Raw genomic sequence first — 144,179 nt, 5'->3', positions numbered from 1 at the left:
CATCTTTTGAGCACCACTTGTACACACCCAGCCCCAGGATTTGACTTATGCCCTGCCTTCTCCATTCTGCCACTTAGAGTGTTAGGACGCTTATAGAACAGTAATTTGAAGGCTCTCCATATTCTTGACTGCAGAGAGGAATGAAACTAACATTTTCTGAGTACCTATCAAGGTTTAGGTGTGATGCTAGTAAATTCACATATCCCAGGAGCGTTCTGAAATGGGGATTATGATTCCCATCCACATCCTGTTTCTCATTTAAGGATCAGTTCAGGGATCCCTGGGTGGCGCAGCGGTTTGGCGCCTGCCTTTGGCCCAGGGCGCGATCCTGGAGACCCGGGATCGAATCCCACATCGGGCTCCCGGTGCATGGAGCCTGCTTCTCCCTCTGCCTGTGTCTCTGCCTCTCTCTCTCTCTCTGTGACTATCATAAATAAAAAAAAAAAAAATTAAAAAAAAAAAAAAAGGATCAGTTCAAACTCTACATTCTCTGCAACTGAGGTCATCTCTCTGAGTATCTGTCATATAGCCTCTATGGTAGATATGGTCAGCACCTTTATCCTATAGCCCCTCAGCATACACTGCTGATTTCTGTAAACACAGATACTGCTTCTCACTAAGAACACTTGCTATTTCCTGCCTATGGGTTTTGTTTCTAGTGGGATTATGCTCAGTGCATGTACAGGGCAAGTTAATGCCTTAGAAGCAGCCCTCAACAAATGACAGATGAGAAGTTGGTGGAAAAATTACACAGCATCTTCACTCTTGGCAAGGATAACTCTAAAACATGTTCTCCAGTGTGTCTCAGAGGTTCCCAGCAGGATTGAACCTCAGTTGCCCACAGCAGTAACCTATTCAGTAATGCACCCTATATCAGCTTCTTTTCCTTCCCTGGCTTACTTCCTATCACCCTTACTGGAGCTTCCTGGGATTGTCTCCAAAGTAAACTACTTGTATGTGAATCTTTAGAAGAGACCAATCCAGAAAGACCCTTTAGATTGTCTTTTAATGTGATTGTTTTCCACAACTTTGTTGCAATTTTTGTATACTGAGGTGGGTAACTGCATTTTTTCTCTTGATTCAACAATATTTATAGAGTACTTAATATGTATAAGACACTGGCTGGATTATACAAAGGATTAAAAACTGAATGACATAGTTAGTAACCTCTAGGAATTATAATACAAAAATAGATTTCAAAATAGCAATCCCAATTTTTTTTTAGTTTTTTCCTCTCAGTTTTTTATTAGTATTTTTTTAAATCAAAGTTCGATTTGCTAACATATAGTATAACACCCAGTGTTCAACCCATCAAGTGCCCTCCTAAGTGCCTGTCACCCAGTTACTCCATCCCCCCACTGACCTCCCCTTCTACCACCCTTTGTTCGTTTTATTGGTGTTCTAACTGAAACAAAAGAAGTGATGTTACAGTAACACAGATTCAGTGGTGATGCATTGTTGATGCTTCAGTCTTTTTTTAAAAAGATTTTATTTCTTTATTCATGAGAGACACAGAGAGAAAGGCAGAGACATAGGCAGAAGGAGAAGCAAGCTCTGTCTGGGGAGCCTGATGTGGGACTCGATCCCAGGGCCCCAAGACTATAACCTGAGCCAAAGGCAGATGCTCAGCCACTGAGCCACCCAGGTACTCTGATGCTTCAGTCTTAACAGTATTAGATGATCTTCTGAATTAAAAAAATACTTATAATATACATTGCTAAAGTATCAAATGTAATTTTATCTCATATTTTTTCTGATTTTTATATTCATAATATTAAAACAGATGGCAAACAGCATAGATACAGTTTTAGGGCAGCCTGGGTGGCTCAGCGGTTTAGCACCACCTTCAGCCCAGGGTGTGATCCTGGAGGCCTGGGATAAAGTCCCATGTCAGGCTCCCTGCATGGAGCCTGCTTCTCCCTCTGCCTGTGTCTCTGCCTCCCTCTCTCTCTCTCAAAAATAAATAAAATCTTTTAAAAAAATAAAAAAATTGAAAAAGATACAGTTTTGAATTCTGCTTTTGAATTATTACTCTATTATGTAAATTTCAGTTTTTTACAATCTTCATAATTATTGTAACTTAGAGTAATGTACTGACCTGATGTATCATAAATTACTGAATAGTGTTCATATTGTATAACATTTAGATTATTTACAATTGTTTACCTATTATGTATAATACTTCAATGAAGATCTGCTAACAGTTTTTTCCTGTTGAAATACTTCCTTTTTATAAATTTCCAGAAGCCAGATTACTATCCTCAAAGAGGCTTAATATTTTTGTAGCTCCTCTTGTCTCTGACACTTTTGTTCTTGGCATTTACCTAGAGTGGAGAGAGCTGTTTAAATCTATATGATGGGGAAAGTGGAAAGATGAAAATAAAGATACTAGGTGTCCTTAAAGCTTTTTTTCCTGTTATCCCAATATCATGGATTAATGTAAGAGGCCAGTAAATGATCACATTGGCAATCACCAAGTGTTTTCCCTAAGGAGCCAAGATAGAGGGCATCTAAGCAGGACTATATTTTGGGCCTGTGAGTGATGGTCTCAAAGCATTTCCTGGTGATATATATTTAGTACCTCAAGTATCATGAGGCAGACATATGGGAACACTGGCATATTTTAACAAGGAGTTTCCCTGGCTTCTTGGGCCTGGAAGACTTGCTCAGGCCAGGCAGGAACTGTTAGCAACCACTGCTTCCCTAGAATGGGCTGTGATTTGAACTGAATTAAGTAGAGAGCTTAAACAACAGACCAGATCATGCAGAAGAAAGAGTCAGTGAACTTGAAGACATATCATTTGAAATATTCCACTCAGAGGACCAAAAAGAAGAAAGAATGAAAAGGAATGAAGGAAGCTTATGAGAGTTAGGCACACCATTGAGAAAAATAAGCTAAACCATTGTTGGAGTCCAAGAAGGAGAAGAAAGGGAAAAGGCAGCAGAAAGCTTATTTAAAGAAATAATGACTGAGATCTTTCCAAACCTATGGAGAAATTTGGACACCCAAGTTCATAAAAGTTAGTAGGTCACCCCAAAATTTCAGTGCAAAAAAATCTCCTGCAAGATGCATTATAATGCAACTAAGTAAAATCAAAGAAAAAAGAGAATTTTAAATGCAATAAGAAAACAATTCTCATAGGAGGAAACTTTTATAAGGCAATCACTGGATTTCTCAGTAGAAACCTTGCAGGCCAGGAAAGAGTGAAATGACATATTCAAAGTGCTGAAAGATACCAACCAAGGGTTTCTCACCTTCATTTCTTTTTTTAAAAAAAACTATTTATTTGAGAGAGAGAGGGAGAGAGAGAGAGAGAGAGAGAGAGAGAGAGAGAGAGAGAGAACACACACATAAGCATAAGGGGTAGAGGGAGAAGGAGAGAGAGAATCTCAAGCAGACTCTGGGCTGAGTGTAGAGCCTGACATAGGGCTTGATCCTATGACTCTGAGATCATGACCTGAGCTGAAACCAAGAATTAGATGCTCAACTGATTGCAGCATCCAGGTGCCCTTCACCTTCATTTCTGAAAGACAACTTTACCAAGTAAAATAAAGACTTTTCCAAACAAATAATAGTTGAGGAAGTTCATCACTACTAGACTTTACTTATAAGAAATGCTAAAAGGTGTTCTTCAAGCTGAAATGGAAGGATGCTAATTAGTATCACAAAAACATAAAAAAATTCAACACAAGTATAAAGGATAGTATGCAATCAAAATTAGAACACTCAAATATCATAATATGGTGACATGTTAACCACTTAACTGTATTATAAAGATTAAAAAGCAAGAGTATTGAAAATAGATATAGCTGCTCTAATTTCATAATGGATACACAATATAAAAAGGTGTAAATTGTGACATCAAAAACATAATGGGAAGAGGAGTAGAGCGATAGAGTTTTCATATGTAATTAGAATTAAGTTGAAATCAGATTGAAAAAGACTGCTTTATCTATAAGATGTTTCAAGTAAGCCTCAGGGAAACTACAAAATGAACACCTATGTACACAAGATAAAAAGAAGGGAATCAAAAAAAAAATGAGAAGGGAATCAACATATACCAACCCAGAAAATCATTATTTTACAAAGGAATATAGCAAGAGAGGAAGAGTGGAAGAAAGGGACTACAAAACAGCCAGGACACAATTAACAATATGTTAATAGTAAGTTCTCACCTATCAATAGTTACTTTAAATGTAAATGGGTTAAATTCTCCAATCCAATGACATAGAGTGGCTGAATGGATTATAACACAAGACTCAACTATTTGCTGCCTACAAGAGACTAATTTTGGCTTCAAGGACACATATAGATTCAAAGTGAATTGATGGAAATAGATATTCCATAGAAATGGAAACCAGGGATCCCTGGGTGGCGCAGCGGTTTGGCGCCTGCCTTTGGCCCAGGGCGTGATTCTGGAGACCCGGGATCGAATCCCACGTCGGGCTCCCGGTGCATGGAGCCTGCTTCTCCCTCTGCCTGTGTCTCTGCCTCTCTCTCTATCTCTCTGTGACTATCATAAATAAATAAAAAAATTAAAAAAAAAAAGAAATGGAAACCAAAAGACAGCAAGGGTAGTTATATCACACAAAATAGACTTTAAGTCAAAAACTGTAACAAGATGGGATGCTTGGGCATCTCAGCAGTTGAGCATCTGCCTTCAGCTCAGGGCATGATCCTGGGATCTGGGATCGAGTCCCACATTGGGCTTCTTGCAGGGAGCCTGATTCTCCCTCTGCCTGTCTCTGCCTCTCTCTCACTGTGTCTCCCATGAATAAATAAATAAATAAAATCTTTTAAAAAAAACTGTAACAAGAGACAAAGGTCATTATATAATTATAAAGGTTTTAATTTATCTATAGGATATAACAATTGTAAATATAAATTCATCCAACGTTGGGGCACATAAATATATTAAACAAATACTAACAGATCTAAAGGAAGTAATAGTATTGTATTGTCAATACAATAAGAGCAGGAGATATAAATACTCTACTTTCAATAATATATAGATCACCAGACAGAAAAATCAATAAGGTACTATTGGACTTGAACTATACTTTAGATCAAGTGGGCCTAACAAATATATACCAATATGAATATACAGACATGCAGTTAGGCATATACATTCTATTCAACAGCAGCAGACTACATATTCTCAATTGCACATAGAACATTCTTTAGGATAGATCATATGTTAGTTAACAGAATAAGTCTTAAGAAATTTTAAAAGATTTAAGTCATATCAAGTGTCTTTTCTGACCACAGTGGTATGAAACTAGAAATAACATGAGGAAAAGTAGAAAATTCATAAATATGTAGAAATTAACACACTCCTGAACAACTAGTGGGTCAAAGAAGAAATCAAAAGGGAAATAAAAATCTTGAAACAAAAGAAAATGGATACATACCAAACACATGGGATGCAGCAAAAGCAGCGCTAAGAGGAAAGATAATAGCAATATATGCCTATGTTAAAAAAGAAAGATCTCTAATAAACAACCTAACTTTACATCTCAAGGAATTATAAAAAGAACAAACTAAGACCAAAGTTAGCAGAATGAAGGAAATATCAAAGATCAGAGCAGAAATAAATGAAATAGATAATGGAAAAATAATGGAAAAGAAATGAAACTAAGAATTTTTTTAAAAGAGACAAATCTTTAGCTAGACTTACAAAGGAAAAAAGGGAGAAAAGATGCAAATTAAATTATAAATAAAAGAGGAAACATTACAATAGATACCACAGACATACAAAAGATCATCAGAGACTAATATGAACAGTTATATGCCAAAAATTTGACAACCTAGAAAATATGGATAAATTCCTATAAACATACAACCTACCAAGACTTAATCATGAAGAAATAGAAAATCTGAACAGACCAATAAAAAGTAAGGAGATTGAATTAGTAATTAAAAACCTTATAAAAAAAGCCCTGGACCTGATGGCTTTATGGGTGGATTCAACCATATGTTGAAAGAAGAATTAATGCCATATTTCTCAGACTTCCAAAAAATTGGAGAGAGCACTTTCAAACTCATTTTACTAGGTCAGCATTAGCCTGATACCAAAGTCAGATAAAGATACTGCAAGAGAAGAAAACTACAGGTCAGTATTCCTGATGATTTATAGATGTAAAAGTTCTTAACACAGTGCCAGCAAACTGGATTCAGCAGCATAATAAAACAATCTTATGCCATGATTAAGTAAGATTTATTCCTGGGTTACAGGGTGGTTCAAAATATGCAAATCAATAAATGTGATTCCCCACATTAATATAATGAAAGGTAAAAATCATATGATCATCTCAATAGATGCAGAAAATGCATTTGACAAAATACAACATCCTTTCATGATAAAAACATTCAACAAATTGGATATAAAAGGAACATATTGGGGCACCTGGGTGGCTCAGTGGTTGAGTGTCTGCCTTTGGCTCAGGTCGTGATCCTGTGGTCCTGGGATCGAGTCCTGCATCAGGATCCCCGTAGGATGCCTGCTTCTCCTTCTGCCTACGTCTCTGCCTTTCTCTGTGTCTCTCAGTAATAAATAAATAAAATCTTTTTTTTTTTTAAAGAACATACCTCACACCAGTGAGAATGGTGAAAATTAACAAGACAGGAAACAACAAATATTGGAGAGGATATGGAGAAAGGGGAACCCTCTTGCATTGTTGGTGGGAATGTGAACTGGTACAGCCACTCTGGAAAACTGTGTGGAGGTTCCTCAAAGAGTTAAAAATAGAACTACCCTACGACCAGCAATTACAGTACTGGGGATTTACCCCAAAGATACGGATGCAGTGAAAAACTGAGACACCTGCATCCCAATGTTTATAGCAGCAATGTCCACAATAGCCAAACTGTGGAAGGAGTCTCAGTTTCCATCAAAAGATGAGTGGATAAAGAAGATGTGGTCTATGTATACAATGTAATATTACTCAGCCATTAGAAACGACAAATACCCACCATTTGCTTCAACGTGGATAGAACTAGAGGGGTATTATGCTGAGTGAATTAAGTCAATCAGAGAAGGACAAACATTATATGGTTTCATTCATTTGGGGAATATAAAAAATAGTGAAAGGGATTAAAGGGGAAAGAAGAGAAAATGAGTGGGAAATATCAGTGAGGGTGACAGAACATGAGAGACTCCTAACTCCGGGAAACGAACAAGGGGTAATGGAAGGGGAGGTGGGTGGGGAGATGGGGTGACTGGGTGACAGGCATTGAGGGGGGCACTTGACAGGATGAGCACTGGGTGTTATGCTATATGTTGGCAAATCAAACTCCAATAGAAAATATACAAAAAAAATAAAAAAGGAACGTACCTCAACATAATAAAAGCCATATATGACAGACCCACACGTAATATCATACTCAGTGGTGAAAGGTTAAAATCTTTCCCTCTAAGATCAGGAAAAACACAAGGGCATCCGTTCTTACCAATTCTATTCAACATGGTACTGGAAGTCCTAGCCAGAACAATAAGGAAACAAAAAAATAGTAAACATACCAAAATAAAAAAGGAAGCAGTTAAATTGTCTGTTTACTAATGACATAATCTTGTATGTAGAAAATTCTGGATTCCACCAAAAAACTGTTAGAATTGATAAACAAATTCAGCAAAATTTCAGGATACAAAAACAGCATATAAAAATTAGTTGCTTTTATAAACAATAAAAATGAACTGTCTGAAAAAGAAATAAAATAATTCCATTTACAAAGCATCAAAACCAATAAAATACTTAGGAATAAGTTTAGCCAAGTTAGTGAGACATCTGTACATGACAACTATAAGACATTGATGACAGAACTTGGAGAAGACACAAATAAATGGAACAATACCCTGTGTCCGTGGATCAGAATAGTTAAGATGTTAAAAATGCCCATACTGCACAATGCCATCTATAGATTCGATACAATATCGATCAAAATTCCAATGATATTTTTCAACGAAATAGAAAAAATAATTCTAAACTTTGTATAGAACCACAATCCCCACATAACCAAAGTATTCATGAGAAAGAACAAAATTGTAGACATCACACTACTGATGTCAAAGTATATTATGAGGCTATTATAATCAAAACAGTATGGTCATGGCATTCAAAACAGACATAAAGACTAATGGAACAGACTTGAGAGTCCAGAAATAAACCCTTATGTATAAAGTCAACTAATATTTGACAAGAGAGCTAAGAATGCACATTGGGGAAAGTTTTGTCTCTTCAATAAATGATGTTGGGGGGATCCCTGGGTGGCGCAGCGGTTTAGCGCCTGCCTTTGGCCCAGGGCGCGATCCTGGAGACCCAGGATCGAATCCCACGTCGGGCTCCCGGTGCATGGAGTCTGCTTCTCCCTCTGCCTATGTCTCTGCCTCTCTCTCTCTCTCTCTCTCTGTGACTATCATAAATAAATTAAAAAAATAAATAAATAAATAAATAAATAAATAAATAAATAAATGATGTTGGGAAAACTGGATATTCACGTGCTAGAGAATGAAATTGGACCTTTGTTTGACACCACTCACAGAAATTAACCTAGAGTTAAAGATTAGGTATGGTTTGAGTATGACCTCAAACCATAAAACTCCTAGAAGAGAACAGAGGGAAGAGGCTCCTTGACATTAGTTTTGGCAGTAATTTTTTGAATATGACACCAAAAGCATGAGTAATGAGCAAAAATCAGCAAGTGTGACTACATCAAGGTAAAAAGCTTTTGCACAGCAAACTGAGTCCAGATGAAAAGGCAGCCTATGGAATGGGAGGGAATATTTGTAAACCATATACTTCACAATAGCTAAGACAAGGAAGCAACCTAAATGTCCTTTGAGGGATGAATGGATTAAGAAAATATGGTTTATATGTATTCAATGAAATATTATTCAGCTGAACAAAAGAAGGAAACTGCCATTTGTGACAATGCGAATGAACCTGATGAGCTTTTTGCTGAGTGTGAACCAAGCAGAAAGGGAAAAACAAATACTGTGTGATCTCACTCTAAGACAACAAACTCGTAGAAACAGTAGATTAATGGTTATGAGAGGGTGGCAGTGGGGGATATGGAGAGATACTAGTCACAGGGTTCAAACTTTTAGAAGATGAATGAGTTCTGGAAATCCAATGTACAACATGGTGACTATACTTAACAATTATGTATTGTATACTTGAAAGTTCCTATGAGGGTAAATATTAAATGTTCTCACAACATTTACTGTTTTAACAACAAAATGGTAATTACACAAGGGGAAGGATATGTTACCTAACCTTATTGTGGTCAACATTTTGCAATATATACATGTATCAAGTCGTCATAGGGTATATCTTAAACTTACACAATGTTATATGTTAATTTTATCTCAATAAATCTGGGGAAATTTTTTAAAAATAAGATAGTACTTTTATATTTAATTTTTAAAATAAATTTAATTTTTAAATTTAATTTTAGATTTGATATAGTTTAGGCAATTATCTGTATTTCAAGGATGAAACCATTGCTTATTTATGTGCCTGATTTTACATTCTTTAAAGAGACTTTTTTTACAAAAGGGTTTGTTTTGTATGGTCAGTATCCAATTTGGGAAAATCTTATATATTATTTTTTACTGATCATAGAAAAGAGAGATTAGGAGATTTGCTGATGTTTTCTTACTTAAGGGAACATCTTTTCATAGCAGTAGGCAGGAAATGAACACTATTAGGCTCGTTAAACTTGGCTAGAATGTTATGGAGAATTTTAGGCAGGATGAGTTAATTGAGGGCTAGGAAGGAGAGAGGAATTGGAGACCATTTTCTTTCCTGAACTTTGAGATTCAGTGCATTGACTTATTTTTTCCTTCCTTATCCTCCCACCCATCTGCTGGTCCTCTTGGGGGTATTTTTGCCTTAACTTCAGTGTGTCTGTATCCAATGTACAAGAGTAAAAATATTTTCATCTGCCTTCTTAGTAAAGGTAATTGAGGTCTGCAAACTAAACTCACAAAAGATAGATTAACAATACCAAAAAAAGAAAACCAATCCACAGAATTTATTTATGCATGCCACATGCATATATCGTAGGGGAACTCTGTTGAGTAACTCAAAGGGGTGGTTATAATTTGGGGCTTATATATCATGTTAACAAAGGACACCAAATTGTGGATAAGTGACTAGACAAAGGAAAGGGGGATTTGGGCCCGTAGGTGTGGTAAATGGTGGTGAGACCACTGGGAAATGTTTGGTCAATAAGGTTGTTTAGTAAGATTTGCATTGCAGATAAGAGTTGTGCTCTTCTTTCTAGTACAAGAAGAGGGGGAACACCTCTACAAATAGAGATTTATTTCAGCTTTACAAAGAGACATTTATGCTCTGCTTTTAGGCAGAAAGGGGGAAGGCAGAGAGTTCTTCCAGTTTCTGCTGTGTCTTAATTATTGTCAGCTCAAAATAATTCTTAGGCCAAAGTAGCATATTCTCAGGTGGCGTATTCTAATCCCCTTTACCAGTATTTCTCTAATGTTTTCTTTCTTCATCTAAAGTTATAATGTGCACGTGGAAGGAAATAGATAACATTGAAATTGTAGGGGAAACAAATGTTGGAAAGATTGTAGAGAATCCTCTGTTATAGACCAATTCTCAAGTAATGGTTCCCTCAAGTCTCCTCTGATATGAGTAGTCAATAAAAACATGTCTAGTTAGTTTTATGCACCTTCCAGATAACTTTCAATTTTAAATAAAAAATGTAGCTCTGGTCTCGTTTTTCAGCATCTCAGGAGCATGGTGGTTCTGAAGCTAATTACAACATCTGGTGTAGTTATCTCCTTGTCTCTAGTGTTTACTCAGCTTTTCAGAGGGAAAGAGAAACTGAGTCATGAGAGTGCTCAATAGTTGTTTGGATTTGGGAGATAAATTGGTGGCAAAAAGATTAAGTCTTTTAGATAGATGTGGCTTGTAAATAATTGACTTTAGCCACTTAAATATGGCCTTACCTTACTTTTGTAACTAAAGGACTATCCAAATAGCAACATGGATTTTAAAAAAATATTTATTTATTTATTTTAGAGAGTGCTCAATTGAGCGAGTGAGTTGGAGAAGGTACAGAGAGAGAGGGAGAGAGAATCTCAAGCAGACTCCCCACTGAGCATGGAGCCCAATGTGGGGCTCTATCCCATGACCCTGAAATCATGACCTGAGAAGAAACCACAAGTTGGGCGTTCAACTGACTGAGCCACCCAGGCACCCACAACATGGATTTTTAAATAGTATTTAAAAGTATGTAAAATCAGGAGAAGAGCTGAAATTTTTGCATCATCAGTGATAATTCTCAAAGGGTTACCCCCCGACACACACAAGACAATGTAGTAAATAGTATGCCCTGCTAATTATTCTGGGATGATAATGAGTTTGTAGTTAAGAGTTATAGACTCTCAGGGGCACCTAGGTGGCTCAGTTAGTTGTCTGCCATTGGCTCAGGTCATGATCCCTGGATCCTGGAATAAAACCCTGTGTGGAGCTCCCTGCTCAGCAGGGAGCTTTTCCCTCTCCCTCTGCCTCTCCCCTCCCGCCTACTCTGCTGTCTCTCTCTCTTTCTAATAAATAAATAAATAAATAAATAAATAAATAATAAATAAAATCGTAGAGAAAAAGAGTTGTAGACTCTAAATTCAGATTTTCTGCATTTAAAAACCCACTCTAGAGACAGAACATGAGAGACTCCTAACTCTGGGAAACAAACAAGGGGTAGTGGAAAGGGAGGTGGGTGGGGGGTGGGGGTGACTGGGTGACAGGCACTGAGGGGGGCACTTGGTGGGATGAGCACTGGGTGTTATGCTATATGTTGGCAAATTGAACTCCAGTAAAAAAAAATAAAATAAAATAAAAAACCCCACTCTATAAATGATCTTTAAGTTTATGGGTTTAGTGGAGCAGGTCATTGTCATAAATAGAGCTTTATGGAACCTTAGGGATTTGATTACTGAATATATCTCTTGCTGAATTCAAGCAAAATTAAATAAACAACTGTGATCTCGGGATGTTTTTTTCTTGAGATTTATTTTCAAGTAATCTGTATGCCCAATCTGGGACTTGAACTCACAACCCTGAGATCAAGAGTTGTATGCTCCACTGACTGAGCCAGCCAGGCTCCCCAATTTTAGGATGTTTTATTTGGGTCTTTCAGCCTGTGGGTCCTTTAAGAGTTGGTATTAATTGAGTGAATCTATATAACCATTGCTTGATTGTTTTAAATGACATATATTGTTTTTAATACAACAGCAAAGAGAAAATGTTCAGTATTAGATGAGCAAAGCATTAGCCCCACAGAACCACTTGGAATATGTTCTCCAACAGAAGGTGGTATTACTGAAAGAAGGTGTGGGGTGAGCATGCTAGAAAGTAAAATTATGATTATCATAATTTCCTATAGATATAGCCCAGTAGTAATAAGCTGGAGGAGACCTTAGAGATTTAAACCAATGTGTATCAACCCTTGCTACACATTAGAATCACCTAAGGAGTGTTAAGAATAGTCCTTGCCTAAGATCTATCCCAGAGATATTTGACTGTGGTGGGGCCTGTGCACTAGAATTCCTAAAAAGCTCTCCAGGAATTCTAATGTGCAGCTAGGGGTGAAGAGCACTAATAGAAACCAACTGTAACTTTTCTGAAATGTAGAGATGTTAAAATGGATTTCCTAAGGGTATGCAGCTAATAAGTGGAGAGGCTGGCACTAGGCCTGGTGCTTTTTCTATTATACTATCTTTCCTGCTTCATTACCTTGGCAAGTTCTGTCTCCTTTTCCCCTCCACCCTCATTCACAATCCTACCTTTTGACTTGACAAGGTCAATAGTCTTCTTCTGGCAGTGAAATGGTGTGTTTGGCTCCAAGAGGTAAATTACTTCTTATGGGGAAGTACTTTTCCTCCAAGGGGAGCATATTTTCCTTGCCCTACTTCACAGCGTCATGGGGGTTCCACAGAGATGTTTAGCAGCAGGAATTCTTTGGAGGATAAAGAAGGTATTGTATTAAGATGCATGACAGCTCTTGGAAATACAAAGAGAAAACAAGTTTAGGAGCCTCCTAAATCTTGTACATTTTAGTTCAGAAATGAATTCTGAGTTCTTGGGTTTTTTCTGGACAATATGACTTATTTCTAAGATTAAAGTCAAAATACTCTACTTTGCAGGATTTCTAGGCCTCTGATGAGCCTTTTTAAAAGATTTTATTTATTCATGAGAGACACAGAGGGAGAGGCAGAGATATAGGCAGAGGGAGAAGCAGGCTCCCTGTGGGGAGCCTGATGCAGGACTTGATCCCAGGACCCCGGGATCACAACCTGAGCCAAAGGCAGACACTCAACCACTGAGCCACCCAGGTGCCCTCTCTGATGAGCTTTCAAAGAGTGGCATTTCAGAGATATTTGTGAGACTGTTGAAGATTACATGGGGAAGATGTTGAATTTTATTTCTAATGAATATTTTTTCTTTTTAAAATTAAACAGTATTTCACACATATAGAAGAGAATAGAAGAAAACATAATAACAGTGTACCTGCTTCTAGCTTTTTCAAATCCATGTACTATAACTGTAATAGAACACAATATAACATAATATAATTTAGTAAACAAACCCTTTTACTATGAAAAATTTCAAAAATATAGTAATATAAAATATATAGTATTATGAATCATTTAGTCTTCATTCAGCTTTAACAATTGCCAGCCTTTTACTAATCTATTTTCATCTATTCCTCTCCTTTTCTTTTATTACTAGAATATTTTTTAAAAATCTTAGACATCAATTAATTTCAGTTGAATGTATTTTGATATGCATCACTGAGAAGGTAATTTTTTTTACATGACCACCATGCAATTATTATACCTAACAAACTTAGTGAAAATTTCTTAATATTGTCTAATGCCTAGTCCATAATCAAATTTACCCAGTTGTCTTAAGGGCTTTTTTAGAAAATATTTATTTATTTGAGAGAGAGAGGAGGGGCAGAGGAAGAGAGAGAGAGAATCTTAAGCAGACTCCCCACTGAGTGCAGAGCCCAATGCAGGACTTGATCTCATGACCCTGAGATAATGACCTGAGCTGAAAGCAAGAGTCAGATGCTTAACTAATTAAGCCACCTAAGCATTCTGAAAGTTTTTTTAAAACATTTGTTTAGTATAATAACTTTTTATCATCAACATTTTCAAATGTAATCCAAAATGAAGCGAATAGTACAATGTGCTCAGTATCCCATTGCCTACTTCAACAATCAGACAGATACAGTTTTTAAAGAGCTAAAATAACACACAACTCTTCTCCTGTATTAGATGTGTTTCATTTTTGAGAATGCTTTTAATAATTTTATTTCATGTAGGTAATATATAGTGTGAGCAATATATGGTGTTTGCATCCTTTAACCCTACTTGAATATTATACCTATTCTATGGTAATATGTCTTTTTCACTTGGTAGCATATGTTTTTAGATTTATTTTTTAATGCTCTTTCTGTGGGTCAGCAATTTTGGCTGAGCTCAAGTTTTTCTGCATCAACTGAGATGATCATATATATTTCCTTTCATTCAGTTAATGTGGTATAATACATTGATTGATATTTGTACATTGAATCATGTTTGCTTTCCAGGAATAAATCTTACTTAGTCATGATGCATAATCCTTTTAATATGCTACTAAGTTCAGTTTGCTAGTATTTTCTTGAGGATTTTTGCATCAGTATTCATAAGGAATATTGGTCTGTAGTTTTATTTTCTTGTAATGTCTTTGTCTTGCTTTAGTATCAGAGCAATTCTGGCCTCAAGGAATGAATTAGAAATGTTCCTTCGTCTTCAGTTTTGTAGAAGATTTTGAGAAATATTGGTGTTTGTCCTTTAGAATATTGGTGTTAATTCACCAGTGAAACTATCAGGGTCAGGTCTTTCTTGGGGTATTTGTTTTGTTTTGATTCCTGATTCAGTCTCCTTAGTAGTTATAGTTTTATTCAGATTTTCTGTTTCTTCATGATTCAGTTTTGATAGATTTTTGTACCTGTAGGAACTTGTCTGTTTTGTTTGGATTATGTAGTTTATTGGCATATAATTGTTCATAATATTTTCTTACAATCCTTTTAATTCTGTAAAGTTAATACTAGTGTCCTCACTTTCATTTTGTATTTTTCTTATTTGTAGCTCCTCTCCTTTTCGTTGTTACTCTAACTAATGGTTTGTCATTTCTGTTCATCTCTTAAAAGATCAAAAATGTTTTAAAAGTAGGCCCCACTCCCAGCATAGAGCCCAATTAGGACTTGAACTCACCACCCTGAAATCAAGGCATGAACTGAAATCGAGAGTTGGATGCTTAACCATCTGAGCCACCCAGGTGCTCCAGATATCACACTTTTGGTTTCACTGAATTGATGTTTTAAAAATTCTCTATAGTATTTGTCTTTCTAATACTTATTATTTTCTTCATTAGCTTTGGGCTTATCTTGCCCTTTTTTCTAGTTCTTAAAGTTTAATTTTACGTTTTGATTTGAGATCTTTCTTCTTTTTTAATATATACATTTATAGCTATAAATTACCTTCAGAGCCCTACCTTTACTGTATCCCATGAGTTTTAGTGTCTTGTGTTCATTTCATTCATCTCTAAGTATTTTGTAAGTTCCATTGTGATTTTTTCCTATAATTCATTCTTAGGATTCTATGTATCTGTGAATTTTCCATTTTTTCTTCTGTTACTGATTCCATTGTGGTCAGAGAAAATACTTTACATGATTTAAGTGTTTTAAAATTTATTGAGACTTTTTTTGCAACCTAACATATGATCCATGCTAGAGAATGTTCCACATACACTTGAAAAGAATGTGTTTTTTGTTAATGTTGAATAGAGTGTTCTTTATGTCTATTAGCTCTAGTTGGTTTATAATGTTGTTGCACTATTTCCTTATGGATCTTCTATCTAGTTATTTGACCCACTATTGAAATCTGGGTATTGAATTTTGCAACTGTTATTGTAGAACTACCTATTTCTCTCTTCAAATCGGTCAGTGTTTCTTTATATATTTTGGGGCTCTGTGATTTGGCACATATATGTTTACAATTTTTATATTTTCTTTCTGATTTGACCCTCTTATCAATGTATAATATCCTTTGTCTCTTGTAACAGCTTTTTACTTGGACACTTTTATTTCATATTAATATAACCACTTCAGCTCTCTTGGTTACTATTTGCATGGAATGTTTTTCCATCCTTTTACTTACAATCTGTTTGAGTCTTTGGATCTGAAGTGAATCTCTTGGATACAGCATATAGTTTGATCATATTTTAAGAATCCATTCTGCCAGTCTCTGCCTTTAAAACATAGAATTTAATTTATTTACAGTTGAAGTAATTAATGATAAATAAGGAATTATTTTTGGCATTTTGTTGTTTCTTGTATGTCTTATGCCCCTTTTAAATCCCTTATTTTCTCCATTACTGCCTTCTTTTGTGTTTAGTTGATTTTTTTGTAGTGAACCTTTTCCTTTTTGTTTTCCTTCTTATTTCCTTTTATATATAATTTTTAGGTATTTTCTTAGTGGTTACCATGAATATTACATTTAATATTGCAAATTTATAACAAACTAGTTTAATTGACACCAACTTAACTTCAAAGGTATACAAAAGCTATTCCTATGTACCTCTTTTGTCACCCCTTTATGTTGTCATTGCATACTATGTCTTTATACATTGTATGTCCAATAGCATATATAATAATTACTTTTATGTATGTCTTTTAAATTTTTTTGGAAAGAACATGTGGAGTTATAAACAAAAAATACAATAGTGGCTTGTGCATTTCTCTATATATTTATTTACTGGAGATCTTTATTTCTTTATATAGCTTTAAGGTACTGTCTAGTGTCCTTTTGTTTCCCATGGATTCTCTTTGACAGTTCTTTTTTTTTAAAGATTTATTTATCTATTTATTCATGAGAGAGAGAGAGAGAGAGAGAGAGAGAGAGAGAGAGAGGCAGAAGCAGGCTCCATGCCGGGGCCCGATGCGGGACTTGATCCCGGGACTCCAGGATCGCGCCCTGGGCCAAAGGCAGGCGCCAAACCGCTGAGCCACCCAGGGATCCCCTCTTTGACAGTTCTTATAGGCAGATCTAATTTTTTTTTCTTTTAATTAATTTTTATTGGTGTTCAATTTACCAACATACAGAAAAACACCCAGTGCTCATCCCGTCAAGTGTCCACCTCAGTGCCTGTCACCCATTCCTCTCCAGCACCCGCCCTCCTCCCCTTCCACCACCCCTAGTTCGTTTCCCCGAGTTAGGAGTCTTTATGTTCTGTCTCCTTTCCTGATATTTCCCAACATTTCTTCTCCCTTCCTTTATATTCCCTTTCACTATTATTCATATTGCCCAAATGAATGAGAACATACACTGTTTGTCCTTCTCCGATTGACTTATTTCACTCAGCATAATACCCTCCAGTTCCATCCACGTTGAAGCAAATGGTGGGTATTTGTCGTTTCTAATTGCTGAGTAGTATTCCATTGTATACATAAACCACAGCTTCTTTATCCATTCATCTTTCGATGGACACCGAGGCTCCTTCCACAGTTTGGCTATTGTGGCCATTGCTGATAGAAACATCGGGGTGCAGGTGTCCTGACGTTTTATTCCATCTGAATCTTTGGGGTAAATTCCCAACAGTGCAATTGCTGGGTCGTAGGGCAGGTCTACTTTTAACTCTTTGAGGAACCTCCACACAGTTTTCCAGAGTGGCTGCACCAGTTCACATTCCCACCAACAGTGTAAGAGGGTTCCCTTTTCTCCGCATCCTCTCCAACATTTGTTGTTTCCTGCCTTGTTAATTTTCCCCATTCTCACTGGTGTGAGGTGGTATCTCATTGTGGTTTTGATTTGTATTTCCCTGATGGCAAGTGATGCGGAGCATTTTCTCATGTGCATGTTGGCCATGTCCATGTCTTCCTCTGTGAGGTTTCTCTTCATGTCTTTTGCCCATTTCATGATTGGATTGTTTGTTTCTTTGGTGTTGAGTTTAATAAGTTCTTTATAGATCTTGGAAACTAGCCCTTTATCTGATATGTCATTTGCAAATATCTTCTCCCATTCTGTAGGTTGTCTTTGAGTTTTGTTGACTGTATCCTTTGCTGTGCAAAAGCTTCTTATCTTGATGAAGTCCCAATAGTTCATTTTTGCTTTTGTTTCTTTTGCCTTTGTGGATGTATCTTGCAAGAAGTTACTGTGGCCGAGTTCAAAACCATAGCTGGGGGCATCACAATGCCAGATTTCAGGTTGTACTACAAAGCTGTGGTCATCAAGACAGTGTGGTACTGGCACAAAAACAGACACATAGATCAATGGAACAGAATAGAGAACCCAGAAGTGGACCCTGAAATGTATGGTCATCTAATATTCGATAAAGGAGGAAAGACTATCCATTGGAAGTAGGCAGATCTAATTTTGATTAACTCTCTCAGCTTTTGTTTATCTGTAAATGTCTTGCTTTCTCTCTTATTTTCAAAGGAGAGTTTTGCCAGATGTAGAATTGGTGGTTGACAGTTTTTTCTTTCAGTATTTTAAATATATCATCTTACTGCCTTCTGGTCTCCATGGTTCTTTTTTTTTTAAGATTTTATTTATTTATTCATGAGAGACACACAGAGAGAGGCAGAGACACAGGCAGAGGGAGAAACAGGCTCCCTGCACAGAGTCTAATATGGGGTTCATGACCTGAGCCAAAGGCAGATGCTCAACCACTGAGCCACCCACGTGCCATGGTCTCCATGGTTCTGATGAGAAATTAGTTGTTAATCTTATTGAGGATCCCTTATATGTGATTAGTTGCTTCTCTCTTGCTTTCAACATTCTCTGTCTTTGGTTTTCCACAGTTTAATCATTATGTCTCTGTGTTTGGTGTCTTTGAGTTTATCCTACTTGAAGTTTGCTGAGTTTCTTATATGTATAGATTCAGGTTTTCATCAAATCTAGCAAGTATTTGGCCCTTATTTCTATTTTATTTTAGTTCCAGTATAGTTAACATACAGTGTTATATTAGTTTCAGGTGTACAATACAGTGATTCAACAGTTCTATACATCACCCAGTGCTCATAACAAGTGCATGCCTTAATCTCCATCATCTATTTCACCTACTCCCCCCACCCACCTCTTTCTGTCCTTTTATCTCTTTCCCTTCTATAATGCCTGTAATGCCCTGATTGGTCTGCTTGCTGGTATTCATAAGTCACTGTGCTTCATACATTTTCACTCTTTTTTCTTTATTTTCCTGACTCAATTTCAATTGCCCTGTCTTTAAATTTGCTGCCTTTCTTCTAAACCTTTAAATTTGCTATTTAACTCCGTTAGTGAATTTTTATTTTATTTATTGTACTTTTCAGCTTCAAAATTTCAGTTTGGTTCTTTTTTATAATCTCTTTATTGATATTCTCACTTTGTTCATACATAGTTTTCCTGATTTATTTAGTTATTTCCCATGATTTCCTTTAGCTCTTAAAGTATATCTAAGACAGTTGTTTTTAATTCTTCCTCTTGTAAGTATGATGCCTGTGTTCCTTCAGGGATGATTTCTAGAGATTTATTTTGTTCCATTGAATGGGCTATACTTTGCTGTTCCTTTCTATGCCTTGTGATTTTGTGCGTGTGTGTACAGAACTGGGCATTCGAATATTATAATGATGCAACTCTGGAAATCAGATGCTCTTCTTTCTCCAGCATTTGCTGGGTTTTTATTTAATTGTTGAAGGCTGTAGTAGTCCATTTTTTTAGTGACGTCCCCACATTACTCTTGTGAAGATTGTTTTCCTTGGTGTGTATGTTCTCTGAAATCTCTGTTACTTAGCTTGAGTTCAGCTAGAGTATTGACAGATATTTCTTGAATGCCAGGAACTAAAAACAAATAAACAAGCAAATAAGCAAAACCACAATAAAACCAAATCAAAACAACACAAATAAAAAACATTTCTCCCAGATTTTGTACGTTGGCTTTATTTTGGGGTTCTCTTTCCATACTTGGCCTGGCTTGCACTGAGCCTAAGGATCAGCCCAAGATGAAAGCTTCTCAGTTATTTTCTAAGCATGCATCTTGCTCTGGGTAAGTGCACAGCTTTCTAAATTCCCCCATATACACAGGTGTTATTGAATGTCTTAATTTCCCAAAGAAATTCTCTCCAACTTTTACTCCTTGGCCTTAGAGAGTCTACTGCAAGTTTCAACGTTAATCTTTTGTTTCAGGTGTCAATGGGTTGTTAGTTGGGCTTATAACATTTTAAGCAATGCCTCCTGCTTTTCTGGCTTGGGTTTGATAAATACCTTGATAAATACCTAAATACCTCATATAAATCCTTCCGATAATCCCTGAACAGGTAAGAACAGACATATATAATACTTTGCAAATAAGGTCTGCTTTGTTCTCTCTGAGATCAGGGACCAGAATCCCATAGTGAACATGGACTAAGATTCATGCCATGACAGAGAGGGGTTGGAAAAAGGATGATTAAAACCTGAAAGATTTCCTACTGTTTTGAAGTTGCTTTTTTCTTTATTCAGTGTCTACTTGATTGCTATAAACCTTTTACTGTTTTCCAAAGCTCTTAGATAGTTAATTTCCTTAATTTTTGCTAGTTTTTTAATATTTCTGTGAGCTTGGAGCTGCCCACTCTGCCATTTTTCTCTAAACTGTATCATGTGAAGCTGCTTTTAAGAGAAGCTTCCCGGGATCCCTGGGTGGCGCAGCGGTTTAGCGCCTGCCTTTGGCCCAGGTCGCCATCCTGGAGACCCAGGATCGAATCCCACGTCGGGCTCCCAGTGCATGGAGCCTGCTTCTCCCTCTGCCTATGTCTCTGCCTCTCTCTCTCTCTCTCTGTGATTATCATAAATAATAAAATAAAAAAATTAAAAAAAAAAGAACTGAGACTGAAAATATATATAGAGAGAGGCCTCACAATAGGCCATATTTTAAGTAAGCAGATATTCAAAGAGCTACATAAACAAGAGGTCATGTGGCCTGTGAGAAAGGAGATAATAGCCAATCTCCAGATTTCCCTTGGCATCCAATATCCTTCCAATCCCAGTGCCTATGTATCCTTACAACAAACTCCAGTTCTCAAGGTTCCCTGCACGACTTTCTTTTTCTCACAACCTTTAGAGCTCAGTTGAAAACTTAAACCATCCTCAGAGGCCTTCATAACTAAGACTTTAAGGAAATGTGTATATGAATCACCTCCCTAACATGGATTATATTTCTCTTACAAGGCCCCTGACATTAATAATAAGAAAAGAAAACATCAGAACAAATGTCTTCAATGAAATCAACTCATGTGAAAAATAGTCCAAAACACCAGATAGGACTGGAATCATTCATCCTCTAAAAAAAAAAGCAGTTGCCCTCTGTTGTTTTCATTTGGCCAAATTCAAAGACCAGCAGAAATTTGAACATATCTTTGGACCACATAAATCCCTTTTTTCCTTACATTGGAATACCAGTAGAAAGGCTGTATGTGACGTGATGGTAGATACATCTCAGGTGAGCTTGTTCCAAAAAGAGTTACAACTGTATTTATTCAAAGGAAACATGTAACGGCACATATGAAGGGGGACAACTGCCTCCCAATAAGGTAGCAGAGACAGAAGGCAAAATAGGCACTAAGTCAGACAATCGTTCTATTTGTTTTTCGAGTAGAAGAGGGAAATGTGCTTAGAGCAGCTGTATAATACTAGAGTGAGTAATTATACTGTCTACAAAGCCTCTGCTATTGCTGTTATAAGAAGCTTCTAAAATGGATGAGACACCAGAACTAGTCCTCCTGCTTCCATGCTGAGTCAAAAAAATGGAAAATCCCTTGGGGAGATCTGAGCACTTGGTTGGTTCTAGCAGAAGTGCTGCTGATTGAAAAGAGGCAGGTGGCAGGTGGCATGATCTTACTGGGAAAAATGCTTTTTGAGTCCATTGGCACGCACCTCAGGGGCCCATGTTTTAATCAAGCTGAAGGGATACAAGTGGCATTTTCCTCTTGTCTTATTACTAGAAATACAAATTTAGGTAAATAACATGGAGTAGTATTTCTCAATCATTTTTCTGACACATTTCCCTTTTTAACAAGTATAAAGATCTCATGCTCTCCATTAATGTTATTTGAAATTTCTAAAGAAATTAAAATGTTATTTAAACTATATCAGTGTATTGACATCAAGGACTAATTTACTTTCTAATTATGGACTGATCCTTTTAAAGTCACTAAATAGGATAACAAAGTTACTAAGTTTCAGGTTGAACATGAAAGTCAAGTTATCAGGTTACTTAAGGTTCTTGAATGCTTTAAACATATTCTGTAGCCTTCGTGTTTATCTCTCCTGCCCTTCTCTATATAGAGAGATAGACAAAGAGATAGAAATATATCACACATATCTATATATCTATAGAAAGATCTACAAAGATCTAGCTCTATATTTATCACATATATATTTCTCTGAATGTCTCTACTGAGAGAGAGAGAGAGAGAGAGAGAGCTATAAAGGAACACAAAATAATTGTTAATACATTTGTGAGACAAGACTTTCACATCTAGGTTAGCTATCATTATACAATTATGATTCTATGTTGAATCATAGGAAAGATGATGTAAGCACCAGAAAAAAGTGTATAAATAAGGCCTGTTGGGAGGGAACAATAATTGTAAGTTGTTTATGCCAGAAAAGCCTTTTCAGAGGTGGGTTGGAGTTGTCCCAGGCCTTGAAAAATGAATACTAATTAGGGAGAGAATGGAATAGAGTTTTTCAGTCTTGTAGGATCTTGTGTTTTTTCAGAGAATGCTGTGACTCTGAAAACCCTATGCTGAATAGCTACTCATCCCAGTGTTAAATCTCTAAAACTTTATTGTGATCCTTGTGAAACCCTCTCTTATATGTCAGTTGGCAGTGTTGGGGACTCACAGGAAGATATATAATTATTTTGCTTCAGCCAAGACACAACCAGTGACACATTTAAAAGAATGTGAAAAGACTGATGGCAAAGTTGATGCATGGTGAGCATTGTTCCAAAGAAAAAATAATTCTCTAGGAAAAACGGTAATTAGCCTGTGGCCAGACTTCATTATAGTCTGTGTTGACTCTGAGCAGCCATGTTGAAGTTCTCTCTTGCTCTTACAAAGGAAACTTAAGAAATATGCCTTCTAAGGTGGCTTGTAGAAGCTTTGTTTCACCAAGATATTGGGTTCTAAGTAGTATGGATAGGCATTTTAAGAAAATTTCAACTTTTCATATATAAATACTGTCTAATATGCCAAGAAAACCAACAAGCTGTTTCAATTCATTGAACAAAACTTGGTGAGAAGTAGACAGGTTTAAAGACTCAGATTGAGTTTTTATTAAGAAATAAAATAGAACAAGAAAAGAAAGAACTGTTACCAAGGCTAAGGCCTGGCATGCTGCACAAGCTTCTTTTTACTGTGCCTGTCAGCCACTTTGCTCTCTTCCCATCCTGCCCTGTTTTTATTTTCTTCCCCTGCTCTGTATTCAGAGCTAAATCTGGAGTGTTTTGAAAGCTCACTGTGTACCCTGGAGCTCTTTTCCCTGGAAATGATATAACACTGGCCACTTAATATTGTTATCTTCAACTATTGTTCTCTTTTGACCTGAGTCAAGTGTCCTACAAGTCTTTTTGGGCTCCGTTTCCGCCTCTATTATTCATGGGTATGTCATTTATCCTCTTTTCAGTTTAAGGGGTTCTAATTTTGAAGAAACAAAAAAAACCCCCTTCAGATGTTTCCTTTGTAACATTCAGTTGACTTCAGTCTGATTTTGGCCACAAATGAAATCAAGTAAATCAAAATTGGCCTACTCTCTTGCTCTCCCCCTTGTCCCACCTCTAGTCCCAGGACCCCACAGAGATATCTCTGTCCATGCTAGTCCTTGCCTACAGGATTACGGATAACAGCATCAAAAGATAGCCAAGACTTTATACTTAGAATCCTTAAAACATTTTCATGGTTCTTAAAAAGCAGCAGGGTAAAATTTATACTCCTTGGCATGGTCAATGGGTCTTCAATATGTGACTCTAGGATATCTTTTATAATCCAGTGTGGTGGGTAACTTGCTTACCTAGGATATCCTGTATCTTTCACACCACCAGGTCTTTCTCACAGTAATACCTCTGCCCTGAAAATCCTTTCCTCTACCTACTCCTATCACCTTCAAGGTTTAACTAAGTATGTCACTTCCCCTATACATTCGACTTATACCCACCCCCAAATTAATTTATTTTTAACAATTGTTTCAATCAAGATAGGCCAGGTTATGCTGCAGTAACAAATGGCTTCCAAACCTCAGTGACTTAAGTTTATTTCTCATTTACTTTACATATCCGTCCCAAGTCAGCTATATCTCTGCCTCCACTTCACTCTGGAGCCCACGTTGGCAGAGCAGTCTTTATCTGGAATACTGCTGGTCACCTGGCATGGGGTAAAGAATGTATAGTGAAACAAGCAATGGCTCTTAGTTCAGAAAAGGAACATGTCAGTTCTGTTTGTGTTTCATTGGCCACAAGAAATCCTGTCGTTAGTCAATGGGATGTGGAGGTATAATACATACCCACATAGGAGCAGCTGGTATTTTGTATATTAATACAATTAACTCAACAATTCCCCATGATACCTTGGCTCTGTCACTGTTGTATTTATTATATAGTATTACTGTTTATATACCTTGTCCATCTGAACTATTAATTCATTAACAGCAGGGAATGCATTTTATTCATCTATTTATTTTCTGCAGTTTGCACGGTGCCATCAAGGCACATAAGAACTGCTTAATAATTGCTTATTGACTGGTTGGATAGATAAATGAATAAATAACTTTTGGCTTAAATCCAGTTGGGACATTTGCAAAAAACAAAGCAAAAAAAAAAAAAACAAAAAACAAAAAACAAAAAACAAACCCACCCTACTCTATTTAAAATTGCTCAGTGTCTGGGGAAAATGTATTTTTGGTGAAATATCCTTATGGTGTCTTTTGGACCTTATGCCTCTGAATTATTTTCACAAAATATGAAATCTTTGGGAGCCAGTTGGCATCACCATTAGTCACTGGAAATCATCCATTTGACACCAGCAAAAACACAGGCATGCTGCATTTCTCACAAGGGCTCTAAGTTAGTGAAACACCCGCAGTGAGAATATATCATTATCCTTTCTTTTAGAGATGACACAGATGATGCTTGACCCTTCAGTTTGGATGCAGAGGAGCAGTCTCATACAAATGAACCTTGGAATACTAAATCAAATTTATCCATAGGACAAGGCTAGGTCCATACAAATGACTATGTAAATGATGTTGCTTCAAGTAATTCCAAGAAGTTTTTCCTATTCCCAAATGATCTTTCCTACAGTGTGTCAGGGCCCCAAATTTTCCCATAAGGACTACTACCCTGTTTGATTCAGTGTTCTGTAGGTCTACCTTGCTTCTACTCCTTTCTCTCTGCCCCTACTTAAAGGCAGCAGTTATAGGTTGACTCTTTTTTGCCATTATGCAATGCAGCCATCTTCCATTTTTATAATTTAATTTTGGCTGAGAAATGTAATCTCTGCGACAAAAATTTATCAAGTGTATACTGGGTTTTAGGCATTGTGCCTTCTTCTAATAAGTTCACAGTCTAGAGGGGATGACAGACAAGTAAACCAAAAATTAAGGCCTGGTGTGATAAATGCTATGATAGAGACATTCTGGGGTGCACAGACACAGGCCATCTATAAGGTAGAGTGGTCAGGAGAAGATAACATATGAGTCTTGGGATCCCTGGGTGGCGCAGCGGTTTAGCACCTGCCTTTGGCCCAGGGCGCGATCCTGGAGACCCGGGATCGAATCCCACGTCGGGCTCGGTGCATGGAGCCTGCTTCTCCCTCTGCCTATGTCTCTGCCTCTCTCTCTCTCTCTCTGTGACTATCATAAATAAATAAAAATTAAAAAAAACATATGAGTCTTAAAGGATAAATGGGTTTTGTGTGACTTGGAAATACATATTTGAGACTGAAAAAAACACCAGACATATCCATATAATATGTAGCATGGAGGTGAGGAAAATTACTTGAATCTTTTGTGAACTGGCTGGAGCCCAGGGCGATGATTCTAGAAAATGATACTGGAGAGGTAAGTGGGGCCAGGTCATGGAAGGCCTTGTTTAAGACATTAGTGGTGGCACTGGGGTTTTAGATTTGAGTTTTAGAATGTTTATTTCAGGTAGAAGAGTAAAGGAATGAATATAAGTGGACGGGGGTTATTTCTAATGGTGAGAAATGATGAAGACTACAGCCTTAGCAATTAACAGAAGTCAGTGTAATAGGAGGAAGTAGAAATAGTAGGATCTAACTACAAGCATGTGGAGGGCTGAATGGAAGGAAAGGAGTAGAAGAGTTTAGGAAAATTAGTACGTTTCTCATTTGGATAAATAACTGGACAGTAGTATCATCTACCCAGATGAATCAGAGTACCAGGTTAAAGGGCTGAAGAGGAAGGGAGATTAGGATGGGAGATGAAAAGACAGGTTTTAAAATATTGGATTTAAGGAGCTCGTATGAAACTTAAATGGTGATATGGTGATATCTAGTAGATAACGGAGCTAACAGGAAACTTACAGTACTATGAGAAAATGATTTGCTAGCTACTAATGCATAGATTTCAGTTATATTCAATGGAGGGAAGGAAGAGGGATATAAATAAAACTATGATTTGAGAAGAGAAAACAAGAGGGCTGTTTCAGTCAGGGCTTTATTTCCAAGTAATAGAAATTGAGATTGAACCCTGGTTGATTTCACTAGATCTCCTGGAAGGCAGAAGAATCAAGCATGGAGGTTATACAGCCAGGGTAAGTACTCCGAATCATGACAAATGCTGGTCTACTGCAGATCCCATTGCTGGCAGTGTTATAGACTTCACCAACCCTGAACTGCCTTATTATTATTATTTTTTAACCAGGATGGATTTAGCAAGGTTTCTGCTTCTGACTGTTAATAGTTTCTGTGTTAGGCAGGGTTCTGACAGGAAATAGATGGCACACTCAAATGGGTCACCAAAGTGAATTTAGGTAAGAAGCTGTTTTCAAAGGAACAAGAGAGGATGATGAAGCACACAGAAGCTAGCCACAGAGGGAAGACTTTACCACCCATCCCTAGGTCTGAAAGGGCAAGGGAAGGAGCCATTACAAGAACCCAGCAAGATCTAGTGCCATAGGAGAGAGGCTGTGGCCTTTCCTACAGGGATACAGCCATTGCCTAATTACATCCTAGCAAGGAAGAAGTGAGGGGAATAAATACATCAGCCTCACACTCTCCTGGTTCTCTGATCTGCTGCTAGTGTCACTCACTGGCCAAACATAATGGGAAGGCATTTGGTTAAGGAAGCCCAGGAGATGTGCTGTCTAGAGGTCTGCTTCTTGGTTGCAGAGAAGTGTGGAAAAGGGTAGAAAATGGATCCAGAGGGCTAAATGGGAATATCCAGCACAACTTTGAATTTAAATCATGATTAGAAGATCCTAGATTATGTGACCATGCTTGGTTTCCAGATAGCTTGGGGAAGCAAGCCACTGGCATTTTCAGAATACATACTGGGAAATAAGCTATGTTCAAATGATAGGGGAGAAAGTTCAGCCATAAAGAATAACAACTGTCTCCTCAATGGTCAAGGATAGGACTCAGAAAAATCAACATTAAAAAAAAAAAAAGAAAAATCAACATTTAGCATAGCAGCATATAGAGGGCCCACTTTTCCTTTTCTTTTTTAAGTTGAAGTATAATTAATATACAGTGTTATATTAGTTATATAGTTATATTAGTTTCAGATGTACAATTCTATACATTGCTTATTACTCATCAAGACAAGTGTACTTTTGATCCCCTTTAAATATTTCCCACCTCCCACCACCCACCTCCCCCTTGACAACCACCAGTTTGCTTTCTGTATCAAGAGTGTGTATTTTTGTCCCTATTTTCTTTGTTAGTTCATTTGTTTTGTTAAATTGCACATAATAAATGAAATCATATAGTATTTACCTTTCTCTGATTGACTTATTTCACTTAGCATAATACTCTCTAGGTCCATCCATGTTGCAAATGGCAAGATCTCATTCTTTTTAATGGGTGTATAGTATTCCATTGTGTATATTGATCACATCTTTTTAGCCATTTGTCTATCAATGGACATTTGAGTTGCTTCCATATCTTGGCTATTGGAAATAATGCTGTAATAAACCTAGGGGTACATGTATCTTTTTGAATTAGAGGTTTTATTTTCTTTGGGGAAATACCCAGTAGTGGAATTACTAGATTGTTTGGTATTTCTATTTTTTTTAAAGATTTTATTTATTTATTCATGAGAGACACAGAAAGAGAGGCAGAGGGAAAAGCAGGCTCCCTGCAGGGAGCCCAAAGTGGGACTCGATTCCAGGAAACAGGGATTATGACCTGAGCTGAAGGCAGACACTCAACCACTGAGCCACCCAGATGCTTCCAGTATTTCTATTTTTAATTTTTAAAAGAAACTTCATACTGTATTCTACAGTGCATCAATTTACATTCTCACCAACAGTGCACGAGAGTTCCTTTCTCTCCACATCCTTGCCAACATTTATTTCTTGTTATTTGATATTAGCCATTCTAACAAGCATAAGGTGATATTCTATTGTGTTTTTTTTTTAAAGATTTTATTTATTCATGAGAGACACACAGAGAGAGGCAGAGACACAGGCAGAGGGAGAGGGAGAAGCAGGCTCCATGCAGGGAGCCCGATGCAGGACTGGATCCCAGGACTCCAGGAACACGCTCTGGGCTAAAGGCAAGCGCTAAACCACTGAGCCACACAGATGTCCCTTTATTGTGGTTTTGATTTGCATCTCCCTGATGATTAGTGGGATAAAGCATCTCTTTATGTGTTTGTTGGCCATCTGTATGTCTTCTTTGACAAAATGTCTATTCAGTCTTATATCAAATTCTCAATCCATTTTGGATTAATTTTCATGAGTGGTGTAAGACAGGTGTTCCATTTCATTTTTCTTACATGTAAATATCCAGTTTTTCCAGTACCATTTATTGAAAACACGATCCTTTTCCTATTGTATATTCTTGGTGCACTTGTCAAAAGTCAGTTGACAGTATATGCGTGGGTTTATTTCTGGGCTCTCTCTTTTGTTCCACTGGTCTCCATGTCTGTTTTTATGTCTGTACTATACTGTTTTGACTATCATAGCTTTATAATATAGTTTTTAATTGGGAAGTTTGGTTCTCTCCAAATGAGTATAACCATCAATACTAGGTACTATGGCTTTTCTGATTGAAAACTAAATTTATTCTTTAAGTATAGCTGGCCTAACTTGGGGAGGAAGTAGATGAAGTAAGAATGGGATAGGTAAGGTATTATATAATGAGTTTAACATCTTATTTAATGAAGAGATATGACAGCTCTTATCTAGAAGTTAGTGTATGTGAGTAAATTAAAGTTGTCTGTAAATTCTTTGAACCTTTTCCAATCAAGAGTTGGGGTCTGTGAATCCTGAATCTGAGCAGTTTCTATGATGATAGACAAATAGAATATGGTGGCAATAACACTCCCAGTTTCAGTCCCAGGCTTTAGGAGTCTGGCAGTATCCAATTTCTGCCTTTTGGAACATTCTCCCTGGAAGCTCTGAGCCATCATGTATGAAGTCCACCTACCATGGGACCACCAGGCTAGAAAGGTTGCATGTAGGTGCTCCGGTTAATGGTTTCAACTGAACCTAGCCTTCAGGGCATCTTGCCAAAGTGCCATATATATGAGTGAAGGTACCTTGGACTCTCTAGACTAGCCCATTTGCCAGTTGAATATCACTATGTGACCTAAGTTGACACCAAAGAGGACAAAAGATTCACCCAGGTGAACCTGGTTTGAATTTCTGACATACAAAATTCAGAGACATGGAAAGAAAGTTACTGTTTTAGACAGCTAAATTTTTAGGTAATTTGTCATATAGCAATAGAACGCACAAACGGTGGACTGAAATAGTGTGTACTAGACTTTGACTTCACCAAACCGCTTTAAAAATTTTAATTCCAGTGTGGTTAACATATAGCACTATTTTAGTTTCAGGTATACAATATAGTGATTCTATATATCATTCAGTGCTCATCAAGGTAAGTGTACTCTTTTTTTAAAAAAATATTTTATTTATTTATTCATAAGAGATACAGAAAGAGAGAGGCAGAGACATAGGCAGAGGGAGAAGCAGGCTCCATGCAGGAAGCCTGACATGGGACTCGATCCAGGAACTCTGGAATCACTCCCTGAGCTAAAGGCAGATGCTCAACCACTGAGCCACCCAGGCATCCCAAGAGTACTTTTAATCCCCATCACCTATTTCACTCATCCTCCCCCCACGTACCTCCCCTCTGATAACAGTAAGTTTGTTCTCTATAGTCTCTTTTTTTTTATTTGCCTCTTTTTCCCCCTTTGTTAATTTGTTCTGCTTCTTAAATTCCACATATGAGTGAAGATATGTGTCCTGAGGCAAGGGAAACAAAATTAAAAATAAACTATTGGGTCTACATCAAAATAAAAAGCTTCTGCACAGCAAGGAAAACAACCAATAAAACTAAACTGCAACCTACTGAATGGGAGAAGATATTTGCAAATGACATATCTGATAAAGGATTAGTATCCAAAATACATAAGGAACTTACACAACTCAACACAAAATAACCCAAATAATCTAATTAAAAATTGGGCAGAAGACAGGAATAAACTTTTCTCCAAAGAAAACATCCAGATGGCCAACAGACATGTGAAAAGATGCTCATCATCACTTACCATCAGGGAAATGCAAATCAAAGCCATAGTGAGTGAAACTCCTTTTTAAGTAAAATTTAACATTTTCAACATTGAAAAGCTATCTTAATCTATTGATTAAAAATGCATAATCCCCCAGACTACTACAATTTCACAGTTGCTTTAAAATGAATGTGTATTTTATTAATGAAACAACATCTACATATATCTGAAAAATAGTAGTATCTATATGTTTAAGACATATGAAAGTATTTAGATTTGGAAGCCTCATACTTATTTCACAGAATCCCAAAGATCTGTGGCCCATTGTTCTTAGAGACCAAACTAATCTACTTGTATTAATAGATGTAAAAAAAATTTGATATGATTCTGGAGTTAGTGGAATCAAATCTCTGAAGTCCATTGATGATTTACCACTGAAAGATTTTCTGTGTAGCCCTGAGTTCATAAATTGACTGCAAAGAGATTGGTATCTAGGGCCACTTGAGTGGCTCAGTTGATTAAGTGTCCAACTCTTGATTTTGGCTCAGGTCATGATCTCAGGGTTGTGAGATTGAGCCTTGTGTCAGGCTCTGTGCTGAGCATGGAGTCTGCATAAGATTCTCTCTCTCTCCCTCTCCCTCTCTCCCTTTTCCCCTCTCTTACAAAAAAGATTGGTATCTAGGCAATGAAATAAATAAATAAATGCATACATACATACATACATAATTTCACATATACAAATATTTCATGGTGGTCAAATATTAGTACTGTGATTATTTGAATTTTCATTTTTGTATATTTTCAGAAATTATTTTCTAAATACCCTACTTGACCACATGATAGGTATTTATAAATTCTTGTAGTATCATTTGGTCTTTGACACTTGTTCTCATCAAATCTTTCTTTAAAATATCTTATACTAGAGAATGGAAAGCCTTCTATAGAAAAGTCAGTAAAGGAAAATATTAGTTTTTTCCCTTGAAAGATAGAATGTCTGATTTTAAGCTAGTTCAACGTTGCAGTTGCATCCAGTATCAATGTTATTTATTTTACATTTCTTGGTATTATGTGTCTGATATATTTTCAGAGTAGTTTGAAAAGCAATTGCGTAGACTATGTAAGTATTCTTTCTCCTGAGTATTACCTGATATAAATGGATTATTCAATAAGACCATTTACCTGTGGACTTTAGTGGAACTTTTTGGAATCCATTTAGATCTACTAAATTTATTTCTGGCCTCCCAGCACCCAAAGAATGTAAGCTTAAAACTAGCCAAAAAAAAAGCAATATCTGAAACTAAATCTGCTGATGTTGAATGGTGAATACTTATAGGATGAATGTAGCTAAACATATGAACCTATCTGAAACTAAAAGGACAATTCATAAAATGATGTTGGTACATTTGAATATTTATTTGGAAAGAAAAAGTTGGTTTCTTCCTCATACCATTAACAAAAATAAGTTCCAGAAGGATTAAATATTTAAATATGAAAAATGACATCATACAATTATTAAAGGAAAAATAGAAAAATAATTTTGAATTTTTGGAGAAGGTGAAGGATATTCTTAGCTTGGCCTTAAGGTTTTATACATTAAAGAGAAACTGAATCAGGCTGACCACATAGAAATCATCATCATCATCATCATTATTATCATTGGCATGACAATACTAAAACAAATTTTAAAAACATAATAAGTGAAGATGCCATGGAGTAGGAACATATCCTTATTATGTAAAGATATTTTTTTACAAATTAATAAAACAGATAAATACTTAAGTAGAGAAATGGACAAAAGTTTTCAATATGCAATTTTCAAAGGAGGAAATTCATGTGAAGTCCAATAAATAAGAGAAGATGGATAATTTTACAATAATTAGGGAAGTACAAATTAAAATGACAGTATGGTGGTATTTTTTCAGCTACCATACTGTCAAGGATGAAAAAGATGGCTAATAGCCAGAGTGGATGAAGATTCGAGGAAATAGTCTCCTATGCTGTTTAAATCTACTGACCTCCACCATCTAAATTGACTAAAGTTTCTGGAAAGCAAAGTTGGATTAAAATGTGTTTACTATTTTTTTTATCCAAGAGTTTGCTTCTAGGTAATTAGTCTAAAGAAATAATAATATAAGTATCTAAAGGGTGTTTTATTTCAGTGTTGTATGTAATGGCAAAACTAGCATGAACTCAAAAATCCATCCATACAGTAGAAAAAAATAGATATTTATTTTTAAAGGACAGACTAAATATGTAACAATGGATGATTGAATAAAGAAATTGTGATATATACATACAAAGGATTATTATTCAGCTTTTAAAAATGGAGATCCTTTTGGATGAGCTGGCAGGACATCATGCTAAGTGAAATGAACCAAATACAGATAGAAAAATATCGCACTATCTCACTGATACATGGAATCTAAAAAAAGTCAAATACCAGAGAGTAGAGTGGTGGTCACTATGGGTGGAGAGATGGAAGAAATGGAGAGATGTTGGTTAAAGGCTACAAAGTTGCAGTTATATAGGATGAGTTAGTTTAGAGACCTGATGTATGGCATGATGACTATAGCTGATGATACTATGTTAAAGGAGGCTAGAGATTGGCTAAGGTAGGTTTCAGGTGCTCTCATACGTACCCAAAAAGGGAAACATTGTGGGGAGATTACATGTTAATTAGCTTGACTGTAGTGATCATTTCACTACGTATATGTATATCAAACTATCACATTGTGCACCTTAAATATATATAATTTTTATTAAAAAATAAAAGATTACAAAAATAGTTGTATGGAAGTGGTAAATCACCATATTGTACACTTGAAACTAATACTACACTGAACTTTAAGTTGAATTCAAATAAAAACTTTGAAAAAAGGGACGCCTGGGTGGCTCAGTGGTTGAGTGTCTGCCTTCAGCTCAGGGAGTGATCCCTGGTCTGGGGATGAGTCCTGCATTGGACTCCCTGCAGAGTGCCTGCTTCTCCTTCTGCCTATGTTTCTCCCTCTCTCTCTCTCTCTCTCTCTGTCTCTCATGAATAAATAAATAAAATCTTTAAAAAAAACTTTTAAAAAAGGACAGGCTATATTTATAGACATTGACATGGGCATCCTACCACAATCTAAATACTTTTTTTAAAGGCTATAGAATGGTATGTAGTGATCGAGCACATTTAGTTAACATGCATATTAAAGTTAGTAAGACTAACACCAGATAGGTAGCAGAGAGGTTTCTCTTGGAGGTGGGTAGGACTTTGTTTTCATTTGTTAAAAAATATTTTGTGTTTATTTTTTCCACAGTGAATTTGTGTTACTTTGAACCATGAAAAGACACTGAAGGTGTGCATTTTGAATAAAATTGAAAATTAAGGGTAAGTTTTCCATAAAGTACCAGAATTTTATATAGTCATCTCTGATCTCTTGGCATTTATTTAAATTACTGCAAATAACTAAGGTAGACAAGAAATCCTTGGCCTGAAGAGTCTTCACAGAGAATAAAAATGGGGAAGATAAAAAAAAAACCTATCTTATCTTAGCCCTTTTGAAAGACACTCATAGCTTTCTCCAGATCAGATTGGAGTGTCATACATAATACCTCAATGGTGGTCTTTTTTGGGGAAAGGATGTAATTTAATTCTTCCTTCCTCCCTCCCTCCCTACTCTCCACTTTTCCACTTCTTTTTTTGTACCCTGTTAAACAGTAGCATTATAACAAGAACAGATACTTGATACCTTCTTCTCAAGGACCTCAGGACAATACCTTATTTTGCATATTCACAGGCCCCAAATTAACCACCCACACCAACTTTAGTTTAAGGCTGCTGTAATGATAGCAGGCCTCACCCAAAATATTAGTGGGCAGAGCACTTTGGCAGGTTAGCTGCAGGGAAGATCTGTGAATAGCTGCCAGTAGAGAAAGGAGGTCACCAAAAAGGTTGGCTTTGCCAAGTCCCTCTGTCTTTCTTCCCTTCGCTTCTCAATGAGTAATCACAGTGCTGCTTTTGCTTGCAGATATAAGGTCTGTGCAGCTCTAAATCAGGGCTGTATATCAGAACTTTGGAAAGATTTTTATACATAAAAATGCCTGGGAAGTACCTCTAACAGATCTGGTTGGGTGGCCAAAATCTATTTCCTTTTTATATGTTCCTTCAGTCATTCTCATGGTCAGCTGGCATTGGATGTCATTGGAAACTATAGCTCACTGCATAAATCTGCAAATCTTTGAAGACCTGGGGGTTCAGTAGACCTTTATAGAGATGGCTTTCCGGACTCATTTTTATAAATTATCTTATGAAAATATGTTTTTGGTCTTTTCTATAATTAGCAGTGTGCTCCCTTCTCTGAACACTTATAGTTCTTGTATGTACTACATTACTCAGATGGTAACCCTAATCAGGCATTATGTCACTAATTCATGTATTTAACAAATACTTATTTAGCACCTACCACATTCCAGGCTCTATTATAGGGTTTGGTTAGTATTTACTGTTTCTGATTATGTGTTGTATTCATCTCTGTAGGTACTGTGTTCATCTCGAACCATTATAATAAGGAATTTACATGTCTGTCTGCCCAGCCCACTATTGCTGAGTTCAGGAATTGTGTCTTATTTATATTTGTGTTCCTAGTGCCTAAGCACCTTCCCTGGCATTTAGTTAGCACTCAGTGAATATTTGTTTATGCTCTTGTCCTTGAGGGAGTAGGGGAGAACACATGGTGTGTTCTGGGACTTACAGGTCAGTGGTGATTATTCTGGATGGTTAGTACATAGCAGGCATGGGAGGAAGTGGTGGGATTTGAGGTTCAATGGGCAGGCAAGGCCTGACCATGTAGAGTCTTACATGCTATGCTGAGAAGTATTGATTTTATACATAATGGTGTGTTCTATGGCCTGAATGTTTATGTCCCTGCCAAAGTGCATATGTTTAAAACCTAATGCCCAAAGTGGTCGTATTAAGAGGTGGAATCTGTGGGAGGTGATTAGGTCATGAGGGCAGAATTGTCATGAATGGGGTTAAATCCTTTATAAGAGAGACCCGAGAATGATCCCTTGCCTCATTCCACAAGTTGAAGAGACAATGAGAAGTCAGCAAATTGGAACAGGGGCTAGAACCCAACCATGCTGGCACTCTGATCTCAGACTTCCAGCCTCCAGGGCTGTGAAAAATAAATTTCTGTTGTTTATAAGCCACCCTGTCTATGGCATTTTGTTATGACCAGCCAAACAGACTAAGACAGTGAGTCACTCAAAATTTTATGCACAGAACAGGCATGATGGGAGTGTAGCTGGCAGGATGTTAGGAGAAGAGCCAGGAATCAGTCATGGTTGGCCAATTAGGATTTATTGCTATAATCTAGGTAATATAGGCCTAAACACAACCTTTGTGGAGGAATAAGGAAGAGAGGATAAAACAATTCATGAGGCCTTTCCAGTGGTTTGATGGAGCTGGCTTGTATCAGTTTGTGAGAATTGATTCTGTACCTCTCTTTCCAATTCCATGATAGTGATGTCACATTAGTTCCTTAAAACTGGCCATGGTGGGGGTACTTACACTCTGAAAATTGGCAAACACTGCAAATCAGAGTTTTGTTTGTTTACTGGAAAGGTATTTTACCAACACATAACTGCATTTACCTTAGTTTGAATATCATTTCACCTAGAATGCCTTACCATGCCATGCCTGGTTAAGGTTCATCCTCTGTATGTTTTCATAGAATCCTACTCCATCCGCATTATAATACTCCACACTCTATATTTTAAAAATTGGTTTACTTGTTTGCATATCATGCTGGGTTGTAAGCAGCAGTGTGTCTGCAATGTTCACAACTGTACCCATTCTTATCACATAAATAAGTGTTCAAAGATATTTAATAATTGTGTGAATGAATAATGTTTTATTCCAGTAGTTTGTGTAGCAGATACATTTCTGCAGCAATTCCAGAAGTAATGAATGTACATGGATCATACTTTTTACTCTTTAGGATAAATTGAGTGAATCAAAATTACAATGCAATTTTCAGAAAGCCACATATCCTCAGCTCTTAAAAGAGAATAGATAAAATAGGTAATTTCTCTGATCATAACATAAAAGAAATATTTTAAGAAATTATTTCTTGTTTTCTTTTAATTTTTCCTCCTTGCAGATATGAAGCCTGAAATTTTCTTTGCATTTTAAGTGTAGAATGAGAGGAAAGAGACTAAGCTAGCATTTTATAATAGCTAGGAAAATACCTTTTCAGCATTTTGATTTAAAGAAGAAACAAAAGGTAATAGGGAAAAAATTTAGACTTTCTTTAGCCTTTTCATGTTGTTGACATTATACTTGTCAAAACAGATATCTTCCTGTCCAGATTGATATGTATACTTACCTGTAAAACATATATAAGGTGTGTTATTAAAATAGTGTTTGAGAAAAATTGATAACATAGCTGTGTTCATTTTCTACTGCTGAATAACAAAAAGCCCCAAACTTAGTGGCTTAACCCAGTACACATTTATTGTTGAATCCAGTTTCTGTGGGCCAGAAATTTGGCAGTAGTTTAGCTGGGTGCTTCTGTCTTAAGGTTGAAGTCAATATACTGACCTGGGCTACAATCATCTGAAGACCTGAAAAGTGCTGGAGGATACACTTCCAAGATAGTTCACTTGCATGCCTGGCACATTAGTACTGGTTATTTTTAAATTTATTTATTTAATTCAAGTATAATCAATACACAGGGTTATATTAGTTGCAGGTGTACAGTATAGTGATTCAACAATTCTGTACATTACCCCTTCACTTATTCCCCCCCAACAAGGGCAACCACCAGTTTGTTCTCTATACTTAAGAGTCTGGTTATTTGTCTCTTTTTTTCTTTATTCATTTGTTTTGTTTCTTAAATTCCACATATAGGTGAAATCATATAGTATTTATCTTTCTCTGACTTATTTTACTTAGCATTATACCCTCTAGACCCATGCATGTTGTAGCAAATGGCAAGATTTCATTCTTGAATTATGGCTGAGTAATATTCCATTGTGTGTGTGTGTGTGTGTGTGTGTGTGTGTGTGTGTATCTATCTGTCTACCCACCACCTCTTATTTACCCATTCATCTATTGATGGACACTTAGGTTGCTTCCATATCTTGGCTATTATAAATAATGCTACAAAAATATATGATGGTGCATATATCTTTTTGAATTAGCGTTCTTGTTTTCTTTGAGTAAATACCCAGTAATGGAATTCAGCATCATGGGGTAATTATATTTTTAACTTTTTGAGGAATGTCCATACTGTTTTCTATAATGGCTGCACCAATTTGCATTTCCACCAGTAGTGCACTGAGGGTTCATTTTTTTCCACATCCTTGCCTACACTTGTTATTTCTTGTGTTTTTAATTTTAGCTTTTCTGACAGGTGTGAGGTGACATCTCAGTGTGATTTTGATTTACATTTCCCTGACGATTAGTGATTTTAAGCATCTTTTCCCATGTCGGTTGGCCATCTGGATGTCTTCTTTGGAAAAATGTCTATTCATATCTTCTCCTCATTCTTTAATTGGATTATTTGGAGGGTTTTGATGTTGGGTTGTATAAAGTTTTTATATATTTTGGGTATTAACCCCTTATTGAGGGTTTGCTAATATCTTCTCCCATTCAGTAGGTTGTAAGTTAGTGCTGGTTATTGTCAGTAGACTTCTCCATTGTGCTACATCAGTGTCTTTAAGACATGGCAACTGACTCTCTCCAGAGCAAGTGTTGTAAAAGAGTGAGCAAAGAGGAAGCCACAGTGTCTTTTATGACTCAGGAGTCATATGCCTTTTCGGGGGGGGGGGCGTACTCTATTCCTTGGAAGCAAGTCAGTAAGTATAGCCTGTACTCTAGAGAGACAATAATTAGACTGTACCCTTTGAATGAAATAGTATGAAAGAATTCGTGGACATATTTTAAAACTACCATTATAGCAAAATGCTTACATTGTAAATTCTGAGTGAAAAAAGTTAAATTCCAAATTATTTATTTAATTTGATCAAAATTGGATTAGAAAAATAGCAGAAAAAGGTTAAAGAAAATATGGAAAATATGGATAGATCAATAACCACATAAGAGGTCTTTGCAAAGAGAATCAAACACTTGTGACTAAGAAGGCAAAATAATTGAAATATGCAACTTTATAAATAGTTCTTGCAAATAAAATATTAAGTCACTTAGAACAGCAGTCAGGGAATGGGGAGTGAACAGCCTCTGGAGAAGACACCAAGGTGTCAAGACAGCAGCTTCAGACTGTGGAAAGATTGTAAAATGAAGGCAAATGTTACGCTGGCCGGACATCTGTCTGTGCTTTCTTAAGGGAAAAAGCCAGTTTCAGGGCAAGCCAACTGAGATTCTTCAGGAGAAAACCAGGTGAGTTCATTAGCATGGGGGAAGGACCCTGAGACTGGACAAAGGCTGGAATTCTGGTGTTAATGGCTTGCCATTAAAAAAGGTATCTTCCCTCCATGTTTGACCTGCCTTACCCACCTTAGCTTCACTGAATGGGCATTTATTGCATAATGTTTCCATCCTTTTTACTGACAAATTGAGTGTTTTCTGCTTTAACCACTTATGACTATGGTAATCATGTCCCTAGCTTCTCGAAGCTGGATATACCAGGTAAAAAGATGCAAGTATTGCAGGTGAAGGGAAAAGATAATTGTCCCAGGAGGACTCAAATAAAATTAGATACCACCTTCCTGAGGTGTAAATTGGATACCGATGGCACACTGGAGTAAAATGACTTAGGGACATTGGAAATCAGTGCTCCTCAACAGTCTAAACACACGTCCCAAACACAGACAGTGACACCTGGTGCTCTTTCTGACAAAATGTTTTGCAGCTTTGAACATTCAGTGTGAGTCTACTGTCAAGTCAGACACAGAATGTGGCACATTCTTAACATATGCAGGATCATCTAAGCCCCCTTAGGAAAAAAAGAGAAAAAGAGTCTCCAGAAAGACAAGTTGAGTGGTATCTTTCCCAATATTGTTTGTATTGAAAAGTAACTTAGCAGTGTAGAAAGTGGCTATACCTCTTGGAATGTATGTAAAATGGAATGTATGTAAAATCCATCCCATTTTTTTTCCTCAAGTGAACTGGTATTCTTAAAATATTTCCTTCCTAGATGCTGCAATAACGTATTTTAGTTCACTTTGTACCCTTCTGATGAAGCCAAGATGCCTTTAAGAATTGTCTACCCTCTATAACCATGGTTCCTTACCTTGTCAGTATTCCTCCAAATATGGTGTACTCTATCCTCTGCCTTTGGGCTTTGCCCCATCCTGCCATGTCTTTTGGTTCTCTCACCTGGCCAAAAACTTACCTCTTTAGAAAGTCTCCCAGGATTAACTCCTTCTCTCTTCCATCAGTGCCAAACCTAAAATCCTAAGTCTTACATCTTTAGTTGATGGTGTACTATTGGTAAATGGTTAGTTTTAACAATTTCCAAGCCATGCCTTTTCTATTGTTCAAAGTGGCAATATAATCAATGGGCCTGGATTCTGACCTCCCAGGATCAAATCCCAGGTCTACCACTCATTAGCTACATGACTTTGAGCAAGTTACTTACCTTGTCTCAGGTTTTTCAGCTGTAAAATGAGAATAATATTAGTGCCTAGCTTATAGAATTTTTGTGAATATTGGAACACAATATATATCAAATACTCAGAAAACATTCAGTAAATGTTCATTACTGGTAGTAAGATAAGCTATGTCAGCAGGACTAATACATGTATAGGAAAAAACATAATTTTGTTGCAACCCAGATTTTAGTAGAAAAATGATGTTGGGCATGTGGCTTAAGCTTTCTTCTTATTTTTTTTTAAAAGATTTTATTTATTCATGAGAGACACAGAGAGAGAGGCAGAGACATAGGCAGAGAGAGAAGCAGGCTCCATGCAGGGGGCCCTATGTGGGGCTCAATTCCGGGACTCCAGGATCATGCCCTGAGACGAAGGCAGATGCTCAATGGCTGAGCCACCCAGGTATCCCATGAATCACTGATTCTTTACTTGAGACTTTATTATAATCCTGGAACCCTTTCAGTGACCTTGAAAATTTTCATGGGATTCTCAAGAAAATAAAACCCTCAAAATAAAATAAATTTTAATATAATTTAAAAAACCACTCTAGGGCAGAATACAGAGCCATTGGAAACAAAACAAAAGCATGCCATAACTTTGTAAGTCTGATACTCATTGTCCTTGGTATTGGCCAAATGTATTTTATGATTGTATCATTAATTGTACTCATAAACTTGACTTTGGTGTTGTTTTCTCTTTAAATCCATGCTTAGTTGTAATCTGGAAATTATAGTGCTTCATGTAAAAATGTTTCCTCATATACCAGAAATGAGAAGTCCAAGTGGTACCAAATAAATACACAGCATGCTGGACTTCCAAGGTGCAGATCCTTTTTGAATTAGCTTTCACTGCTTTGGTGGACTATGGAATGTCAGGGCAACCTGCCATAATGCAGCCAAAACAAAAACAACACATCAGCTGCCAAGCACACCCCGGTTGCAAAGGTGAACGATTCAGGCAGACGTCAGCATTTAATGAAGCCCGTTGTTCCCTATAAATTAACTGAATGCTATTAAATTTTGCTGATAGCAATGACTATTTTGACCATGAGCCCCTCCATTTATCAAGCTTGAAAGGAGAATTAGGATCTGGAGTGACACAGACAAGAAAACATAGGGGAAAAAAATCCCCTAAAGGAAGTAATCTTTTACGGCCTTGTAACATGTTGGCCTCAATATAGAGAGATACTGTTAGTGATCCACTCACTCAGTGCCCCAGGACAGGCTATATGAGTAGTTTTCGCAGTGTTAGGGCATAGAGTTAAAGGTGTAAATTATGGCTTAGACACTCACTACCAGCTGGCTTAACTCTTTTCAGAGGGAAGTGTTCCAGAAACAAGGCCTGGTATGCACTGTGAGCCCTGCAGATTTGACAAGGTAGAAACCACAAGAGGGGCTGGATTCACCCTTCTTGCCAATGAGATACTCCTATGATTGCTTTTATAGCTTCTCAATCCTTAGTCCCTTCATCTGTTGATAAAGTAGACACCCAGAAGTCCTTCACTTTTTGCTTGAAAAATAAGTACTAGGAGTAAAAATCTAAAGTAGAGCCATGCCTGATGAGAGAGCAGAGCAGCAGCAGGAAGAGGCCCACTGTGTTGATGTGGGTGTTCTTTTCCTCCTTGCTGCTGAGAAGTAAAGTCTAAGGACCAGGAAGAAGTGAGGATGGCAGGGAGGTGGAGAATAGATCGTGGTCACAGATGAAAGTGGTGGGCTCCCAGACAAGCAGTGAATTTTGCGAGTTACTTCTCAAGGGTGTCCTTTTCAGTCCTTGGCCATGGTATAGAACTAACTGTCCTATGTTTGAGCCCTTTGACAGCGCATTCTATTGGGCAGCTTCTTTCTGTGTGCTCATATTCTCCAAATCACTGGTGTGTTGGCTGTGTCAGTCACACTACCATTGTAGCTACAGCCCCTGCTGATACCATCTAGCCTGTGGCCCACAGTTGGCTAAAATCATCCAGCTTTCAAAAGTAGCTCATTTTGTTAAACAGGAAAAGAGTATTTCTGAACTCAGGCATATATGTGCCATGTCCTCACGTATTTCTTATCTTTTCAAATAGAGAACACCTAGTCTGAGCTTTGTTGATGCTTCAGGTATGAGGAGAGCAATGAGGAAAGACAGGGATGGATAGTGGCTTATCCTTGTAGGGAAAGATTGCTTCTCTTCAGCCTTCTCCAGCCTAATAACTTAGTAAATGCATTTCTGCACAGCTTTTCCTCGACCTTGAGAATTTTGGTTCTTTTCCTTCAGTTGCTTTTGGGGAAACTGATTCTACCCTTGGCACTAGAGGTGAGATCTCTCATGTAGGACTGGACTCTTCAGAGTAATTCCATTCCTTGGCCATAGATACTGGTTCAGGGGTGGATTTGTGACACGGTACTATATATTCTTGCTAAGAAGCTTTCAGGCTCTTTAGAAATAGATTGATTCTCTCCCTGTCTTAAAGAGGATGTAACTCCGGAAGTCACTGGAGCTATTTTGAGACCACATAGGGGACACAGCCTGAGGATAATGTTGATACATAAAGGAAAGAATCTAGGACTTCCATCTCACTGCTGAACTGCTGAATCAAACATGCCCTGAAACCTGCATACCCTAACACTGGACTTTCAAATTACATAAGCCTTTTGTTGTTTGAGCTATTTTAAATTGGCTTTGCTATTACTTGCAGCCTAATTCCTCTTAATAATACAGCGAGTGGAAATAGTATTTAGGGGTGTGGCTAAGTTAAGGTAAATTTCCACTGTGTGTTCAAATTAGTAGAGAAGAGTAGAGTGGGAGAATTCAGAGGTGTATGAAAGACACTGCAGAAAAAGAGTAAGTCTCTTGGACGTTAGAATTGATGTGCATATCTTCTTTTTTTCTGTCTGGGTATAGGTTTCCCTGAAGGCTAAGCTTCTTCCAAAGCTGCCTATAATTGAGCAGATGCTCAATGACTATCAGATACAATGAAAGGAAACCAGTGCTATGCTGCGGAGAAAGCAAGCACACCTCCTCCATTCGCTTCTTAGTTAATTTAGTAGTGTCACAAGGAGGTCATATTTCCACAGTCCATCAGATCCTGAGTCATTTGGGCTTTTTGGTGAAGAGTAAATCTTTGGGATTATGGGTGATGACCCCTTGCAGGACACAGAAAACAGATAGTGCAATAGAGCAAAGGAAGGGCAGGCAGCACAAATTAAGCCTTCATTCTTGCTGCAGTTGCCTCCAAAATGTTTTGTCACTCTCTTGCCCTCTTTAATTCTTTTCTAAGCTCTACTGACCCTTGGATCTTTCAGTGTCGCTTGTACTATATACTCATTATTCCTGAATGAGTGTGTATCAGGGGGCTTTCACTTTCTGTAAAACCGGTCAAGAACAAATGACACACTGTTCACTCCTATAGGATGCTGATAGTACATACTTGCTGTCGTTAAGGTGACTGAATGTGTTTATCGTGGTCAGCTTACCCTTTATACCCTCTTGTTCTCAGCATGGGCCCATGAGAATTTTGCACATCACAAGGTAAGGCTAACAGTTGAAGTAGACTTGACTATTAACATACTCTACTTAGTATCTGCTTCTGAAATATATACTACATTAGGCCTCCAATTTATGTTGTAATGAGTGTAATCTATTTTGTGGAATCACCAGGTTAGAAGTAAGCAATAATTTTAAGACTTTTACTACATAGGTATCCAAAAAAATCCCTTTGTGGTTTGAATTTTTACTACATTTATTTCTATGTAAGACAAATGATTTACAGAATGTAATAAATAAAATTGTTAATGATTCATTTATCCTAACATTTATTTTGATTTCTTATGTTATATCCATAGCTATATACAAATGTATTAAAAATGATGTCAGACATGAAAGCTAACATTATTTCAATTAAATGAACTAAATCTTGAGTTTTCCAGCAGTGGCAAAAATTTAAAAATATCCTTTTTAATGAGATATCAAAATTTCTTTGATTTCAGATAATTATTTCTCACTTTTCATCATCTGAAGTAACATTATCATAGTAGTGAATTAGAAACCAGTATGGGCAGGAGAAATATTTAAATCCCACCCAATTTCCCACTGCATTTCTCCATCTATGTCATAGATTCTGAGTATCCTCTATGTTTCCTTTGGTGGGTGATTTGAGGGAAATTTAGGTGACTATTTTGTCAGAGATTGGAATATTTGATGGGTAAGTTGATGCAAGGAGTTTAGGAGAAACTTTAAATTAATAGTAGTTGAAAATTATGATTTGTGTGCTAGATCTAATAATTTCATTCCTAATAAAGGATCATATTGCCACAGATGTCATTTTTCACATGCACCAATTGAGTATATAAAATTTGCAATCAGATCAGCAACGTGTCTTATTTACTTATTTATTTACTTAATCAAGCTCCTGGTCAGTTGGGGGAAATAACCTTACTCCATAGAACTTCTCTTTTAAGGGGTTCTGTGATATAGCAGTTTCCTTAGTTCATTAAGGAATTTGTTTGGCAATTATTACTGGAAAGCCTGGTAGGCAGAACAATTTATTTTTTTAAAAGATTTTATTTATTTATTCATGAGAGACACACACACACACAGAGGCAGAGACACAGGCAGAGGGAGAAGCAGGCTCCATGCAGGGAGCCCAATGCAGGACCCAATCCCGGGACCCCAGGATCACGCTCTGAGCTGAAGGCAGATGCTCAACCGCTGAGCCACCCAGGCGTCCCTAGATAGAACAATTTAAACCCAAGAGTAACTTAATTGAAAATTAACTTGAAATTAAGAAAAAATTTGTGGAATAATAATATAAATAAGTAGGGTTTCAAAAGAAAACATCCTTTTGGATATCTTTTTAAAATATTATTTTAAAAAAAAATAGTATACTTCCAGCATTGACCAGTTCTAGGATAGCGAGAAATGACACGTCCAAACAGCCAAGCACCTGATAAGAAGAAATACTGTAAAAAATATTATGTTAAAGAAGAGAATTTTATTTAAATCTAGATTAGGCTCTCCACTCTCCTTCCCACTCCCACCCCATATCTCACAACACCTTGCCCATCCAGGTCTTTAATCCAGTGGTGTTTCCTAAGTGACAGCCTGCCATCTTGTATCCTGTCATTGTCCCTGGAGCTCAGTTTAGTTTTGAGATGAAGCTGAGAGTTTAGAAATGTTGCCTTGGAGCTTAAGATGCTGGGAAATGTTATAGCTCACACATTCTTGCTACCATAATCCAAGAGTGAGTACTTGGAAAAATATGTGTCAGGCAGTATTCCTAATTGTTCGATAGCCAGTTGTTCTTGTCTGATTAATTCTTCCACTAATAAGAAATACCATCTGGCTCCTGTGGACAGAAGGATAGGGGAGATGTGGTAGAAAATGAAATATTTTGTAGATCACAATTTCTCCAAAGGAAAATCTGCCAGAGAATAGTAAAAAATTGCTTATTTGAATAGAAATATTGGAAATATTGGAACTATATTAAAAAGTTTTTGTTACTCACATTGCTGTTTTCTGTAGCTAGGCAGAAAAGTATACAAGGGACTTTTTAAAAAAAAAGATTTTAATTATTCATTCATGAAAGATACACACACACACACACACACACACAGAGAGAGAGAGAGAGAGAGAGAGAGAGAGGCAGAGACACAGGCAGAGGGACAAGCAAGCTCCATGCAGGGAGCCCAATGTGGGACTTGATCCCAGGACTCCAGGATCACACCCTGGGCCTAAGGCAGGCGCTCAACCACTGAACCATCCAGGTGTCCCTATACAAGGGACTTTAAAATCATAGCCTTGATCAGACCCTAGGGGCAGCTACCATGAAAAGAAGCCCTAGAAAGATAAAGAATTGTGAGCTTCGGTGTCTTAGTAACTTTGAACTTACATAAGACCAGAGAAAGACAGGGAAGAGAAATATTTACTTTGAAAATAGATCTATATTTCTTTTTGAACACAAGAAATATCCAAGAAATTGGGACACAATTCAGCATGAATCCAGAGTAGAACTTATGTAGCTATCAGGGAGTTATAAAAATGTAGAACTTAATAGTTAAAGGCACATAGGGCTTAGGTGATATAAATGACTTGGAAGGCAATAATTATTTTTAAAATAGGAAGGTTATGGTGAATGCCAGTTAGTGGTGTACAGATATTTGAACCATTTCTTGCAGAAAAGAGGTGGCTTCTGATAGCTGTGGTTGACAGTGACCTCTGTTAGTATATGATGGGAAGAGAAAGGGATCCCTGAACTCTGAGTGGGAAGGAAGCTAGATGTTGTATGAACTGAACATGCCTCTCTATTGAATTGCATGTGTAACTCTTTGTTCATGGTTGGGGCAGAGAAAACCTGCATTAAATGCAATATCCAGAAGAAGGTTGAGCCACAGGGCTTTGGTACAATAAATATTCATTAATTTAAGTACTCGTGACAGTTCCAGATTCTTCTGCTTTTGGGTACAAGTATAGTTTGATTTTACTTGTATGCATGTGATGCAAATATTAGTACATATGTTATTGGAGGAGACATGGAATGCAGTAGACACATTATACATGTCTGCCATCATGCAAGTGGAAGAAAAGGACTGACAAAGTCTGACCCAGAGACACTTCTGCCAGATTCTCAAGTCCAGACACAAAGGGCTTCAAAGGTTCTCAGGAAGATTACAGTGAGGAGACTCAGAGGGTATCAAGAGGCCACAGCCTCTATATCCCCAAGACCCAAATCAACAGTATCATCCACCCATACAGGTACTGAGGTCATTACAGGCATGACCTCTGACATTAGGAACTGGATATATTCGAGTAGTTAGCCACAAGCCCTTCAAACCTAAAAAAAAAAAATAGCTGAATGTTGAGTGGAGAGCTACTGGCAGTGGTGTACTGGAGCCAGGTCATGCTGGTTTGTGAGAGACAATTGTTAAAATTATTTAGCAATTTTATGAGCCAGTTATTAAACTGTAAATAGTTTAGAGTTGGCTATGCCCCCTCTTACCCAGAAAGCCAGTTGTTAAAGCTTATAAGCACACTGCTGGACACAAAGCTTCCTGAATATACAAAGACAAACCTAGGGGCACCTGGGTTGCTCAGTTGGTTAAGTGTCTGACTCTTGGTTTCAGCTCAGGTCATGATTTCAGGGTTGGGAGATGGAGCCCATGTCAGGCTCTGTGCCCAGTGCAGAGTCTGCTTGAGATTTTCTCTTTCTGTCTCCCTCTATCTCTCCCCTGCTCTCTCTCTCAAATAAAATAAATAAATAAATTCTTTAAAAAAACAACAAAATAAACCCCTAAGATGAACCTAGAATTGGAACTCTTCTTAGTTCTAACAATCGACCTGGTTTTCGGGAATCATTCGGTTTCTTAATCCTGTTCATACCTCAGAATGATCTAGCTTCCAGAGTACCTGATGGGCCATCATTTTTTTTAAAATCTATACTGAGCATACCCATAGCTTTAGTTCTTCTGTATCCTTAATCAGTTTTTAGTTTTCTCTTAGTGGCATTCTTCTACTAGAGACCTTCACCTTAATTGCCCTCAGTCCTGGCATGGCCCTGAAGCCACAACACCCATGATATCTCAGAGAATTAAATTAGATTCTGTTCATTATCTGTATATATCTTGAAGAATATTTCTAATTGCAGTAGATGCTGCTGGTGCTCTCTCCATATCCTTTGGCACTCACCATTTTAGCATATGCCAACAACACCTACATAATACCTGCAGTTCTCTCCCTGAAGGCTATTTGTTCCTCAGGTCACAGATGGAACAGGGTGGAGGGGCTAGCAAGTTAATGCCCACAGTCATCTCCCACAAGTCTCCAGTGGGACTGGGCCCTGGTTGTTCAGAGATAACGTTTTTATGTTTTTATTCACACTGCCCCTATTGTCTTCCTTCCTGTCCACGTTCATTTTTCCTGTCCCCTGTGGGTGCTCCTGGGATCACCTCCTAAATAAACTACTTGCACATGCAGTCCTTGTCTCTGGATCTGGTTCTGGGGGAGACCCGACCTAAGATATTCATCACTGTCATTTTCATGCCATAACAAACTGGAAGACACTTAATGAGCCACATTCTGAAAAACACTTCAGTTCTAAAACCTGAATAAGACGATTCTTAGTTGGCAGATCACATACTAATAAATGTTCAGCTTGGTATCTACTTTATTTTTAATGCTGTGTGATAGCCAAACATTTTATAGTTGTGCTTGTTGTGTTTTCCCTTCACTATCATAAAAGTAATGCAAAAAGGACACATATATATTTGTTTTTAGTCCTGTGCTTTATTTTTAATTCTGTATAAATAAATACAAAATGACAAAAGTGTATGTTTACTAAACATTGCATATGATTGTATGACATTACAGAATGTGTCACAGTATTTCAGCTTGTAATTGTGTCCTTCAGTTGTTGCTACATAATTCTATAACTTTTGAGATACAGTTCATTTGGAAGCTGTAGCAGCCACCCTTTTGTGGAACCCCTGCATGCTTACACTTGCAAAAGTTTGTTTGGAGAGCTTCTGAGCCACACTGGCTGAAGTCTAGGGATATTTTTGGAAACATCTAAAACAGTAAAAGTAAAAGGGATGAAGAGGATTTTCTTTTTTACATTTGTAAAAGGCATGCAGTGATCTCAGAACACCATAACTATAGTTATTTCAAGTTTAAGCATTGGACTCAGTATGTTTATTTGTAAAAATTATTCAGTAGCACTGATTCTAAAACTTACTTTTTAGCCATGGAAGGTCAGTTGCCATGGCCTGACAACATTCAGTACTACTTCCAGGGTTTTGGAGTGGGGTTTTTTTGATCATTTTCTACAATACGAGGTCAATTGAAGTAGAAAAAGTGTGCCCTTTTGCTAACAGCCTTACATTTTTTAATTCATATAAATGCAGACAGGATGGGATCTTTTGTTTGATGGGCTTCAGTTCATGAGACTTAACATTCTTACAGATTCAGTATCTGTATTCCTGTTCAAGCTGTTGTGATGGGTATTTATTACACATTTTAGGACTCCTCCTAAATGATGCTTTTAATTTGGTGACTTAAACCTTTAACTCAAGGGAATTTCTGCTTATTATGTTCTTGTGAACCAGTGATCCTCCCTGCAGAAATGAAGATTTTCATGTAGATGATGAAATGTCATCTCAATGTAATACCCTTGGGAAGATAAAATAACACTTGCACCTGAGAGGGAAAAGCCTGGCATCTTGAGCCATGCCTTTGTGATAAGAAATTTTAATTTTGAAAAGCCCATAGCGAGGATCATTCTCAAAGGGGAAAATAGAGCTTTTCCCCTAAGGTCAGGAACATCACAAGGATGCCCACTCTCACCACTGTAGTTCAACGTAGCAGTAGAAATCCTAGCCTCAGCAATCCAGACAACAAAAAGAAATAAAAGGCATTCAAATTGGAAAACATGAAGTGAAACTCTCACTCTTCGCAGATGACATGATACTTTATGTGGAAAACCAAAAGATTCCACCCACAATTGCTAGAACTCATACAGGCATTCAGCAGTGTGGCAGGATATAAAATCAATGCACAGAAATCAGCTGCATTTCTATGCTAACAATGAAACAGAAGAAAGAGAAATTAAGGAATCAATTCCATTTACAGTTGTACCAAAAACCATAAGATACCTAGGAATAAACCTAACCAAAGAGATAAAGGATCTGAAGGCTATGCTCCTTACATCACCCTACTCTAAAAACTACAGAATACTGATGGAAGAAATTGAGGAAGACACAAAGAAATGGAAAAATATTCCATACTCATGGATTGGAAGAATAAATGTTAAAATGTCTATGCTACCCAGAGCAATTTACACATTCAGTGCAATCCCTATCAAAATACCATCGACATTTTTCACAGAGCTGGAACAAATAATCCTAAAATTTGTATGGAATCAGAACAGACCCCAAATAGCCAGAGAAATGTTGATAAAGAAAACCAAAGCTGGTGGCATCACAATGCTGGACTTCAAGCTATATTACAAAGCTGTAATCATCAAGACAGCATGGTACTGGCACAAAAACAGACACACATAAATGGAACAGGATAGAAAACCCAGAAATGGACCCTCAACTCTATGGTCAACTAATCTTTGACAAAGGAAAGAATATCCAATGGAAAAAGAACAGTCTTTTCAACAAATGGTGTTGGAAAAATTGGAAAGCCACATGTAGAAGAATGAAACTGGGCCATTTTATTACACTATGCACAAAGACAAACTCAAATGGATGAAAGACCTAAATGTGAGACAGGAATCCATTAAAATCTCAGAGGAGAACACTGGCAGCAACCTCTGTGACCTCAGCTGCAGCAACTTCTTCCTAGACACATCTCCAAAGACAAGGGAAACAAAAGCAAAAACGAACTATTGAGACTTCATCAAGATAAAAGATAAAAAGCTTCTGCACAGCAAAGGAAACAGCCAACCTACAAAACAGGCAACCTACAAAATGGGAGAAGATATTTGCAAGTGACATATCAGATAAAGGGCTAGTATCCAAGATCTATAAAGAACTTCTCAAATTCAACACCCAAGAAAAATAATCCAGTCAAGTGTTGGGCAGAAGACATGAGCAGACATTTCTCCAAAGAAAACATACAAATGGCCAATAAACAGACACACGAAAAATACTCCACATCACTTGGCATCAGGGTAATACAAATCAAAACCACAATGACATATCACCTCACACCAATCAGAATGGCTAAAATTGACAAGTCAGGAACCAACAAATGTTGGTGAGGATGTGGAAAAAGGGGAACTCCTCTTGTGCTCTTGGTAAGAATGCAAGCTGGTGCAGCCACTCTGGAAAGCAGTATAAAGGTTCCTCAAGAAGTTAAAAATAGAGCTACCATATGACCTAGAAATTTCACTGCTATATTTACCCCAAAGATACAAATGTAGTGATCTGAAGAGGCACATGCACCCCAATGTTCACAGCAGCAATGTCCACAATAGCTGAACTATGGAAAGAGACCAGATGAATGGATAAAGAAGATGTGGGACATACACACACACACACACACACACACACACACACACACACACACTGGAATATTACTCAGCCATCAGAGAAGATGAATACTTACCATTTACATTGACATGGATGGAACTGGAGGAGGGTATTATACTAAGCAAAGTAAGTCAGTCAGAGAAAGACAATCATATAGTTTCACTCACATGTGGAATATAAGAAACAATGCAGAGGATCATGGGGGAAGGGAGGGAAAATGGAATGGGAAGAAATCAGAGAGGGAGATAAACCATGAGACTCTTAACTATAGGAAACAAACTGAGGGTCACTGGAGGGGAGGCGGGTGGGGGCATGGGGTAACTGAATGATGGACATTAAGGAGGGCATGTGATGTGATGAGCACTGGGAATTGTAAACAACTGATAGGTTATTAGACTCTACATCTGAAACTAATGATATGTTGGCTAATTGAATTTAAATTTAAAAAATTTAGGGATCCCTGGGTGGCGCAGCGGTTTGGCGCCTGTCTTTGGCCCAGGGCGCGATCCTGGAGACCCGGGATCGAATCCCACATCGGGCTCCCAGTGCATGGAGCCTGCTTCTCCCTCTGCCTGTGTCTCTGCGCCTCTCTCTCTCTCTCTCTCTCTCTCTGTGACTATCATAAAAAATAAAATAAAATAAACATTAAAAAAAAAATAAATAAATTTAAAAAATTTTAGTTTTTCCACCCCTTACTTTACATTCTTGAATATTTTTTTTTTTAGTGCTCAGAGATGACTTTACTATTTTATAAAGTAAAATCATTGCCACTATCCAGGGATTGAATACAGACTGTCTGTACCCTCAATCCTGTGTAAGCAGTAAGTATGAAGCACAAATGAGAATACGCTGCAGTGATGTTTAAAACAAAAATCTCATGTTTAAGATCAAACATGAGTTTTGTCCTGTTGCCCTGTTGATCTTTGCCAGCTGAAATGTATAGCTCTTCATTCTGTTTTGGATTTTAGCAAAAGCTAAATACATGAGTTGCAAAATTCACCAACATTGCTGAAGGGTATGGTAAGAAAATCCAATTTAAGATCCAAAATCATCATCTACAATTCGTTTTAAAATGAAATTCTTTTAAAAGAAATCCCATTTTATCTTTATCTTTTCTTATGGAAAAAAGGAACAGAAATAGAAAGTAAAATATTTCCCTCTGTGTATAGAAGGTATGCAGGTTGCCTGATGACATCATTCAAGAAATACAGAGTGGGGCAGTATTCATTCTTTTTCAAGCCTTACTATAGGTTTTAGCAGTGCCCTTTAATAGGCAGTAATTTGAATGTTGGTCTATCTTCAAGGGAATTGTGGACAATGAGGGAATAATTGGCTAAATATCTCCATAAATCTGGAATGTGCATGTTATTTTGTCATTAGGATGGAAACTTAACCAAGTATATGTTGAAATATTAAAATGAACTCATTCATTTTCTCTTTTCCCTTGGCCCTTATTTTTATAGGCTATTTAGGGAAATGTCAATGTTTGAGAGTAAAGCAAAGTGGGCAAAAATCCAAGGGATTAAATTTAGTTCCTGTGGATGACTTTCTACCATAAAATATTTCCAAGTTAGTTAACTAAATTAAATGAACATGCAGTTATGAAATGGAATTCTCCAAGGAATTGTAGAAAAGGCCTGGTGTGATACGCTTCTTTTTCTGACCTGGGATTTTTAACTACATTACAGATTGGCTTCTGAAAAAGGAAGTCAGTCTGGCCTTTCTTCCATTGCTGGCATTTCTTCCATTTGTGAGAGAGTTACCACTAATAAGAGGGTGTTCTCACTGAAATTATCCTGTGGAAGCTTACATTCATGGACACACTACACACACACACACGCACATGTGCACACATACCAAACTCTATACAGTTTTTTTCTGTGTATATGTGTATGTGTGTGTGTGTGTGTGTGTGTGTGTGTGTGTGTGTGTGAGAGAGAGAGAGAGAGAGAGAGAGATCTGATTTCAGTTTCCATGGAAATGGGCTAAATAAGGATTTTAACAGACAGGAGTATGAGTGCAACTTCTTTGCTATTCCCAGCTCAGAACTATTGAGACAAAATATGAAATCATTCCATTCCTTTACATTGGGAAATCAATAGCATAGTTTGGTACCTGGGACATGTAATTTTGGATTCAAATTTTCTTTGTCATAGTGATTATCATGCATCTATTTAGTTAACCCTGTGAAATAAACTAAACATGAAAACCCACCCACTACTCCTGCCAACAATTGATTTGACACCCCATTCATATATACTGCTTTGTTACCCTGTCTCAGGCTTTTCTCTTCCCTCTCCGTACAAGTGTTGACCTATAACTATTACATAGGGCATATCCTCTTTCTTCAACCCCGAATGCCTATAGAAGACCAGAATGCTGCAGAAGAGTAAAGCTAAACATATTTTCTTAGGCCTCTATTGACATCCTGTAAGCTCAGGCATGTAGGTATATAGGATGCTTCCTGCTATGAGTTTTGTGCGGTTATGATCATATATATATATTTTTTCGGTTATGATCATATATTAAACTAAGGCCAGGAAATGGACTTTTCTTTCTCTAGAGACAGAGGCATAACATTGTGACCATTAAGCAGATATGTAAAGTTGTATAAAAGATGCCTGCTTGTTAAACAAACAAAAAACCAAACCTTGAGGTGCCTGGGCTCAATGCATTGAGTGTCTGCCTGTCTGCCTTCCTCTCAGGTCTTGGTCTCAGGGCCCTGGGACCAACCCCTGAATCAGGTCCCCTGCTCAGCAGGGAGTCTGCTTCCCCCTCTCCCTCTGCTCCTCCTCCCTGTTTGTGCTCTCTCTCTCTCTTTCAAATAATAAATAAATAAAACCTTTTTTTAAAAAAACCCCACAAATCTTTATCTGTACTACATTAAGTCATATAACTTTTTGACTGTTCATTTGAATCGAACTCCAATAAAAAATACAAAAAAGAAAAAATACAACAAAAAACACATACTGCTTGCTATTAAAGAATATTAAAATAATCTGGATGTAAAAAAGAAAGAAAAGGAAAAAAGGGAAAGTGAAGATATTCTGCTGGCTCATTGCCATTTCACTCTTTGGTGTGTGTCTATCAGAGAATTAGAAACATGTATGAAAAAGTGAAAGTGGTAAATGTGAAATCTTCTTTTATACTTGGAATTAGATATCAAGATTTGAAACAGGATGCTTCATTGGAAGATGAAATTTTAATATTAAAGGATGGTCAGCTAAAAACTCAATGTATTTGTCATGAGCCATTTTCAAGGCTTAATATGCTAAGTGGCTTAGGGGCTTCTGCAGTCTCTAATTCCCATGTGCACGCCTGAAATATTGCCCTCTGGTGAAAGCTGGTCAGATGGAGAGGAGCTGTGGGATTGCCAATCACCAGTGGGGCGGTTTTTCCCTGCTGATTTTGTTTTTGTGTAGCTGTGGGATGATGTAAATACATATTTTAGGTGCCAGAGAAACTCAAGTGGTACAAAATATAGGACATCATTTTTTTCCTGAAAGAGTTGGTTACATTGACTTTCCTTAAACATCTTTAAAATGTCTTGACTTTAAGAAAAAAGTATTGTTTATTACTGCTACTTGTTAGACAAGTGTTTTAACTCTTTGTGGGAAATTTCTCTAGGCAAATTTTCAGTTGATTCCACCCAAGTAAGTCCTGCCTGTCATGAATCAAAGGTGGTGTGACCCACTCTTTGTCAGGGTTGGGATGTAACTGTGATATTTTTCCCAATAGGTTTTAATGCTTATCTGTCTCCAAACTGACCAACCTGAATTAATTATGTACTCTAGAATTTGGAAATTCTTTCTTAGTTTGAAAACAGGTTATTACTCCCAGAATCACATACTTGCCTATGGGAAGAAACACAATTAGAATCCTGCAAAACACAACATAATGCTGGGGTTGCTTTTGGAGAAAAAGAGACTATTGAATGCTGCATTAGTGATTAATCTGATTGACAAGATGTGATTTTATGACTAATTGCCATGGATACAACTTAAAAATTCATTGTGATTTAGCTTAAAACTGTACAAATTAATACCTAATTCCCGGGACTTCTTTCTTTAGTGATGACAATAAGAGAGGGACCACATTTTACTATTAAAACTATTTTAAGTCAAAGGTGAGGATCATTTCTAACATCACTAAATATTTGATATGGACTTTCTTCCCTTTTGTCACTCACTAAAATTGGACTAAAGGAACATATAAGTGTTATGACTATGTCATTGTTAACAATTATGGGCAGGGAATATCTTTAATGTTAAAAAAGTTAGATGCACCCGGCTATATCTAGACACAACTTTTTAGAGCTTTGAAACATTTGCACATTCAGAGGAATGAGAGAGATCTGACCAAAGAGTTATTAAACCTAAGCTGAAACTTTCCTTGTTTGGGCCTGGCATTCAATAATTCTGTTCACAGGCTCTAAGCTGAAGTGTGAATATACAAGCAAGAGTGGGCGGTTGAACATGGGATCATAGACAATAGAAATAGAACCTGAATGTGTTCTCACCAAGTTACTAAGCAGGAGTTATGGGCTGAGAATACAAAAGAAAATGTGGAGTCCTTTGACTTTATTCAAAAAGTATAGATTCAGGCTCCCTATTTTTATCTTCTAGAGATTCCTGAACAACTCCACTATTTGCAGCTAATAATTTCAGCCCTTCTGCACAAATTTGATTTGCTTCATCTTCCCAATCATTATTTTTTTCCTTCCACACTGTCTAAATTTTAGGAACTCTTCCAGGGTTCGTCTCCCTAATTCCTCTTAATGTCCACTTCCCAAGTGTGTGTGTGTGTGTGTGTGTGTGTGTGCACGCGCATGCGTGCACACGCGCATGGATGTGTGTGCTGTAAGTTTTTGGTCTTGAATAGTTCTTTCTGTTACCTGGGTGACCTTTTTCCCAAACTGATGTTTCCTATTACCAGGTTTCCCAGGATGGCACCTTCTTTCCTTGAGGTGGATGAAAGGTACTGGCTTACCTACCAAATTAATGCTAGGAATAAATGAATGATGCCCAGTCCTTCTTAAGACTGGGAATTGATAAGATGGACTGACCACCTGGCATGTCCTTCCTCTTTCCTCCCCACTCCTTTTTCCGTTGTCTCAATCACAAAGAAAAATTTTAGATAAATTTCCACAATTCCAGACCTTGAGAGTGATGTCTGTGGTTTTGGGTCTCTGCTATTGTCACCTATGACTTAGGAAACTCCATAAACTGTTCCTGCTATAGAACTGTTAGCAATTTGTAAATTTCAAGAAACATTCACTTCTCTGGTTTCTTTTTCTAAAGTGTACTGGCTGGTCTCAAACATCTCATACAGGAAACAACTAGAATGGGAAGGTAATATTTTTTATGGTTCCCTGCAGATAGCTGAAGTCCTTGGCCTGCCAAACCCCACAGAACCACAGGGCTGTGGCTGCTAAAGCATTTTAATGTGCCTTAAGATGTGTCAGATATGTTGTAAAAGGCAGTGTACATGTATTATGTGTGTGCATGCATGTATGTATGTCTATGTGTTGTACTTGTGTTATGGGTATGTTGAGTGTACATACATTGTGTGTGTGTGAAAGATAGATAGATAGAGAGAGAGAGAGAGAGAGAGAGAGAGAGAGAGAGAGAAACAGAGTCAACAGGTCATTACCAGTTTTGATTAGTCATCCATAGCCCTGAGAGGCATTATAGGATCTGACTTGGTGGTTCTGGACAGAGAGCAAAGTCAATTTTGGCAGGATGTTAATTTAAAGAATAAAGGTCTGAAAGTCTGAATTAAACATGTTGAGGGCTCACCCTGGAAATTAAGTACATTGTTTTGCCAAAGAGAATCATGGGTTTTCCCAGCCTGGAATGGGTAATGGAAATGGGCTGAATCTTTGCCATTTTGTAGAAAGTAAACAAAGCACTTAATAGATCTCAATGAACAGAGTCTTCTAACTTCACAACAGATGCTACAAAGTGGAATTGATATTCTTCTATCTCAGTAGAAGGCCCCCCTTGCCATGGCTGGGCAGAGTGTCATATAAATGGCACTATTTGGCTGCCAGTGCCTTCTTTGTGCTTCAGGGAAGACCAAGCAGTGGTTCTGCCAGCAATGCCGTTAGGACAACCCACATACATTCCATTGTGCCTAAAGTTATACCAGAAAAAGCACAAGCAACAGGTACAAATAAGTCGATTCTTTTCCAACTTCCTCCGTCAGTGTACACCATAGCTAGCTTATGGCTAGGAGTCAAGAAAACTGGGCTTCTATTTGCATATCTGTGTCCAAGACACACCTGTCCTTAGATGTAACCATATGTCCACGGCCATGATTTCCTATTTGCCTACTACAAATATTATCAAGATGAATGAGACACAGCCTCTCCTCATTTGTTGGTGAGTCAGCTGCTGCAAGTGTGTGCACACATGCCTCGTGTAGACATCTAGCATAGCCTGGGAGCAGCCCTTCCGAGCATGTGGTATATTGCTGCCACACAGCATGTACCTGTATAACTTGGAAGTCGGCTCTTCTGACCCTGATTCTTTAACAGAGCCCACTTTCATATGCTGGCTTTGCTGGATGCCCCCTCTGTGTGTGGGGTGTGCTCACTGTAATGTTGAGGCTACATATACTTTGTTGCAACAGTGAGAATGTGGTAGCAGCCTGGCACTCTTTCTGCCAAGAAGAGCACAGTGCAGAGGTGTCCTTTCCCCAGTTCTACCCTGGAGAGTAGGTTTAGCTGGTGCTGGAACATAAACATAAAAATAAATAAATAGATGAATGAATGTGGAATAAACGAATGGAAGTAGGCACTTGGCTGGGCATGAGGGACCAATATTTGGAAGCAGTTTTGGCTTCTTGGGAAAAAGGTGGTTGAGAAACTCTTGACTGCCCATTAGCCAAAATGAGGACACCAGAATCACACTCCCAGTGAGGTCTTTATTAATTTCAGACAGTGGTTCTTCACCCTTTTTGGGTCACAGACCTCTCTTAGAATCTGATGACAACTATGAACTCTCTTTTTAGGAAAATGCACATATTAAACATACACACACGTTTGCATATAGTTTTAGGGAGTTCAGAGTCCCACCCTCCCACCAAGTCATTCATGGCCCCCAGGTTAAGATCCCATAATTTAGATACATAGAATTTGGCAGTAAAGTGGCAGAATGGAGGAAGGACTGAGGCCAGGAGACTTGAATTTGTAGTCCTGTATCTGCTTCAAACTAGCTCTGTGCATGTGATTTCACTGATCCAGGTTTCAGTTACCTCACATGGAAAATGAGGGAGTAAGCTTCATTCTGTCCAGAGATTCATCTGATGTCAACATTCTGGAGGGAGAAGAGGCTGGCACATTCCACAGGAATGTACTTTGAAAAGAAGCCTTCTTTCCCTATCAGGCAGGCTCCTCTGAATGCTTGCCCTGCTAATTTTAATCTAACTTGAAAATCTCCACAGAGGCCATAGCTCTCTGGTTGCCTCCCTTCTTCTTCCTTGCATGGTATGCTTGTAGATATCAAAGAGGACTTGAAACAGATCACCTGGGCAGAAGGGGGGCAGGGGAGAGGCAAGGCTGGGGAAGACATCCTGACACTGCCTATTCAGGTGAACGGATTCTAGCTCATTCACTTTCCTCTTTGCTTTCTCCTGGACTGGCATGAAACAGAAAGAAACAGTTGTAACCACCACAGGGAGGAACTCTGCCATGTGCTGGCTGCAGCCATCGTCAGGTCTTTGCCAGAGAATCCACTAGTACTAATTTAATACTTTCCTCCATGTTGCAGCTTTATCATGCTTTTAAGAAGTGAGAACCTTTGTGTTCAGATACCTGGTGCTTTTTGTGTAGCACAAACTTAAAAGCAAATTACCCAGCAGGAGTGTTCAAATATCTTCAATCAAGTCAGGCATAGTAATTAAATAGCAAGTGCCCTTCCCTCCTGACTCTCATCCCCAAGTGCCTATATCCTATTTTTTCAAGGATTACAGTCCAGCCCCAACATCCAGAGCTTGTGCCCTCTTGACAGTTGTCCCAACAAATTGGTCATCCAGGCGAATTCTGAATACCCTGAAATGAACAGGAGAACCCATTGCATATTCATGTAGCCCTAATTCTGTGCCCAAATCTGCAAAAATGTACTTCTCTGTAGCTTGACCTCATGGCCCCTACCTAGTGCTACTGTGTGGGATAGAGAAATTACAAATAATGTCTTGAGTTTCTTCTCTATACCAGCCCTTGCTGTGAGTGCTTTCTGAACATCCTCTCCCTTGGTCATCATGGTAAATCTGCAACATCGCTCCAATGTAGACTCTCCGAGGGCAGGTATATTTTATCTGATCTGTTCGCTGCTCTGTCTCCAGTCTCTAGAACGGTATCTGGGTGATATTAGGCACTCAGTATATTTGATGAATTTAGAGATAGTTATCCCCATTTTACAGATGAGAAAACAGAGATTCACAAAGTTCAAACACTACTACAAGCTGCAGGGCTACTTTAATAGGATCCAAAGGAATAAAGCCATTATGAGGAGGATACCATTTGTGTTCAAGAGGCTCTGCCTCTGCCACACCCCCAGGGTGGCTGCCCAACCCACCTGTTCTTGAGATAGACACAGCCAAGCTCCACTGCTCAGGCTGGGGGCACATGGTGCCATGGTCCTGGAGTGCCACTTAGAACAATTGAGTGGTGGTTAGTTAGAATAACAGGGTTATGAAGGGCCTCATTTAGAGCAGTATATTGCAAAAATAACTGTAGCCATGGAGGATGCCATCTGATTATCTCCCTTCTGAGTGAAAATTGAGGGGGCAAATATGGTAGGAAAGACGGAACCCAAATGAGCAAACACCAACAACACACACTACAAACCAAACCAAAGCAGAACAAAACCCCAAACCCCATAACCCAACCAAACCAAAACTTAGGAGCTGGAACAATGAAGAGGGAGCTTCACGAGGGTTTGTCTTATTTTTTCTGTGGAGAAAATGTACTCCTTTTAGCCCAAGGAGGCCTCATGCTACTTGCTGGACCATTGGCATAGGGCTAAACAATAATGCCCTGTTGTAGTATCATTTTCTTTCTTGCAAACCCCAAGTTTCTTGTGAATTTACACTTTCTGCTGAGTTCTATTCGATAAAGAATATTACCCTGACCCTGACTTTTCTTTTGTTTTTTTCCTTACGACTGGCCAAGAATGCCTAAGTATCACAGTTTTTTTTTAGCTGACCAGGAGAAATATTTTTGATGAATGGAATGTTTTCTTTGGTAAACAAACACCAACTCAAAACCAACCAAATAAGTTTCTTTGGTAAAGTGAACATTAATGTCTTGGTTGGAGTTCATTGAAAAAGAAAACTTTTGCAAGTGTTTGCTAAGGATCGTTCCTTCCCTCTTTATAGCAATTAAAAAAGTAAAACTTCATGAAGTCAAGACTTAAATTTTATGGGGATGTGATTCGGAGTTGCTTCTAAAGTGTCTTCTCCGTGGTGGGGCTAAACCAGTGCTGTCGGAGCAATAATCATTAACGAATAAATAATCATGATCTAACAATAAATAATAAATCTTGGCATGCAGAGCCCCCTAGTAGAAAAAAAATTCATTCCACGGTCAGAATTCCATAAGCCTTGATTTCAAGTGCTGAAAAGGGAAGTTGACAAGGTTGAAAATGCCCTTCGTTTAAAAATACAATATTCCAAGGTATACAGAGACTCAATCAAGTTGGAAAACTACTATCTGTCATAAAACAAAGTTCCACAGCAAGTCATTCTGGTTGACCAAATTGAATGATTAAATTCTCAACAAAATCCATTTAATTGGCGTGTGTGTCGCATCAGTTTTGTGGAGTCGCTTTAACCCGAGGTGCTCCACGTGGCCGACACTAAATCAATGGCTGATTTAGAACACACTGTTCGGAAAATGATTTAGCAACATATGATTTAAGAATAAAACCAATCCCCTCTTCAGCTGTGTTTTATAAATAATAGCCTCGTTGCAGGCCCCTTGGAGAGAAAATTGATCGCAGGATCTATTATGCGAACTTGCCCTTTTTCGAGGACTGTACTTGTCCCCAGATTAAAGCTCATTATCTTCTAGTTGAGTGCATAACACGTTGGTATGATCGCTTAGTGTGTCTGCAGGAGAGACTGAACAAGTGTGTAATGCACTAGCTACGTAGTTAGAACTGTGTGAACAACAGTACATGAAATAGAAAGCACAGGTTTGCACTTGGTGCAGTTACATCTGAATCATTTGGGCATTTTTGCTGTTTGGAAAGACAATGGCAAACCTAAATCCCAAACATTACCCAGACATTTAAAAACAAAACAAAAAAAAAGAGTCTGCCTTGTGGCCGATAAAGTCCTATGTTCTTTCCTTGGAAGTGTACTTTGAAGGGAGTAATAGCCCTCTTAAGGGAAAATCTAAAAGTGGCCTGCCCTGTCTTAGGCATGCTGAAAAGATGGAAACCCTCTAGTGGTGTGACCTTGGCTGAGTCGCTTTATTTTCCTAGGTCTCAGTTTTCTCCTCTGCGGAGGATGGGGGAAGTTGCACAGTACATCCGCTAAGGTCCAGAGAGCAAAGGTACTTTTGGGAAATGCTTACCACTATAGATGTCTAAATAAGCTACATTTCTAAAAGGGAAAAATACTGTAGACATTTGCCTCAAATGTGACCAAGATTTAGCTTCATTTTTATAGACGTAAAGAAACACTGGAGTCTGGGACGACATACACAGCCTCTTCCAATCAGAGTGTTTCTGTTTAGAGCCTGTAGAGACTGCAGTCAACAGTATAAACATCTAGGCTCGTTAATGTACAGAAGGGCCATGCAGTGCTTTGGAGGGGCACCGGCAGCGTGTGTGTGTGTGTGTGTGTGTGTGTGTGTGTGTGTGTTTTGGTGTAGGGGGGAACCAGGAAGATGAAAGTCCAGCCAGCTCAGCAGGAACATTTGACCATCATCATTGATCAGTTTGTCTTGGCGATTACATCCGTCTGTCTCCCCTTCCGTCCTTCATCTCCCTGTCTGTACTTCTATGAGGTTTCTCAGTGTCAGGACTTACACTCACCAGACAACTTCCTTTTCTCCTCTGTGTCTCTGAGCGGCCATGTCTCATAGCGAAGGCAGACTGGCTCTACCAGTTGAAAGCTGGTAACCATTTCAGTGTTCATTTCTCCTTCCTCAGCTATGCATAGGCAGATGTTGCTTCTGGGTATCCGTGCAAAAACAGCATGTAGGGTCAAACCACAAACAGCTGTACCAGCTGGCCATATTTTTTTTTATTAAAATGGAGACACTGCCTCTGTGTTCAAGTAGACACTTGCTTTTCCTCCATGATGCCAGGTATTTGGGTTTGGCTCTGCAGTTTTGGGGACTCAGAGCCTTCTGCCAAGAGCTGTAACTAATAAAGCAGATCCATTTGGTGACAAGCAACAAGATATTCCAAAATAGAATCGCTCCAACTCTGCAGTGCTGGAGCTGTCATTGGTTTAAAGGTGTATTAGCCAAATCATACAAATGTTAAAAGTATACTGATGGGGGGGGATATGATTTATTCATTCTAGATAACAAAACTGCCTCACCTGGGTGAATTTAGGGATCACTCAATTTCATTCCGTGGATACTGGCCACTCTACCATGTGTCACTTCCAAGGTTCTGGCTTGCTTTTGCTGGCTAGAACTTTTGAAAGCATCTCCTTGGGGTGCTGGGGAGCTAGATGAGACGGCTAAGACCTCAAACCACAGACTCTGCCTGGAGCTACTGCTCTGCAGAAGTTCTGGAAGCTTTATTGTTTGAACAATGCTTAAAGCTATTTCTGCCTTGGCAGCTGACCTTTCAATCAGTAGGTTTCTGTCACAATACCAGCAACATCTGCAGTGTGAATAAAATAGGATTCTGCTTGCTAATAAGCTTTCTTCTATTAGATCTTAGTTTAAGAGACTGTGTGTGTGTGTGTGTGTGTGTGTGTGTGTGTGTGTGTGTGTGTAAATTCTTTCTGGTAGCAATCCTTTTGTTTTAAAGACTGAAAATATGCAATGCCCATGTCCCCCCCTTGTCCTTTACTTTGGCAATGTCTGTTTCTGAAAAAGAAAGAACAACTTTGAATTTGTTTCATTAACATAATCTCTTTGCTCTCCATAAGACCTAGGGTGAAAATATAACAAGCAGACTCCATCACACTGTTGTAATTTGGTCAACCACTCGGGTACTATCAATATCCACCATTTCCACACATTCAATTTCCTCGCGGTTTTCAGGATTTTTCTTCTCTTTCCTTTTTTTCTTAGAGGGTGGCAGAAAAGTCAGTATCACAGGTAAAATGGCAAAGCAGTGAAAGAAGGTGACAAATGCTATTAAAAACAAGCACCTGAACAGTGTACAGGTCAGATTTGAAGGCACAGCTGCGAGAGGAATCAGACCAACAATATAGCAGAGGTAGCTCTGTAAAATAGCTACCCCATGCACTTCCAGAGCATTTTTTACCCATTTAGTTCTTGTGAAATCCTTGCCCAGAACAAAGGTGGATAACAGTGGAGCACAATTGTCAATTGTGTAGTTAATTCCGTAAATTAAGCATAGCACAGAAATGCAGTCCAGTTCGACTTTCCATAATGTCATGAAACCTATAACGCCAAACTCCACGGACACAACCGTTAGAGTGAGCCAGACATTGATCAGAGAATCTGCCACCAGGAATGCCGAGAAGAAGAGCAGGAACAAAGCACTGATGCAGGAGTTGTGCAGGGGGGCTCCCAGAGAGGAGGCATATCGATCCATATACACGAAGGACGGGTTGAAGACAATGAACTTCACCTTGGAGGTGACAGAAAGTCTCCTGAGGGTCTCCAGGAGATCATAGAGTTCTTCTCTGTTAGTTTCCATGGTCTTGGCCACCAAAAACATTCTGGAGGCCACTACGTCAACCTCGTCATTGTACTTTTTAGAGAAGATGATGTCCTCTTGAAAATGTGAAAATTGGGGAGCTTTCAGGAAGGAATTCCTCAACATGTCTGTGAAGTTTTTCTTGGGCAAGCCAGTGGACACATTGAGTTTCCGAAGGTAATTTAAATAGCTCTCAAACCAGGATATCCGCACAAACCCCTTGGTGTATTCTAGCACGTCTTCTTGGACACTGGTGTTCCAGTATTCTATGGACTCGTATATGTAAAACCCAATCACTGGACTGTAGTTACTAAAGTACTTTTGCTGGGCAGTAGTGTACTCAATGGTTTGCGTCGCAGTTGCTACGATGTTACTAAGGTCTGACCCTTCACTGACCTGCAGATAGCCCATTAAGGCAAAGGAAATATAAATAAGGTAAAAGAGAACTACAAAAGGCTTGACATAGGTGTTGGTTATCCAGTCACAGTAATAGCGTTTGAGGAAACATACCAATAGGTGACTCTCGTAAGTGTTCGCTTCCTCGCCGTCGGTTGTGTCCTCGCTGAATCTGGCTGTCAGGAGAAACCTGTACCATGCCGGCTTCTCCTGCAATGCCTCGGGCTTTGGGACTTTTCTACAGAAGATACTATGCTGGTAATTGTTTTCTATGTAGCCAGTGAATACCAGGCTGGAACCATAAAACGAGAGTACATAGAGGTAGTTGAAGAAGATTGCAATACAGGAATTGCAGCAGAAAATCCTGGCTGCCTCAATGTTCGTGAAAGGGCTGGCCCCTATGCCAAAGGTGACCAGGTACATGGCAGTGGTGAGAGAAAAGGAGAGCATGGAGTCTGCATAGACAGCTGCAGTTCTCTCTTTCACATGTTGGTCTTCTCTAGTTTTCCTCCAGGAGGATAACATTTCAAAAGTCCCATATAATCCATGACCTGAGGGGGCAGAAAAAGACCAGATCAGAAGTTGAAAAGACTAACCTCTTTAAAGAGAGGAACCACCTTGGTCATGGGGAACTACCAGGCCAAGGGAAATACAACCAGCCTTGGTGATGACAGGTCAATGCCAAGAGTTTCTCTTGTGGAAGACAGACCTGTATTTTAATGAATCCTGAATGTGAATGGCAAGCGAAAGAGAAGACAGAGAGCTAAGATCTTCGTGCTCCCTTCTGGCTTAAGAATGCTGGATGGACTTTTGCCTGTGGAAAGCTGAGCCTCTTGGGGATTATATACAGCAAAAGCTCAGGGTTGTTAGTGCAGCTTGCAGAGTTTTTGTTTCCCGTGGTTGATAGAACACTCCAGAGAAGGTTCTTGGCCACTCATGACTTGGCTTGTCATCCCCACAGGTCTGACTGGAGGTCAGCACAGAGGAAGGCAGTGGGCAGAGGGTTCTGAGTTAGTCTCGTCATCTCATCTAAGTTTGGCCAAGTGGAGGGCTTTAGTGACAAAGAGTCACTGTGTTTAATTAGAGCTTTGACAGGAACCTAAATCACAGCCTCTTTTCCCCCCCACCCCCCCACCCAAGTATCTGTCCAGGAAGCAATAAATCTGAGACATAGAGGGAAGCACAGTAAATAGCAGTGAGTTTGAGTGAATAGGAAACATGAAAGATGGAACACGATTCACATGAACTCTCCCTACAATTCTTAAAAATTAAAATTCCACTTGCAGGTGTATAGCTTGCATTTTGTCTTCAGGGACCTGTTTGACCAATTTTGCTTGTTTGTTGATGACGTATCAAGCAGAGGGTGACTCTGCCGGCTTCTCTGCACTATTTGGCAATGGCCTCTGAGGAAGAGAGCCAGATCAGTAACCTCTTTCCTTAACTACTTTGTGCCTTGCCACCCTTGGTTAGTATTCCAGTAACATTGGAATAGCAGAAGCATGGCAGGTGCCCATGTTTTGACTCAATTCTACTGCTTGAGGCTGGATCTAGCTTGGACTTCTCCCACTTCTCCTGGCTGGAGGCAGACACTTGCCCGATGGCTCTCCCTGGGTTTTCAGGCCACTGAAACACTGAAAAGCCCACCGCAAGTGCCCTGTTGTGGCTTTCAGTAACCCCTCTCTTGGCCCTGAGATCAGCAGATCTAATTTTCTGCTTCTATGCCTTGGCATATTCAGTCCCATTATCGAGGATAATAAAATCTTTACCCGGTGGTACAATAGTCTTGTTTTTAAAAAGGAATTTAAAATCTCTGGCCAAGCGTAATGCTGAGTGAAGTGAGTCACTGTTATCTTGTATGTACAGTAACTGGGTGAACATCTTCCCTTGTTCCCAGGCTGGTATTTATATCCTTATTGTGAAGTCTTGCTGGGTCTCCAACCTGAATGCCCATTTCATAGTCGTGATATAGACCTGTTTCCTCGGAAGGATTTGGTGTTTATCTTAATTTACGAGGCATCATTCTGCAGCCACTTTTAGAAGTAAGGTCAAGACTGTCAATTTGATAACTGGCACTGTGGCCCCTGTTAAATTGGAGTCACCTAAACTCCCCAGACATGAAGGGAAAAGTGCACTCATTGACTGGCATCCTGTTAATTATGTTTTAGAAAGTTAACGTCTAGTCTCAGGAGGGAGGCGTATTTATTAAGTCTGTTTCCACGCTGTCCTCAGGAAGGACGGACTGACCTTTGATTAAAATTAGTAACTGATCCCTGGACAATGAGAATAAAAAGAGGATTGGTACGTCCAAGGCATCTGCACCCTAGGGAAATGATACTGACCGTTTCATCTGGGGCCATGTAGACTAAGTTCTCTTGGCTAAAACACACTTTAGAGTTTCACTGGAAATAGCAAGTGGAGATTTTTTAAAAATAGTATTTACATGCTAGAGACAAGGAAAATGTTTTAAAACAGGGCTTTAGTACTGAGTCATTAAATATGGTAAGAATATAAGAATGCATATAGCAGGATTAGAATTAGTCATATAGTAGAATTTAAATTAAATCTGTTCTGCAAGTCCTTTTTTTAAGTCGATGTGATTGATGTTTTCCAACATTATCTGACCCTGACTCTTGTTGGAAAATACTGTAAGAATCCATTTCTTACCACGCTGTTGAGTAGTCTTATAGGCTAAGTGAGGGAAAGGAATTGGAATTAACAGAGGTGTTAGGTGAAGAGAGTGAGGCCCAAGGGTCCAGAATGAAAATAATCAAACTCAAGGAAAGGTGGAAATAGGCTGTGAGCTTGTCTCCCAAGTTCTGTTGCTGCATTTTAAATGCCTTGTCCTTCTACAGTTTGGTCATTTTTATGGAGTCCCAACTCTCTTTGCATATGCTCTTGGTTTTGGGGACAGCTCCAGAGAGAATTTTTGTTTTATTCTTAGGGGCCTTTGGAAACTATGCCTTTCCCTCTTTCTTCTCGCTACAGTGGTGTGCACATGTAGACCAATCACGGAGGCAAGAAGAGATGGTCCTGAGAAAGAATCTGTCCTACCTCATCACTCAGAATTTGTTGCTAGTCATTGTTGATCTTGCCTCCAAGGACCCCCACCATCCTTCCTAATATACCAGGTTCTTGTTTCTCAAACCACACCTTTCTGGTGGATGCCTACACCCTAAATGCTAAATCGGAGGTGTGTGGTGTCTTTGAAGAGCTCTTTGGATTTCAGGGACAATTGTGGACATCATACCTGGGCCTCCCTCCTGATTTTTAGTCAATCCAGAGAAGACTGAGTGCCAGCATAGCTTTAGGTGCCTCCCAGGGATTAACAGCCTGGAGCACCTAGCTGGCACTGCACCTGATTCACAGCTGAGTACTTAGATCGAAGAGGTCAGTCTGTTCCCCTAAAGGAAAGCTGAGCCATGGGGTCTCTGTTTCCTGGCCTAGACTCAAGGGGAGTCATATTCCAGGAGCCCTAGGAATATCCTGCCTGCTCCTGCAATCCCCCAGAATGCCTACTATGCCCACAATTACAGCCAAATTCCCTTTGGTTCTGGCCTTCAAGGGTGCTCTTATAGGTGCAAATGCTTCTGGGACAGTGGTCTACTGAAGCACCTTCCCTTAGGTGTGGGGGTGGCATGGAGCCTGGAGATGGGAAGGCAGTGAAGAGGAAATTAGATTTCACAGAGACTGAATCCTTTGCATTTTTTCCTCCAGCCGGCCCTGGCCTTATCTTTTGTAGCTACTTGAGAAACGGGCCAGTGAAACCCAGGAAATGCAGGGAAGAATGGTTTTGGTAGCTTCCGTTCCTCTCCACTTTCATCTCTCAGCAGGTGCCTCCCTTCTTCAGTGTCACCATCATCCATCATCCTCTTAGCTTTGGGGCTGGGGTCCAGCAAGCAGGACTTTGAGGCCAAGTCTCACAGATGTTGGCAAACAGATACCGCATGTGGATTGAAGATACTTTGCAGAGGTTTGGCTGTCTTTTTCTCTATTTTTGAAAGGTGCTTTAAAAGCAAAAATATTGGGACACCTGGGTGGTTCAGTGGTTGAGCGTCTGCCTTTGGATCCAGTCATGATCCTGGGGTCCTGGAATCGAGTTCTGCATCAGGCTCCCCATAGGGAGCCTGCTTTCTCTCTCTGCCTCTCTCTCTCATGAATAAATGAATTTAAAAATCTTTTTAAAAAAGAGCAGAAATATTGCTGTCTTCTCTGCTCTCTAGTTTTTAAATTTTCTCTATGAAGTTGGAACTCTAGAAGCCTCTCTATTAAATCTGACCAAGAGAAGTATGTCATTTGTGCAAAGCATCATTTTGGCAAGGGACCGTTATCCGTCTCTGGTGTTGCAAGCCTGTTCACGAGCACTCTCCTCGCAGCAGCACCCACATAGGGAGCTATCTAAACCTCAAGTTCCAAACAGATTTAGCTTTTGGTGACCAGAGGCCCTGTGGTGATAATAGGAGCTGGGGCTCAGCATCACAATGGCAGGTCCATAGCCTGGGACTTGAAAGTAAAGACTATCCTGGTGAGCATGCCAGGGACCGACCAATATTCCCAGGCATTCCCTCTCTTACAGTCACAGTGTTTTAAGGCTGAAGAGTTGCCAGAGGGAACTGCTAAACACCACATATTGATTCTATCAAATTCTTAAGATAAAGATGCTTTTAAAGTATTCACTGGTCTTTTAAAAGCACATGCAAGATGTTTGTTTCTGTTTTGGTACATTGCTTGTCTATGAAGTTACGTGCATATCAGTATGTGTCAGGACATACATACAGGCCCAAGTTTTAATTATTCATGAGTGAACACTTGGAGGCAGTGGGGGCTTTTAGCCAGGTCCTGGGATAAGAACAGTGGAGCTCTCCACCAGCATTCAGATACAGCTGGTGCTAGGCACACAATTTACATTTTATTAGCAGTAGAGTTTGGGACTGTCATCTAGTAAAAGTAAATACTAGGGGATTTAGGCTAATAATTTTTCTTCTTTTCCAAGTGATTTTATATCTGTGCGTGCACATGACTTTCAGGCTTTGGGGCCATGAAGAGAAAAAGCAGCATGGGTGATAAATAGCACTAATGGTGGAAAAACCTCAACTGGCTAATCCTCCAGTCACTTAGGGTGAGTCTCAGGAACACTCACAGGTTAAATCTCACCCTCACTCAGACCCTTTTCTGGGGCCTGACCAAAGCCTTCAGGGTTGTTTATAATCCACTAATGCAAGAATCCACCAACGAATAGCTGAGTGTTAACCCAGCTTTACCCAGTAGATGTGGTTCTGGAAAGCTATTCATAAAACAAATCATATTTTCAAGGTATTGAATGGTTTTGCTATCAAAGGCAGTCTGGTGATTTGTTTACCTTTTTGTCAAGGATAATTCACAAGCTAATTGATCTATTTTGTGCATCTGGATTCTGTAAGGCAGATTTTTCTCCAGATTCAGACTTTTCTGCTTTCCCCAGCACACACAGACACAGCACAGAGGCTGATGCCTTTGGGTACTGCTCACATTTTCATCCTTTCCCTACTAGCAGGATTTCCTCATCTGAACTTTTAGAACACAAGGAGTAGCTGAGAAGATGAGGAGGTGAAATGGGATGGCTTGCTGATGGATGGTCTTTTAGTTTCAGTGCAAAAACATTTAGTATTAGGAGACAATGAAGCCATTTATAGCATGCCTGCACAATGCCAAATTTCTTATGTGGAAATAAAATGACTACATTCTTCTAGAAGACCCAGAGTATAATGAATGCATGAGCAAAATCTGCTTAAAACATATTTTACTCTTAGATGAGCTTCACTAAGTAGCTCATGTTCATAAAATGCTTTTCTTTCAGTGACATCCCCATAAATTCATGATTTTTGTTTTTTCAAGAAGAAATTTAAAGTATATGAATGTCTGGGTTGAGTAACATCTATTTTCAGGGAGAAGTTCATTAATTGGGTTACATTTACACTTTGCCAGTTATAAACATTTACTCTCTATGCTGAATTGTTTGGTTTATCACAGCCTGCTTTGTGTCACAGTTAAGAGTGAGAGTAAAGGAAGGTGTACTCTGCCTAAGTTAAGACGGATACACACATCTTATGCTTTCTACCAGAGACTTGTCACAGTTTGGCATTCTAATCACAGCAGTGGATTTTAACCTGAGAAATGCTTTTCCTTCATTAGAGAGTTGCAAATAAGAGTCCAAGAAATGAATATGCTAATAGCTCTTCCTTGTCAAAAGAAAGATATTTAGATACTGAGTGTGTGTGTGTGTGTGTGTGTGTGTGTGTATGCGTGCTACATAAAATCAGTGTCTGTAAATGGGGCCCAGAGTATATGCTCTGGTCATTGTATAATATCTTTACATATAGAAGACATATGTAATATATAAATATATGTATATATATCGTATCCTATTCAAACATCTTATATATTTACACGTAAAATGTGTGAATATATACTATATAATAGGGAAATGCATAGTATTTATATTCAAATATTTAAACAGTATATGCCACATGATATGTTATAAACACATGAAATACATATATATGCACATGAACTTATTGCATAACACATCAAATTACATATGACATATAATATAGCTCATGTGATATGTAATATATACTGTGCACACACAGGATGAATTGTAGGCTGATTTGAAAGGTATTTTACTGCTGAGGAAGAGAAATGCTAGTGCTATTATACTATTGATGGCAGAGAAGAGGCTAGAATCCTTCTCTTATATTCCATCTATGTTTTGGGTCTTGGCTGCTGAAGTAGCCTAGGTGAAATGCAGGGCTTCCTTGACAATGGCTGTGCATCTGCTTGCATTGTGAGCTCCTGTAGACCCATTTGGTCAATACTACTTGGCCCCGGCAGTGACTTTTTTTTTTTTTTTTTTCGGCAGTGACTTTCTGAGGTGCTGGTCCAAATGCAACAGCAAACTAGGTATTTTTCTTCATGGTCTGTTTTTACCAGCTCAGTGTTGTGATGTTGCCTCCTGCTGCCTGGCCTGTGTAAAATCTGCCAATCCCCCACTCCCTAGACTAGGTGGGGCAAGCCCACCCAGATTGTACCAGGAGACCAGGGTCAAAGAGGAAGTGTCACTGCATTCCTCTGCCTAACTGAGCTCTGAGTTCCTGGACCTGCCTCTCTGTCCTATTCTTGCCCTCCTTTATGGTTACGAATAGAACAATCAAACATGTTTTGTTCCATCTCCCCAGACCTATTTCTCCCCACCCACCCCTTGCTGTTATATGATGGGTGGAGCATAACAAGAAGGTGAGAACTACCCACAAAACTAGACTGCACAATCTCCTTGTAAGTAGGCCCCAAATGACCATCAGACATTATGAAAAAGATATCCAGGGAAAAAAACTCCATCAGATGTAAACAAAACTGGAAACAATAAAGCCCTTATAAATTAGGGGTTTTTTTCTCCAGAAATTACTGAACCAATTAGTGATTTATATCCAAGCAGAGTATTTCCACAGCATTCTACTTCATCATGTAGACTGTCATATCGTTGCGAATAATGGACTTCTACAATAATGTATTAGGTTGAACCATAAGAAATTACTGCTTTGTAGTTCAAAAATGATACCAATTTTGTAGGTCAAAAATAGTTGAATATTGGCAATTTCCTATGGTTTGAACTTTATTATTATCCCCCCCCACACACACACATGTCTCATGACTTTAGAAATATACCAGAAAGGGGCACCTGGCTGGTTCAGTCAGTAGAGCATGGTACTCTTGATCTTGGGGGTCCTGAGTTTCGAGCCCCAAAATGGGTATAGAGATTACTTTTTAAAAAAAAGAGATATAGCAGAATACTCACCAGGAAAGCAAAACCTTTCAGGTTTACTTGAGTTTAGAGCAAAAATAATTAAGAGTTCTGATTTCCCAGAACTGATTTTCCTGCACAGGAACTTTCACCTCTTTATAAGCCTGAGCTCCATACACTGCATCATATTCCAGGTGGCATCAAATGAGGACAAATTCTTGGAGAACTGAACCTGATCTTCTGGTTTCTGCTAAATACAGATAATCTTAGAATATACCTGAAAGGAACCAAACGCCCCTGCTATTATTCTCCTCCTAGAACTTACATCCTTTCTTCCTTTCCCATTCTTGAATTTGAGTTGCCTGGCTTGATAATTCAGAAGGAAAAGAGCACCCTGGACGTGGCATTTGACCTTCTCAAAGTCCCAAACATTTGAAAGGGCTGTGACTCCCTAGTAGGTCACTGTGATCATATAGTGGTTAGCAGTCTGTTGTGAAAGGGCTTGAAGAATATTTTTCTTGAATGATAATTTTTGTCTCATCTTATCTCCGTGCCTCTTGTATCTTGATAAATGCAAAGCAACCCTTATAATGTACAAACTAATATCAAAACTATTTTTCACCACAACTTCACTTGATCTTAGCCAAAAGGCCGAGAAGCGATCACCACAACTTCAGTTCTGCCCTTTCAGCTGGTCAGAATGTACGTGAAGCCACAAACCTTCCAGATGAAGGAAGAGACCTTCCTTCCATTCCCTTCTACATTCTCCAACATTCCATTCCCTTCCTGATTTGTGTCTGACCAGGAAAACTGTGGAAATGGTAAGCCTGTGAGGAGAGCTTGCATGCATAGAATCTTTGCCAATTTCTTAAATCATAGCCAACTGGAGGACAATGGTGTAAATCCTAATCCTTTAAAGGAAGTTCCTTTAAATGGATTAAAATGATGAGTGTCATATGTTTACATTGGCAGTTCAAGTACTTCAGTACCTGATATTAATATAGTTTGGAAAGAAAGGATATTACTTTATGCATAACAGGTATGGATGAGATAAACTCTTCTTCAAGTTTATAGTAACTAAAAAATGTCAATGGGCATTTATAATGCTGTAGACCTTTAAGGATTTCAGCTCTAAATAAACTGATCTGACTCATATGGACAGGGGTTTTGGCAGAAGTAGGATTGTCTAATATGCATGACACTGATTAAAAACATTCTAAATCATGATGTATCTATGCTTACATCATTGCCAAAATGATTCATCTGTGTAGGATATATTCTTATTGCCAGAGATGTCACGTATCATCTTGGCTAGAAACATACAGTCACATCCCATTATGGCGAACTCTCAGAGTTTATCCAAATTCTTTCCTATTCTGGAATTTTGTCAGGTTAATACTGCTTGACACACGTGGTCTTAAAATTTTCCATTCTAAATCTACTGCCATTTTGGCATTTGGCTGGATCTGGCCTTATGTGACCGGCATCACACTGAGAATGTTTAGTTTGCTGAATTTTAAATATAGTGTTTATCACATTATAGACCTGTTGTTGGCCAAGGAAATCTCTGTATTAAAGACTTTTTCTAAGATACTTTTCCTTTTAAATGAGGCCATATAGTTTTAAGTTTTTATTTGATACTGTATTTATATAACATAGAAAATCAAGAAGTTTTGCTTAAATCTTAGTTTAAGTATAGACATTTTATGTTATAGACAGACAAAATTTAAAACTGGACAGTTTATGGACTCATACTGCAAAACCCTTAGCACTGCATTGTTCCTTGGTCATTTGAAATATTTAGTGGCATTTTAGGGCTGGTCATCAAAAATCCGGGATTAAACATTGGCCCTAACTGCAACATTTACGAACATGTTTTTGCCTGTATTTCATTTCACAATAACATTCTGAGAATGAAGTTTATCTGCGAAACACAGAAGAGTGACCATCCTAAATCCAGGCACTGTTGGTTTTATGAGCATATTAAGCACCCATTACATGGTGCAAAATATTTATTGCAAATGGGCCTTTAGCTACTAAAATGCATAGCTTCCTTTCATGTTGTGACTAAGTAATTTGAGATTTCTTTGGGCTGAAAGTGTACAGAAAGGTTGCATACTGATTGTCAGCAGGGAAAACTGCCATCAAATCAATGCATGTAACTTTCCTCTCAAATTGCAAACAAGGAAGTATTGGGTACCTGCAGCGCTTGCTCTCTTTCACCACAAACGCCAGATTTTTCTGAATTGAACTCTGACGTCAAGTTCAGTGATAGCCAGTCTCTGTGGAGTTGTGGCATTACTATTTGTGGACTTTTCTGAAGCCACTTCTCAGCTAACAGCATCCAATCTCTTACATCTTTGCACCGATAACTAGCTGGTATGTTCCTTTTTGTGCTTTTATTTATGATACTTAAAACTTCTTTAGGAAGTACAAAAATAAGTTTTAAGAAATCTTAAATATCATAACTTAGTTTACTTAATAAAATTAATTAAGAGAAGTTTCTAATATTCCATTTCATTTTACTTGGTGAAATTAGTTTTAAGAAGTTTTGACTATTGCTATGTTATTTTACTTAAAAAATATTTTTAGGAAGCTTTAAATATTGAAGTTTTATTTTACTTTATGCAATTAGTTTTTAGGAAGTTGTAAATAGCATATCATACTTTGGGCTCACTGGTCACATCTTGGAGTGTCATCAAACCTGGGCCAATAATCCTTTTTCTAGCTCTGACATTCTTTCTTCATGATCTTAAAAACCCACTGTCTCCCATCAGTTCCCCACTCTTTCCTTATTCCTGTTTTTCTTCTTGCCCCAAAAACAATCAGAATAAAAATGCTGCATTTTTAAAATGAAAAGCCAAAAAATAAAACCCAAGCATGGAATTAGTCATGGGCAAAATATCTTCATTTAAAGAAGCCTTGACTCAAACCTCCAAGGAAGCTACTACCCAGGTACACTGAGTCTTCAAGGAACCACCGTGGATCCCATCATCGGTGCATGACGTCTTGGGGTTCAAGAGGCAAGTTATGCTGCCTTCTTCACGGACTGAATTAGGGAGGAAGTATGGCAGCCTCCTTCTCTCATATTTGGTGGCGATAAGCAAGCCATCTGATGAATGTGCAACTTGCTTGGTCTCCGCAGCTCCCCCTTTGCCAGGAGCTATCATGTATGTTTTACTGCCTAAGTCTGCATTCCCACAGACCTCAGAGCATGGAGGGCAGCATGCATTCTGCGACCTTGCAACTCCACCACCCTGCTTATAATGTAACCATAATGCAGCTGAGATTCCTGAGTAAATTATTTTCTTTCCTTCCGCTCCCCCCAAACAGGGCATTAGGCATTCTAATGAACTCAACCATAGTTCTTTCTCATTCAATGAAAAGTGTCACTTCATTTGTCATGTCAGTATCTGATTCCCAATGACATTTTAATTCTGCTAAAGGAACCAATGAGAAATGGTCACAAAAAGGGAGAAGTGAGCCCCTGGAACCCTTGGCCCACAAGAACCCTGCCGTCAGGCTTGCTGGATATGCCACATTCAGGACCAGATGAACAGAGCAACTGATGTTGTATTGTAACCACTCTGGCTTTGTTTTGATCGTTACCTCTATCAGGAAATTCCTGCAGCCCCGAGAGAGAATATACTGGGACTCTCATACCGTCATTTTTAAGCATTCTCCTGAGTTTATACAGCAAGGACAAAGAAAGAGGTACCTTCTCATTTATGTCTCACTTGTTGCTTTCAGAGTTCTTGTACATTTATCACACCCCCTTTTGTGATACTCACATCCATTCCATCCATAGGGTGGGGACGCTGAGGGGAGCAGACCCTGTCAGTGCCCAACCCATGTGCCCTCCAATTCACTGTTCCTGAGCTCACAGAAAGCTTCTCACTACACATGCCATCTGAGGGTTTCTGTGGCTGCAGGAATGTACTCAGTCTTCCTTGGGGAGAGCCGTCCATGAATCACACAGGGTTTCTGGGTACATGGCCCAGCTTGTGGCTTCCTCACCCCTCATGGAAGACCTCTCTCAGGTATGTTCTGTTAAGTCTCCCAAAGGCCCCCAGTGGGATTGAGCTACAGGTGCCTAAAGCAGTAACCTGCCCATTAACATAGTCTGAATTTTCTTCCTTCTATGACTCATATTCTCACTCCCACGCTGGGGCTTCCTGGGCTCACCTCCCAAATAAACTTCTTCTCTCTAAATCCTTGTTTCAGGGTCTGCTTCTGGGGAAGCCCCACCTAAGACAATGGGGTGCCAGAGAAGATAAATATCTGCTAATTGCCACACAGCTACTTAACAGAGAACCAAGGCTGAGACTCAGGGCTTTAGACTTGTGGCACAAGTTATTTTGGTAAATACTAAATAAGGTTGCCCCTTGCCAACGGCCAGCACATTATAGAATCAGTTCCAGGGCTTTTGGGCAAAAGGAAGACACTATCAACAAAACGAAGTTGTTAGATGGCTACTCCCTGTCTTTTAGAAACCCAGTCACCACCACCAGAAGGAGGAAAAAAAAAGAAAGGAAGGGCAGTAGTTACCTAGCATGACGAAAGGGACTCCCAGGAAGGTGGAATTGTATTTCCCACCAGTAAGATTGATGATCCCGGCCGCGGTGAGAGTGGCCAGGGTTATGGTCACCAACCCGAGCAGGCCTAGCCAGGGTTTGCTGCGGACGCAGTCCTGCATAGAGCAGCACAGGATGGCCATGGTGACCACCAGGATCAGGCTGGTGACCAGGTAACGTTCCGATACACGGCTGGTCTTCTGGAAATCTTCCCTCAGTGAGGAGGACGTGTAAGGGTACATTTTGACTTTGCTGTTGGATTTCTGGAACAGTCGGACAGTGTCACAGAAGCTGGACTCCCACCTCTCAGCCACCATGTCATTGAGACTGTTGATTGACTGCAGGTAGTAGGTGAGCTGGACAGCCTCTGCAGATTTTACCCGGTCCTTGCTGTGCACAGTGACGCCTCCAAGCTGGTGTCCGTTGTACACTGCCCTCCCATCCTTTAAGTGAGTGATCGGGTATGTGATAGCAAAATTGGTCCGGTTGGTGGCCCGAGCATTCTTTAGCTCCTCCAGAACATGCACTATGTCATCCACGATGCAAGTCTTATCGTTATTCAGGATACATATGTGGGCAAACGTGTAATTAAAACCAGGCCTTGGAACCTGGATCCTGGTCACAGCAGCATGCAACTATGGGAGAAAAAATGAAAGTCAGTGTTTATTTCCAAAAATAAGACATTAATACATGGCATTAGCTCTGTGGATTCAGATCCCTCTTTCTGGGAGTGATGGAGTCACTTGTGTCCTCTCTAAGCTAAAGAGTTCAAATTAAATGTTATAACCTTAGGTTAGAAACTAGGTAGTAAGGATGCAAAACCAGCATCAGCAGAGGCTGAGAACTTGTCAGAGATGAAAACTGTCAGGCTCCACGTCAGACCTGCTAAATCGGAAAGCTCTGGGGTGGGGCCTGGGAATCTGGGTTTTCACAAGCTCTCCAGAAGATTCTGATAAAGGTACTGTTTGCACAGTGCTGGGTTAAGGCACAGCATTATTTCCACAGGTTCTCTTCTTTATTTGTGACCCAACTTGTCTATAAATGTCTGAAAATCTCACATACGTCCACCATCTAGAAGATATAATGTACAAAGTGAACTAGGGTACAGTTTCAAGTGCAGAGGTCTTTGGTAGGCCCATCCCCTGCTGCCAACTTCTAGGGCCCCTAAATGACTTCCCCATCCAATTCTGTCACTCGGTGCCATAAAAGGCAGGAGGCTCACCTTGAGAGACCTCATATTCTCTGGCTTTCCTTGTCTGCTTATATGGGAAGGGAAACGGAACAGCGAGAGACTGGCTGGGATACATGGTGGTCATGCTAAAGAAGCACAGTGGGATGTATTCTACACACCCCTCCCCAAGTCAGACTTTCCATGTCCAAGCTCTATACACCTGTGGTCAAAGTGGACAGTGGGAGTACAAGCACTCATTTAACAGCTCCTCCTTTATGCCAGGCACAGTTCTAGGCCTTTTATGCAGATCAACTCATTTCGTCCTTACAAGAAACTATGACGTAGGTACAAGTAAAAGCCTCATTTTACAAATGAGGAAAGTGAGGCACAGTTGCTTGCCCAGGGTCCCACACATAGTAAGGACACATAGGCTAACCCAGGTAGCCTGGCTCTGGAACCTGTGCTCCTGGCCCCTCACCACACACCTCTAGGTTAATAACGCTGGTAGTTGAATCAAAGTTCTTGCTAGCAACTAATGCTTAAATTGGTGCTTTCACTGGCCAAGTGCTAAGGTTGCCTAAAAAATCACAGGTGCTCAAGTTCAGATATGTAGGAGTATGTGTACTCTACAGTCTAAGGTGAGAAAATAAGGCCTTATCTCTGTAAAATGTGCCCAGTCAGCAAAATGAGGCCAGTGGTAGACATGTAATTGAGTGTTAAGTAAATGATTGTGCCTGTGGCTAGCACTGAGTGGGTTCTCAAAGGCACAGAGATACCCACTGTGTATCTAATGAGTGAAGAACAACATTTCATATGTAGTGGGAATAAAGTTTAACATCCAGTTGCCACACCATGACTGTGCCATTATTACTCATAACCTTCTGAGCATCTCTGACCCTGATATATTTTCTCTTAAATCTGCTCTGGATGGATTATTTGTGAAGACATTTTGCTGTGCATGTGCCAAGGTGAGTGGGATATTTATTATGCTTTTTGAAAATGTCGGAGGGGTACCAGCTGTCAAAGTCCTCTAGTTAGCACAGAGCATGAGTTGCTAATCCTAATTTTCAGTGCACCCTCCCCCATATCTCCTCATGGGCATCAGCCCTCAGGTTCAGGAAATGCTTCACTATATTATGTTTGGCTGAAAATTTTGAGTTCTTTCCTACACACACCGACACACACACACACACACACACACACACACACACACACACACACACTTTTGATCTCCCAGAGATACCTAAGAGATTATTTTCACAAAACCCTTACCATATGCTAAATTTTTGTTTTGGTGCTTTGGGATTAATGATGAGCACAATATCTTCAATGATCTTTTTTTTTTTTTAAAGATTTATTTTTATTTATTTATGATAGTCACAGAGAGAGAGAGAGAGAGAGAGAGGCAGAGACACAGGCAGAGGGAGAAGCAGGCTCCATGCACCGGGAGCCCAACGTGGGATTCGATCCCGGGTCTCCAGGATCGCGCCCCGGGCCAAAGGCAGGCGCCAAACCGCTGCACCACCCAGGGATCCCTATCTTCAATGATCTTAAACTGAGTGTATCTTTTTATCCATTCTTCTCTAAGCATGGCCCAGTAAATTTTGATTAAAAGAACTTCTAACTACAAAAAAAAAATCTCAAATATAAAGTTATTTTAGGGGAGGGAAGAGCCAAGAGGAATTTAAAGACAAGAGAGAGTTTTGATAAGTGTTCAAAGAAACACTTTGGGAAAAGATTCAGAATAGGCTAGAAAAGGAGTGGTATTGAAAGCATGCATATGTGTAATATTTAGTGCATTGTTTGTTCCTATGAGCAGTCTAATAAATCTCCCTTAGAGTGATTACTAAATATGTCAAGAGAAAAAGATTGCCAAATAAGATGGTGTTAAGCCACAGGGCTGAACCCAGTTATAGCAAAAGGATAGTTTCCATCCATTCTCTAAGGCGACCATGCGCTGCTGGGTGGGGAGTTTTAAACTATTTAATGATGTGCCAACTCTGAAGGTCTGCTGCTATGATCCCTGAGACCATAGGCCAAAGAAAGCATGCACCATGTTAACTCCTGTACACCAGATCATAGGATGGAGACTTGGGAAAAAGGAGTTCTTAGTGAAGTTTGAGAAGGAATGTTTCTTAATTCTCAGTACCAGAGCTGCCGTGAGATGCAGCTGCTTTGAATTTCCAATGGAGAGGTGGGTAGAACATGTGTCACTCTTGCTTCTGAGTGGCAGGGAGATGCTGAGTGACAAAGCATCCAGAGAGGGGGTGTTGGCTGAGGCCGCCTACCTGGCAGGAGGTGTCTGTGGGTTTCTACTGTGGGATAAGAGGTGAGAGGATAATAAGAGGCATGGAGAACTGAGACTCCCTTCTGTGGCTTCTGAGAGTCCTCAGTTCTGATCTTTGGTTCTTATGACTACATGTCAAGTACACACACAATCTAGTCTTGGCCATCCACTTTGCCATTGGCAGGTACACTGACATGCTACCTGGGTGTCAGCCTGTGTAGGGTTTTAGAGTGCTCTGATTTAACCTCCTAAAGGAGCCCCACTTAGGACAACAGAGACATTAGTAGGCGTTCTTAGATATATTCCCTGGGGAAAAAAGGAAGCCAGAGATTGAAGCTGTGTTGCTGTTTTTTTGTTTTGTTTTGTTTTGTTTTGTTTTGTTTTTCTGTATACTTACTTGAAATTTCTGCACTGGAAAATGAAGGTGAAAATGATAACAGGTTAGTTGTTAGTTTATAGTGACTTCATTTTTGTCTTTAAATTAATGTCTTTTCTTGGGGCCAGAAGGGGGATAGCAAGCCAGGGAAAGATCAAAGCAAGATAGTGAAATGGTGACAAAGACACCTCCATCTACAAAATGGACAACCTCTAGCCACACAAGCTTATTGTTGAGCTCGGGAAGAGGCCCTTAGAAAAAAACAAGCACAAGTGACACAAAGTAGTAGTCCTGACCTTATTATAGTTGGAATCTATCATGTGAATCTACACATAATCCATGTTTCCATAACTATGTATAGGTTCTAGATAATTCACTCAACACACATTCAGTAAATACTCATCAAATTTACCATAATAGGATATTGTTGTCAATAATAGGATAATTTCCCTGAATGTAGTAAGCCTGTGCTCACACATGGAAAATCACAGAAGAGATACAACATTCAAAACAAAAAGAATATTCTAACAGTAGACAATGCCAAGCATTTTGTGCTAGTAAAGTCTAATCCAATGTCAATCCCGATCACAATATTTTCTGTTCTGTATTTGTTGCCAAAGAGGCCAGGACTGAATGTTAAATGGAGATTCATTCCCAGGCTCCGAACATACAGTTTAAATTGTTAGCTTCTTTGCCCTCATCACCCTTCAGGTTAGGAATGATAACAGTAACAGTAAGTAGTCTGCTAAGTACTTTCTTCAAAGTTCTAATATTTTATTTGTTACAAGACTCTATGGAAATGATTAAATGATTATCCTCATTTTATAGCTGGAGCAATTGAGATCTAAAGAATGTCAGAAGCCCACCTATGCTGACCCAGTGAATGAAGGGCAGGGTGGGATCCTGCGGATGGCAGGCGGCAGGCCACGTGGCCCTAGCCCAGCACAACTTTGGGTGGGGACAGAGAGGATTTGGGGAGAGGTGCTCCGTCAGCTCGCCTAGTTCAGATGATTGGCCATGGCTGTGACCAAGCTGTGGGATGGCCATACTTGGGGATCTGGGGCCCATTAAGAAGAGACCAGACATAATCCAGACAGCCAAAGCTCATCTGTAGATGGCAGTATTACAGGTGACAATATCAACAGGTAGCTAAGGGGATGGGTTTTGAGCTTACTGACTTTTCTTATTCTCCATCCAGCCTCTGTGGTTGCCAAATAAAACTTTTCATAGACAGGCTTACTAGGCAGAAAGGCTGTGGGACACAATGGAATCCAGTAATAAGGAGTTTTGTCTTCAAGTCTGGCTTCTGCTACTTACGTGGGAGTGTCAGAGACCCTAAAGAATGTCATTCCTTCAGGTCTCGGATTTATCAGTAAAAAAACAGGAGGTTGGTTTAGCTAATCTTTACGGACAGACCCTTTTGGTTCTCACACGACATAATTCTAAGATGAGTGACATCCACATACTACATGATCAGATGCTGAGTGAGAGAAAGTTAACTTCATAAATATCAATTTGAGATTTATTATAGCTGCTTGAAGTATGCTTTTCCAACACACTGAAGTTCTTTCTAGGTCAATGACAGATCTGATGGTAGATGAAACCCAGAAAGAAAACCACAGGGTAGGGAAAATAGGTTTACTGAAGAAAAAAAAAAAAGACTCCCTCCTCTGAGTGATTTTGCGTTCTGGGGAAGCACTGGCTCTTCTAATCCCCTTCTGCCAGAGCCTGGGACAAAGCCAGTGTGGGCTGCCGGTCACGACAGGCCAGAGTCTAATTTCCTCTCTGCCTCTCCTTGGCACACTCAGATCTTCCTCAGAAGACAGCAGGGGCACCTTGTAGAGAGTACAGAAGGGGTCTGGGAGGAAGGAAGTGTCTGCTCCCGAGCGAGTAGTGATTAACACAGGAAAAATCCCCGTGCACTGTCAGGATCTTTCACACCTTTCGGCTCGTCTTTGTATTCATTTTTTTATTGCAAAGGTGGAGAGTCAAGACCAGAGGGCCACTCTGCCAGGTAGGGCAATTAACAGGCTCTGGGAGCAGCCACAAGCTGTCCAACCCCCCACTTCTCCCCCGGCCTGGGAGGCAAGACTGGCAAGAGGTGAGGGTCCCCAGCTCCCCAGAGGGAATCAGTCTGATGATCCACCTTTAGCAGCTGCCTTCCTTTCCTTGACTTCCTACCCCCTCCTTCTGCCTGTCACACATAAGCTGCATTCATGAAAAAAAAAATTTTAAAGGTTTTGATTTTTAAGTAATCTCTACACCCAAGGTGGAGCTTGAACTTTACAACCTCAAGATCAAGAGTCACCTGCTCTACCCGCTCAGCCAGCCAGCCAGCCAGCCAGGCACCCCCATTAAAACACTTTAAAAAGGGAGGTTGGTTAGCTAGCTTTTCTAACTTCTATCATTTGTCCCCAAATAACTACCTTCAAAGTGGCACTAAATCAAAATGGCTTTAAAACTGCTTTCAAGGAATATCTGGTTTTCACCCCCAAATGAAATATTTTCTTCGTCGAATCGTTCCAAATTCCACATCATGATCTGGGCCTATATTCTGCAACTGTAGATGGGTAAGAACTGACTGGCAAGGGATCCTCACCCAGGACACGAGAAAACAGCTTGAAGTGGATGGACCTGGTCTCCGCAGTTCAGCAATTACGCTAGCTCCCTCAGTGTTATGTCCTGTCTTTGCATGATCTCACTCTCACCCACTCTCTTTCCTCTTCTTTTAATAGAAGAGCATTACATCAGAACACCAGAAGTCGCAAGTTGGGGATTGTTACCGTGATTCATTTGTAGCGCAGCCAAAAGCAAGTTAGTCATCCCTTAATAAGTGAACAGAAATATCATTCTGCCTTTGAAACATTACATGTTTGGAGGACACCAAATTTAAGCTGTGGATGTAGCCAAACAAGTGACTATCTGTCTACACGCTTCTTCTATACATGTGTGCCCAGTGTCAGGCTGACCTGCTCCGAGTGACAAGAGAAAATGGTTACTTCTGTCAATACCATAGAGTCAGTGGAGCTCTGGGAGAGTGGGATGTGTCTGTTCTCCTTGCTTTACCACCGGGGGGTAAACACTGTTGTTGCTGATGTTGACACTAAAAAGCAGCCAAGAGAGAGCCCCACATTGTAATTCCTCAAACAGGCTGTTTGTCTTTGCAGCCTTGGCTGAAAAAGCAATCCAGCTTTCGATCTGAAGCGAATAAATCTGGGATTTTAGAAACCAAAAACAGTGATGATGAAGGAAAAGGCAAGTCTAAAATCTCCTTGCAACTTTGGCCCAATTCCACATTGGTCTGGAGGAGAAAGACAATGTGTTGAAGCAGAGATTGGGTAACCTCTATTTCCATAGTCTGGGGCAAATTTTCATGTGGTCTTAATTAAAAAAAATCCATTGATACCATGAAAAGACCCTTGGAAATGTGCTATGTTAAACTTTCTGATTAGGGTGGTTATTTTTTTTTAAAGATTTTATTTATTTATTCATGAGACACAGAGAGAGAGAGAGAGAGTGAGAGTGAGAGTGAGAGTGAGAGAGAGAGAGAGGCAGAGGGAAAAGCAGGCTCCCTGCAGGGAGCCCAATGTGGGACTCGATCCTGGGTCTCCAGGATCATGCCCTGGGCTGAAGGCAGGCGCTAAACCACTGAGCCACCTAGGCTGCCCAGGGTGCTTATCTTTTAATCCCATTGTCCTCACTTCACTTTCATGGTCAGGATTGGGCTCTGGTGGAGCAATTTTGTAGGTCATGAGTTTTGCTGACTATCTGTAAGATGACAGGATGCTCTCAGAAATGGGAGAATGTTAAAGCTGACTGGCCAAGAGGCAAAGAGAAGTCCCAAAGAGCCACATGCCTGGGGAATATGCAACAGCAGTTTTAAGATTTGGTCAGGAGAGCACAAATAAGTCTTTAAGGGACAGGAAAAACAGTACCAAGGACACCCAAGTCTGGAAAATGACTGTGAAACCTGAGTGGGAAGAGCACTGGATCAGGAGTCAGAAGACTTGAATTTAAATCCTGGTTTTGGAGGGTATTATGCTGAGTGCAGTAAGTCAATCGGAGAAGGACAAACAGTGTATGTTCTCATTCATTTGGGGAATATAAATAATAGTGAAAGGGAATATAAAGGAAGGGAGAAGAAATGTGTGGGAAATATCAGGAAGGGAGACAGAACATAAAGACTCCTAACTCTGGGAAACGAACTAGAGGTGGTGGAAGGGGAGGAGGGTGGGGGATGGGGGGGAATGGGTGACGGGCACTGAGGGGGACACTTGACAGGATGAGCACTGGGTGTTATTCTGTATGTTGGAAAATTGAACACCAATAAAAATTAATTTATTAAAAAAAATAAATCCTGGTTTTGTGGCTTGCTGACCACATGAGTTACAGATAAATTTTTAAAAAATGAGCCTTTAAGGATATATTATCATGACACTTCCCTGCTCTAAATCCTCCAATGGTTCCTCATGGCACTGAGAACCAACACCTAAGTCCTGACTGTAGCCAACAAGATGGTACACTGTCCTTGCTGACATCTTGGGACTCATGTCTCACCATCTCTTAACTCTGTAGGGAATGTCCTTCCTCCACACAGCCTTGCTTCTTTCACTTTCCTGCTCCGATGTAATTGGCTTCCCACCCTCAATTAAAAAGAATAGTGTCCTTCGTCATCGCCATCATTTTTTCTCTTAGAGTTTTTTACTGCACTGTGATAGGATATTACATTACGCATCTTTCTTTGTTTCTTTATTCTGCTGCTCCCACTAGAACAGGAGTTATACCATGCTGGTGTATTTGTCCATTTGGTCTACATCTTCACTGCAAAGGACAGTTCCTACTACATGTACTCAGTAGTTATGGAGTAAATATATGAATATAATAATCTTGTGACTCAGTGGATTTTAGTCTGTCTCATGAGCAAGAGGCGGGCCAAAGGAAGTGATAAAGTGTGTGCATTTGGTAAATTCTAGAGGGCAATGAAGGTGACTGCAGTTATTGTACAGCAGGGAAGCATGCAGTGCTCTTTTTTCTGCCAAAAAGAAAAAGTCCACATATGACCTAGAGTTGGTTCCTGAATAGTTCTGTAGGCCCTGATCTTTCCTGGGTTTTGAGGATATTTTGCGCTTTAGTGGGAAAGACATGGGTTCTGAGGTCAGAATGCCCCAAGTTCAAATTCTTCCTCTGTCAGTTCTACCTAAGGGACCATTGCAGGCACGACTGGGCCCTGTCTTCTCATGACTTCAGCATACACTGGCCCTACTTTCGGCCTGACGTGAAAGTCCTGGGGCATTAACATGCTATCTTAGTCCCAAGCAGCCTGGAGCTAGGACTAAAAAGTTTGTATATAAATACCCCGGCTCCCTGTCCCCAAGGTGGGGTGAGTCTGTGGCACGTGTTCCTCATGGATTCTCAGAGTTCCTCAGCAGGATTAGGCTGCCATTGGACAGAGGGTAAATAGCTTGACAAGGGCCCTATAACTTACTGCTCGCCTTCCCTGCTATATGTTGCCATTCTCTTATCGGTACTTCCTGGGATTGTCTTCCAGATATACTACTTGTTTTGAGTCCTTGACTCTGGGTCAACTTTTAGAGGAACCCAAACTAAAACAATGACTAGGCATTTAATTCAGTTTCATTAACTGTAAAGTGGGGTCATAGGGTCACTATGAGGGTCAAGTGTGGTAAGATCTAAAGGGTGTCTACCTGGGAATTTATTATTGTATTAAGCCATATGGAATGGCCATTTCTGTAAGTAACAGAGTGGTTTAGTATTGGCAATTGTATGTAGTTAACCTAACTGACCTCCGGTGAGGGTCTGTTCTTGCCCCTTCCTGGCCCCTCTTCCTTTCCAAGAGTCCTAACAGAACTGGGGCTCCCCTCATTGGAGTACCAGACAAGTTTATTAGGCTTCCAAGGTACAGTTTGGTGGTACCAGGACAGGCTTTTAGGAAAAAGACAACAGTTCTGTGCTGGGAAAGATCTCACACATCCACAAATAAGACTGCATGATGAGCATGCAAAGCCTGCATGCAATCAGAATTCACACTTTTAGCAGTTTTGGTTTAAAAAAAGTCAAATGCCATAGAACCCACATCCTTGAAATACTTGAAACTGCCAATAATTAATAACGATGTTCAATCTACAAAATTATGAAAAAGTGTCTCTATCGAATGAACTCCTTTGGCAGTTTTTTTTTCCTTCCAATGATTTACTAAGTTTCTAATAAGCACTGAACTTGAGAACAGTGTAAATTATGGCTGATAAAAGAAGAACTAAGAAAAAAATTCCCACCTAATGACATGGTCATGACACTCCTGAATGATGGACCATGAGCTTTACGAGACTGAGCACATGATGTAGTTCATAAATGAGTGTATCATGTGATAGTGCATTTTCCACTGGAAATTTTTGTTATCAAGCTTCTCTAACAAAACTACTGCCTTTAAGAATCACAGGAGTGACCCCAGCTACTACCCTCCTTTTCTGGATCTGAAAAGAGGCCTTGTGGAGTAGATGGTGAAGGCTGTGATGGTTTGTGTGATTCAGCTTGCCCTGGCCCTGACCCTTCTGGGATGTGCTAATGTTGGTGGCCTATTTTGGCCTGGTGGACATGGTCTGCCTGGGCTCGAATGCTGGCTTGGGCACGCTGTCTCACCTTTTCCAGGTGAGCTGCCTACTGAGATTATGGTGCACATCAGACCAGGCAGGGAACCGTGGTGGGGCAAAAGGAGGAAACTAAAAGGTTTGAAGTGCCTACTATGTGCTGGGTTTTGTGCAGAGAATGCAGCATCTGTTACCTCATTTAATCCTCGTTGCAACTCAGGCAGGTTGATGGTACATCCATACTTGCGTGTGGGGAAACTGAGCTTCAATGAACTTAAATAACTTGCCCATGGTCACAGATTTAGTATGTGGATCAGCCCACTTGTAAATCCTGGGCTTGAAACACTGTTCCCTCATGGGAGTTCCTTTGGTAGAGTAAAGACTTCACACCTAATTTCTGTGCCTTGGCCATTTGGATACTGATGAACTTGTGTTTGGGTATTAGGCTTCAGCACAGTCCAGCCACAGTGTCAGATGTTTAGCAGCAATCTTGAATCGAAAGTGGTGGTGATGTAGCAAAGTCAAGGGGTAGAACATGACAAAGCATCCTTGTGGAAGCAGCAAGACTCAAGTACTGAACACTGAGGCCCAGCAAATGCTGGACATTGACAACACAAACCTCAGGGAGGAGCCACAACCCCGTTACCAATGACAGGCATGCACGACTGGAGATGAAGAAGACAGATGTGTAAAGAGAGGAGACTTTCATCAGTCTGAATAGCATCCTTTCTGTCTTGAATGTTTCCTGTGTCACTGTCCACCTCCTGCCCCACGCACATGCAGAAGGAAAAGAGAAAAAACAATACTCTACAGAACATACTAGTAGAAAGGACTGGCAATTTGGGAATTTATTGCAAAACGCTGGATTGAAGTTGGGGATACTACAGGATGTAGGTATCACCCCTCCCCAAAGGCTGTTTAACACCAGGATATATACTCTTCATGAGGGCAAGGGCTCTGTTTTCTCCATCCTGTATCCCTGGCACATACTGGAAGCCCAACAAAGATATACTGACTGCACCTTCTGTGTTTGTTCCTTCTTGCTGATTTATATTTTCTCTGGTGACATTGAATGATACTTCATTTGTACCCAAAGGCTACTGTGCTACATGCATATCATTTCCATCTTAAATAAACAGATGACATTGAATTTAGTCCTGTCGCTTACACACTGCAGACAAATGGCTGATCTCATTAGATAAATGGATATGGTTAGAGTATAATCTAAAAAATATAAGAGCAGAGAAACAATTTAGGTAGGAGATTGGGTACTGAAATAATTATTATACTTAATTATAGAGTAGCTTGAATTTTTATTGTGTATTTGTCGGATTTCTATTTTTGGAGGGGAATTCTTTTTAAATACAGAAAAGTTTAGAGATGAATATAAAAATTCTCATGTACCTACGTCCAATGTCATGTCTATTTGAAGATTCTGTGTCCCCACCCCATGTTAATGTTGTCAGTGGGCAGGGTGATCATATAATTTTTCATCCAGATTGGAACACTTTTGAGAGTGCAGGAGGGCACTGTTAATTTCACAGAAACACCAGGCATAATGTGGGACCATCACAAGCAAAACAGGATGTTCTCCTTACCTATGAGTGTCTCAGAGGATGTGACTACTGATATGACTTCATCTATTTATGCCTCACTGTGGGCATGCGATGGAAATCCTTTGGTTTGCAGACCCATCACTGCTGATGGAACCTAGACTTTTACTGTAGGTGACACTAACCTGTAATCACAGTCCTCCAGGAAAAGGCATCTGGGAAAACTACTTCCATCTCTGACTACTTCCCCTCCTCCCATCACTGCAACTTCTCTCCATGGTAAAGCTCTGATGTTTTGCAGAATTCGGCTTTCATGTAGCCCAGTTCTGCTCTCTAATGCAGAGTTGGAGTGCATCTTTAGCATCCTCAGAACATTCCATATACCTGCCCTAAGGACACCAGCCATGCTGGAATAGGCAGATGGCTTCCACTTGGTTTTCTCAGTGATGTGGCTTCACCCAGGAAGGAGCAAAGATTGCTTTCATGCCCAAAGATGCCACTCTGGGTGATTCTGTCTTGGTTTAATGCTGGCAATGGCTCACAAATTTGGCTGATTAAATTTTTCAAGGCTTGCACATGTAAAGTCTGTGATGGGTCTCAGATAGGCAGCAGGTGGGAGACCAGAGCATTTCTGCTTTGTTGGGAGAAAGCTGTCTCTATTTCATTACCAATTATGGCAATGAACCATTTGCTCAACCTGTATTGCCTACACTATGTAGGATATTAATATAAACCCTGGGAAGATAAAGAACATCAAGACGTAGTTTTACCCTCAAGAAACTTAGAGTCTAGCAGAAGGACTTCAGGCAGAGTCTCAGAATTGGTTAGCACATGCAAACCACAAAATGGAGTGTTGCAATTCCATGATGGACGTAGCTAGGGGGTGTAATGGGGCTACAGGGAGACTAGTATATGTTCGAGTGTGTGCATGTACAAGTGCATGTGCACAGCATGTGTGTAGTAGTGGGAGGGGCACAATGAAATACAAAGTTGGAGAGGAAGTGGGACCAGTTGAGGGAAGATCTTCCCATTCACCCATTCAGTGAATACTTATTAGTAGCTATTAGTTAATCTGACGTCAAGCTGCATGAACAAGACAGATAGGGCTCTGCCTTCACAGAACATTCAAACTCTAAGAGATACAGACAACAACAAGGCAATTTCAAGATTTGCATGGAGTTCTAATATGGGAGAAGTGCTAGATGGTAAGGGAAGAGCACCTGTGGCAACCTCGCAGGCACCAGGGAAGACTTGTTGGAGGAAGTGACTTATAAATTGGCACCTGAAGAATGAAGAGAAATTAACCGCAGGCAGAAGCTTGGCATGGGAGTATGGAACTGGTGGAGACACTATGGGCAAAGTCTGAGAGGCACAAAATGGGTATCAGGGGAAATGGAAGTGGTTCAGGCTGGTGGGAGAAAACAGGAGAGCTGGAGGCTGAGTCCAAATCACACAGGGCCTTGTTTGCTAAATGTGAGAGACAGACTTCGTCCTGCAGGTCGCTGGGGGCCAATGAAGAGTTTCAAGCAGGGGACAAGATGATCAGAACTGTGGGAGATGACTCTATCTGCAGTGTGGGAGACTGGGAAGGTTGGAGAGCAGAGGCAGGGAGACGGAAAAGATCTGAACCACAGTGGACATACTGGCATGAAACAGGAAGAACATGGGTGTCTCTACCTTTCCAGAGATCTGGACAGCTTAGCCTGGGGAGTAAGCCAGGTAGTCAAATCTGATGACAACGTTTAGCTCCATGGTACCGATTAAACATTTGAGCTGCATTTCCTAGGTCTGGGTCTTAATGTGCCATCTATCAGTTGTCGGTTTATAAATGTGCAGACCTAGCTGTCATGTGGTCTTGGACTTGTCTGCATGTACGCTGCTAAAGTGCAGTCACAGACCACACAAGTACAGAAGTTCTTGGCCAATTGCTTCAAGTTCTTCTGTAGCAGATGCACTTGGCATCCTGCTCATATCCTCTAGTGCTTACCTCTTGAGAGCACACCTGCCTGACTGCAAATGCCAGCACCCATGCTTCTTTGTCAGAGAGCCCACTTTGCCATCTGCTCGGCAGACCAGAAGTTCTGGGGCATTAACACCCCCTGGGAACAGACTTCAACCAATGACAGATGGGAGTTGGCATAGAAATACCCGGTTTCCCTCCCCATGGGTGGGACTATTCATGGGTGAGTGTGTTTGAAATCGCTTCCCAGAGCTTGGGGGGAGGGCGGGGGGGGTGCTCCACTTGCTTCCAGCCTTGGCCTACCTGATCACACAGCCTTTGAGGCTCCTTCCCCCTCCTGTCTTGCTACCCTGTGCTCCCCTCCTCCCCCGCCCCCTGTTTCTGGTTGCCCTTCACCTCCCAAACAAACTACCTTTACTTGATTTCTTGTTTCAAGGTCTGTGCCTGGGGGATCCCAAACTGAGATAATGTCTAACAATGGTCAGTGCCTCTGGAATTAGAGTTTTCTACTGTTCTCAAAACACTAAAGCATTCTAAAACCAAGTGCTAATTTCCTGTGTATTCAAATACAGTTATTTAGTCAAATGCAGCAGACTCCTAACTGGAGAACACACTGCTGGTCAGCAGAGGGGAGGGGGTGGGGGATGGGTGAAAAAGGTGATGAGGATGAAGGAAGGCACTTGTTCTGATGAGCACCGGGTGTTGTATGGAAGTACTGAATCGCTATGTTGTATACCTGAAACCAATACTGCCCTGTATGTCAAGTAACTGGAATTTAAATAAGAACTTAAAAAAAAAGTTTTTAGAGCCCCCCACCACAAACCCCCTCCCCAAACACCAATATGGTCATGTCAAAATAAAACAGCCCTTAGGGAGTAAAGTTAATATCTTTCGAGTTCTTCTTCATACTCAGTCTTTTGATGGTGGACACATTTTTGGGGATGATGCCCAACTACATACAGTAGGTACACAACAGATATTTCTCCAGTGGCTCTGCTAAGTTCATGAATGTAGATGCCGATGCTGTCAGCTGCACTTCCCCCTCATTTGGGATATAGTCCAATCTTTTCATTAAGGTTTAAAGCTAATCACATGTTGGGTCCAGGGTATACTGATGACCAGAAGGCACCATAACTCATCAAGAATGGCTTAGGCCTGCATCCTGCCGGGAACAGGGAACTGCGAAGTGACATAATCTCTCCTCTTTCTTCTTGCTGATGATAAAGCAAGCATTTCTTTGGCTTTTACTTTATTTGGAAAAAAAAAAACACTCAGAGACACAGCAGCCTCTTTGCATCCTTCTGGAGTATGTCAGCAGGTAAGGTCTCAGGCTTCGGTGTTCTCTGTTGACAGCAAATGCTGGAATGTTGCCCAAGTTGGATGAGAGTCCCTATCTTTACATTTCTGGATTTCTGCTGTTATGGCGGTCGGTGTGTGGGAGAGACAGCTGATGTGTTCACTGGATTCCTTCCCAGGCAGTGATGTGCCTGGGGAGTACGTGCTGGTGGAGGCAGATTCTTCATGCGTCGGCCCTGCTGCCGGTTCAGGTGTGGAAAGGCTCCATGATGGCAGTGTGTCGGATGTCAGGAAAACTGAGCCGACTTGTCTGCCAAGATTCAGGCCGTCTTTCTTGTCGTTCCTCACCATCACTAGATGTTCTGCACTGCTGGGATGGTAGTCTCACTCTTGCACCTTATTAACAGGATCACTGAAGAGAATGTGTGTGTGTATACTCTTCATTATTGAGGTATAACATTTCTATAGTGAAGGATGCAAATCTCAAGTGTGGAGCTCAGTGAATTTCACAAGTACATACCTATACATAAGTACTGCTCAGATCAAGACAGGTTAACTACAGCCCCCAGAAGGCTCCATCATTCCCCTTCCCAGTTGATACCCTCACAACCCCCAGGGCAAAATCATTCTGATTTCTGTCAACATTGATGAGCTTTGCTTATTCCTGAGCTTCTGATAAATTGAACCATGCCGTATGTACTGTTTTGCTTCTGCCGCCTTTTACTCAACCCACAGCTTGTGATATTCATCCATGTCGTGTTTATCAGTAGGCTGTCATTTATTTTTGCTGTGTAGTATTTCACTGCATGAAGATAGCAGAATTTATTTTTCTCTCCTGCTGGAGGACGTTTTGGTTTGTTTCCAGTTTGGGGTTTTTATAAATAAAACTGCCGTGAACATTCTTGTGCAAATCCTTTGGTGGACATACGCAGTCTTTTCTTTCAGGTATATATAGTGGCGCATTGCTACGTGTTTAACAGTAAATTCTCTCACAAAAACAGCTCTGATTCGTAAGCATTTGTAAATATCTCCACTGTGGCCAATTTCAAGCTACCTAGGGGATGTCAGTTAGGAAGAGATATGGCAAAGCAGCTTTCAGGGGCCAGTAGGGGGAGCCAGCCTCAGGATACCGCTGGGTGGATAGACAGACCCAGGGGTGGAATTTGGGGATCAGAAAGTAAGCATATATTTAAAGTTCGCCAAAGTGATTGTACCATTTTACATTCCCACCAGCAATGGGTGAAAGTCCTAGTTGCCCCATATCCTCAGCAGTGCTTAGTATTTATCAGTCTGAAATTTTTACCATTCTGGTGAGCAGTCACCGGTGTCTCCTTTTGGTTTTAATTTTCATTTTCATGATGCCTGAAGCTGAGGACCCTTGCCCATGCACATTAGTCCTGTGGCTGTTCTCATTTCCAAAGAGCCTGTTTGAGAATTTTGCCCCTTCGGATATTGGGTGGTTTTGTCTTTTCCTTATTGATTTGTAGGATTTGTAGGATATCTAAATCAAGACAATTGCTCCAGAGGCTGCCTGGCATGCTAGAAAGAACCTGACATTGGGATCATACAGACTTGTGTGTTAAGAAACTTAGTGACCACCTGATAGTCTTGAGCAGATTCCCCTTCTTGAGCCTGTTTCCTCGTCATCAAAATGGGATCACTATCTAGAAGTGTGGTTTCCTTCTGAATGGGACAATGGAGTGAGAGTGCCTGGCACAGGAGCACATCACAGGTTCTTAGTAAATGTTGGAACCTCTCCCCACCTCAGTCAGAAAGTATAGCTGGCACTTTTGCCCATGGGTTGCTTGCTATTCATGAAACACATGATAGTTTTCATTTGATGCCTGGAAATCCCATGTTCTTCCTGGCCGACTTAGTGGTGTTCTTGTCATAGAGCTACTGCCTGTCTCTTGAAGTGAGTTTCATTCTTTGTGAGAAGTGGCATGTGTCTTTTTGTGGGAGGCACGATGGCAAGGGTTGCTATCACGAGATTCTGCATGCCTCATTTGATGTGAGGCAGGGAGGATCTGCAGGGCACTTTTTAGAGCCCCATCCTCTATGAGGGAGAAGCGGCTGCAGGGCAGCAGCTGTAAGAGGCAGACGGCTCTGGAAAGGGCTGCCTAGTGAGCAGTCAAGCCCCAGGCCCCAGCCCTCCCTTCCAGGAGTTTGGACTTGGGAGGAGTAATGGGCCTGGCTCTCGTGTAGCCTCCTCCAGGAAGCCTGCCCTGGGAAAGCAGACGAGGTCTTCCCTGGTTCCCTGTATCTGTCATCACTTGCCATAATATAAGGACGTTGTCTTTCAGCACTTTTGAGTATTATTCTTTGTTACACGCCTACTCCCAGCACAGTGCAGGCACACAGTACTCAAGACTGAAACATTCTGGACAAGCCAACAAATTTTTGTTCAGTTGCCTTGGCATCACCAGCATGCATTAAACAGCTTTCATATCGGTGTCCTGAGACCTAGTTAAAGACTACGACTGATTGGACTGAGCAGAAGTACTAGCTAGTTTGCGGAGACTCCCAAAAAAACACAAAACAAACAAAAAGGCAAACCAACAAGGGGAACTGAACACATTGGAAGATGACTGTTACAATCAGTATATGTACTTTTTATGTCTGAAGGTAAAGGTGTTCTGGCAATTGACACACAAAACTAAGTAGCATAGCAGTGCTTTTCCAGCCCAGCCCTCAGGGGAATACACAGCCAGATATTAATATATGCAGCTCCTGAAAGAACAAGACATTAGAATTAGGGATAAAGAGATTTTTAAACTCTTAGTCTATCATTTCCTCTCTCCTTTTTCCAAGCTTTAGTAGCTTTATCAGAATCAATATAAACAAGCCTGCAGATCTCCAACTAAGTTTAGATTCATTTAAGTAATGGATGAGCTTAGGTGTTACTCTGTTACCTTGCAAATAACATAGCGAGTAGAAAGCTGAGATGGAATAGAAGAACCTGGAACACAGAAGTATCCCTGTAAATGCCACCTTAACATTTTTTTCACATCAACCATTTAAAAGAATCGTTAAACGCTGCGATGTGCTTATGTGTTATCATAGTGGAAACGAGTGGGTTTTGTAACTTCTCCTTTTAAGTTAACAAATGGGCAGAAATGCCCTTAAAGGGGGGGAAAACTCAAATACTAAAGAGCAGACCATTTTGAAATGGAAGCATTTTCACGGTGCTTTGCACACAACTTTATAAAGACAGCTCCCAATAGGCACCAAGCAACTCTCAGTAGGGAAAACCCAGATTGTTTTTATGAGTGGAGACTGGTGGCTTTGGCAGGTTACCCTGTAAAAGACAATTCGTTAGCCATCGGCTGCTTCCCACTTGCAGCCCTGAAGGCCTGGTACATGCTCCCAGAACACCTTCTGTGGAACCTGGGGGCTTATTAGCAGAGAGTGCTGACTTCAGAGACTCCATGTGCCTGCTGCCCTGCTGCCCCAGGAGAGTGGGGCCAGTGACCACACTCCACACTTCTTTGCAGAGTTTGGATGGATTCCAAAACACAGCCTCACAGGAGCAAAACCCACCCTGCCTGACATGAAAGAGTATCTGGGTGGGTTTAGGAGAGAGGTCAGGAGGGGCTTTCTGGAATCTGTGGAGAGAGCAGCAGTCAGAAAGAAGCAACCTCCCCTTGTTCCCAAAGCATTCAGCACAGCCTCCTGAAGATTTCTTTGTTTGTATAAATATTTCAAAGTTGGGGGCTAACAGTTGTTTTTAATAAGCCAAGGTGATGTTTAGATGACACGAACAATTGAACTAAGGTTTTATTTTCATTTAAAAATCTATTTGTTTAGATGAGCCACGGGAAGACAGCGAGGTTGCAATGATTATGGATTTATACATTTTTTCACTCCCAAGTTTTTACAATTTTACTCAACATAAAACAAGTGGAAGAGGAAGGGCTACCTCCCTAATTTATCCTGGCTGTCTCTTTGCTGCCTCCTCCTCCTCCTCTGCTGGTTAGCAGCACGACTGGATGGAAAACCTGTGAGGTTTACCCTGCACTTCCCGCCTCCTCAGCCGGAGCCAGCTGCTCTCAACCCTGCTCATTTGAACCACCTGTAGAGCGCTGCAAACTCAGATGCCTGGGCCCGGCCTCACCCCTTGGGATCCCAGGCTCTTGGCGAGGGCTCAGGAATCTGTATGGTAAAAACCTTCTCTGGGACCTCGACACACAGCCAACGTTGACAATCCCTGAATCACTCAACAAATCCTGTTGATTTCACCTCCAGAATCTCTCAGATCCATCCTCTTGTGTTCCATTTCCATTGCTCTTGATTTGCTTCTGCCCCTGGTAATCTACCTGGACCGACGGAAACTGTCAGTCTTCCCAACTGCCAGCAGATTTATTTTTCTAAAACACAAATTCAAACTTGTCATCCTTCTGCTTTATATCCTCCAATGGCTCCCTTACGAATGAATGACGGAGCCTGTTTATTTCTTAGATGATGATGGAGAACAGCTGCTCCTCATCCTAGGCAGCAGGCTCTCTCTTGGCTTCAAGTGCCTTCTTTTTAACTTTTTATTTTAAAATTTAAGACTCACAAGAAGAGGTAAATATAGATCAGAGTTCCCGTGTATCCATCACCCGGCTTCCCCGATGATAACTTCTTACATAACCATAGCACATGATCAAAACCACGAAACCGACTTTGGTACAATACTACTAACTACAGGTCTTACTTGGATTTCTCTAGGTTTGTATGTGTGGGCATGCACTTAGAATGCTATGACATTTTATCCCTGGGGCTAAATACAGTTTAAAAAGTATCTTTTTAAAATGTAGCAGTTATTCTTAACCAGGGTTCCCGCAGTATTAGTTCCTGGGGGACCTTTAAAAAAGTAACCATGTCTGGCCCCACTCTAGACTATGCTTTTTAAGTCCAGCATTTATCAGATTTTCCTGTGTACACAAATCAATTAGGGATCTTGTACAAGTGAAGGCTCTGATCCAGTAGGTCTCAGTGGAGCTGAAGATTCTAACACGGTGCCAGGGGATGTGGCTGCTGTTGCTGCCAGTCTGTGGACCACATGTGGAGGAGGCCACCCTGTTCCCAGACACACAGAATGAGAATCTATGGGAGTGAGTCCTAGACCCAGTATGTGTGGATTCCTCTCATGATTCTAACCATGTCGTCAGGGTTGAGAACCGCTTAGGTACATGATGGAATCTAAAGCCTATGTCACCGTTAGAGGTCACATAGAACCATTTTAGGTCATGTCCGTCTCCTCTGATGAGCCATCCAAATGCTAACCAGCTTTTAGAGTTAAGAAATCCTTCTTTCTACATAACCCACTCAGTTTTTCTGAAACTCAAAAGTACCCAGTGTGAACTCAACTTGCCTTTCACTTCCACTTCAATTTCTTCGCTATACTTTGCCCACCTTGAGAAGGTAGGCAAAGGGAAGGTGAGACTCTTTGTTTTCAAACTCAAATTCTACTAAAGGGATGGCTTCCGATTTACCACCGAATCTCTTTTCATTCCCTTGTCAGTTGCCCTTGAAGCCCACAGATATTAGACACATGCTCACTTTCTTTAGCATTTGACAAGATGTACTTTCAGCTACCAACCTTGTTTTCTGTCCTGCAGAGAAAATCGCAAGCCATCAGTTAGAAATTACCTTCAAATTGCTGCCACCACATCCATGCAAATATCCACATCCATCTGTTTCTGTCCTCTCATCTGTGGAAATCAGGCCATGACCCTCCCTCTAAGATCCATTTCTTCCATTGGGTTCTGGCTTTCCTTTCCTTCTTCTAGTCCGGTTAATCTCCTCTGTTTCTACTAGTTCCCTCCCAAGAGCTTTGAAATATGCTCATGCCTCTCTCAAGTTAAAAAAAAATATATAAAGGCCTCAGTGACCCCACTTCACTTCCAGCTTCTGCCATATCTCCCCTTCTGTAAGGAGCTCTTTACATTTTCTGTCTCCAGCTACACTTCAGAGAGTGATTCATGCTTGCTAACTTCATTTCCTCACCTCCCACTCATTTCTCAAACCACTCCAGACTAGACTCTACCCCAGCACTCAACCAAAACTCAACAATGACTTCTAAGCATGCACTAATGGCTACTTTTCAGTCCTCACTTCCCTAAACTCCCAGCAGATACTTACAGTTAGGGCAATAATGTGGGGTCAAAGTAGCACTTTAAAAATATCTAAGGTGGTTAAGCATGTTGAGCTTTTCAAAAGGAATCCAGTCGGCTCCATTGAAGTGTGGGTGTGCTTTCTTCACTGCTGCATCCTCTACTATGTGCCTGGCAAGCAGAGGTGCTCAATAAATATGTGGGGTTTGACCTAAACCCTCCCTCTCTGCCATGATGAATCCCATGACACGATTTTCTCCTCTCCTCCTACCTCTTCACCTGGCTTTCTAGTGTCTGTCTGACTCCTCTACCTTTGCCTACCTTGTAAACCTGATAGTACTCAAGATTCTGTCTCTGGTACTTCTGATCTTTTCAATGCAAATGCACTCCTCTTAGGCAATGAATTCCACTGCCAATGTTTCGCTTGTTACCTTTATGCTGTCCAATCACTGGTTCACATCAGTACCTCACCTCTCTTCCAAACTGCAGATCTGAATTTCCAGCTGTCTCCTAAAGATTTGCAAATCCATATTATGGCACTGTTTCAACTGGTATATATCCAACAGCAGAATCTTTTCCTCTAGATTTTTCTCCCACCTGTTTCCTATTATGGTCAACAGTGTCCTTTTTCTGCTTACCTAGGTGGGAAAACTCTAGGCCACTGTCACCCCTTTCCCTTTGTTTACTTGCACATCCAATAACCTCAAGTCCTATTTATTCCACTTCCCTATTTTAGGGGTAGTATTTTCCATGTGTTTTGAAGCCTATCAGTTCCTTGGTTGTCATTAGGGGTCACCAAAAAAATAAAGAGTATACACAACCAAATAAACTTAAAAACTGCTGAACTGGACAGAGTTAAATAGATTTCCTTTGAAAGCCTTTGATATGCTAATGTGATATGCTAATGTGCATTCAGTATGGGGGATCTGACATGGAGATGCCCTAAACATTGTTTCCCAGTGTTATTTCATCTCAGAACCCAGTTTTTTTTTTTTCAACATCAAAGGAAACTGCCCTAAAACACATTTTGGAAAATGGTGGTCTAATCTATCTCCTTTTTTCTCCTATAGCTATCCTATTCAAAGCCTCTTGCTTACAGACTTAAAGCAGTTCTCTGGGTGGAGGAGGGATCACCCTGTCTCCAATATCTTGCCTCTCCAACTTAACCCCTACACTTCTATAAGAGCTATCCTTATAAAAATTGAATCATTACTCTCCTCGGATTATTAGACATCCTTCCCCTTCCTTCTGCCCTTACTGATTTTCTGCCTGCCTGGCCTGTCAATTACTCACAGAGGAATGTTGAAGTCTCCAACTATAATATGGGTCTGTCTCTTTCTTTCAGTTCTATCAGTTTTTGCCTCATGTATTTTAATGCTCTGTTGTTAGGTGCATACATGTTTAGGATTTAAGGTCTTCTTGGAGAATCGAATCCCTTTATCATTATGTAATGCCCTCTTTGTTCCTGATAATTTTTCTTGTTCCAAAGTCAGCCACATCTGAAATTAATATAGCTATCCAGCTTTGTTTTGGCTAGTGTTAACATGGTATAGCTTCCTCTATCCGTCTTTTTATTTATTTATTTATTTATTTATTTATTTATTTATTTATTTTAAATTTTATTTATTTATTTTATTCATGAGACACACACACACACACACACACACACACACACACACACAGAGGTGGAGACCAGGCAGAGGGAGAAGCAGGCTCCATGCAGGGAGCCCGATGAGGGACTCGATCCCAGGGCTCCAGGATCACACCCTGGGCTGAAGGCAGGTGCTAAACCGCTGAGCCACCCAGGGATCCCCTCCGTCTTTATATTTAAAGTGGGTTTCTTATAGACAAGATAGAGTTGGATCTTGTTTGTTCTTGGTCCCCTCTGACAGTCACTGTCTTTTAATTAGTATATTTACACCATTCACATTTAAAGTAACTACTGATACAGTTGGATCAATATCTACAGTGGTTGTAACTGCTATTTCATTTGTTCTTTCTTTTCCTCTTCTTTTTCTGCCTTATCTGGTTTTAACTGAGAATTTTAAGTTATTACATTTTATCTCTTCCCTTGGTATATCAATTTTACTTCTTTCCTCAGGACGCTTGGGTGGCTCAGTGGTTGAGCATCTGCCTTTGACTCAGGGTGTGATCCCATGGTCCGGGATTAAGTCCCACATCGGGCTCCTGCAGAGAGCCTGCTTCTCCCTCTGCCTGTGTCCCTGCCTCTCTCTCTCTCTATCTCATGAATAAATAAATAAAATCTTTTTTTAAAACTTTAAAAAAATTTTACTTCTTTCCAAAAAATGTTAGTGGCTGCTCTAGTACTTACAATATATATTTACACCGAATCTAAGTTTATCTTTAAATAATACTGTAATTTCCTCATGTGTAATACAGTTGGGATATAGTGGAGTATTTCCAGTTCCTCTCTCCTCTCCCTGGTGACATAGCTGACATTCATTCCACTTAATCTATATGTTATAATCACCTAAATACGTTGTTACTATTATTGCTTTTAAAAGTTATCTTTTAGATCAATTAAGAATAAGAAAATTAAAAGGGCTTTATTTCACCTTTTATTCCTTCTCTAACACACTCCATTGATAGATCTGAGGTTTTGACCCATATAATTTTTCTTCTGGCTGAAGAACATTTCTTGCAGGAGAGGTCTGCAGGCAGTGAATTCTCTCAATTTTTGTCTGAGAAATAGTTTAAGCATAGTTTTGCTGAATCTAGAATTTTAGATTGGTGAGATTTTTTCCTTTTAACTCTTTATAAATATTTCATTCCACTATCTTCCTGCTTGTGTGGTTTCTGATGAGAATTCTGATATAATTCTTATCTTTAAAAATTTTTTTTAAGATTGTATTTGTTTATTTATTCATGAGAGACTCAGAGACAGAGATGCAGAGACAAAGGCAGAGGGAGAAGCAGGCTCCCTGCAGGGAGCCCAAACGGGGAATTCAGTCCTGGGACTCCAGGATCACGCCCTGGGCCTAAGGCAGGCACTAAACCACTGAGCCACTCAGGCATCCCTAATTCTTATCTTTGTTTCTCTATGTGTACAGTGTCCCCTCCTCTGGCCCTACACCAGGCTTCTTTCTAGATTTCCTTTTTGTCTTTGATTTCCTCTAGCTTAAATATGATATGTCTAAGTGTGGCTTTATGGGTACTTACCCTCATTCCTGTTCTCTGAGCTACCTGGATCTGTAATTTTGTGTGCATCGTTAATTTTGGAAAGTTCTTGGCCATAATGTATTAATCGTAGTTATTTTAAATTTCCTGTCTGATAATTCTAACATCTGTGTCATATCTGAGTGTGGTACTGAAGCTTCCTTTGTCCCTTCAGACTATATTTTTTTCCTTTTGGCATCCATGTAATTTCCTTTTCTAAAACTGGACATGTTGTATCAGTTAATACCAACTGAGGCCTTTACAGTGAGGATTTATGTTACTCTAGGAGTTGGGATGTATTTAATGTTTGTTGTGGCTGTATATACCAGAAGATTCAAATTCCTCCATTGTCATTATTTTTGTTTGTCCTCTTGACCTTGGCTTCCCTAAGTACTCTTTCACAGAGAGAGTTTGTCTTGCAGCTGTAATCCACTATTACTATACTGGAACCTTATTGACCTGGTAGTGAGATTTAGAGAGGGGAAATGCTATATAATAATCTGATGAAATTTCAGTCTTTAAATGGCCCTGTGTTTTGAGGCTACAACTTTCACAAATATTTCTCCAGGGGTAGTTTTTTCCCCCTCCCCTACTTCCTTCCCTGGATGTAGCACTTTTAGTCTATTTCCTTAAAGTCTTGACACCTGTGGACTCTCCCCTCTCCCCCGACACTTAGGTGAGACAGAAAGGCTGATGGGGGCTTCAGTGGCAAGGAACCTAGGACAAAAGTTTCAGAATTGTGCTCTAGCTAAATCCTCTTCTTTAGAAAGTAGGCCTCTGGTATGGAGAAGACTGGGTGGATTTCACAGTGGTTACTTTTCCACCTCTCCCTGTCAGAGCTTCACCTTGGGAATCTGTTAGGGTTCCTGGAGACGAAAGCCAAGAAAACATGAGCCTCCTGATTCCTCTCCCTTGAAAGAGAGTGACTGTAGCTCCCAGGAGTCTCTCACTCTCATGCTATTCCACACTCAGGCTCCATCTGTTTGTCAAAAGTACCATTTAAGCATTTCTATCAGAGCATTATGCTTCAGTTAAGCAGATTATGTCTATGTCTGTATGGATGTTCCTGCTTCTACAGGTTTTGGGGTGAGTTTCTGTGACCTCAGTTCTCTGATGTGTCCAAGAGGAGTCATTGATTTTGTCCATGTTTTTCTTAGTGTACAGATGGGAGTGACAACTTCCAAACTCTTTACATGTTGAAGTGGAAACTGAAGGTTCTCCCCCTTCCTCTGTTACCAAATGAAATACTGCCTCAAGGCCATCAGACACCAGGGCCTGATGCCTCACTCATCTATTTCTGTATTTCGTGGTGACAATCTGGTGTAGTTGTTTTTAAATGATGCTTTAGAAATCAGTCCTGTGTTTGCATCTTGATTCCATTGCTTATTAGTTAAGCCATAGGATGTATCAGTATTTTATCAGCAGCAGTGTTCAATAGAACTTTCTCTGATGATGAAAACATTCTTTACCTGTTCTGTCCATTACAGGTACATGTGGCTATGGAGTATTTGGAAAGTGGCTACTGCAGCTGAGGGAATGAATTTCTAATTTTATTAATTTAAATTTAAGGCCAATAACCACATGTGGCTAGTAGCTTCTGAAATGGACGGAAGAAGTGTAAACAGCAGATGAGCAGATATCCTATTTTTTATTCTCATTGGGTCTTTCAAACTAAAAATATAGATGTGTGCAATATTATACTATCTGGGAGTTTGAGACCATGTCAGCAAAGCTTCTGCTTCATAAAAGGTAGTCACTGACTCTACAGGTACTTTTTACAAAAGGAGATGGGTGATGTGAAACATGTCAGCCGACGAAGGTACTTAGTCTTTTCCCCTGGGAATACCCAGAGGCTTGTTCTCTTCCACTGGACAAACGTGTGTATTTGGTGTAGGTATTATGAGATTAGTGTGGCTTTAGGTACATTTCACTTTATGAATTTGTTCACACATGTATCCCCTTTTATCTTCCAACCCTGTGATGATGATGTTGCTGATCCCACTTTCCAGGTGAGGAAATTGAGACCCTAGAGAGCTTAAGTGACTTGATGAAGGACACATTAATGGTTCACAGCTTCAAACAGACCTTTGGGGGCTCTGAAGTGCTTATTCCACTATGCCTAAACCACTATTTACTGAACTGCACTCCAGTTATACTTTACTTATCTTTAACATCACTGATGTCATACAGTAGTTGAGACTGAACATTAGCTTCCAGGGCCCCTCCCTGTGGACATCTCACCTCTAGCAACCACAGAGCTGGGTCCTTGCCTCAAAAATGCAACAGGCAGCTCCTATTTATACCCACCATGCCTTCTGGTTTGATATAAAGAAAGTTTCTGCCAAGGTAAATGTCAGGTGGCCCTGTGTGGGAAGTCTCTGGAAAAAGGAAACTTGGGTAATCACACGGTGACGGTAGCAACAACATCCGCAGCGTATGTATGTGTGGGTAGGGGGCTTCTGTCTCCCCTCTGCCCCATCTCAGACTGTCTTTTCTTCTTCTCAGCCCCTTTCCCCTAAACTCCAGCCCTGAGACAGGCAGCAGAGAAGGCCTTCTGTCCAATACACTTGCCTTAAATTGCAAGCTTAAAAGTTTCAGACTTACATAGTACCCTTCACACAGTAGCTTTTGCAGCATCCTTCAGAATTAACTGCTAAGCAAATATATTTTGCACCCCACTTATATCTGTGGGCCAGGTTCTTAGAGAGAGGGAGACTGGATTTTTGAAATTAGACCAAGCAGCTACTTACTGAGCTGCTTTAATAGAAGTGGCTCTCAGAGTCACTGGACCAACAGGAACAGCATCACCTTGGGAACCTGTTAGAAATGCAAATTTTCAGGTCCTACCTCAGGCCTATAGGATCAGAAACTCGGAGGGAGACCCAGAATTTGGACAAGCCCTCCAGGATACACCTGCTCAAGCTGGAGGGCCACTACCGAAGAGCGTGGAAGCAACGAAATGGCACTGAGTAATTAGGATGCACACAGGTTCCTCGGATCTACCAAGCCACTGCTCCAGTCAGTGTGGTCCTCAAACCAGCAGCAGCAGCAGCCCTGGGAGCTTGTTAGAAGTGTAGGATCTTAGAATTGCAGTCCCAGACCTACACTGAATCAGAATATGCATGTTAATAAAATTCCCAGGGAATTCCAAAGCATATTCAAATTTGAGAAGTGCTAATCCTCACTTACATTGAGGTTAGTTCCATTTGAAGAGTTCAGGCACAGAGAACCAGGTAGGCAGGGGAATTTTCTTTGGTGGATTTGATTTTGATCCTAAATAATTACAGATTTCTTTTATAACCCCACAAAAAGAAATTTTAGAAAGGGGAAGGTAGGGGAAATGCACTGACCTATATGATTAAAACCCCCAGTCAGCAAAATTTTACATTTCACAGTTTCAAAGGGCTTTACAATGATCACTTTGCCTGGTTCTCCTGATCTCTAGCAATTCCGAGGACACTTTCCCTTTGAAGTGCTTGCAGATCTACTTATTTCGGCAAGATTTTTCTGGTAGACACTGTAGTCATGTAAATTAAGCGAGAGAGGAGAGTTAGCAACCCTCTCACCTCCATAGCTGGAGAGTCCCCGTCTGGCATGCTGTGAGGAGAGGTGAAGGAACCCTTGCAACAGGAGCCTGCAGCCTCCCAGAGCTTTTGATTCCTCAGACACTTCCTGGGCTGGAAGGGAAGGCTTCCTTTGTGTGTGAAGCCCCATCAAGCATGAAGATGAGGTTCTGAACCCCAAGAAACCACCTTGGTGAGGTAAAATGCAGCCCCCACCCCCATGCCAACTGACAGCTCTGCCTGCCTAAGAGCTTAGGAGCTGCATGTTCAGCAGTAGGATGAATCCAGTCCAGTTGTCTGTCATGACTGCAATGGAGTCATTAAAAACCAACAAATGGCCAATCTGAGTATTAAGAATGTAGACTGAGCACCCATTATGGCCTGCTGGGTCAAAGAAAAAAAAATGCTTGCACGTTATTTACTCACCAGGCGATGGTGGCTCTGGAGGAGTTGGCACTTATGGAGGAATAACAGGCATTTTCAGGGCCAAGAGCAATAATGATAACACACCCTACAGAAAGCTGTGGTTACCATGGGTTTGTCAGATACCGGATCTTAGTGTGTTCCTATCATCAGTGCGTGTGGAGGATGCTGTTACACTCAGGGGCAGATGAGGAACCTGGGCAGATGAGGTAAGTTACTCAAAGTCATATAGGGAAGTTGGGACTTGACCTGGGCTTTCCTGACTCCAAATCCAGTGTTCCGTCCACAACAGCTATGTTGCAGCTTTGCTACTCAACGTGTGCTCTGCTGACCAGCAGCATCACCTGAGAGCCTGTTAAAAATCTAGAGTTGGGAGTCCCTCCCATCCTGGGCTGAATCAGGGTCTTTATTTTTCACAAGGTGTCCAAGTGATGTGTGGATACATTAAAGAGTCCAAGAACAATTCATCTTTTACTCAGCATAACCACTCACTTAGATGCCAAACCAAAACAAGAGCGAGAACAAAAGGCACCAGTGCAAACCTAACAAAATTAAAGTACTGGGTATCATAAAGATTTTTTGAGCACTTGTAGTGATCGTTCTGTAGCAGAGATGAATTTTTTTTCCCTTGAGACAATTAGAAGGATTTGGCGCAGCTGTGGTATTTGGCAAAGTCGTGGGGCCCGTGGGAAAACGGGCAAAGGAATCTCACCTTCAATGCTGAGAAATTAGCAGTTCTAGTGTGACCAAAATAAATCAATAGAGAAGGGAGAGCACATTTCCCATCCTATAAACTGTCAACTGGCAATAATTTATTAACTACCTGCTGCATACTCCACATTGTGTTAGGTTCTAGGAGAAATTTGGGAGCATGAGACATTGTTCCTGCCCTTAAAGAGCTTATGATCTTGTTAAGAGAAAGTATCCTGTGACAATACAGCAGATTATATAATAATGTATAATAAAGCATTAAGGAGTATGGACATGACTGTAAGTCAGATAGATTTAAGGGAAGGAAGGAGCAATGACTGTGGGAACTCCTCCTCAAGTAGGAAGCATGTGAGCTAGACCCAAAGTAAGGAGTGAATGCATTTCTAGGGAGCAGAACAACAAAAGTGGATGTATGGAGACGGGGTTATGAGAAGGAGGCCTGCAGACTTCTCTTGTATTCACGAAGGGAAGAAGGGCTGGATCCGGGCCACTCAGACCTGGGGGTTTGGCATAGAAAACCCCAAGTCCTGGTGGCATCCAGGCCCTGTTGGGAATCGTCTTTATCACCATCCAGTGACAGAACTGAAAATGAAAATGACTGGGTTTTCAAATCCAAGAAAAAACAGCTATGCTGGATCATTCTTGCCCACAAGCTTCCTTAAGATGGGGTCACAGGCCATTTTGTTGAGTGAAGGGATGAACATCCCCTAGAAAGTGAGCCCTCAGCTCCTGAGGCGTGTAACTCTAGATGGGCATAAGACCCTTGGGGCAGACGCTCTCAGCTCATTTTCACCTCCACATCTCAAGTCCTCTTACTGTAAACACTTCAGCTCTTTGCCTGAGGCTTTTCTAGAGCAACAATTCTGATTCTAGGGACACATACAGCATCTGGAATGGTCAGAAACTTCTTTAGTGCCTCCCCCCGCCCCGCAGCTAATCAATTGACAGTGGCTAGACAGGAACAAATATCCAGCTTCTTCACCCACAGGTGCGCTAATCTGGACGTCTATTCTACAGGGTCTCCCAGAGTTTCCCAGGGACACTGAGCCCCAGGTGCCCACAGTGGACCCTTGGCTCCCCTGATTGGCTGCCTGCTACTCCCTGTTTCATGCCCCCACTTTTTCACAGGGATTTTTGGCTATCACCTCCCAAGATTTCGTATGTGCCTACATTAAAATCTTCATCTCGACTATACTTGGAACCTGCAAGTTAAACTTAAAGTGGAAGACCTCACAATGGGGATCTTTCAAAATACCAGAGACAACATTCTCAAGAGGATTTCTTAGAGAGCAAGAAGATAAAAATAGCTTCCCTCTTCCCTCATTGCCTCCTTTTGTTCAAAATATGAATTCTGAAGTTGAAGGCATGACATATTATTCAGGGCTTCCCATATCAAATAACAACTGTGTTGATTTCCTTTCCTTTTTTCTTTTCTTTTCTTTTCTTTTCTTTTCTTTCTTTCTTTCTTTCTTTCTCTTTCTTTCTTTCTTTCTTTCTTTCTTTCTTTCTTTTTTTTTTTTTTGTCTTTTAAAGGTTAGAGATTACTCACCTCCCCTGCTGGTCATTAAATCAGTCTGGCAGGAATCCTCGGAAGTTCTGTGGCCTTCCGGGCATGTGTGCAGACAGGCCTGCTTGCTGTGATGTGCTAGCAAGCAGGTGACTTCAAAGGTCTGCTTTGAGCCTATCTCAAGTATCACTTGGGGCTCACACTGAGCCCCAAAGTCAGCTACCAGATGGCACATCTCACAAAGTCAAAGTTGATCAGATTCCCCAGCACCCTGCACCTCCCTAGCTCCTGTGCCGAAGGTTGCTGTACCCTGTCAGGCAGGAGACAAATCACTCCTTTTGGCTTACTTCTCCATCTCCTAGCTGGTGGACGGAGTCACCAGTCAGATGCTCAGCTGTTCTGTGAGGCTTGCAAGTCTGGTGAGTCCTGAGAGGTTCAGTTTTTGTGTTGATTTTTCAAAATCATGTTTCTCTTACTCAAATGGGGCATCTATTAAGATACTATGAGTCATTAGAAAGGTTGGCTTCCTCTAGCACTATAGCTTTATTTTTACATTTCAGTTTAAATGAGCAGTTTATCCAGATTTGTCCCCAGTGCTCACCTGCATGGGGAAGTGAGAGATTGCTCCCCAAATCTAAATGAGACAGGCAGGGTGGGTATTCGAGGATACTCCTCACACCACAGAAATATGCTTAGAAGTCAGACAACCCCAGGATGACACCGTACTTGGATTATTGGGATGCTCCTCCTATGACATGAAAGGACAACGAATAGTGATCCCAGTCTTTCCGTGATTTTCCCGTAGTGCAAAATGAAAATGCAAAAAGCAATTGGCTGGCCCAGGAGATGCATAGATGCTGCCCTCTCAGGCTCGTGCTTAATCTTTTCTAAGAGTATCTGCCACTCAGATCATTCACCGAAGGGACTTGGCTGCTCCAGTCACCATAGTACCTGTCACCAGAAAAAGCACCCTCAGATGCTAAGAGCAGATTCCAGTGTCAGCATCTGCAGAGAGGACCTTTACGATGGCCTCCAAACCCAGGAGTCTTTGGTCCACTGTTCCTTGGATGTGGGCTCTTTCTTTTTTCATTTAGTGTTCAGAAAAGGCAAGCAGTTGGATCAGGCAACAAAGCACTGCCTCCTGCCTCCTGTGCAGGTTGCCGCTCACAGTGGGGTCTTACCTGCTGTCAGGAGAAGCCTAGCATAGTGGGTGACTGCTACAGACTGAGGGTCAGGCCTGCTGGTGATGCTCTGACAAGTCTCAAGCCCAGGGTGCATTGAGCAGCTCTGCCGTGCAGGCAACTAGATTGCATTCGGTTTCTTGGGTTCCTCTCCAGCAGGGTTTAGACTATAAAGGACAGAGGTGTGAGAGAAAGCAAGAGAACTCCATCTTGGGGAGGATTACGGAGAATCAGATCTCTGCCCAACCGCCCAAAAAAGCATCTCCTCAGAGGTCATAGTATTTGTCTCCAGCCAAAGTTCTATAAGATGTGAACTTCTCTTTGGCATTTTTTCATTTTACGTAATCAATGCAGCTGGAAAAAAAAACCCCTAATAAAACCATAGAACACAAAGGAACCCCTTCCAGCAGGGTTTGGGCCCAGATTATTCTTTTCCACAGGGCGCTGTCCTATGCCTGTGGGATGTTTAACAGCATCCATGACCTCCACCCACCAGATGCCAGCAGCAGCCCACCCCAGGTTGTGATGGTGAAAAATATTGCCAAGTGTCCCCTGGGGGCCAAAACCACCCCTTGGTGAGAACCGCTGCCCTCCAGGTTACTTAACAGTGTTCTCGTCCAGAAACTGCTCCAGTAAAGGGGGTTGGAAGACAGTATGGGAACTTCTTAATGTAAAGGACCAGAGAGTAACATTTTTAGGCTTTGAGAGCCACATGCTATCTCTGCCTCATATTCTTTTTGTTTCTTTTTATTACAATATTTAAAAAAATATAAAAACATCCCCTGAACTCAAAAAGTAGGCTGGAATGGGCCCATCCTCAGCCTATAGAGAGAGGAGTGATGGCCCTTCCTACAGTGACTACAAGTGCTGAGACAGTGTCTGGAAACGCCTGGGATCTGGATCCAGCTACCAAGTCTCTAGGACCATGAGCTAGCAGTTCTGCTGCCCTTCTTGGAAAGCCTGAATTAATTAGTTCCAAGTTAAATTCTGTTAATCTTGTTTTACAACTTAGTTCTATTTAATGTATTCAAACATAAAAAGTAAAAAAAAAAAATAGAAACTCAATATTTGAACAAAATGAGATTCTCCTGTAAGTGGAAGAATGTCTGCATAGTGAGGATGTGTCCTTCCACTGGTTTGGAATACAATATCCTATGAAGTTCCTTCGAAGAAGAAGAAGTTGCATAAAGGAAATGCACCCCCCACACACAATTTCAAAACTGAAAGATGTTTTAATAGGATAACAGAGGTTATCAAGGAAGGAAGAATGGTATCATGGCAAAAGAGAAGCCTAGAAACTGCCTGTAAAGCTGCAAAAATAAGGACATGTCATTTTGAAAATACATTTCAACGTAGTTTCTATGGAGTTGTCTTCACCCATCACAAAAATGTCTGAATAAACTAGGGCAGGTCCATCTGACAAGTATTTATTGAGGGTTTACAATGTGCCAGGGACTGTGTCAGGCGCTGGAGTCAAATCCACCTGGACAGTGAGCAGGGCTCAAAGAGGAAACAGCTTCACCCAGAGATTTTTCCAGGAAAATTTTATCTATCTTTCTCTCTTGTGTATTGCTAATTCCAGATATCTTACACTTCACTTTGGGCATTTAGAGTTTCTCTATGTGGATTTTCACTGACACTGGACAGAATCAGTCAAGAAAATGTCCTTATGGCTCAGTTACCACTGTTAAGACAACATTATGAGATCAGAATGAGACTTCAGTCAAATATATTTCATTTGGACTTAGAAAATGTACATTTTAAGTTATTCGAGTAGTTTATCATATGGGAGGCAGTAAATTATAGTGAAGAGTACTGGACTGGGAGTCAGAACCCTGTCAGGTCCTGTTTCTGTCCTCATCTTCTTTTCATGGACAAGTCAGTTAATTTCTAAGGAGCAGACTTCTCATCTGTAAAATGGGATCACAGCACTTTTACCCTGAGGCTCTTGCTGTATTTAAACATACTATGTGTTTCTAACTTACAAAGTGGCATAAAGGTAATATCGTTATTATAAGGACTGGGCTAACCTGGTTCTTCATTCTACACGGATAATTCTGGGATATATCAAGTATTGTCTTGGTCACAGCCGTGATCAATTACCAATAAGACCTTCTTACACTTCATTTTCGGTGATCAAGAAGAAACATATTTATAAAAGCTCATTAGGCACTGTTCTGAAATTTGCTCTGGGATGAACATCATGGATTTTCTGTTAAAATACAATAATGAACTAAATTTAATCTTCTAGTGAAACGAAGACTTTTAAGGATGTCCAGAAATTAATGGTTGATCCTTCACCAGCACCATCGTGTCTCACCCACCTTCACCCCAAATTACATCTTTGTCCCACAGACTTCAGAGGAAACCACTGCTAAGGACAGTCACCCCCTCATAGTTTGGGGTGGAAATCTATGCTGCAGAGTCTGAGGATGGCAACTATGTCACTTGCACAAATCTGAGAAAGCTTCTCCAAGTGAGATCAGCTGGATTTTCAAATGTGGACTTTTTTTTCTTTGTGATACTCAATTATATTAAAAAAAAATCTACCTGGGTTTTGTCGTCATCACTTCCCAGTCTATTTTTGCTCAGAAAGTACCTGAACTAATGTCCCAAGAAGGATCTCCTTCATAAAATGGGTACAACTGCAGAGCACTGGGAGGAGTAAATGACACAGCCCTGCAAGGTCCTTCCTCTGGTTTCGTAACGGGGCCTGAGGAAGCCTTATAAAACCCTGCTTATGCTCTGTCCACCTTGTTTCAAATGTGATGCCATCAAATGGGCAGGAGCCGGATGGTGCTGTGTGCAGTGTTAGCTGTTAGGGCCATCCTTGATGCCAGCAGCAGAGTATCAGTATAACACTAGTACGGGCAGAAACAGGGACTGTTTGACTACTAACACCTTTTATAAAGGACAAATCTTCATCTAATGGAAAGAAAGGAAAATAATGATAAGTGTTCCCCACCCCACCCCCCAATTTATATCACCATGACTGCTGGAGTTTTCCTGGACCCCAGCTCCACACCCACCAGATGTAGGAGTTGGAAGTGGAAAGGCAAAATGGATATGTGAAATTGAGGCAATTCCCTCAGTTTCCTAGGTCTGAGTTTTTATAAACTGTATGAATTCATTTGACCAGAGAGCCATCAGCTTGAAATGGCTTCTGACCACTATTTGACTTGCTTTTGATTTTCCCCCAGACACCTTGCACATGAAAAACCATCTCAAATCTGAAAACAATTTACTGACAAGACCGCTGTCCTTTAAAGTTGCCCTTTAGCCATGGAGGCAAAGACAGCCTCCCTCTCTCCAGACCCAACTTTCTCTGATAATATGGTTTTGTGTCCCGGACAGATCCAAATCAAATAGGAGAGAAACAGTCATGTTGAAAAGAGGTCTGATGTGCCTGTTGATGTCTCATTAACCTTGAGAGTGAATGTAACTGGTGACTGCCCGTCACAGTGGCGTGACGGTTTGTTAGGGGGGAAAAAAAGCCAGTGGAAACATCACCTCGGGGGGAAAAAAAAATACAAAGAGAAACATCATTTAGTAGATCATCTATCAAAACATGGGGCAGCTTTCCAACTGTCAGGACTGGCTAAATTACAGTTTCCTTAAGCCTGTGATGAAACTACTTCGTGTTTTCTTGAGGAAGCATTTGGGGCAGTATTTTACTGTGTGTCAGAATATGTTCACTGAAGTATTGGGACCCCCCCCCCAAAAAAAACACTTCGAGGTTAGAAGCATAATCATGAGAAAAGCAAGTATTTCCGGACCACTGTTACTAAGGTTCTGTGATGATGTGTGTGCCACTGAAAATATCACAAGCCACCTGGACGTGGGAAGGTCCTAATTCCACTGAGTCCCTCTTCAGGTTCCCCTCATTCCTAATTGCTGATTGGTATCACCTCAACAGAGAGAGGCAAGGAAATAACACAGGAAAATGAGCATGTCTCCAGGGATAGAGGGTTACCTGTCTCCAGGGATAGAGGGTTACCTGTAGAGGAAAGAGGAGACAGTTCCCCAGGTTCCCTGGCTGCCTCCCCTTGGCACAAACGGACTAGAAGTCTAAGTGTCGTCTAATCCCATATCTGGACTGAGACCCTGACAAAACCAGCACCTTTTGTGCCTCTGCCCCAGGGCTCCAGCTGGGACTGGTTCTCACCAGTCCTCCGCAGAGGGGCACCGTGAGTAAACAAGCCCCACAATTCCCACTGGGGACTTGGATGGAACATTCTCACCTATTTTTGCTTTCCTCTCTGAAGGTCTCCACTTTACCATCTCTAGTCCTCATTCCTCTGCTTTTCTAAGGAACTTCCTGAAAGTTATCACCATTAACCTCACTTTTCACATCAAATTTCCACCTTGGGCTGACAGCACAACCTGTTTCCACGAGTGTCACCCTCTAACCAGCTGCTTGGTTTCTTGTGCTCTCCGTAGGGCCACATAGCCTGGCTTCTGTCCTCACCCTTCTGGCTCTGCCCCTCACCGTGACGCCCAAATGCACCCAAATAAAAGTGGATTAACCAAATCTCTGTCTTCCCAAAGAAGTTTGGGCATTTCAGAAGAAGGGAGCTACTGTGCAAGGCGAAATAACTGCGAATAACAGAGATCATTTCCTACCCCGGGAAGACAGAGATGGCCACCTCGCTCTGGGGAAGAGGGCGGCGGGGCAGCCCCACATCCTCGCCAGAGACCACACTTCTTTCTGGCTGGGCATGAGGCCTCTTCCTCACCATCCCGCCCCACATTCCTTTGCCCCCTCACGGCCCCTCAAAGCAGCCTTTCCGAAATCACTCCAAAGGCCACAGGAAGGGAGTAAAGAAATGGGGAGAAGGGAGAGGAGGGTGTCTGAATACCGCCCCCCCCCCCCCGCGTAATATTTTGTTTCCAAGTACCAGGACTTTCTAGAATGTCTTCTCTTGTTGCGCTCCTTCCTGGCCCAGTAACCCCCCAAGCCTCCCCACCCCCAAGACCACTGCAACCAAAACAAGCGCACCGACCACAGCACCGTGGCTGCCGCCGCCCCAACTGTTGCAGCAGCTGCCGGGGTGGCGGCGACAGCGGAGAGGGCAGGGCCGGGCCCGGACCCGGACGCTCCCCGCCCAGGAGTCTAGGAGGCTCCGGGCGGCCTCCGAGGGGCGCGCGGTGCAGGGGAGCCCCTGCGGCAGCCGCCTGGGATGGGAGAGGCGGCGCTCCCTGCTCGGACCCCCGCGCGGAGCCAGCCCAGCCGCGGCAGCGGCGCCCGTGGAGGCTGCCCGCGCCCGCCCCCCTCTCACCTTTAAGATCAGGTCGGTGTGATGCTGGTCCAGCATGTTGGCTTTCTGGAAGGAGGTGACGATGACCCGGCCGTAGCGCCCGGGGGTCTGCAGGTCCGAGTAGAGTCGGTGCTTGGAGCGGTTGACCGGGAAGAGGCTGTTGACGAGGTTGCGCTCGATCTTGGCGAGGCTGTGCTGGGGCGCCAGCAGGTGCTCCACGCTCTCCTCGACCTGGTAGCGGCTGAAGCTGGCGCCGAGCAGGATGGAGATGAGCACGGGCGCCGAGGCGAAGAAGACCGGGTGACTGGCAATGAAGTGGCCAAGCCGGGAGAAACACGTCCTCAAGCCCCTGTGCAGAACCTGCCGCAGCATCCTAGAGCAGAGCGGGCGCGGGAGGAGGGCGAGGCGCACGCTCGGCGCGGGCTCGGGCGGCGGCGGCGGCGGCGGCGGCGGTGGTGGCGCCCGCGGCGGCGACGGCGGCGGCGGCGGCGGCGGCGGAGGCGAGACCCGGAGCTCTCCCGGAGCCGCGGCACCACCATCGGGGAGTCCCGCGCCGCGCCTCGGGAGGGTCCCCTCGGGCCGGAGACACGCCCTCCTGCCCGCGGCCGCGCCGGCCCAGAGAGCCCCCCAGCCTGGCGGCCTCCGCGCCGCCCCCACCCCGCCCTACCCCGTGCGCCCTCCCCACCCCCCGCCGCCTCCCAGCCCGAGGGGCTCCGCGCGGCGGGGCCGCGTCCCGGCTCAGCGCGGGAGGGGCCCGGAGCTGCCCCCGCGGCGCGTCATGACCCCACTCACCCGACCCCCAAGGCCAACGACGGGGTGGCGCGGGGAGCGGCGGCGGCGCTATCTCGGGGAGACTCTGCGCGCCAGCCTAGGAACACGAGGACGGAGAATTCCAGGCTACACCCAGTCCCCTCCCCTCCCCGCGCTCCCCTCCCCCGGCCCGGCCCGCCTCGCACGCCCTCCCCTCCCCTGTCCTCCTCCGGGGAGACCCAGAGATGAATAAAGAAATGGCCCTGATTTTCCAAACAAAAAGTAAAGAGTTCTCCCGGGGGGCGTCGGGTGGACCCGCTCAGAGCCAAGTACCCCCAGAGGCGGAAAGGAGGAGGCTGAAGACTGCGTGCGCCCCGGCTCTCGCCAGGCTCAGGTGGTGGCGCGCACTGGCTGGTGCGGAGAGGGGGTGGGGAGCGAAGACGCTCGAACGTGGAAATCACGCCTCCTCTCAAGTAAGAGCCATTTAAATTATCCCCAACACTGCAGCTGCCGCGGGACCACGGGGTCCGAGTGTGCGTCTGGGGCACGTCCACCCAGAAGGCGTCCGTGGAGAACCTTTCTTCTTGCCCTTATCTAGGGTCGCTCCAGAGTGTATTGGGGTTGGGCAGTTCTGCTGCGCGCCCCTCAACCCGCGCCCCCCCTCCCCGGTCCCCCAGTAACAAAAGTGCGGGTACTGCTGGTCAGTCGGTGGAGCTCCCGGACACCCGGCTCTCCGCCCTACCTCCTCCTCCTCCTCCCTGTGTCGTCACTGGCGGGTCTGGGGGACCTGGTGCGGCGGGGCTGGAGCGGGCGCCCCTGCGGGAGGGCATGGAGTGTTTGTGAACCGGGAATCCGTAGCGTTACTCCCCTTCTCTCCAACACCCCGCCCTCTCGTTCTCAAAGACGCAAGTGTGGGAGTGGGGGACACCTTATCTCAGACCTGGAGAGATACTGGTCTCCGAGCATGCCGAGCCGCAGGGGGCGCGGGGGAGCCCGGGGGGCGCCGACGTCTCGGCAAAGTTGGGCGTGTGCGCGCCAGCCTTGAGCTAGCAGGCAGCCACTGTGGTTTCCCCTCGCACTCCCCCTCCAGAGAATTTCCCGAGAAGGCGGGCGCCGGCTTCGGGCCCGGGATAGACCTGCGGCGGCGGCGGGAACGGCCACGCACAGGTACAATTTAGCGCGTTTCGTTGTGCGCTCTAAGCCCCGGGGTCCATCCATTGCAACTCAAACCGAGCCGGATCTCGGAGTCTGGGCCACTGAGGCGCTCAGTATGGCTAAGGGGGTGGGGACCGGTGCGCCGTGAAGGGTCCCGAGGTTTTGCGCTCTGAGCGCTCGGTTTTCCCGTTCCGCGCCTCCCGTCTGTCCCGCTTGGCCTCCTAGTGCCAAGGGTCAAAGGAGAGGCGGTGGCGACTGGAGGCGCGGGCCCTGGAGGGGAGTCCGCACTACAGAGCGTGGACAAGCGTACTGAAGCTGAAGGAAGGCGGAATAGGGAGAGGAAGAGGAGGAGGACGGGGAGGAGGAGGAGAGGAGAGGGAGACAGCAATGGGTGGGAGAACGCGATTCCGGGAGGTATTCCCCTAACGTTCCCATTCCAAGACTCCCCAATGCCAAGCGGCCCTTCACTTCTCAAACTGAACTTGGGAACTTGCATGTTGGAAACTGGAAGTCTTGGGCTGGGAAATCCTCCTTTTTAGGTTTTTCTCCTCCCTTCCCCCACACCAGACCCTCCTTCCCACATTCCCTCAGCAACACCTGCAACTGCTGAGCTGCCCACCCCGGGGGCGCACCCTCTCAGCTCCCCCTGCTCCCTAGGTCCTTCTACCCATCCGTACTCTAGTCCACTTTGTCGGCTCACCCCTGCCATTCCCCACACGGGTCTCTGTTTCCAAAGGCTCCCCCCTGGCGCCTAGGTTCAACCGGCAGCATCCAGCCAACACCTCCCCCACCCCCGCCCCAGTATCTTCGTCCCAGGGAGGGACATGTTAGGAGGGGCTGGAAATTCTCCGGCAACACTCCACTTGTGCCCTTCCCCCAGCATCGTAATTTCTGCTCGAGGAGACGCCGCTCCTCTGCAGCGCTTTGCTGATTCACGATGATCGCGGAGGGAAAAGCCTCTTTGACTTGTGCCCCTGCAACTGGCGAGGCAAGCGCAAGTGGCTGCGAGGGCACACGCTTTGGGAAACCACCCACCACTGCGCAGCCGAGGTGCTAAATGGCAGGGTGGATGCCCTGCGTGGCGCTCAGCCGGGGCAGAAGGGAAGGCGGAAAGGGCGGGCGGGGGGTGGGAGTGCCGTGGCAGTGGGAAATACCGCGAGCCCAGTTCTGTGCCGCTGAGCTGGCGGCAGCTGGTGGGTGGGCACCTCTCAGGAGGCCTTAAATTGATCTTTAAGCGGGGAGCGAACCGAGATGTTTCATGTGCCCTGATGCCAGCGCAGCGGCAAAAGTAAGCAGGGAAGCCAACCGACAGGTCTCCTTGGGAGCCTTGAACATTTTGGCGAAGCTCTTTGCATTCTCAAATCTTTGTCCCTCCAAATGGTTCCCTCCTAACCGAGGTTCACTCGCGTCCCTAGAATTTCCGGTCTTTTAATGTGAGCCCTCAAGCAGGCTGCAGAGCCGTCACCCCCTTTCTCGGTGCCTGGGCTGAATCTTAGAGCGGGAGAAACCCAGTGTCGCTCAGCTGGCCCGGGTGGGAGTGTTGTCCTCCCACAAGGAAAGGCCTTTACTTTGAGACCCGGGCTTTTGCTTCCAGTCCTTCCAACTCTATATTCCTATTCGTCTTTATGGATATGTGTGTGGGGCAATGGCCACCCCGCCTGCTTTAATTCGGAGGCACTGAATAGCCTGAGGGTGGATCTCGCTGCCACTTTTTCTTGCGGGGAAATTCAGTTAGTATTACCTAAATTGAGTTGGAGCAAGGGGGGGGGGAGCGTCTCCTCCTCCCGATTTGATTTTTCTTCTCTTGATTCAGACGTTCAGGGAAGCGTTGCCGCCACCAAAGAAAGATCTGGATTTGCATTTGGGACAATGACCTTGGGAATAGAGCTTCCATCAGGACATTCGTAAATTATTCCATTTGCTGATTAAAAATTACATTTTAATTGTAGAAAATTTAGAAAATAACAACTAGAGAAAGAAGGAAACAAAAGGACACTATATCCCTGTTCCTCTCACCACCTTTCAAAGACAATATAATGCAGAAGTTCAGGCTGCTGGTTCCATAGCCAATGAGTTGAATCCATGCTCCACTACTTACTATGATAGGTTGGGTGAGTAATTCCACCTCCTTATGCAGTACTTTCCTGTTCTGGAAAATGGGAATAATTAATAGTACCTATCTCATAGAGTCGTCCTGAGGAGTAAATTCGTTAAAAGATGGAAGGCACTTAAAAAGGTGCCTGGAATATCACAGACACCTAGTTAATGATCTTTGTCAGAATTCTAATCTTTCTTGGATATGTGTGTGTGAAAAAGAAAATCAGTCCCTGCCATCAAGGAATTGGCCTGGTATTATAATTTGGGACTTAGTGTTGCTAGGAGCTGCCCTGGTACTCATAGTTAAGCTTCCATGGTCTCCTTTTGAATAACAACTATTTTCCAAAACACTAGTGCCAGATAAGATCATTGAGTAACTGCGATGGATCCAGACAAAATTAGGACCACTCCATAATCATGTCTGAACACAGATGAAGCATGAGTATTGTCTGAATACCAAAAATGACCAAACAAGTCCCTATCCTGGCTAGCAGGAGTGAATATTGTGGGGTTTTTTTTAATTTAAAATTTTTAAACAAATTACAGCTATCGCTTTGGTCTAGTCTTCTCTCCCAGATAAAGACTTATTAAAACACCCAATCATAAAACTACCCCTGATTCTTGACAGCATCCAATCCACAGGAAGCCCCATTATCTTAAATCTTTCCCCAAATTACTTAACACAAACCCAAATCGTTCTTATTGAGATGGCCCTCAGTTCCCCATGATGCAGATTCTCCTTCACTGCAGTGAAAAATAAACCCAGGCCATTCAACTACTGATACATTCCTGGTAGTCTTCAAGCAGGAGGGTTTAGGCAATGGATGTGGCATGTTTATTCACTCTCTTTTTCTAAAATTGAAAGTCATAGTAAATGTTCTGTTTGGTAAACATTTTTTTTCATTATATAGATTGTAAGCTTTTTCTCATATTGCTTAATATTGCTATAAAACCTTTTTATGGCTGCAAAGAATTCCATCAATGGCTAAAACTCAACTTATTTAATGTATACTCTATTTGAGGGCCTTTAGGTTTTTTAAAAAAATTTACTGTTGGGGCGCCTGGGTGGCTCAGTTGGTTAAGCGTCGACTCTAGATTTCAGCTCAGGTCATGATCTCAGAGTTGTGGGATAGATCTCTGCATCTGGGCTGTGTGCTGAGTATAGAGCCTGCTTAAGATTCTCTGTCTCCCTCTCCCTCTGCCCCTCCCCCTGCTGTTTACAAAAGAACAAATAAATAAATAAATTTTTACTGTTATAAATAACACTGAGATGAACATCCTTCATGTAAATCTCTGACTACATCTCTATTTTCTTAGGGTCAAATATCCACCACTGCTTTTTAAGTAGACTGCTCCTTACAGTTGACTTTCTAATCATTGTTAAATTGGAAGGGACAAGGGCATTACTTCACAGGGATTAAATTTGTTGATAAAATAAATGAAGTATTCTCACTTGGGAGAGGATCATAGGAATGATCTGTTACATTAGGAGTAAGTCTGTTGGCTCAGTCTTGCTCAGAAATGCCAGAGGGATTAATCATGGTGTGGAGAGAGAGTGGGCTCAAAGGAAAATCCTATTGCTTGATAAGGTTAGAAACAGGTTTACTCTTGTGTAGCAAGTGTGTCAGTCATTAGCTTTCAATATCACAACACCATTTTCTGCCAGAGGAACAACAAAATATTTTTATGCATATATGTTAAATCAAAACAGTTCTATGTTAACCATGAAATCAGTATGCATAGCAGGATCATGATATTCGGGCAGCTCCAATTTAGGGTGGCTCTTAGGATAGTGTGCTCATCACTCCTTTTTACATTTCTAATCTCAGTAACACTGATATTTTTTAAGCGGGACATGTTTCTGCCATCCTAAAGGATCTAGGTAAGATTTCTTGGAGAATGGAAACACATGCAGGGAAGGGCAAAGTATAGCAAGGGTTTTTCTTTCAGAGTAGGGAAGCTCCCCTGGCCAATATCAGTGTTATCTTGAATGGGGATGTCTCCATGAAGTATCTGCTGGGACTCAGTCCTGTTTTGACCAAGAAGCTATTTTATGTACAACAACACTGTACTCCCTGAAATTTTATCCAAAGAGAGACTTCTGAAGATAGTTTAAACTTGCACTTGAGGAGAGAGCACGTGTGGCAAGTCCTAGTAGGCTGCTTAAGACAAAGAGCTACACTGCTATCTGTAGATGATACCCATTCAAAAGGGTGCTGATTGGATTTTTCAGAGTACTCTGCCAATTTAGTAGGATCTCAGCATCGTCATGAGTCTTTTTAAAAAGTGATCTATCGGGATCCCTGGCTGGCTCAGCGATTGAGCGCCTGCCTTCAGCTCAGGGCGTGATCCCGGATCCAGGAATCGAGTGCCACATCGAGTCTCACATCGGGCTCCCTGCATGGAGCCTGCTTCTCCCTCTGCCTGTGTCTCTGCCTCTCTCTCTGTGTCTCTCATGAATACATAAATAAAATCTTTTTTTTTAAAGTGATCTATCATGACATAAGGAAAAAAGTCATGCAGAATCATTTTCCTGCACTGATTCAGGGAGAGACCTTTTTGGGTATTGTTTTTGTTTTTTGTAAATGGGATTTTTAAAGAACTTTTTTGTCTTATTCATTTATTTGTTTATTTATTCGCATTTTAGGTAGTTAAAATACAGTGCAATATTGGTTTCTGGAGTAGAACTCAGTCACTTATGACTTAGATGCAACACCCAGTGCTCATCCCAACAAGTGCCCTTCTAAATACCCATCATGCATCTAGCACATCCCCCACCTATGTCTCTCCATCAAAAGTCAGTTTGTTCTCTATCGTTAAGATTCTCTTATGGCTTATTTCCCTCTCAGGAAGAGACATTTTGGAACACACTAGCTGGGTGTCTTGCTCACCCACGTCCAAATTTGCTTTTTTTCTCCTAACAGAAAGCCTCACCTTCTCTTTACTTTCCAAAATCCTTCCATCCTTCAAGGTTCTCATAAAATCCTAGCTCACATATCTGATAAGTTTTCTCTGACTGGCACACCAACGTTGATTAATTTAACTAGATTGAGTAATCTTATTGCAATTAGCAGTAAGTTTCTACAGTAGTCAACAACTACGAGAAATAGAGCAAGAGATTCCCTACTCTCAAGGGATTTTTAGTTTAATAAGTTTGGATACATATACCGAGGATTAATATATGAACCTGAGCAAGGGAGATGCCCAAGGAGAGGTCATGACAATGGTGTGGGGTCTCAAAAAGGCATAGATGGTATCTGGTTGGTCTCTAGTTTTATAGTGTCTTTAGTCTAGAATTAGCATCTTGCTGGTTTGAGCGTCTTTGTTATCTAATATTATGGATACCTACATGTTAATGATACTATGTGTCAGTTTTTTGGATAGCCTTTGATCATGTTGGCTGAGCTGCCAGAGGACCCCTTCTCTCTTTCCTTGGGATCGTCTTAAAGTTTTGGGAAGTCCTGAGTAATGCCACTTTCTCGATATCAAACTAAGTGCAACTCATGTTGTTTTTTCCTTAAGTTAAACTAACTTTCCTTCCACTGCACCTAAATGAGGAGAGTTTACGTACATTTTTCACTTTCAGCACCAGGGACAGATCCACGTAAACTTAGTTACTCCTCCCCCTTCCAGCCCCCATCTCTTCTAAACTGTTATTAGAGAAAAATTAGAGCTAAAGAGATTATTTAGAATAATATAATCCAGGGGGTTGATCATTTTTTTCTATGCCAGGACAATTAAAATGAAAATGTATTTAAACTAGTGGACCACCAAATCCAATAGAATCATATTTGAAATTGTGCCCAATACTTTTATGGCTTTGTGATGTGTTTGTATGGGAGGGGGGCATTTAAAGGGATACATTAGAGCTGACTCTAAAATACAACCTCTTGAACTTCAGGAGTAATTTAGCGGAAAACTTACAGAATAGAACACGAGGAAAAGAACATTTTAATGCATTTTATGTGCTAAGTTTACCGTAGGCACTTTCCCATACCTTACCTTTGTGATTTGCAAAATCACTGTGGGCTGTTAAGAATTGTAAAACCCATTTTAGAAAGAGAAGAAACTGAGGATTAAGGACATTAAATATCCTGTGCAGGATTTCACTGCAGTGGAAGCGTAAATAGAATCTGGGCCTATGTCATATCAAAATCTATGTTTTTCTGTTCAATCATTCTTCTTCAAAGCACAATTGACTTAGTTCCTCTCCTAAAATGCCTTGACTGGGTATCATAATACATCAAAAACATCTTAATCAGATAACATAATATGCCATGAATATTATAAACAATTAATGCTATTTCTGTATTTGCCGTTCATGTAATAGTGTTGTAAAGTGGCAATTTTGTGGCCTATCCATTAATCAGTTTTTCAGTGTTTGGATTCATTTCTGATGTTGGTGTTCCTCAGAGGAGTTTTGTGGACCAACAAAAATATTGTTATGGAACCCAAAGTGTTTGCTGATCTAATCCAACCCACTCTTTTTGCAGATGGTAAAACTTTTGCAGTGCTTGTCTGGATTTTTCTAACAAGAAAATCACTCAAAATGTTAAAATGGAAAACTGTCAACTGGTTTGAAAATACATAATGAAAAAAGCAACCAAATAGATTGACCTTATGCCTGTTGAAATGCTTCCATTTTTTCAGTGGTTCACCAACACACATTATACTGCAGAGGGAAACATTCTTTAGTTCTCTTCCTTTACTTTACTCTGTAAAGTGAATAGAGATCATTCTAATCACCAGAGCCATTGCCTTATGTATGAACATAGGGGACATAAAAAAGCAGGGGGTTTCCTGATACAACTCTTAGCTTCAGGGCAGTCTTTCTTTGATGTTTATATATTTAATCCCTTTAAAAATTGTACTCCAGAGCATAACCTAAGAACAAAGCACTTCATCCCTTCTGTTATTAGAACTGTGTACTTCTTGCTTTGACTTTTAAAAATGACAGAGCTACAAGGCATTCTGTTCCCCATGGCTGATCACTTCCTTCCAGTGAATGGCATTATGTTGGTGAATTAATTAATAGTAAAATCTGATTTACATATTCACAAATATTAGAATTGTAGAAAAATTACATCAGGAGGCAGCTCCTTGGAGAAGCTAAGTGAGAGGAGAAAAAAAATCAAAGGTTCCTTTTTCAGATATAGCATAGGACTTGGCATTTCTAGGCTGCTTTGCTTCCACCTTCGGGCATCTTCTGAATTTTGTAAAGCGGATTATTCTAGATATGGAAAAGTCTGTTCTACCATGGGTTGAAATACTTAGCCTCAGGTGAATGCCATTGCCTCCTGTAGTGTGCCAAGGAGCAGAAACTAAAGTAGTTTGGCTACTGGCCTATCCATCAGCAAATGTGGCCCTTCATCTAGCTCTGTCTTATCACTATATTTTAGCTTTCTGTCTGTAAAATCAGAATGAGAAAGATGATGATGCTATCTCCCTGGTAAGGAGATTTTCAGGTGTAAAATATGATAATGAATGTAAAGTGCTTTGAAACAACCTGACACATTATTGGGCCAGGTAGAAGGTCCAAGGCACATGCTAAATATGGAGCATGAAGGCATGTAAAGGTCTTGCCTTTGAGGAGTGCACAGTGAAGTGGGCTGAAGCCAAATGAAATAATAAAATTGTGGAGTGCGGCAAGGATGTTGGTACTATAGGACCAGTGAGAATATTTCCCTAACCCAATCTGAAAAATAGAGGTAAGGTTTGTAGAAGCTTTGGAGAGCATGTGTAGAGATGCTGTCTGGTGCTCCATCCTTACCCTCTTGGCCTAGAAGTTCTAGGTGGTTTCTGTATACACTAAGGGCTTCCTGCCTTTCTCTGTTTGAGATATCCTTTGGCCATGGGGTAGGCTGTAAATGCCAGTGGGCTAACACCCCTTGAAGTAACTCTCAATTAATGAGGAATAGGAAAAATAAGTACCCAGATTTCTTTGTCTCTCTGTGGGACAACTCAGAAATGTGTTTCACTCAGGCTCTCAAGACTTCCCAGCAGAGTTGATCACCCTAGTTGCCCACAGCAGTAACCCACTCTTGAACACACCCTGAATTGGCTTTTCTGTCTTCTCCATCTTCCATCTTTATGCCTTCACTGAGCTTTCTGGGAATTCCCTCCTAAGTAAACCACTTGCACCCACACCTTTGTTTCAAGATCTGTTTCTGAGGGAGTCCAATCAAAAACAAGAGATGACATCCAAATGGAGTCTCAAAGGTTAATAGTTAGTCTAGCCTAGTGAATTTAATGGTGTGTAAATTATGCATCAGTAGAGCTGTTTGAGAAAGAAGAGAATTAGCTAACCCCCCATGGAGGGAAAGAGTTTTCAGGGCTACTTGGAAGAATTCTTGGAGTATTCAAGGCAGAGGAAATATCATTTGAAATAATTATAAGGATGGGATAGAGAGCTTAGCTTGTTTTGGGAACTACAAATAGTTCAGGATGGACAGGCAGTAGTTTGGAAAAGTGGACAGGAACTGGGTTAAAAGGGGACTTATAAGCCTAGATAAGGAGCTGGGTGTTCATTTTGAAGATGACCAGAAGCCATTCCAGGGCTTTGAATGAGGGAGTTTATGGCCAGCCTTATGTTCTATAAAGTTACTCCAGTGGCAACATAGAAGATAGATAAAGGAAAGGCAAGTCTAGAGGCAAAGAGACCAGTTGGGAGGTCATGATAATAATTAGGATGAGAAGAGATTAGGACCTGAAGCAAGGTAGAGGCCAGTGTGATGGAAAGGGAAGCATTGATAGGTTTTTTGAGAGATAGAACTGCCAGGACCTAGATGATTGCAGAATGGAGCCAAGATACTGCATCATGATTTCTGAAAACACAGTGTTGTTCCAAAGGGCTTTGCTAAGCCATGCCCAACCCTAGAGATATTAGTGCATTTTTACTAAATTCCACTGGAACACAGAGCCTCTTGTCAGGGTGAGGAAGAAGGAGTGGGGGGGACTGTGTTGAGCTCTAAGCTACAACAAATGGGGCTTGAATGTAAAGGTTTGGACATGAGAGCTGGACGAGGGAGGTTAGTGGCCTGGAGGAGTTTACAAGGTAGAGGATAAAACTGATTAGGTCAAATCCATAATATGGTGATTCATGTGGATTGATAAATGTCATTGCTTCAAAGGGAACTGAGTTATATGTTATGGCTGTTTCTTACATAAGACAGTTTCATCTGGAGAAGAAGGAAAGGAGATCAATGAGAAGCAGGGGTTGGGAAAATGAAATGTGTGGCTTTCATGGGTGAGATTCCCCAAAAACCTCCCTCTGTGTTTCATCTCAATTCACTTCATCTTTATAATGCACCCCTGTGATTTCCCCTCTACTGAATCTCTAGAACCCATCCCTGAAGGTGACCAAAGAGCATACTCTCTCTATAAGGCCTCCATTTCTGGTGGCAGCTTATACTTTGTTAGGTCACACACACACAGGCACATATTTCACACGTGTGTGCTTTAATTCACACAATTAGCAATCACATTGAAGAATACTGGCACCAACATTTTGCAGTGTTAGCGACTCATTCTTTCCCTGACATCTGTGTGGGGGCACTGTAAATATGAAACCATTTTAATGAAATATTTTTAGTCCTATTATAAATTATACTGCTATTAACATTCATGTACAAGTTCTTATGTGGATGTATGTTTTTGTTTCTCTTGGCCATGTAACTACTGCTGGAATATACATGACAACTCCAAGCTTCACATTTTGAGGAACTGCCGAGCTCTTTTACAAAGGGCCTGAACCATTTTACATTCTTACCAGCAATGTTTTATGTTTGTCTGCTTGTTCATTATAATCATTATATGTAGTTTTTTTTCTATTGTTAGATGTTAGTTTCACAAAACCTTTGCAATCTCTTTCTTGATTTGTCTTCCTTCTAAATTCTTTTTGGTGAAATACATTTTTTTTAAAAACATCTTAGAATGTTACTTGAAAATCCCTATAATAACGTAATAAGAATTAGGATAATGAGATTATCTAGAAATTATACTAGATTGGACCAGTGTATTACTTAGCTCATTGTTTGGGGATTCTGAATTTCAGATTGTGATGTTCACATCTTGCTGTGGAAAACCAAATCTTCCATGGAGTCTCCAACTTGGGGGGATTCTTTTTTTTTAAGTAGGCTCCACACTGGATGTGGAGACTAATATGAGGCTTGAACTCATGACCCTGAGATTAGGACCTGAGCTGAGATCAAGAGTTAGATGCTTAACCACCTGAGCCACCCAGACCTCCCTCTCCCCAGGGGAGATTAATTTAACCCACAGAACAGCAAAGATGAAATATGGGGACTACTCTGATGGTCCCTCATTTTACACAGGGAAGAGGAAAGAAAGGATGGAGGGCCAAAAGGAGGTGAAAGACTGAGAAGGACTGGCAAGGCCATGAAGATGTAATGTCCTGACTTTTGTTAAGCTTTGACCTTAGCACAGGGCCAGGGCCTGAGGTACAGTAGTGGGTCTGGTTTGGACCACTTGGGAGCTTGGTCATTTCACTTCTTCTCCTTTGTCCAGTTCAGACCACTCTCCCCAGTTTTCTCCTTCCAGTTCCACCCTACATTTATCCATCCATTCCCTATCACTCTGGCCAGTGGGTGGTGAGGCAAATTGGGGAATGGGGAAAAGAAGAATGAGAACATATGGGTTCATGACCCTTCCTCCACTTCTTCACCTCCCTATTTATTATCAATCTGGTAGGCGTTCTGTTTAATTTGCCTTACCTGAAGCAGTAACACTTTGATCTCTATAAAGCTGTAGAATCACCTAAGCCATGGTAATGAACTCCCCTATAGAACAATAAAGGTGAAATAAGGTGGTGACAAAATCCCACAGGAAGGACTATTAACTAATGTTATTAGGTGATACTTTCTTAGTGAGAATTCCCTCCACTGTAATATTTCATTATTAATAGTCCTTGGGAGTTTAAAGAAAAGAAATACCTTTTTATTTCTCTGGCTTGATCTCCTGGTACTCATAAAGGAATCTAGGCTGTGCTTTACGATGCCAAAAATCACTGGTCAATCCAATTTGATAATAGAACAACAATCAACCACGTTATTTGGAGCTATGTAGACAAAACAGCTAATTGTTTGACTGAAATATTCACATGCAAATCAGTTATTTTGACATCATATGGGCACAGTCCAAGTCAATATTTAAATAGTAATTTGAAAAATCATTAATTGGAGCCATATTTGTTGATTATCTCATATATACAGGAATTTTTCTCATTAAGCAGATGGCTCTGCATCAATCCCATCTTAGAAATTAGTAAACACAGATTTTCCTCGCTGTAGAAAGGAAGTAAATACATAAGAAGGGGCCAGAGGCATAAGGAAACCTAAAGAGAACTCTGAACACTGAGGTGGTGGTAATTCTTCAATGGTGGTAAGATCATCTGTGGAGGAGATGGCACTTGGCAATTTGAACATTGGAGGTGTCAGTGATTAATCTGGTGTATTAGTTTCCTTGGGCTTCCTTAACAAAATGCCCAAAACTGGGTTGCTTGAACAATGGAAATTTACGGTCTTGTGGTTTTGGAGGCTGGAAGTCTGAGATCAATGTGTCAATACAGTTGGTTCCTTTTGAGGGCTGTGCGGGTGAATAGGTCCCATGCCTCTCTTCTAGCTTCTGGTCGTTTGCTGGCAATCTTGGGCTCTGCTTGCTGGAGACTCATCATGTTCACATGCTGTTCTCCTGTGTCCATCTCCAAATTGCCCCTCCTTTATGAGGACATCAGTCATATTGAGTTAGGGACTCACTCTTCTCCATTGTGACTTCATCTTAACTAACGATATCTCTAATGGACCCTACTTCTAAATAAGGTCCTGGGGCTTAGGACTTCAACCTGTGAATTTCAGGGGGAATACAATTCAGTCTATAACATCTGGTAAGCAACTAATATGACTTCCACAGGGGCCCAGGGGTCTCTGTCAGGTTTGACAATGGGTCATTTTGACTAGATGCTTTTGGGGAAAGATAAGGGCCAAGTAGAAATCTACTGTCAACCAGATGCTAGGACCATTTAATCCTATTTTTTTATGCCCTTCTCTACTTCCTCTCCACATTTGGGAGGACTGGGACTAAAAGTTGCTTTAAGATGTGAGGCCTAGGAGAAGCTTGAACTTTGGTGAATCACTCACATTTTCTGAGGGTGCTTCAGGTCTCCCCCGGCCTTGGAGATCATAATCTAAGAATATTCTTCCTTAGTGTGTTCCATATGTTTTCCAGGCTAGCTTGAAGTTTTGTGTCAGAAGACACATGGGTATTTTCTTTCTTTACTCTTTATAAAATTACTCTCTCCCACAGGAGGTATTCTCCCCAAGAATTTTCATATTCTTAACCTAACATGAGCTCTCAGAGTCCTTCCTTCTACTTTATTTGAAAACACATGCTCGAGTTTCCCTGCTGCATTCCCTTCCCCAGCCATCACCATGGCTGACTCCACCCCATCTTCACCCTTGTGGGGCTTTCTCCTTGAATTTGGGAGAATCACTGGGCTACCATTTTCCACTTGGAAGAAAGGGGATGGTGAGCATCCTCTTAAATATCCCAAACACTTTGGTTAGAACCATCCTGTCTGAGAAGTCAGCCCTTGGCGTTGTGATGGGTTGTGTTTTGCAAGGATCTCTCTTGCCTGAGAACATCACCAGCGGTGCCTTGGACTTCCAGTGAGTAATGTCAGAGGATATTTGTGTCAGTGTTAAACTGTCCTTCGAAGACACCTTTCTCTTACCTGTGGGAAGCCCTCTTATGTTGCTCTGCTTCATCTGAGAACTTCTTCAGAAGTGGCTCCTTTTAATTGTTGATGATGTTTATTACAAAGCTTTTAGTAAGACAATAATAGCAGCTATGTATGCATAATGCAAGAACGATTGAAGGGTTGAGTCAAACCACTGGGCAGTTCGGTGGGAAAGAATCATCAGGCCAAGCTTTCATTTGGCACCTCTTGGCTAAGTGTTGTATATATTTATACATACACATCTCATGATTAGATATTTACATATGTGCATATACAAACAAAATCATGTTGTTTAGTTGTCGAACAGAAGTTATTGAAGTAAAACCTGGATGTCTCTGTATACAAATTAGTGACAAAATATACATTATAAGCCCATTGTAGGTATCAATGGGGGGGGGTTGCTAGGAGGCAAAAATCCAGATTTCTGTTCTCAACGGGCTTGATGTCTTAATGGGGAGACATGATTGTTCATTAATTAAAGAAAAAAATTTATTTTTTTAAGAAAAAAATTTAAACATCTAACATTGCAGGCCCAATTTGAGAACTGATATATGTTGTAGGCTATTACCCCTATATGAAAGATCACAGCTTACTGGAGGATGTAGAGAGGTTGACAAAAGATGACAAAAGTCTGGTGGAGACTTTAATAGAGGAACACATAGGGCATTTCAAGAGTTGGTGTTAGATATGCTTAATTCAGACTGAGAGAGCCAGGGAGGCTTCCTGCAGGTGGCAGAAAACTAAGACCAATGCATTACAGCACCATAAGTGTTATGCACTCAATGGGTGGTGCAGGTGTAAGTAGCATTCAAAGATGGGGAGGTCACTTCATGCTGAGGTGACAAGGGATGACCTCATGCAGGAGTGGGGTTTGAGATAAACTGTGTAAGTTAATGTCAACAACTGTACGTACCTGGCCACTCTGCAACTGGGCATTGTGGAAACTGTCTGTGGGAAGTTGGGTGGTGAGACAATCCTGGGGTGTTGTACAGGTTGGAGCTAGAAGAGAGAGATTTAACATTGAATCTGAGCCCAGCTAGCCATGCTATCCAAGAGCTGTCACCTGTGTCATCAGTATTTGTGTGGGGTCAGGGGTTGCTGGGGAAGGGCAGGCTTCACAGCAGATGGATTTGGGAATGGAAGTGTGGTTACCTAGAGTAATGGATGGATATTGGAAGAAGGGGGCTTATTTATCATAGTGTATGAGTTAGGAATGCTTTTGTCTGCAAGTGAAAAAACCCAACTAAGAATGACTTTAACAAAAAAAGGACTGATTTTCCCTGTATATTCCAGAATCTGGAGTTAGCCACTGGGGCACTGATTTAGTGGTGCAAGAATGTCAGAGATGGCATCTCTCCCATTCTCTCAGCCTTCTCTTCATGTTTGTTGCCTCGTGGTTGAAATATAACATTCCCAATTCTAGACATCAGGTATGCACTGCGGGAAGGAAAAAGGGGGAAGGTTATGTCTATTTCTTTAATAAGGAAAGTAATATTTTCTCCAGAAGCACCCCAGGAGATTTCACCTTGTGTCTTCATGGCTAGACCTGTAGTACATTGCCACTCCTAAAATCAGGAGAGGTTGAGAAAGAGTTTAAGATTTTTAGTCTGTAAGAAAAGGGAGAGGGGGGGTTATAAATGAGTGTTGGGAGGGCCAAGCAGGAACTGGGATATGCGTGTTGGGGCGCGGGCGGGGGGAGGGGGGGGAAGCAGGGGGAATTGCTAGGGCTATTTGTAGCTTGAGCTGGGGTACAGGGACCAGGTGCAGTACCAGTAGCGGCCTCAAGGGGGAACCAAAGGGAAGGACACGCGGCTGGGTCCCCACACAGCGCTTGTTTCCCGACTCTTTGGGTCTCTCTCCACCATCTTTGCCTCTCTACCTCTGCCCTTAATCCAGATCCTCGCCCTTTCTCTCAGATGTTGGCTTTTTCTTTGATGCTGTCATTGGCCTCTCTCTCTTCTCACTCTGCACACACCTGGAGGGAAGTCAGGAAGCCGACATTAGCAGGACCTGAGACTCCTGCCAGGCCTAGAAGCTGTGCCAACCATAAGCTCCCTCTGGGTAAGGCTCGGATTTGCCAAGCCTGGCATCCCAGCCAGCCAGAGAGGAGGAAAATAACAGGGGCTCGAGAGCCCAATGATTGGTGCCAGGCCAGTCAGTGGGAAGCCAGACTGTAGTCACCTGGGATAAGAAATCTGTTCTCTAAAGACAAGTTGGATTCCGGACTTGCGTATTTCCTTCTTGGTTTCTGCCTTTCCCTTAAGTTTCTTGGTATGCTTTTCCAAAACCCCCACCCTTATCATCTCAGAATGAAAAGAAAAAAGGAATTACCCACATCACACCAATGAGAGCCTCTTCCTTACCTCCCCAGCCAGGAAGGGGGAAGACAACCTGTCCTAGCCTGCAATTCGGGTAAGAAGAGGGTGGTTAGTGGAGTAACTACCTTGGGGAAGGGAGCCAAGGACAAGGGTGATTTCTACCGTCTTGAAGAGACTCTCAACCAGGATCCCTGGGGAGATGGGGAAATCAGAATTTGTGGTGAAGCTGACCTGTTATGGTTTAAAACAAAGCAGCACTTTGCCCCATGGAGTGGTTTTTAATCACAGTGTTTATTTTGCATGTCCGAGGATACTAAAGGTGGGCATAAATGTTTTTTTAAGAGGCAGCATGGCCCGCAAAGACTTCTCTGAAGTACCTGTAAGAGGATTTGGCAACTTGAATGAGTGACCTAATGGGGGAGCTAGGCTTTGGAAGTCTGTTGAAGCCTATGAATTCCCTCTCAAGAACTGATCTTACATGCATAAAATAAAATACGTAGGATAACAATGAAAAGTCAACTATACTGAAAGACGGATATCAAAAAATTTAAAAATACCCAGGTCTGCAATAGACAAATACATGTGCTTCCTTATTAACATGTTAAATAAGATCTAGCAACAGTTCTAACAACTGCTGTAATTTTGAAGCAGTGATAAGTGTTAACAGTATTTTGAGATATCTGCAATGACTGAGATGTGAAATATGAAGATAACTGTGAGCTTTATTGGGGATGAAGTCACAGGCACTGCAAGAGGACTTTTGAGGTTTCTTGCCTATGTTGAATTGAAGGGAATGCCAAATTTCACTTGAGGGTTGAAACCCAAAAGGTAAAATTTTCCTATCCAAGTCATGGGCCTCCTGAATTCTACCCATAGACCTCATGGTGGTGGGGTGAGCGGGGGGTGGGCCACAGATTTAGAAGTCCTGACTACAAGGTAGAGAAAAGAGGAGACTACACAGTGGCAGGTTAATGCTACAATTAAGGAGGGCATGCAGAAGACCAGACAGTAGCCATGGGGGCACTATCCATCCTTCCGTGAATGGCCTGGAGTAGAAGCTGCATTCCGTTTTCTGGGTCTGTTTGGACTCACAGATAACGCCAAGTCCGGGAAATGGTGCTGTTCATTTTTTATTGGCAGTGGACTTGGTTATCTTGCGGGAGATTAATGGACTTAGAGTCTGCTCCAAGCCTGGGAGGGCTTCTGGTGAAGGTTTGCTCTCAGCCTTCCTGCCTTGACTGGCTCTGAAGCGTTCACACTGTGTCAGCCGGTGTAATGTTTATTTGCCTCCTCCATGAATGTGCTAAATGCAAATGAAAAGGCAACATCAAACACAAACGGAAAGGTGCAAGAAAAAGATTTGGCTTTGGGTCGTCCCTCTTTCTGAATATGGCACTGGGAGTCTAATTGCTAATACACATCAAGTCTTCAGTCAGAAGGTCACCTCAAGACTCACGTTAATCATTATTCTCACTTTGCAAACTGAGAAGGAGGACGGGCAATGAGTTCAAGGCCAAGGAGCATGACAAACAGGGTGTGATGAATAGAATTTCCAACCAAAGAATCACAATCCTTCTGGCCATGGATGCAGTTAGTTACACTGTTGAAAGCATGTCCACCAGTAAGCAAGTAATTATTGAATGCGTGGCACATGATCCCAGCAAGGTGGGGCTGGAGGCCTCTTCAGCTGTGATGGTCAGGCATGGCCTCTCTGAGGGGGTGACATTGTCATCAAGAGCCCAATGAGGAAAAGCAGCAGCCACACAAAGATCCCAATAGAAGGAGTGGCGAGTGGCAGTGCCCCCAGAGGGCAGCCTGTGTTGAGGGGCAGGGCCAGGTGGAAGGCCAGGGTGAGTGAGAGGGAGCATTGCAGGAGATGCAGCAGAGGGATAAGCAGGCCCAGAGCTGGGAGGGCTCCGGAGGTCACTGTGAGGAGTGGGGATTGTGGCCCACTTGAAACAGGAAGCCTCTGGAGGATTTTAAGCAGAGCAGCCGGCTTGGCTCGATGAGCAAGCTCTGACTTCTGTTTCCACCCTAGCTCTGGCTGCTGGGTGAGGACTGCCAAAGTCAGGAGTGACCTGATGGGGAGTCGGGGCCACTTGGACTAGTACTGTAGCTGTGCGGATGGTGGGAAGCACCCAGGTTCTGGAGATATTTTAGAGGCATAGACTATAGGACTTACTGTTAAATTAGATTAGACATATGAGAGGAAGAGTGGAATCAGGGATGACTCCTCAGAAACGTGGGGAGAGGTTTCTGAGCAAGAGAACACTAGCTAAAGGTCTGCTGTAAGTGGCAGCACTGTCCATGGGAAACATGATGAGTTATGTGTGGTTCTTCTTGTGGCCTCTGAAACTGCCCCCCATGACCTTTCGCAATACCACTACCTTCTAGGTCTCCAGTGTCCTTTTTGGCTTTTCCAGGGTTATAACCATACACCTCTTTCTTAGAAAGCAGTATGAGGGTCAAGGGTTGTAGGGAGAAAGGGTAGGGTTTGGAACACAAAAGGACTAGAGCTCAAATGCTGGCCACCTCATTTACTTGTTCTGTGACCTGGGCAGCTTGCTTCTGAGTGTCAGTTCTTTGTCATCTGTGAAATGGGATGAAAAGAGTTACCACGTAGTGTTTTTTGAATACTGAATAACGCGATGAATGAAAAATGCCCAGCCCAGAGCAGGCGCTGAGTCAGCTCATCCCAACTTCAGATTCAGTTTACTTCTCTCGTACTCTCTTTGGGTCTTGGCTTGGTGACAGCCTGGTCAGATGTTTACTAATAAACTAAATCACATGGAGATATTGTCCTGGTTCTCCAAGCTGGCCCCACATACAAGCAACTGGGGAACTCTAAAAAATACTCAAACCCACACCCCACCTCCTAGGGTTTCTGATTTCATTGGTTGGGGGTGTCAAAGGGTCATTATTTTTTTAAAGCTCCTGAGGTATCTATGATGAGCAGCTATGTTTGAGAACCCCTGTTAAATTAATGGGCAGTCATAATTTCATCAATGCTCATTCAGTAGCCACTAGCATTTCTAGAAAAATGGTAGGGGTTCTAAAGATTTACCCCAAGCTGAAGCTTTCACTTGAGGAAACAAGGGCTTTTCTATTAAGAGTCCCTCTTAGCTAGTATTTGTTGTATACTCGTGTATCAGTGTGTCAGTGCTTGGTCCTGCATGCTTCCCCGTGGAACTCCCAGGCTTCAGACCTCTTCAGGTGGCTTCCTATGGCACTTTGCTTTAAGAGCACAAACTTGAACAGGGCCTCTCTCTCTCTCTCTCTCTCTCTCCACCTCCATCTCTATGTCTGTCTCACTCTCACCTTAGCTATGTTGGCCTTCTTTCCAGTCCCTGAAACGTCCCACCTTCTCTGCCCCGTTAGGGCCTTCACATGTGTATTTCCTCCAGCCAGCCCCCGTCACACTCCCTTTGCCCCAAAATTCTGACTCCCGAAAGTGTTTTGATCTGCCTTTCGTAGGTATCTACCTCTTTGCCTGCTTGTGGAGTATCTGCCTTCCACACTCTATTGTGAACTCACAAAGGCATGGATGGGTCTGTTTTGTTCTCCGTTGAATCCTCACTGCCTGGCCCAGTAGGACAAGATTTGTTTGAGTAAGTGCGGTGGTGAACATGGCTTCCCTGGGCCTTACACTCAATCAGGAGTGTGCTATGGGTGGAGAAACATTCTAGTGCCAGCTTCCCAAAGGGCTCCAAGACCGTCCTTTTCCAAACTGGGACCTTGGTGCCTTAATCTGGTCAGTTGGTGACTCTCAGCCACCCTTGTGGCCTCAGTGTTCTCTTCTGTTATCTAGCCTTGGTCAGGACTACGAAGTGGTTTTAATAATGTTGAACCCCACAGAAAAATTTGGGATGTTGGAGTGCTCTTTCTAAGATACTCTGTACAGCTTCCATGTAAATTCCTGCCTACGAGTTGATACAAGGACTGAGGAGCTGGGACTATCTGTCTAGACAGTATTACCAGTGTCTGTGCTGGGGGCTTGACTCAACTGCACTAGCCCAACCCCAATTTAGTTGAAGTGTTTTCTTCACCAAAGTGCTTCACTGGCCTAGGGGGCAAGAGCAATATTATATTCATTGTTATACATAGTATGATTTTGGTGGCTGGCTATACTTCATGAGGAGGAATGAGTGGTGTATTTAGAAAACAAAGCTTCGAGGTCATTTTTATTCCCCCATCCCCCTCTGAAATCTTTCATTTTTTGTGTGTTTGTAGGGCAGAAAGACCATGCATATCACTGAAAGTCTTTGCTGAGTGGTTTTAGTATGGAGGCCCTCATCAGCAGACCTTGAGATGAGCTGTGGATGTAGATAATCTATTTGGGAGTGGTCCCAGGAAGCACTGGTAGGGGAGGGGTGAAGTGAGACAGGGGAGAGAAGGGAGCCTAAACAGACACATGTTAACGATAGCGTTACTATTGTGGGTGGCTGCCCCTCAGTCCTGCTGTGGGCCTCTGGGTGACTGTGTACACCATGGCTCAGAGTTGTTCTACCTAAGGGGGAAGGAAGCTGGGGTGCATATCCCCCACTCCCATCCTTTGTTGGTTGACAGCCACTGGAGGAGGCATTAACTCCTGGCCCTTCTGGCCTGCCCCATGTGTGGACAGAGCATGCGCCTGTGGCTGGAACAGTTTTTTAGGTAGGGGGCCACAGAGGCTTGCCTGGAAAGCCATGGGCATGTAAGAGAATCGTGAATGGCAAGAGGACATAGACAGGGTGCCAGCAGTTTCTGCTGTATCTGCTATACTGAGGATCTCTGCATGTGTGCCACATTGCTAGGAGTAGCAAAAAAGTTAACTATTTTGCTGGAGGCTTATGAGTTCAGATAGATGATGACTCAGACATATATATAGAACATGTATAGTAAATGTTCAGGACATACACATACCTTCAGCAAATACAAACAAGTAGACAGACTGAGAAGGAATGTACCCTGAATACAAACTGGTATATTACACTAGTCAACCCTAGCTCCATTCTCATTCTGTAGATAAACTTGCAGAATTCAGGGATTGGGTAGATTTAAGAAATCTCAAAGACATTACAAAACAATTGTCAGAAAAATATGCATCCTTAAATTTATATAGTTTATATACAACTTTCCAACAACTGATAGGAAAAATACGGATGGTTTTAAACTGATAAGCTTATCAAAAATATTTCTTCTGCCTGCTTCATACAAGTCAAAGATTTGTTACACCAAATGTTTTCTTACAAATTGGGGTTTATGATACTAGCCCTACTTGAGAGACATACAATGAAGAAGAATTGAGAAGAATAGTGGTAAATAATGGAGAAAATATTGATGTGCTCTGAGTTTGTGAAGGAGATGTGTGTCATGTGTGTGCTAGAGGCAGGTGGAGGTAAAGGCAAGAATTGAAGATGAGTCAGCAGCTAGCCTAAGCAATTGGTAAATAAAATGGAACCATTGTGAAGTGTTTGTCTTATACTCTGTTTCCTTTATATGATTTCCTATGTTTTTCCCCCCCTAAAAAGTAAGCAGAAGCAGAGGCTGTTAATTCAAAATATTATTTATCTGGGTAAGGCCTTATCCTGACACACAAATGTCAACTGGAAGCATAAGAAAAAAAAATATTTACTTTGGCTGGCTTGTATTGTGCTTTGGGTTCAACTGAAAACCATTAGTGTTTATTCCCAACTCCCCCCACTGCTTTAAATCACTGAGCCAAAGACTGGCTTCATTTTGTTGAGGTCATATTAGCTCTGGGCATGAGGGGTCTCAGTGATGCTCAGAGAGGGAAGCTAAATGCTGCAGTCAACATCTGCCCAAGCTTGGTTTTAAGGCGCTCACCTCGATTCACTGCATTAATAATTTTTAGATGCAATCTTTTTTAAAACCAAAGTTATTTATTTAGGGAATCATCTTCCTACATTTCTTGAAATATTTGTTGGTTAATATTTAATCAAAGTACAACATGACCAAAACACTAGAGAAATAAAGATATGCTACAGATAGAACAACATAATTATGGCATTCATGTGTAAAAACCAATACTAAAGAGTTTTCAGTTTTCTAAATGATGCTTTTAGCTTGCATTCATTTCTGGGCTCTGATCTATGCCGTCTTGGAAGGTGTTCATTCTGTTTTTGAAAGTGCGGTTACTACTGGGGTGGCCAGATACCGAGGGCTGGGAACATCTTTCTAAGTCCCATGCTGAGGTTCTGTTTCGTGGTCTTCTCTGTGGGACTGGCTGTGTCCTCGTGGCAGAGTATAGGCTCGATGACATGTGTGGCCTCTAATTTCTGTCCGGGTTAGTACCTCGTGTGCCCCTGCCGTGACTGGCAGGTGAGGACGGCCTTTGAGAGGAATAGTGAGGGAGGCACGGTGGTCCGTGGTCTAAGGTCATTACAGATCACCGCTGCCTACACGTGTGCACTAGCTGGATTGGCTGATGGGATTACTGGGAAAAGGGACTTCTCGAAGACTCCTGTACATCTCTTCCATTGGAGCCACCTTTAGATGTGCACAGCATGCCCTTGTCAGATGGCCCGGAAACCACAGTTCGGTTGAAAGAGGAAGAAAGGCAGCGAGAATAATGGTGAGGATGGCGAGCCTCTCAGAATCCCCTCTAGGCTTCTAAAAATAAAATACCGACCTTTCCCCAGTCCCTCACCTGCAAGGGAAAAGTCCTCTTTCTTCTTTCATGGACAGTCACGGTCTTGGTGAGTAGATGAGTGAGGGTCTATCTAGGAAGAGGGGAAGTACACTAGGAATCTAAGTGGTAGGGATTCCATCCGGGAACTCGTGACCCAGGTGTCAGAAGGCCAGAGAGCAAAAGGGAAAGTGTGGGGAAGCCAGAGAATAGTTTCCGGAAGCAGTTCCCACCCGCTCTGGGAGGAGAAGAGGAAGAAAGGAGGGCGTGGGGGCCAGCGCCTGGGGCTCCACGGAGCGGGTGCCCCGCTGCGGGGCGGCCAAGGAGGAGGCCGTGCAGTGGCAGCCTGAAGGCCAGGATGGCAACGGTCCAGCGAGCAAGGAGCGCGAGGTGAGGCCGCTGTCGGAGCCGGAAGGAAGGACGAAGTCCCTCTCCCCTTTTCGCATACTCCAGATTCCTCTGGGAGATCCTCCATGCTCGCTCTCCCACTGGCCGAAATGGCCAGGAAGCCAGCTAGCACGGGCACCGGGGCCTTGTGGCCTGCAGGGAGCCCCAGCTCCAGGCCCACGGCAAGCGGGGCAGGCAGGGGGGTGCTGGGGACAGGCCAGTCACAGTGACCCTCTGTCACCGACGGGAGTAGGCCTGTGTCCTTTCCTCTGCTCGGTACTTTGCATCCCTTCCTTCTGTCCTGGCCGTGAAGAACTCCCCAGCCTGGCCTGTTCCCTGCGTGGCCTCCCAGAAGGACGTTGCACGAAATGAAGATGAAGAGTCTTCAGTTTCTCCTGCACAGCAGCGGGATTTTCTCTGCGCTGGCCCTGTTGGAGGACCTGCCGAAGCCATGTGTGTTATATTGAACGGAACAATAGAATTGTGATTTGACTTTCAAATATATCACTAATTTGAACAGGATCCAAGGATATTGAGGCTTGAGAGAGGCAAGGAATTAAAAATGAACACATTAGGAAAGTTCAACCCAAGCAGTAGATGAATGCGTCTCCCTCCTAATCCCTTAGAAAATACTTGACTGTTTACAAGACAGAACACTCTTATTCTGATGAATTTGAGGGATTTATTAAGGTCTTAAAATCATCCTGGTTCACTTTTATTTTTTTATTTTTATTTTTTTTTATTTTAATAAATTTATTTTTTATTGGTGTTCAATTTGTCAACATACAGAATAACACCCAATGCTCATCCTGTCAAGTGCCCCCCTCAGTGCCTGTTACCCAGTCACCCCACCCCCCGACCACCTCCCCTTCCACCACCCCTAGTTCGTTTCCCACAGTTAGGAGTCTTTCATGTTCTGTCTCCCTTTCTGATATTTCCCACTCATTTTTTGTCCTTTCCCCTTTATTCCTTTTCACTATTTTTTATATTCCCCAAATGAATGAGACCATATAATGTTTGTCCTTCTCTGATTGACTTATTTCACTCAGCATAATACCCTCCAGTTCCATCCACGTCGAAGCAAATGGTGGGTATTTGTCGTTTCTAATGGCTGAGGAATACTCCATTGTGTACATAGACCACATCTTCTTTATCCATTCATCTTTCGATAGACACCAAGGCTCCTTCCACAATTTGGCTATTGTGGACATTGCTACTATAAACATCGGGGTGCAGGTGTCCCGGCGTTTCATTGCATCTGTATCTTTGGGGTAAATCCCCAGCAGTGCAATTGCTGGGTCGTAGGGCAGATCTATTTTTAACTCTTTGAGGAACCTCCACACAGTTTTCCAGAGTGGCTGCACCAGTTCACATTCCCACCAACAGTGCAAGAGGGTTCCTCTTTCTCCACATCCTCTCCAACATTTGTTGTTTCCTGCCTTGTTAATGTTCCCCATTCTCACTGGTGTGAGGTGGTATCTCATTGTGATTTTGATTTGTATTTCTCTGATGGCAAGTGATGCGGAGCATTTTCTCATGTGCATGTTGGCCATGTCTATGTCTTCCTCTGTGAGATTTCTCTTCATGTCTTTTGCCCATTTCATGATTGGATTGTTTGTTTCTTGGGTGTTGAGTTTAATTTTATTTATTTTTTTTAATTTTTATTTATTTATGATAGTCTCTCACACACACACACACACACACACACACAGAGAGAGAGAGAGAGAGAGAGGCAGAGACACAGGCAGAGAGAGAAGCAGGCTCCATGCACCGGGAGCCCGACGTGGGATTCGATCCCGGGTCTCCAGGATCGCGCCCTGGGCCAAAGGCAGGCGCCAAACCGCTGTGCCTCCCAGGGATCCCGGGTGTTGAGTTTAATAAGTTCTTTATAGATCTTTGAAACTAGCCCTTTATCTGATACGTCATTTGCAAATATCTTCTCCCATTCTGGAGGTTGTCTTTTAGTTTTGTTGACTGTATCCTTTGCTGTGCAAAAGCTTCTTATCTTGATGAAGTCCCAATAGTTCATTTTTGCTTTTGTTTCTTTTGCCTTCGTGGATGTATCTTGCAAGAAGTTACTGTGGCCGAGTTCAAAAAGGGTGTTCTCCTCTAGGATTTTGATGGAATCTTGTCTCACATTTAGATCTCTCATCCATTTTGAGTTTATCTTTGTGTATGGTGCAAGAGAGTGGTCTAGTTCCATTCTTCTGCATGTGGATGTCCAATTTTCCCAGCACCATTTATTGAAGAGACTGTCTTTCTTCCAGTGGATAGTCTTTCCTCCTTTGTTGAATATTAGTTCACCATAAAGTTCAGGGTCCACTTCTGGATTCTCTATTCTGTTCCATTGATCTCTGTGTCTGTTTTTGTGCCAGTACCACACTGTCTTGATGACCACAGCTTTGTAGTACCACCTGAAATCTGGCATTGTGATGCCCCCAGCTATGGTTTTCTTTTTTAAAATCCCCCTGGCTATTCGGGGTCTTTTCTGATTCCACACAAATCTTAAAATAATTTGTTCTAACTCTCTGAAGAAAGTCCATGGTATTTTGATAGAGATTGCATTAAACATGTAAATTGCCCTGGGTAACATTGACATTTTCACAATATTAATTCTTTCAACCCATGAGCATGGAATATTTTTCCATCTCTTTGTATCTTCCTCAATTTCTTTCAGAAGTTTTCTATAGTTTTTAGGGTATAGATCCTTTACCTATTTGGTTAGGTTTATCCCTAGGTATCTTATGCTTTTGGGTGCAATTGTAAATGGGATTGACTCCTTAATTTCCCTTTCTTCAGTCTCATTGTTAGTGTATAGAAAAGCCACTGACTTCTGAGCATTGATTTTGTATCCTGCCACACTGCCAAATTGCTGTATGAGTTCTAGCAACCTTGGGGTGGAGTCTTTTGGGTTTTCTTTGTAGAGTATCATGTCATCGGCGAAGAGGGAGAGTTTGGCTTCTTCTTTGCCAACTTGAATGCCTTTTATTTCTTTTTGTTGTCTGATTCCTGAGGCTAGGACTTCCAGTACTATGTTGAATAGCAGTGGTGAGAGTGGACATCCCTGTCTTGTTCCTGATCTTAGGGGAAACACTCTTTTAAATGAACCGGCTGTAAGGTTGCCTTTGATCCACATATGCAAATTGATCTTCGAGGCTGATGCAGGTGACAATGGAATTTTCCAAGCGCACAGCAATATATGCTTAATTATACATGGTATTGTTAGAGACGCCCATTTTTCATGGAGTTATGAAGGTTTCATAACTTTGGCAGAGTCATTTAATGAAAGCAGTACTGAGATGGTAGCACTGATATTCTAAGTAACATCTCATAACCATCAGTGATTGGGCTTCACAGGGGTTTTAAATTTGTGATTAAATGATGTCTAAGGGTATGTGCTTTATTAAAAACATTTCCTATTTGTCAGTGACAGTTTGTGAGAAGATGAGCTGACTCAGTGGCTGATGTTCTCCTGTACCTTCCAGCAATTAGCATGCTTTACCTTAGGGAGTACTTGGAGGAGCAATGAAAGTAGAAGAAAAGTTTACAGGGAGGAGAAATATTTGGGCTGGTTGTTTATCTGTGAAGTGGTGGAGCTGATAAACAGATGCTTTTTAAAAAGGTTTTATTTATTTATGCATGAGAGACACAGAGAGAGAGAGAGGCAGAGAAATAGGCAGAGGGAGAAGCAGGCTCCCTGGGAGGAGCCCGATGAGGGATTCCATCTCCGGACCCAGGATCACGCCCTGAGCCAAAGGCAGATGCTCAACCTCTGAGCCACCCAGGTGCCCCAACAGACGCGCTTTTTTTGTGTTTCCATCTCCCAGACTTTGATTTCATATCAAGGAAATTACCACCAACACCTAGAGAAGATCACTCCATGCTTTACTTTTGTTTGTTAGGTTTATGCCCCAAGTTCCCTCAATCTATGGGATTTGTGAAATTTCTGCTCTTTTCTTATTCCTTGTCCTGAGTACATCTGTTTCTTCAGTCCTCTCTTGAATCCCCAAAGATTGTCGCTTATCTGCTGAGCTGGCAAGCATTAGGCTTTTATTTTTTTCCTCTTTTGATTAGATTTTCTCAGAAAGATGGAAACAGTGGTGGCATATGGTTTTGGGTCAGGTTATTTTTCCGTTGGCTTTAAATTGTCACAGTACCATGGATTTTCTTGTAGATAAATTAGGCACTTCTGAAAACAGGAGGAGGTCTTTGAGACCTACAGCTATGCTTAATTATAATACCTTATATTTGCATAATGTTCTAAAGTGCATTGTCTCCTATAAAGACTCTTACCTCATTATATTTTAATTGTATTGTTCACAGGTCTGTCACTTTTAATAGAAAGTGAGCTCCTGGATGGCCAGAAATATATGTATTTCTCATCTGGCAGGCCCGGTGCCTGGCATATAATTAGTGCTTTAATAACCATTTGTTGAATATGTGATAAATCTTGCACTAATTTTACTCACAACATTATCATGAGGATTAGATGAGTCTTTAGATGGAAAAACCCTGATCACTGAGCCTGGTACATAGATGGCTCTCAGGAAATGTTTTTGAATTAAGTAGCAGCTATGTGATGCAACAGGATGCTTGTAAAGGGTGAAGCCCTGGAATACAGATCTTTAGCTTCTTAAAGGCAGGCTTTTCCCATCCTACCTGAGCAGATTCTTACATGGACCCATTGCCAAAAGAGTAGAGAAGAGCTATTCGACAGGTTCTCTTAATAAATCCAGTTATGCGCATGAACGAATCTATCAGAGGAGACCATCTTGATAATGCATGACAATACACAGGGAGCAGTGGTGACAGGAGTTCAAAATAATAGATAATCCCTCAAAGCACTTATTCCTCCCAGAAATGCAAAATACCATGGGGGGTAGCCAACTTCATTATTAAATTTTGGTTATAGTTGTTAACAGGCTGCAGTGGAGTTCATGTGGGTAGAAGTTTAATGGTCAGGTTTCTTTTTAAATTTCATTTATTTATTCATGAGACACACACACACACACACACACACACACACACACAGAATGAGAGAGAGAGAGAGACAGGCAGAGGGAGAAGTAGGCTCCATGCAGGGTGCCTAACGTGGGACTTGATCCCAGGTCTCCAGGACCATGACCTGGGCCGAAGGCGGCGCTAAACCACTGAGCCACTAGGGCTGCCCCTAATGGTCAGGTTTTGAGTGTCAGCTCCAGGAGGCTGGCTTCTGTTATGATCAGCATTGTATCCCCAGTGCCTGGCGCAGTGCCTGGCGCAGTGCCTGGAATATGGTAGATACTGTTGTAGACTGCGTTAATGGGCCCAAGCTTCTTTCCTCCTATATCCACATCCTTTGCCACCTGACTTTGCAGTTTATCCCATTAAAGAGGCAGACCCTATTGTTCTGCCTCTTGGCTGACTTGCTTTGGCCAATGGAATATTAAGTGGCCAAAGGCTTGGAGGCCAGACCAAAAGCTTGGAAAGCACTTGAAAAGGAGGCTTCTCTTCTTGTACCTCTGCTATTGCCATGAGAGGTACCTGCCTAGGCTCATTTTCCGGCCCCAGGAAGAGGATGAGAGCCCCGTGGAGCACAGTGGTACCACCACAGCTAAGCCCGGGCCTAATCAGCCAAACTGAAGCTGAGACCTGCAGACGTGCCCGCAGAGCCTGAATCATCTGTCCTTCAACTAACACATAAATTTGTGAGAGTGTAATAACTGCTGTTTAAAGCTGTTTAGTTTGAGGTGGTTTTGTAGTGTTTTTGTGGCAAGGGCCAAGTGCGTCAGATGCTTAATGAATCTTTGCGGAAGGAATGAATGCATAAATGGTGTGGCATGGCCAGCTGTTGTTAGGTACAGATTTCTTTTTCTAGCATCACTTTTCTGAAGAAGCTATCAGGCAAGGAAACCCGGAAGAAGATTCCTGGAGCCCTTAGTTAGGGGACTCAGGTT

The 144,179-nt window shown here is 41.4% G+C and overlaps 1 protein-coding gene across 1 annotated transcript; it reads right to left on the bottom strand.

Annotated features, from left to right (window-relative positions):
* Positions 1-63,537: 63,537 nt before the first annotated feature.
* On the bottom strand, positions 63,538-114,527 carry PTCHD1 (patched domain containing 1). The gene is made up of 3 exons (XM_041741877.1): positions 114,177-114,527; positions 76,964-77,624; positions 63,538-65,192 (listed from the first exon to the last, which is right to left on the bottom strand). The coding sequence occupies exons 1-3, from the start codon at positions 114,525-114,527 to the stop codon at positions 63,538-63,540; spliced, it is 2,667 nt and encodes an 888-aa protein (XP_041597811.1).
* Between the last annotated feature and the right edge of the window lie 29,652 nt (positions 114,528-144,179).

The sequence above is a fragment of the Vulpes lagopus genome, chromosome X (genome assembly GCF_018345385.1).
Source record: "Vulpes lagopus strain Blue_001 chromosome X, ASM1834538v1, whole genome shotgun sequence".
Lineage (NCBI taxonomy): Eukaryota > Metazoa > Chordata > Mammalia > Carnivora > Canidae > Vulpes > Vulpes lagopus.
Note: the sequence above shows the minus strand (reverse complement) of the source record. Positions and strands in the feature narration are given on the sequence as shown.

What these genes read in the sequence shown, in the direction of transcription:
- PTCHD1 (XM_041741877.1), bottom strand. Translation starts at nt 114,527, where the DNA reads ATGCTGCGGCAGGTTCTGCACAGGGGCTTGAGGACGTGTTTCTCCCGG. An exon ending in ACACCGACCTGATCTTAAAG is followed by an intron (nt 77,625 to 114,176) that starts GTGAGAGGGGGG and finishes TTTCTCCCATAG; the next exon opens with TTGCATGCTGCTGTGACCAG. An exon ending in AGTCCCTTTCGTCATGCTAG is followed by an intron (nt 65,193 to 76,963) that starts GTAACTACTGCC and finishes CTGCCCCCTCAG; the next exon opens with GTCATGGATTATATGGGACT.